At 41.7% G+C, this 135,941-nt stretch overlaps 1 protein-coding gene and 1 pseudogene across 1 annotated transcript; one reads left to right on the plus strand and one right to left on the minus strand.

The window, feature by feature from the left end:
• The first annotated feature begins 3,334 nt into the window (after window positions 1-3,334).
• OXSR1 (oxidative stress responsive kinase 1) lies at window positions 3,335-121,556 on the plus strand. The gene is made up of 18 exons (XM_088446426.1): window positions 3,335-3,686; window positions 64,411-64,523; window positions 75,278-75,386; window positions 77,618-77,759; window positions 86,441-86,496; window positions 89,756-89,865; window positions 90,964-91,065; window positions 93,448-93,581; window positions 97,236-97,284; window positions 98,984-99,049; window positions 102,084-102,206; window positions 102,610-102,645; window positions 111,906-112,037; window positions 112,420-112,493; window positions 113,782-113,834; window positions 114,845-114,913; window positions 116,553-116,617; window positions 120,949-121,556. The coding sequence occupies exons 1-18, from the start codon at window positions 3,614-3,616 to the stop codon at window positions 121,021-121,023; spliced, it is 1,581 nt and encodes a 526-aa protein (XP_088302552.1). The 5' UTR covers window positions 3,335-3,613; the 3' UTR covers window positions 121,024-121,556.
• Window positions 11,277-13,456, minus strand: LOC148506664 (small ribosomal subunit protein uS3mA pseudogene; annotated as a pseudogene).
• Window positions 121,557-135,941: the final 14,385 nt, after the last annotated feature.

The following is a 135,941-nucleotide window of genomic DNA, read 5'->3' on the forward strand; positions in this document are numbered from 1 at the left end:
CTGCCCTCTGTGTGCCCAAACACTCAATGTTTTAAAAATATTATGTCTGAGGACTCATTTTGGTTGAGTCAGTCAGTGTCACATACTGGGGCTGATTCTGACTTGTACACAGTGTCTACAATCGTATAATTTAGTGATTTTTTTTGTGGCTGAACATGCCATCCATCCATACACAAACCCCCACTGGCAGCATGCTGCACTTAGTACTTTAGTTTTCCCCTTCCGCTGCAGAACACACCCCTGAGTGGCAATAGATACACCCTTAGGTGGATCTAGATTTGCCCTTTGGGTGGAGCATGACACACCTCCTCAACGACTCGCCATGCGGCGCTAAGTACTCCTGGTTGTAGTGTCCCTGAAACTAGTTTTGAAAAGTAGGCAAGTATGCTTATATGGATACACTGGGGTACGACCTGCAGCGTCACAGTCCTTACATGGATACACTTGGGTACGGAAGCATAAACTGGGGGTATGTCCTGCAGCGTCACAGTGCTTATGTGGATGCACTGGGGTACGGCCTGCAGCGTCACAGTGCTTATATGGATACACGGGGGTATGTCCTGCAGCATCACAGTGCTTATATGGATACACTGGGCTACGGAAGCATACACTGGGTACGGCCTGCAGCGTCACAGTGCTTATATGGATACAAGGGGGTATGTCCTGCAGCGTCACAGTGCTTATATGGATACACTGGGGTATGACCTGCAGCGTCACAGTCCTTACATGGATACACTGGGGTACGGAAGCATAAACTGGGGGTATGTCCTGCAGCGTCACAGTGGTTATGTGGATACACTGGGGTACGTCCTGCAGCATCACATTGCTTATATGGATGCACTGTTGTACGGCCTGCAGCGTCACAGTGCTTATACAGATACACTGGGGTACGGCCTGCAGCGTCACAGTGCTTATATGGATGCACTGGGTTATGGAAGCATACACTGGGGTACGGCCTGCAGCGTCACAGTGCTTATATGGATACACAGGGGTATGTCGAGCAGCATCACAGTGCTTATACGTACACACTGTTGTATGGCCTGCAGCATCACAGTGCTTATACAGATACACTGGGGTACAGCCTGCAGCGTCACAGTGCTTATATGGATACACTTGGGCACGTAAGCTTACACTGGGGTATGTCCTGCAGTATCACAGTGCTTAAATGGATTCATTGGGGTACGGCCTGCAGCGTCACAGTGCTTATATGGATACACTTAAGGGGGGTACGGCCTACAGCGTCACAGTGCTTATATGAATAAAGTGGGGTACGGAAGCATACAAGGGTACGGTCTGCAGCGTCAAAGTGCTTATATGGATACACTGGGCTACGGAAGCATACACTGGGGTACGATCTGCAGCGTCACAGTGCTTATATGGATACACTGGGGTACGACCTGCAGCGTCACAGTACTTATATGGATACACTAGGTTATGGAAGCATACACTGGGGTAAGGTCTGCAGCATCACAGTGCTTATACGGATACACTGCCTGCAGCGTCACAGTGCTTATATGGATACTCTGGTGGGATACGGCCAGCAGCATCACAATGCTTATATGGATACACTAGGGTACAGCACAAAAAAACATTTCAACTTTTTTTTTACTTATTATTTTCTTGACTTTATTTTACAACCCTTGGACAGAAAGTACACCCCTGGATGGACTGTTAACCCCTGGATGGTCAGCACACCCTTGGATGGACAGCACAGGACACCCCTGGATGGACAGCACAGGACACCCCTGGATGGACAGCACAGCAAACCCCTGAGTGGACAGCGCAGCACACCCCTGGATGGACAGCACACCTCTGGATGGATAGCACAGTACACACAGCCCACCAGCCTGCCCTCCCTGCGCGGGCACTCAGCAGCACATGGCGCCGTTCACCGCGGGGAGGGGCTATTATGCAATCCAAAACCCGCGAGAATCTGACGTGGGATTGATGACATTTTGGATTCTGAGTCAGGCGGGAAAACCCGAGCCTGACTCAGATCCTGTTCGGATTCACTATGTCGGGTGGGTCCGCTTCTCGCTCAAGTCTAGTAAAAATATGTCCTCGGTCGCGATGGTGATCCCTGCCTGCGACCTCGTTCGTAATGCTGGGATAGCAAATGCAGCATGGGGTGTCATACAGCTCCTGCTGTATTTGTATATTAGCAAGGACAGAATCGCAAAGTTGCCTGTGTGCAGCTTTACAATGCCATCCTAAGCTGACTCAGGCCCCATGTGGAAATTGGATCTCATTGAGCGGCTTCTATTAGATCCAGTTTACATGGGTCTCGGGGGTAAATTTACTAAAATGAGTTTTTAGAAGTGGAGATATTGCCCATAGCAACCAATCAGCTTCCAGCTATTATCTTCTAGGAGCTGTTAGTTAAATGTTAAGTAGAATCTGATTGGTTGCTATGGGCAACATCTTCACTTCTAAAATCTCTCACTTTAGTAAATTTACCCCTAGTAATGTTTGTATTCAGGGGCAACCTGGTACAGGGCCTTTTTAATGTTATTTTGATTTGTATGTTCAGCGTTGCTGTCTCACATTGATATTCTACCTCTGCAAATAAGTAATTCCAAAAGAATAGTACAACCTGCAAACTAGAGACAAACAGGCTTATGTACTATACTGTTTTGCATAAAGACACTATGGGTGCAATCCTATTAGCCACGGCAGTTTGCCATGGATACTGCCTACGGGGATATCCAATTATCCCCAATACCAGCACTTAACGGGGGTCTGAGGCAGGCAAAACCAAATCCCCAATAAGTAACGTTTTTTTATTGGTGATCACTGGCGAGAAATTTTCTGCACAAAAAAACGGGTAATTATTGGGGACGGTATTTCTTGTCAATCACTCTGCGATGGGTCTGCATGGTCACTGTGATCGCAGTCCCGATCGCAGTAGCCGCTTCGTGCACTGCAGTGCATATGCATGCGCAGTACGCAACAATCAGCTGATTGCGTGCGTATTAGCAGTTGCGAATCAGGCCCTGACAGATATGTGAAGCAGTGCACTGTGACCACCCCACATGCACCTGCTTATAGCAGCACTGTCCCTATAAATGACTTGCAAACATATATTGGAAACATTGCTATAAAAATGGATAACTATAGACTGGTGTCTTCTGGGGGAAAGAGACCCTCGTGTAACGGATATATGTAATTGGATGTTGTTAAGTCGTGGGGAAACCACTAAGCCAGTGTATTCTGTCTTCGTTCCGGCAGCAGGGAGTCAGTAGTTGCGCCTTATAATTATTTCTGGCTCAACATTGCTGCTGAATTTGTCTGTCAGAAAATGCCACACTCAAGATGGCGTCGCTGAAGAGACGGCGTCGCGCTGTGACGTCACGCGGCCCTTGGCACGGCAGGCCGGGCAGGGGAAAGGCAAAGTTTGGCAATGTGAGTGCTGGAGAAGAAGTGAGAGTGAGACGTTGGGGAGGGGGAGAAGACAGATTGGCCACCTCCGGGAACTGCCCTCGCCGGTTTCTCTCCACATCTGGCTGTGGAGCCTCTGCTTCAACGTGGATTATTCCCCCCCACCAGCTACAGACACCCATAGCCCCTGATCCCGACAGCCATCAGATACCCCTCTGCGGAGGCAGCAAGAGTCATGGCAGAGCCGGACATCAGCTCCCTGCCATGGTCCATCAACAGGGATGACTATGAGCTGAAGGAGGTGATCGGTGAGTAGCAGATGTGGGTGCCTAGGATGTGTGGATGGGTGTAAGTCCTGCATGGCCTGCTCATCACTAGCTTCCAGCAGATGCACCCTCTGCTGCTGAATATCTATATGTCTTACATAGGGCTTGGGGTTCCATTCTCACCAAGGCCCTATTGGTGTATAGTTTGTATGTGCTCTCTGTGTTTGCGTAGGTTAATTGCCTTTTGACAAAAATAAATCTAAGTTTAGTGTGTATGTGTGGCCATGTGTTGGTAGTATAGAGTGTAAACTCCACTGGGGGCAAGCACAGATGCGAATTACTGAAATATTCTCTGTATAGCGCTGCGGCATATGTGTGTGCTATATAAATAACAACTGCTAATAAATATAGGCCTCTTGCATAGGGCTGAAGACTCCCCCAGCCGCCCCCATTCCCTCCACCCCTCACATGCAGGTTTTCAGTCAGGGCAGATGTGACAGATTGCTGGTCTCTGTGTGGCTGTAATACAGTGGGGTGTGACAGGCAGTGTGTGCTGTGCTGTTATATGTATTTTTTATAATGCACAATACAGTGTGATCTAACAACCTGGACCTGCTGAGAGTTGTCTCAGTGGGGAAAAGGTGTGGCACAAGTGTGAGGCTGGCACATGAGTGTGCCTACAGTTGCTTGTGGCACATGTATTCATTATGACATAGTTTGGATCTTTTGTGTTGACAGAGTAAAGAGTCACGTGTGAGTTTACATATTGGGACTGTAATACAAGTTATGTGTAAGGTTTAGTTGTGTATGGGATGATGTTAACTATATTGTAAGTACATATATTTTGATACATTTTAATGGAATGGGATTGAAATGTCGGTGGCTGTTTAGTAATGTGATGGAGGAAGGGTGTTAGATGATTTGGGCTTGCTAGCTAATGTACGGTAATTAGGATGGCACACCGTGTATGTGTGTAAAACAGAGAGAGCGAGAGAATTGTTATGGCACATACAAGTGATGTGGATTGACAAGTGCTATAGAATATGCAGGTTGGTACCCTGAGAGAATGTTGAGATCATTTGAAATAAAGAAGAGATACTGTTGATGGCTGCATTCATGATTGGGTGCATTTTGGTGGTGGCTGAATTTCTATGTTGCTTTATTGATTGTGTGTAAATGGGAAAGATATAGAGAATAGAGTTTGCCTGTTGTACTGTATGTTACTGGTGGAATAAATGGTTCATCTATAGAGATGGCAAATATGTGTAATGTTATATATGGCAGAGTAGATGTGTGCGAGATATGACATGTTTCTGTAGATGGTAAAACCCTGCTGTATATTGTGTGTGGGAGTGAGTGAAGATTTATGTTGGGGAAATGCCTCTAATGACTCTTCCTGGTAGGTTGTCATACAGAACAGATACCATGCAAGGTGGCTGCTCTGGTCAGCTGTATAAACTTCCTATAAAACACATTTTATATACTGTGTCTCTTCAATATTTTGACAAATCTATAAAGTAAGTCTTATTAGTTACTCCTGATGGTGCTTTATTGGCCTCTTATTCCCATCACCTGCAGATTGTACATTCCTCTTTCCATTCCATAGGCTAAGTGTAATAGATTGCCAGCTGGCGCCATGGTGGGATTAAATGCGAGTATGCCCGTATTTTTAAAGCAGCAAGAATGTTACAGCCTAAACCAGCTTGATTTATCCTTTAGCATGCTTGCTGCTTTAAAAACACGGCATACTCACATGTATTCCCGCAGCTGCGCTGGCTCGCAGTCTATTACACTTGGCCCCATATGCACTTAGGGGGTCATTCAGAACCGCTCGCAAGCGGGTCGATGTTGTGCGCATGCGCACGAAGGAGGGAGCTTCGTCGTGCGCATGCGCGAGACCCGGCGAGCGACGAGGAATACGTCGCTCGGGGTCTCGCACCAAAGGGGGCGTGCTGTCGATGGTGACTGACAGCACGCCCCCTTTGGTGGGCGTGCCTACCAGACGGAGGCGTTCCCATGGGAACGCCTACCGTCTGAAGCCGGCCCCACTGACATCAGTAATGATGTCAGTGGGAGTGATTTTGGCCCTGATAGAGCCAAAATCACTCCTGGGCTTGCGGCAGCGAGACCCTACCGCAGGGTCTCGTCGCAAGCCCGATGGTCGCGATGGTCTTGACCATCGCGACCATCTTTTTGGTTGCTCGCATATGCTGTGGGTGGTCACCCACAGCTATGCGAGCGGCCAGGAGGCCGCTCCATTTTCAGGTAGGAGGGCCCTGATTCAGAGCGAGCGCTCTGGTCAGAGCGTTCGGCTCTGAATCAGGCCCTTAGTTCCAGGCCCCTCGTCTGCTCTAGCCTGTCTGACCTTTAACTTGGCTTCTTTCCCTTCCACACCCCTCAGCCTTCCTAATAGTATGATCTATGCTCCGTGGACTGACACACAATAATTTACAAGCATTCACTATTATATTATTAAAGATATTCTATTTGTTTAAAGAAGGGCCTCACCCTGTCTTTCGTTGTACAATAGTGTTGTCCTTAGGAACATAGATTATTTGGCATGGTTATTTATTAAAACGTATGCGGTGTATTCAGCAGCTGCCCCTGAAGTGATAACTATTATATGACTTATTTGCAATTAATCTGCTTGTGCAGCCGAGAGGGAGTTAATTATTTCTCCTTGTTTCATTCATACTTCTCTTTCCCTGCCCCTGTGGGCAGTCTCCGGACCCTGCTACTGTTCATTACCTACCTGCTGTAGTCTTTTATTTTAGTCTGAAGGTGGCCACACACATAGCGATGTGCTCAAGATGAGCCGATGTGTATGATTTCTTTTTAAAACTCTCCCCGGCAGCTCAGCACACGATCTGCACACAATCTGGTGTCCAATCTTCATACGATCTCTCCTGCAGTCAGACTGTCACAGTGCATCGGGTCCTAGATTGTCAGAATTGCCCTTCTGCACGGCAGATCTGACGATGCGATGTGCAACCAGCGGGGACGCGCTTCGCATCGTGATCATGAGTGGGGACTCACAATTTACTCTCAATTTGGCCATATTTTACACGATCTGTCGTTCCAATGTGTCGGAATCGGCCAGATCGGGTAAAATATCGCTATATGTGTGGCCAGCATAAGAAGAATCTCTTCCCTCCCTTAGCATTATTATTTGAACCTTGTGAATGTTGTCTCTGGTAGGAAAGTTATTATGCTCTTTCAGATTTTAGGCCATTCATCGTGTCAAAATACAACACTTACCTGACAGATCTCAGTAGCCTCAAATAGATGACCATGGCGTCCTGTATTTTATCAAGTTTGCACTTTTGGAAACTTACAAGAAGGAAGAAATCAGTGGTTGTAAAAAGTATAGATGTTTTAAACAGCGAAGAAAATAATGTAGATATTATCCATCACGTAGCACTTTTACAGTGCGTCACGTGTTGCATGTGACACGTCTGCTCACCAAATATCAGGTTGTATTTTGCTTGCGGAAATTCACTACTTTCCAGATATAAGGTTATGTTTTACTGACATTCATTTCACTTATATTATAAAATAATTTTACATACGCTGTTTTTGTACATCAGGCCTTGTTGTTCATTTGTCATAATATTCAAGTGTCATGATGTGACAAGACTGTGCTTTTGTTAATTATTTAGTGGTATTTAACAAAATTGTACTTCTATGTTCCTCCTTTAAAGATTTTTTATTTTTAAAGTTTATCTGTGTTTGTAGTTTGAGATTTCATCTTTTGAATGAAGTGATATTCGATTTCTTTTCCTTATATATACAGTATATTTAGGCTTATCATACTATGCCTTTAAACCGGGACACACATGAAATACACACATTCTGTTTCTGGCTGACGTCAAGTCTGTATTTTACCTGGTCTTCATCATGAGTGTCCCAGTTTAAAGGCATAGTATGGTTAGCCTAAATATATTGGATCTATTGATCTTTCTATATTTCTCTAGTGTTCATTCTAGCACCCTACACCTGTCACACCCCGTGCAGTTCCTCTTTCCTGCCTGGGGTGTCACACTCTGCTCTGGTGCTTCTAGGACACTCAGCTAATGCAACACACTGCTGAGATACAGACCATAGTGTGCTAGAAGCACTAGAGCAGAGAGCGACACCCCAGGCAGGAAAGAGGAACTGCACCGGGTTGTGACAGGTGCAGGGTGCTAGAATGAACACTATATCTCTAATACACAAAGGGGCGGATGGGACTACAGCTCCAGGCCTCCACATAAAAAAGGCCCATCATCATAACAGCATGATCATAAGTATTACAATTTTGCTTCTTTATTTCTACCTTCCTCACAAAATTATGCAACTATTCTCTTTCATGTATTTAGGGAGACATATCCTACAACATCCTTACAAAGGACTAAGGATCAATTAGGTTTGAGGCTACCAGAAGGTTAAAGGGCAGACTAGATGGGCCAAGTGGCTCTTATATGCCGTCTAATTCTATGGGGGTGATTCAATTCAGCTGGAGGTGAATAGCGCCGGGAAGGAGTTCCCGGAGCTATTAATTTCAGCAAGCTGTTAGGTCAACTAAATGATTTCTTCTCGCACCCTCCTGAGGCTGCTAGGAGAAATCTGACTAAAGTACCAGCTGCGAGGATGTTTTCCGGCATAGCGCGGCACTAACAGCCTCGTGGCTGGCACTTCAGTTGGAGAATGCCAGTTCTTTTTGACTAAACACCCTAGAGCCGGCCCTAGCCACATAAGTGCCCTAGGCAAGATTTTGGGTGATGCCCCCATCCCCATGGGATCCTGAATAGAGGTGTGGCCAGTACAGCACAATATCAGCACTCACCACCCCTCTCCCAACATTGAGCACCACACTATCCCGGCCCTCTCTACGTTCCAAACTTACTTTACTTGAGCGCAGCCTGCAGAGCCGTGGCGGACCCGCTTTTCCCGTCTCAGCTGTGTGTGATGATTACTGTAGGCGGAACCCAGAGCTGTTGGGTGTGACTCAATACTTCGAGAGCCGCAAAGGCCCATGGTGCAGCAGCCCTCCCGCGAGCATTTACTTATAGTCCTGAATGAGCCTCTGCCCATGTGCAGCAGCTCATTCTGATTGTGTGAAGCCTCAGAGCCGGCCCGGCACTAACCACAAGCTGCCGTCTAGGTGCTTCGCCCCCACAAACTACCGCCGGCTGTTCCGCCACTTCCCCCTCACTGTTTGCTGCTGCCAGGCCCTATCGGAGCTGTCAGCTGAGCTCTGATCGTGGACGCTTGCAGCGGCAGTAGCAGCTGCTCGGCAGCAGATGCCCTGACCGTGCCTGCACCAAACCTCCACCGGCCCTAGGCGGGCTTGGATGCCCCTGGCATTCCAAATGCCCTAGGCATTTGCTTAGTTTGTCTATGCTTAGGGCCGGCTCTGAAACACCCACAGTCGCGAGAACCGGTGTTCTCCGACATAACTTCTAATAGTCGGAATAAACAGCGTGCTGAACTGAATAGCCTTTATGATTCTGTGACATTGGAGCTGTAAGGGGTATACACACCCACACAGCTCTGGCCACATGTTCTCACAATAGGCCCTTGATCATTTTCAGACCTAGGCCCATGTGGCCTGTAATCTGGCCCTGGTTACAGCGTTATACAAAATAATGTAGAATTCAGGGACCTTTCAGTCAAATATAGGAGCCAGCAGGGTATTTTTGGGTAAAGGGAAAGATCCAACAAGTTAATATTTTTTGTTGCATTGTCCAATTGTCTGCTGACATTTGTGCAGTCCTGATACATAATGTAAATTGAGCACACTACTTTAGTACAAGAGGTTTAAGCTGGAAACACACTATATATGTGGTACGATATATCATACGGATCGTGCAGTGTGTACACCAGATTGCGCGTTCACAAGGGTTGTTCGATGTACAGAAAATGGAACAATGCAATGAACGACATGGTGCTGTCATGTAATGACACCACCACGCCGTTGTACACCAGATCGTGCAGTGTGTATGTCGTGCGATATATCGTCACATCGCGCTGTACCGTCGCTAGGTACACACATCGTTTAGTGTGCACCCAGCTTAAGTAGGAGCCCGGAAGCGGAGAGGTACAGCCCAATTTATCTAGTTACCAGCACCTAATAATCTGCATAATATTTGTCCTGTGGCTGAATAATATATATAATAAAAAATATTATTTGCGCCATGTTCTTGTGTGTTATATCTAAAGGTGTGTATCCACTAGCAGACTGTGAAAAGACTGCACGATTACGACATTGTAGTGTAGTCGTTGCAGTTGTCTCACTCTGAGCTGTGCCTACGCTGAGCGATCAGTAGTTCAGTGCAGGCACCCTCCCTCATCCCCGAACATGGCCAATCTATCTTTATCGGCAGATTGATCAGTATGTTTGGGCGATGATAGTTGTCAAAAACGACCAGCGGGAGCTGCCCGATTAACAAGCGATCGAAGGATAACATTGTCGTTATCGTTCAATCGCTCTGTTTAATCGGGTAGTGGATACCCGCCTTAAGTTAGCAATGCCTAAAGAATTGGATGCATGGAAAGGATTGCTGCAGATCATGTTCAGTCAGTGGAATAGTACAAAATGCATAAATCTTCCATTGTTTAGATATCTGCACAAACTTTTTATTTTGTAATAACACATGACTGGGATTAAATGGTTCTCTTAAATAAGTACAATTTATTGTGTGACATGCATAATATAATAACAAGTAAATGTGAACATCTAAGCATGGAAAGACGTGTGCAGTCTTGTTTATTTGTAACTAGAGACAAAGTAGAATATCTATCATAGCAATTTTTTTTCTTGTCATTGAATGTACTCATGGAAACTTGTACAGATAGACTTCAGAGAGCGTTTAGTATATGGATATTGGATATGACTTAAACCTGCTTAGTAAATATTTGTTATTGTTTATGTCTATACAGTCAGAAGGTTAAAATTCAGAATGTTGACAGGTTCTGAGTGTCAATATGGAATTTAGGTTGACATGGTTAAATCAACATACAGGTGTTTTTTTTTTTTAATTATTGTTAGGGTTGGGCTAAAATAAGCTAAAAAAAAACCCCTGTATGTTGACATTCTAGTGTCAAAATGTTAAATGTTTGACATTATGAACATGTCGACATTTTTGTTTCTTTTTATTTTTTTTAATTATTATTTTCAAAAGAAAAATCACCCATCACAGGTATATTCAGTCACCATAACTAAACTCGCTTCAATTCAACGCGAATTAAATAGCGCCTGGAAGGAGTTCCCGGAGCTATTCAATTCACTGCGCTGTTTTGTTGGAGTATGCTGGTTCTCGCGCCTTAAACATGATGTTTAGTCGCGAGAACCGGCATTCTCCGACTAAACTGCTCGGCGCTATGCTGTTTCCGTGGCGCTAAGGGCAGAAAACAGCATTGCGCCTGTAGTTTTATCGGATTTCTGCTCACACCCCGGGAGGGATGCAAGACGAAATCCATAGTCGGGCTTAACAGCGCACTGAATTGCATTTCTCCGGGAGCTCCTTCCTGGCTCCATTAAATTTGCGTTGAATTGAATCGAGCCCATAGAAACAGAAATAAGTAGCGTTTTTTTTCAGACTAAGGACGGAAGTCACAAAGGGAACTAGACAGCCCTTCTAAATGAAGGCATTACATGTACTTGTAAATTACTTTCTCCTCCATCGATTGTAATTCCCGTTTCACAAACACTTGTACAAATAGGAGAGCAGCATTTCAGTATATCCAACCAGGAAGTGCAGCTTCTGTGCGTTGTGGTAGTGGTTAAGAACAGCACAAATCACTGTTAGACTGGCGCGGCGCTTGATCACAACCTCATTGGCCAGACAGCCATGGAACGTGCCATACATAAGCTTGCGTATGTAGACGTCCTCTATGATGCGTTCTGCAATGCTACCCTCACTGTGCAAGCTACTTGTATGTTGGGACAGGCAGCCTTTCCTGTGGGCAATGTAGTGCGGAGGGTGTGCTTGTTCATAGGCCACAGGCTTGTCTCCTTTACCCACGCGCAAGTGTGCTGCACAGATCTTTAGACAAATGGAGGTGGTCTGAATACAGCGAATTGGAGAATATCTGGGCAAAGTGACTTCTAGCCCCCTAAGCAAAACATGCAGCCAGGGAACAGCAGAGCACAGCACAAGAGTGCCGCCATCTTTTCCATGTTAACATTTTTTAATGTTGACATATTGCTTGTCAACCAATGTCGACTGTTCATACCACACCTGTCTAAAAGCAGTATATTAGATGGTGATTCCCAGAGAATCTTTCATTATTCTCAGAAGACCCTGCCCCAGTGGTGCATACATTCATCTGGCCACATGCACACAACATATGGGTCCATTTTGTCAGGTACCAATTAACCAACTAGTATGTATTTTGACTGTTTGAGGAAACCAAAGCATGTAGAGAAACCCATGTAAAGACAGAGAGAACATCTAAACTCCACGCAGAAAGCTCCCTGGTCTAAATGGCTTAGATTGTACATGTGATGGAACCCTTGTTGGGATGTGACACTATTCTTCCAAGAGCATTTCCATCAGTCAGTGGTGATGGATAAAGCTGTCTTGGTCTCTATTCCGTGCTTTCTGTGAGGAGTGCAGCTCTTGCTGCAGTAAGAACACAGCTTTATGAATTACTGCACCTTGGACCTCTCCATGCCATGAATAGGTTCTTATCCCCTGACCAATGCAGTGGAGACTCAGGCTGGTATAATTCAGTTACAGAGGCCCCAATCTATGGTGATGGGGCCACAGGCAGATATAATATGGGGTGCATGATATATACTTGCTTGAATGTAATGCTGTCATTGTGAAGCATGATCTGCTATGCGAGTGCCAGAGAAATCCCAGGTGGCCAGTACTGCTGGCGCCTAACACTTCTATTGTTGTCAATGGAGCATTTCTTCCCTAAATTAGTAACGGCTCCTTACAACATCCTTCTAGCTCCAATATGTTACTTGCTCCTATAATACTGTATTCCCCTGTCTTGTATTATACGCTACGCAATCAACGTATTGGCCGAATGTGCATGGCCTCACACTTGTACACTGCTTGTACATTTTATACAAGAAAATAGCTAACTTCTGACATTAAGCCCTGATGCAGATTGAAGGTGATCCCTCCGATGGGCTTTGTCTATGTGAATTTAGCTTGCTTTTTGCACTACAACGTGACTACTTTACTCCATATGTGAAGTTCTGGTTGACCTCATACGAAGACACTTCCTGATCATGCACTAGGTTGATCTTTTCAGTCATTTAGTTCAGAGTTACTGGTCTATCTTCCTTTTCTTAAAGGGCCACTAACCCTAAAAGTCAAATTGCATTGTACAAACGAGCTACTAATAACATTCACAAATATAAATCACTGAATGGTATTAGTAGATTAGCGCTCACTCACATGTATACTGTAGTGGCAGCAGGAGCTAAAAGAGGAACCTTATCTCTTGTTAAATGGGATTAGAAGGGAAGTTCCCGCGCTCAACCACAGGTGGTTGGTTCTACAGTTAGTGATGTAGACAATAATGCAGTCAAACAGTAAAGTTATGTCCCAAAGTAATTTACTTGTAGATTTTAAACCTCAATGGTATATACAAATCATATGATGCAGATTGTAACAAATTATGCTAATCAAGAAAACAAACGAAAACAAGACTCAACAACAGAAAAACAATCAAAAATTTAAGAAAAGAAGAAAGAATTGACAAAGAAAAGGGGAACCACAAGTACTCTGGTAAAGAAAATTGCAATTGGGGAGAAATCCGCCTTGATATTGTGGATTGGTAGAATAATGGATCAACTTCCTCAACTCCATCCAGTATCGTGAGACCCGCACCTGGAACCAAGCCGGAGCGCAACACGTCCACGCACTCCGACATATGGAACCGAGGAGAAGTCAGGATGAGCTGTAACCACACCCCCCCCCCCTCCCGCTTCGACTCTCGGGGCTCCGGTCGTGGAGAGGTGAGGAAGGTTAGGACACAGCTTATTGGAAGACTACTGTGGGTAAGTAGGGTACCTGGGGTCACGGGACGACGCACCTTGAGGCCCTACAAACCATTGGAACTATACATATTTTCTCAGTGACTATTATTGACTGCCAGTGAATACCACATTAACCAAAAGTGTTTGGAACATACTTCAATTATCTAAGGTCTAACCATCAATTAACGTTAAGCTACCTATTATTATACCAAGCAACATCCATTATTTTACCAACCCACAATATCAAGGCGGATTTCTCCCCAATTACAATTTTATTTACCAGAGTACTCGTGGTTCCCCTTTTCTCTCTCAATTCTTTCTTCTTTTCTTAATTTTTTGATTGATTTTCTGTTGTTGAGTCTTGTCGGGCGTCCAGCATGCCGATCGAGCGGATGCCGGGCGCCGCAGGACTGCAAGGTATTACTATGTGAGATAGCGGTAGTGGGCGTCTCTATGCTGGCTGTACGACGGCTTTGCAATTGCATACATTAGTATATTTTCGCAGCAGACCTGTGTGCTTAATCGTAGCTGCAATCGCGATCCGTATTGAATCGGGCCCAGAGTTAGCTAGTAGTGTATAAATGTTTATACGCAGCTTTCTGTGCAATATTCACAGACCAAGTGCTTTCAAAATATGTTTGTGTTCATAAGTATTCCTTGGAGTGTATTTAGTTGCTAATGTACATCCCCTCCTTTGTGTTTAGTGTCCAGGTTCCAGTGCTGAAACAGTTTTGCCCTGGTCTTTTGTGCATCATAGACAGAAGTTCTCACAAGTGACACAAAACATGTGAAACTTCCTTATGATGCAAGTGATAATGATGAAGGGCTATAAATCTGCAATCTGTATGTCAGTGTTGCAGATCATGTCTCATCAAATGCAGAAGATGAACATATATTGACACACGGATTACAACTTGCGTAAAAAATACTATGTAAATGTCTCTGAACTTGAATAGCTGCCATTCTGGATGTAAAAAAATTGCAGTACAGAATGTCATAGTCTATAAACAATTAGGCCCTCATCCAATCAATGTTTGTTTTGCTCTAACATTACAAACTGTAGTCATGGGGCAGTCTAGCTTGGAACTCACCGATGTCCGCAGGTTATTACATTTACCCCCTGGTGTCTACCGTTTGGGAGTCTTTTCTATTGATCTTAGTGGTTTGTATCTGCAATGAATCGTAAAAGGTTGCTGCTTGGTTCTACATGTCTGACTGCCTCCCAAACTCTACATGATATTGTCCAAGACAGGCAGGTCTCAGTGATGCCTTTTGCTTTTGGAATCGGTTTGGGAGAATTGCCTCTGATTGTGCATTTGCTCCAATCTGATCCCCTTTTTTCACGCTGGCCAAAACTAGTAGTTCTAGCAAGAGGTGCCGGGGTCTGAATTGGCCATTTCTGCAACGGTATGCAGTCGGGATGCCCACAGTCTAAATGCCGACTGTTGGCATCCCGACTGTCTAATCCCAGCAAGGGTCTAATGACAGGCATCGAAATTCCGACGCCTGTCATTTTACCTGCGCCGGGAGCCCGACGCCTGGCATCCCGATCGAAGGTAAGCTGGGCGCGGTCAGCTGCGTGGGGGGGGGAGGATTAAGTTAGGGGCTGCTGGGGGGGACTTAGGGTTTGGCACCCTCCCCGGGAGGGTTAGGCTAAGGGAATGGGGGGTTAGGGTTAGGCTGCGGGGAAGGGGAGGTCAGGGTTAGGCACCCCTAGGGGATTGTTGGGGGGGTTAGGTTAGTTTGTACTTACCTTAGCTGCTGTCGGGATCTTTACTGGTGCCGGTCTTCCAGCGTCGGGATTTGAACCATGCGTCTGGAGGTAAATCATTCCAATCCCTCTGCAGCAGACCATATGAACACCTAAGATGCTTAATAAAATCCAGAAATTTAAGGTTACATGACTTTATATCTGAGGCTTTGCTGAGGATGTTTTACGAAGTGTACTGGTTGATATTGTACCCATAAGGGCTGAGAGCCAACTGCTTCACTTACAGAAGCTTTGTTAGAAGCTATATGCCACGTTTTTTGTTGTATACGTCCAGTGTGAATGCTAGAGTAACTATTTCTGTACCTTGTTATAATAATAGCGATTCAAAAATAAAAACAATGGTAAAAATAAAAGTGGGGATTTATTAAAATGTTGGTGGGGAATTAAATTGTTTCCTGCATGCCCATTAGTAATGGGCGCCCGACGGAGCAATTCAGTTGAGGTGGCGAGCAGACATCTGTGAAAACGCAGGTTTTTGGGCTGGTTTAGCCACTTTATGAAAGGGATAAAGGACCAGATTAATTTACCTGCGGTGTTTACCGCATGGGTAAGTCTCCGGGTTTAATACCCAGAGCTACTCAATTATTAGTCACTTTTCCTTCGCGGTAAACTTCCTGTTAATGCAGAATTTATGGATTAATAATGCACATTAAGTGCTGGAATCTATGGGTTACTCATGCATTCAGTAGCAGAGGGTGCTTATACCTCATAAAGTGCACCCTCTGGGGCTTCTGTACTTTTGGTTCATTTGCTTATTTTTTTTCATTTTGCATTGTGAAGACCATTATGTTGCAGCTACGTCTGTTATCTCACATCTGAATGTTAGACACAGTGTATGTATTGTGAAGAGAGTCATATTGTTTAGTTGCTAAAACTGACGATAAGACTAATGTTTGGTTTCCGCAGCCAGCTTCCCTCCTTGATGTACATTTATATTTTGCCACAGGCAATACATAATTACTGTATGCTTATCCACTATCCATAATTTCCATTGACAGCCTTGGGATTCCAATATTTTCTCTTTCATCCTGTTGCCTTGATGCTTACGTAGGTTGACTTAAAGGGGGGAATTTAATACCACGACATGGACGCAATGAGCCGGTCTGCAACAGCACATCGCACCTGCTGACTATTGGGTTTAGGAAGTTTGCCCCTGATCCGTGTTTTGCCAGGAAGGAGTATGCGGAGCTATTCAATTCAGTGCGCTGTTTAGTCCGACTATGAAGTCGGAGAATGCTGGCTCTCTCGACTTAACCTGTGTGTTTAGGTGCAAGAACTAGCATTCTCCAACTAAAGTGCCGGCCTCGAGGCTTTTAGCACCACGCTAAGCCGGCAAACAGCCTACGGCCGGCACTTTAGTCAGATTTCTGCTCGCACCCTCAGGAAAATGCCAGAAGCAATGCTTTAGTTGGGCTAACAGCACGCTGAATTGAATAGCTCCGGGAACTCCTTTCCGGCGCTATCAACAGCAAACGTATTTGAATTGCCCCCTATTTGTTTTTTTTTGTTACGTACTGCAAACCTATTCTGTCGTCAGATCATGTTGTTCCAGTATCCCAATTACTGCATTGATTAATCACTTTACTGGATTGTATCATGTTAGTTTGAAAGCTGAAACTTGGAGCTTCTCCTGTCCAGCAACATAGTACCACATTCATAATGATTGCAGTATGCTCACCTGTTACATTAATCTGTCCTGATATACTCAATAAATATGTCCCCTCATAATTGCATAATAATATCCTTTTGCGTTTGAAAGCGTTTCACACCGCGATATGTATAGAATCCTTCAAGTCATTTACATTTAATTCCCCCCCTCTCTTTAGGTATAGGGAGAAAACTAGTACTGATGCCTAGTGTCACTGCACATTAGGGTTTGTTCTGCTTCAGGGGGTGGTTGTAACACACCTTTCAATGGTCCTTGTTCTATCCTTTCGGAATCCTTTGGCACGTTTCCAGCACGGCTCCCATGACACAGGGATCGCAGCAGAATATCAATAAGCCTCAGAATTCGGGCCCCTTTGAAAGCTGAGAATCTCAGGAATTTCCTCCATGTGGGGCGGGTCTTCCTCTCTATGAATTCATGTATTTTAGTGGAGCATAGTGGTTAAGTTTAACTTCATCTTAATATTTTGGAATTGACAAGACCCTGGATTAACCAGTGTGATGCCATGGTTTGCAGCTCTGCATCTTAAAAGGAAATCGGCAAAAATCAACTATTGCTGCTTTAAAGTCTTAAAAGATTGTAAACTCTTATCTCTTTGTCTGTTATTACCCAGTCTTGTTTTATTACTGTTTTGTTTATGAAATAAATGGAATATTCTGGCACTATACTGTAGTAAATGTTAATAAGACAGGTAAAGGACACTTGCCGCAACAATTTTTTTTCTTTCTTTAGTTGTGTTGTGTGCAGGAAAGTTAATGTGAAAATCCACTTTTTTTTATTTTCATGTCTAATCTTTGGATAAAGACACTTGTCTGGGTGACCCTGATACTGGTCCATCAGAGGTTCCTCCGGTTCCCTTCCCTCTCTCCTTATCTCCCATCCTTCGCCCCGATGAGAAAGTTATTGGATCTGCAGTAGAGTAAGGGCTAGTGCGTATCGCGTTGGAGAGCAGGTTTTGTTAGCGTGCTCATATAAAAGGTCTCCGTTTTATAAGACAAATAGAACAAAAGGGGTGAATAAATTAGTATAGTTCATTGCTATTTATAGTAGTCACGGTCACAGAACCTACAAGACAGACTTTCTTTACAAATTTCTATACATATATTCCTGAATAACACTGTTATAAACCACATAATGGTCAGTACGCTATTTAATATTTTTGATCTCATAATTAAGAATCAAAAATATTGCTGATCAGATAATGACATAAAGAGAGAAAACTGAGTAGATCTATAATATAGTATAATTGTTATCAGGGATGGATGAGAAGCTGTATACAGGATGCAGGTGCTCGGGATCCCGGCAGTCAGAAGCTCGACGCTGGCATCCTGACAGGGTAACAATACTGACACTTGGTCAGTATTCTAACCTTCCCCCTCTCACCAACCCACCCCCCCTAGGACCTAACCCGCCCTCTAGTGCCTAACCCTAACCATAACCCTCCCCTCAACCCCGCTACTTACCTTCAGGATGCCATCGCCAGGATTCTGACAAGTGTAGGGATTCCGGCGCCGGAATCCCCGCAGTCGGGATATTGACTGCATCCATGCTAAGAGTTTTTATACACTGCCTGCCTGCCCGACATGCTCACCTACTGCCTGCCTGCCCGACATGCTCACCTACTGCCTGCCTGCTCTGACATGCTCACCTACTGCCTGCCTGCTCTGACATGCTCACCTACTGCCTGCCTGCTCTGACATGCTCACCTACTGCCTGCCTGCTCTGACATGCTCACCTACTGCCTGCCTGCTCTGACATGCTCACCTACTGCCTGCCTGCTCTGACATGCTCACCTACTGCCTGCCTGCTCTGACATGCTCACCTACTGCCTGCCTGCTCTGACATGCTCACCTACTGCCTGCCTGCTCTGACATGCTCACCTACTGCCTGCCTGCTCTGACATGCTCACCTACTGCCTGCCTGCTCTGACATGCTCACCTACTGCCTGCCTGCTCTGACATGCTCACCTACTGCCTGCCTGCTCTGACATGCTCACCTACTGCCTGCCTGAAATGCACACACGTATGCGCAGAAAAAGTATACGCCTATGTCTATGCAGATTTGGTTCATGCTCTCCTTTATGATTGGAGAGGTGGGTCGGGGAAGGGATACGCAAATGCTGACGTTCACGTGATTTATGTACTCACCGAGACATATAACCATGTATATGTATATATCCCAACTTGTGCTGTGCCTTCTCTACATGATTTGATAACATAGGCAGTGCCTGACTGGGAATACATCTCACTAGAGGAGGTATGGCTCTCCAGCTGCTGTAGAACTACATGTCCCAGCGTATTTTGCAGCCAGAAAAGGAGATGAGTTGGACTTTGTCTCAGCTGTGGTACCGTGATATAGGCTGCCTATCTCTGCACTAGAACCAAGCACAACATCATCAGCACCTCCAGCATGACCAGCAGGTGAAATTCCAGATCTCTTCTCACATGCTTTTCCACGTTATTAGAGTACTTTAAATATCTTTTTCTTTCTGATAACATATTGTAAATGTAGCCAAATGCTGTTTTCTCATAACAACAACTCTCATTTTAATTGTAATTTACTTCAGATATCATGAACGATCAGATCACACTTACAGGAAGTGATATTTCACGTTGATAAAAAAAAAATAGATGTGTGTGTATGTATGTGTGTGTATATATATATATATATATGTGTGTGTGTGTGTGTGTGTGTGTATATATATATATATATATATATATATGTATATGTATGTATGTATGTATGTATGTATATATATTTATTAGTACCAGACAAAAGTTTGGACACACCTTCTCATTCAATGGTTTTTGTTTATTTAAATTATTTTCAACATAGCAGATTTATACTGAAGATATCAAAACTATGAAAGAACACATATGGAATTATGTTGTATACAAAAAAGTGTTAAACCAAAATATGTTTTATATTATAGATTCCTCAAAGTATCTCCCTTTTTCTTTGATGACAGCTTTGTACACTCTTGGCATTCTCTCAGTCAGCTTCATGAGGTAGTCTCCTGGAATGGTTTTCCAACAGTCTTGAAGGAGTTCTCAGAGGTGCTGAGCACTTGTTGGCTGCTTTTCCTTCACTCTGCGGTGCAACTCATCCCAAACCAGCTCAATTGGGTTTAGGTCGGGTGATTGTGGAGGCCAGGCCAGCACTCCATCACTTTCCTTCTTGGTCAAGTAGTCCTCATATAGCCTGGAGGTGTGTTTGGGGGTCGTTATCTTGTTGAAAAACAAATGAAGGTCCCAGTAAATGCAAACCAGATGGGATGGCATGGCGCTGCAGAATGCTGTGGTAGCCATGCTGGTTGTGTGCCTTGAATTTTGAATAAATCACCAATAGTGTCACCAGCAAAGCACCCCCACACCATCACACCTCCTCCTCCATGCTTCACAGTGGGAACCACACATGCAGAAATCATCCCCTCACCTTCTCTGCGTCTCACAAAGATACGGCGGTTGGAACCAGAAATCTCAAATTTGGACTCATCAGACCAAAGTACAGATTTCCACTGGTCTAATGTCCATTCCTTGTGTTTCTTGGCCCAAACAATTCTCCTCTCCTTGTTGTTCATCCTCAGTAGTGGCTTCTGCACAGCAATATGACCATGAAGCCCGGATTCACGCAGTCTCCTGTGAACAGTTGATGTTGAGATTTGTCTGCTACTTGAACTCTGTGAAGTCTTTATGTGGTCTCTAATCTGAGGTGCTGTTAAGTAGCGGTTTCTGAGACTGGTAACTCTAATGAACTTATCCTCTGCAGCAGAGGTAATGGTGCATACACACGTTCAGATTTTTCTTCAGATCTGAACGATAACTATTTAAAAAAATTGTTCAATCATTCATATCTGAAGGAAAATCTGACATGTCTGAACGATGCGCGTTCCCTATGATCAGATAATGACATCTGATGTGTTTGCAGTCAGATTTGGACGATTCCATTCATTTTAATGCAGACAAAAATCGTTCATAGTTCAAATCGTTCAATCATTCATCTGACACATCTGACAAATCTGACCGTGTGCATGCCCAACAACTCTTGGTCTTCCCTATTTGGGGCGGTCCTCATGAGAGCCGCCAGTTTCATCATAGCGTTTAATTGTTTTTGCAACTGCACTTGAGGATACATTCAAAGTTCTTGAAATTTTGCGTATCGACTGACCTTCATGTCTTAAAGTAATGTTGGACTGTCCTTTCTCTTTACTGAGTTGAGTGGTTGGTGCCATAATATGGATTACAACAGTAGTCAAATAGTGGTGTCCACTGTGTACAAATCCCTACCTCTGCACAACACAACTGATGGTCTCAAGCACATTAAGAAGGCAAGCAATTCCACAGATTGACTCTTGACAAGGCACACCTGTTAATTCAAAACCATTCCAGGAGACTACATCATGAAGCTGATTGAGAGAATGCCAAGAGTGTGCAAAGCTGTCATCAAAAGCAAAAGGGGGCTACTTTCAGGAATCTAAAATATAAAACCTATTTTGATTTGTTTAACACTTTTTTTGTTTGCAACATAATTCCAATGTGTTCTTTCATCGTTTTGATGTCTTCAGTATTAATATACTATGTTGAAAATAATACCCCTTTTACACCGGAGCTAAAACCCGGGTTTTTGAAGGGTTAACCCGGGCAGCTCCCTGGTGTAAAAGGGGAGAGCGTTGGATCGCCGGGTCGAGTGACCCGGCAATCCAACCCAGGTAACTAGCAGGGTTTAACACGGGCGTAGCCCGTGAAACCCTGCTGTGAGAACAGCACACTCCGGGTCACGATGACCTGGAGTGCGCTGCTAGCCGGCCGATTGGTCCGGCTTCAGTGGCGCTTGGAGATGACGTCATCTCAAAGCGACCACTTTCACTCCGCAAAAGCCGGGTCTATGCAGACCCGACTGCGGTGTGAGCGGCGCTGACTCCGGAATATCCTGAGTCGGCGCCGGCAAAATTCTGGGTCAGATCCAGATAGGAACTTTGTTCCAACTCCGGGTCAGACCCGGAATTTAGGCGGAAAAGGGGTATAATTTAAATCAACAAAAACCATTGAATGAGGTGTGTCCAAACTTTTGACTGGTACTGTGTGTGTGCGTGCGTGCGTGCGTGTGTGTGTGTGAATATAATATATATATTATAATTAATATAGCTTTTACTTTGTAAATACTGCTTCAGTTCCTGAGTACTTTGATGCTGTTTCAGTGTACCGCTTAAATGCGCTGTCATTTTGCCATTGTGAGAATACCTGACACAGCTTCAGGGACTTTGCATAATTTAACTAGTTCAACTCCAGCTTTAATGCGTTGCTTGTAGCTCCAGGGAGCAGTAATGCAGTTTTCTGTGAGTTCAGCAATCCACATCACATGCCTGGCCCCCTCCTCCTCTTTCCTCTGTGTTCTTCACAAGCGCGTTCTTGTGGAAGTCAGCAGCACATATAAGAATTTATATCTGACGTAGTATAACCTGCTCTGCAAACCTATCCGGCCGCCTTCTCCTTGCAGGCCGTTGCTGTCAGCACCGTCATGTGGGCTGTGTTAGGAGTCCCTCCCATGCAGTGAATACAGTGACTGTGTATATTTGGCTATAAGATGGAACACAGCTAGAGGCAACTTGTTAATAAGAAATTATGTTTGTGAATGAAAGGAGAGTGGGTGCTGTTAGGGGAAATTAACTCTGAGATTGAATACTTTAATGCTCCCATATTAACATTATAACCTTTATTTGGTAAGGAAATCTGTAGCGTTACTCTTTATGTGCCTCATTACCATGCTGGAGATGGGGTTTGAGGATATACTGAGAAAAAAAAAATGGCACTGGTAACTAAGGGGGAGATTATCAAAGCTTGGAGAGAGATAAAGTACCAACCAATCAGCTCCTAAGTGTCATTTTTCAAACATAGCCTGTAAGTCCTGAATAAGAAGCCCGATTGGTCAGTAATTTATCTCTCTCCAAGCTTTGATAAATCTCCCCCTAAATTTTTGGAGGTAGGTGCAGTGTGGCTTGGTGTACCTAACAGACACCTTCTAAATACCAAATATGATATGTAAGTTACCTGTGACTGTAGTTCTACGGGCAGCGATGAACAAAGTACTTATGCATTCAGCACATTTTTGTGTAATTTCTACAGGTTTCCCGATTTAAATTAGTAATATTTTTTTTAAATTGTAATACAAACTGTCTAGCTTGTTAGAAAAGCATTTTGCATGGCTGTGAATAACGCCACTGAGAAGAGCATGATGTGAGATGTCGTTTCTAGTTGCTTAACTGGTCAACATTGCAGTTACTGTTCTGACTGGTGACTGTGAAATAAATCATTCTCTGTGCCTGAGTAGATGTGCTGAGAATCACACATAAATGTCAGGCACTATATACAAGCAGCGTCATCTAGTCACCACACTCCTACTCCAGCCGTTATTTATATAGAATGGGGCATATTCCGTAGCGCTGTACAATTGGGAGGAAACGCTGTAATAAAATAAGACTGGGTGTTAACAGACAGAGAGAGGTAGGAGCACCCTGCTTGCAATCTGCACACAAGCCCCATGTGCCTGGGGTATTGAGACGAGAACAGAGGGGGAGTGTGTAAAGAGATACCGCCACTGAAAGTCCTGTGTGGCATGGCCACACCCACATCCCTCTCAGTACCAGCGCCCATCATTTCTAATGGCGGCCCTGGAGGTATGAACCATTAAATGCGTGCTTAAGCTGCCTTCTATACATATTCTGCTTTGTGTGGGGTTTAGAGACAATGTATAAAGAGAAACTGTCCCATGTGTTAAAAAACCTGTGTCTGTATGTAGCCTCATATCAAGTCACCGGTTCCCTGTGCTAAAGGCAAAGCCTGATTGATTTCTTCTCAGGAACAGGATAAAGCAGAGTTGTAATGAGCACCAGAAACTAGATAAGCAATGACTCAGAAAGACAACTTCTTCTGAATTTCAGGAATTCATCTAGTAAATGTTACATTTCTGGCTTCCTTCATCTGGATAAGTCAGGTATTGCGGTAAGATAGCTTTTGCAGATAAACATAATCTTCGTACAATTAAGCAGCTTATCTCTCCTGAGATATTTGTCCGCTTCTTGTTGTACTTGGGCGAGGTAACATGATATATGGGGTATTGTTCCCCCTAGTGCGAGTTATGCAGACGTCCAAAATCACAGCGTGGAATTCTATTACTATATAAAGCTACAGCCTCATTTTAGCCTCTTTGCCAACAAATATTAGATAGAGAATACAGAAAGAAGTCATCTAAAGGTAAATTACATTTACAATCATTCAAAGGCAAGCCATTTTCTGCTATTAGAGCGTGTATGTCACTCACAGACCGTGCAGGCAGCCATTTTCTGTTATTAGAGCATGTATGTCGCTCACAAACCGTGCAGGCAGCCATTTTCAGTTATTAGAGCGTGTATGTCGCTCACAGACAGTGCAGGCAGCCATGTTCTGTTATTAGAGCGTGTATGTCACTCACAGACAGTGCAGGCAGCCATTTTCTGTTATTAGAGCGTGTATGTCGCTCACAGACAGTGCAGGCAGCCATGTTCTGTTATTAGAGCGTGTATGTCACTCACAGACAGTGCAGGCAGCCATTTTCTGTTATTAGAGCGTGTATGTCGCTCACAGACAGTGCAGGCAGCCATTTTCTGTTATTAGAGCGTGTATGTCGCTCACAGACAGTGCAGGCAGCCATTTTCTCCTATATGCCTCAAGTCTTCTATAAGGTCAAATAATTTATCTACAGCTTCCTATCTATGGGCCCCATTTATCAACGAGACGTAACCCCTTTTGCACTCTTTATGTCCACCTTTTCATTATTTATCAAACAATGGTAATCTAAGATTACTGCTGTTTGTCACTGTATCGCTTATGCCACCTATAGATGGCGAGAGCAATATTGCCCCCATTGCTGCAGCCGGAAAGGCCGCTGTTGGGTCCCCATTGCCGGCAATAGGGACCCAACAGCAGCCTTTCCAGCTTCAGCGAAGCCTTCCAGGCGTTGCTGTGTCCCCGCAGGGTGAAAGTGCCATGCGCATGACACAGCAACCCGTCGCCGGAGAGGTAAGTAATGATGAATACTTATTTCAACTAACCTCAACCTTCTGGCAATAACAGAAACATGGCTCACATAATCAGACACTGTCTCTCCTCCTGCACTTTCATATGGTAACCTACACTTCTCACACACCTCCAGGCCTGGTAAAAGGAGGTGGGGTAGGAATATTACTCTCCCAATCTGCTACATACACAGTTCTCCCACAGGTACCTTCACTCACATTTACATAATTTGAAGTACACAGTATCAGGACTTTCACCCCTTTCTCTGTGCGAGTTGCTGTTATCTGTCGCCCACCTGGGCCACCTCAACAATTTCTGGAACATTTTTCTGCCTGGCTCCCTCACTTCCTATCATCAGACATCTCCACCATCGTTATGGGTGATTTCAATATCCCCATTGACAGTCCACAATCTCCTCATGCCTCCAGACTACTCTCTCTAACCTCATCTCTTGGCCTCTCCCAATGGACTGACTCCGTTACTCATCAGGAGGGCCACTGCCTTGATCTTGTATTCACCCGACTATGCCCAGTTTCTGATTTTACTAATGCTCCTTTCCCTCTCTCAGTTCACAACCTTATCACCTGCACACTCTCCTCCATTACATCAACGTCCTTGAAATTAACCAAACCTAAACCCCGCAGAAATATTGATGCTATTAACTTTCAACAACTGTCTACCTCTCTACAACAACAACTCTCACCAATTTCTACATTCACTTCTCCTGAGACTGCTGCATCACACCTAAACCAGATTCTAGAAAAAGTTCTTGATGAAGTAGCTCCAGCTACCCATCACACACCACATAGAGTTAGGCGTCAACCGTGGCATTCTAACCTAACAAGGCATCTACAAAAACTCTCACGCAAAGTTGAACGTCAGTGGCGAAAGTCTCATACTCCAACTGACTTCCTCATATATAAGACAATCTACAAGTCTTATCGTACTGCTCTGGCCACTGCCAAACAAACATATTTCCAATATCTTCTCTCTGCTCAAGCCTCTAACCCCAAACGACTTTCTAATACATTTAAACTGCTTCTTACCCCTCCTTCACCCAAACCACCTGCTACTATCTGTGCACAAGATTTTTCTTCCTATTTCAATGACAAGATTGATAAGATCAGAAATGAAATGGTATGCTCTTCTTCAGCTAGTGACCTGCTCTATTCCCTACCTGAATCCTCTGGCACATTTTCTTCATTTGATCTCGCAAACGAAGATTAAGTATCTTCCCTCTTCTAATCCTCCTACTCTATTACCTCTACTCTAGATCCTTTACCCTCACAAATCAGTAAAGCTCTGTCTCCTGTGCTTATCCCAACCCTAACTAAAATCTGTAATCTCTCTCTCTCTATTGGCAACTTTCCATCACTGTTCAAGCATGCAGTGATTACTCCTATTCTGAAAAAACAAAACTCTGACCCCAGCACTCTCTCAAATTAACATCCTATCTCCTAGCTCACATGCCCCTCCAAGCTACTGGAGAGACTTGTGTAACCCACCCCACACTTTCTTAACTCACATAACTTATTGGACCCACTTCAGTCCGGCTTCCGTTCCCAACACTCCACTGACTAAGGTAGTAAATGATCTGGTCACTCCCAAAGCTAAAGGCCATTACTCACTCCTAATTCTTCTAGATCTCTCTGCTGCTTTTGACACTGTTGACCACTCTCTTCTCATACAAACACTACAATCCCTAGGTCTTAAGGACACAGCTCTTTCTTGGTTCTCTTCCTACCTATCTGATCGTTCTTTTACTGTTCGTTTTTCTGATTCTGCCTCCTCTTCACTACCTCTATCAGTTGGAGGACCGCAAGGCTCTGTCTTAGGTCCTTTGCTATTCTCAATCTATACCTCCTCTCTTGGCAAACTAATCGGCTCTTTTGGATTTCAGTACCATCTGTATGCGGATGATACTCAAATCTACCTATCTACCCCAGATTTATCACCATCTGTACTGGTTCGTGTCACTGAATGTCTTTCTGCAATCTCATCTTGGATGTCATCTCGCCACCTGAAACTTAATCTTTCTAAAACAGAATTAATTATATTTCCGCCAGCCAATAACAGTTACCAACCTGATCTCTCTATCACTGTTGATAACTCGACAATCCACCCTGCCCCACAAGCTCGCTGCCTTGGAGTCATCCTTGACTCTGAACTGTCCTTTGTTCCCCACATTCAATCTGTCTCAAAATCATGTTACATAGATCTAAAAAACATATCCAAAATTCGACCCTATCTCAAACAAGACACTGCAAAAACTCTAATCCATGCACTTATAATTTTCCTTATTGACTATTGCAATAGCCTCCTTACTGGTCTTCCCAAAAACAGGCTATCTCTATTACAATCAATTATGAATGCAGCTGCAAGGCTTATCTTCCTTGCCAAACATTCATCGTCTGCTGCCCCGCTCTGTCAGTCCCTCCATTGGTTGCCGTTTTACTACCGTATTCAATACAAAATACTCCTACTTACACATAAGGCTATTAACCAAACCACACCAACATACATCTCTTCACTCATTTCAAAATATCTCCCTACCTGACCTCTCCGCTCAGCACAAGATCTGCGTCTCTCATCCCCACGCATTACTTGCTCCCATTCACGGTTACAGGACTTTCTTCTGGCTGCACCCACTCTCTGGAATGCCTTACCACGCACAATACGACTTTCCTCTAGTCTCCAGTCCTTCAAGCAATCCCTGAAAACTCACCTCTTCAGACAATCTTATCAGATCCCAGAACCACCCACATAACCTTCATAACCTCCATATGTAATTAGTTCCCCTTTCACAGTCCACACACCTCACACATCGTCTTTCTCTCACATCCTCACGACATTCCGGTGTGAATGGCATCATTCTGGCTGGACCAAAATGCAATATATAACACCTATCCTTGTGTCTCAATGCCTATTTCCCTATAGATTGTAAGCTTGCGAGCAGGGCCTTCCTCCATATATATCTGTCTGTCATTATCCAGTATTGTTTATTAATGTTTACAATTGTAAAGCGCAACGGAATATGTTGCGCTATATAAGAAACTGTTAATAAATAATAAATAAATGAATACCAGTGGCATATTCATTAGTATCACTGCAATACTAAACAAATTTGCCGCTGGGATTAAGGTACTTTCTTACCTGGGGCCCTATGTGTTCTGTCTATGTGGTGGCTACCTCCACTACAGGAGATGAGTGATTTGTTACACCTTTTTGAAGTCTCATTGAACGGCAGCCTAAGGACGTTGAGGCCAAACCCGAACATATCGCATCTAGTTCATGAAATTATTCTTTTCTTTTTTTTTTTTTAGACCATGATGAATTCCAGCTACTTTGCTTGTTGTGTGCTTAGTAGGAAACAATCTATTTGTCTTTCAACATTAGTCAGCAAAAAAGAAATTCTATACAGAGTCCTGTTCCAGGATTTACAGTTTGGTTTGAAACAAATAGTCATACTGGAGATTTCAGCAAAACACTAAAGGCGGGTATCCACTTATATAGTGTTCCCTCTAGCTCCGGCGGCAGGCAGGGCGCCGGAGCTAGAGAGGGCAATCTTGTGCGCGCGCGTCCGAGAAGGGGGCGTGGTTATGAAAAGGGGGCGTGTCTATAAGACGCGTCCCCTTTTCGTCATACTTGGGGGCGTGCGCCCGGCGTCTATTCTCCGGCGGTGACCCGCGGGTGAGAACGACTCCCGCAGGCTGTTAGGGCAGGGCGCTTTTTGCCCTCCTCCTGGAGGGCAGGGCGCTTTTTGCCCTCCTCCTGGAGGGCAGGGCGCTTTTTGCCCTCCTCCTGGAGGGCAGGGCGCTTTTTGCCCTCCTCCTGGAGGGCAGGGCGCTTTTTGCCCTCCAGAAGGAGGGCAGGGCGCTTTTTGCCCTCCAGAAGGAGGGCAGGGCGCCGCGCCGCGCTAAAACAGCCTAGCGGGAACGCTACTTATAGATATACAAACGAGAGCACGATTACGGCATTGCAGTCATGCTCTCATTTGTATATCTAGTAATGTGCCTAGACTGAACGTTCACTCATTCAGTCCAGGCACATTCCTCATCCCCGCACATGCTGAACCTGAGGAGATCGTCAGGTTGACCAGCATGTACCGGCGATGTCGGAAGCGACCAGCGGGCACGCCGTTATCGTGCAATCGCTTGGTTAAATCGCTAAGTGGATACCCCCCTTTAGAGCGTACTATGTGTAAGAGCTGGAAGTATTTCTCATTGTCAGAGTGTAAAGTCGCCCATACACGGTGCGATGGCACCGTGCGACGCCAACGGGGGATCCGACGTCCGATATGTCGGGCGGTCCCCACACACGGTGTGATCGGGTGGCCGACCGCCCAATATGCCGGCTCCCCTTTCCCTCATCCGCATAACGCTGCATGGGATCGCACATCGCATCCCCTGATCGACTGATCCTGCAGTAAGATCAGGGGGTGCGATGTACAACCCCACGGGTGCGCGCTTGGTCCAACATCATGCCCATACATGGTGCGATATAGCAGCCAAATCGTACCAGTCCGTTGGATCGGCTGCTTTATCGCAGTGTGTATGGCCCGCTTAAGGGGTATATCTACTAAAGTGCGGGTTTTTAGAAGTGGCGATGTTGTCCATAGCAGCCAATCCGATTCTACTTAACGTTTAACTAGCACCTTCTCTAGAAGATAATAGCTAGAATCTGGTTGCTGTGGGCAACATCTCCCGTTCTAAAAACCTGCACCAGAGTAAATATACCCCCAAGTGTACATTTAGTCAGTTAAAGTAATAACTCTTAGGTGTTTTTGTTTTTTTTATTGAGGTTTAAAATAAATGATTACACATCTATCTGCTGTTAATGTGAGTCTCATCTATAGACTAATGCCTGACAAGCACATTAAAATTATGAATGGTCTCTTATGGCCTTATTTGCTCTGACAGATTCTGTGTAACTTGCATCTAATGGAGCTGCTTCTATTAGATCCAGTTTACATGGGTCTAGTAATGTTTGTATTCAGGGGCAACCCAGTACAGGACTTTTTTAATGTTACATGTTGAATCAATGACTTTTGTATGTTCAGTGTTATGGAGCATACACACGGTCAGATTTGTCAGATGAACGATTTTACCAAAGTTTTGAACGATTTTTGACTGCATTAAAATGAATGGAAATGTCCAAGTCTGACTGCAAACACATCAGATGTCAGATATCGTTATCTGACAAACGGGAACGCGCATCGTTCATCGTTCAGGCATGTCAGATTTTCCTTCAGATATGAACATCTGAACGATTTTTAAATCGTTATCGTTCAGATCTGAAGGAAAAATCTGACCGTGTGTATGCACCATTACTGTCTCATATTGATATTTTGCCCCAGCAAATTAGTAATTCCAAAAGAATAGTGGAACCTGCAAACTAGAGACAGCGGGCTGGTTTGCATGTATTTGCACTGTGGGCTGTATCCTATTGGCTGCGGCAATTTGCCGCAGCGAATTACTGCCGATGGGGCTATCCAATAAGCCCTGATGCTGGCACATAACAGTGGGCCTGATTCAGAGCCGGACGCTCTGACCAGAGCGCTCGCTCTGAATCAGGGCCCTCCTACCTCATTTTGGAGCGGCCTCATGGACGCTCGCATAGCTGTGGGTTACCACCCACAGCTATAGCGAGCGTCCATGATGATGGTTGCGATGGTCAAGACCATCGCGACCATCGGGCTTGCAACGAGACCCTGCTGTCGCTCGCCGGGTCTCGCGCATGCGCACGACAGAGCTCCCTCCGTCGTGCGCATGCGCATTAGGGCACCATCGACCCACTTGCGAGCGTCCTACGCTGGCGAGTGGGTCTGAATTAGGCCCTGTGGTCTCAGCAGGCGAAACCAAATCCCCTGATGAGGAAGGTTTTTTTTGGTGATCACTGCCACGAAAGTACACAAGTCCACGACTTTTCGCAGATCCTATGTGTTTTTGGACGAAAGACTGTAATTTTCTGCACGAAAAAATGGGCTAGCCCGATAATGACATCAGGATTTTATCGCAATAAAAGTCAATTTTTTTGTGCGACAAATTACTGCAATACCCCTGTGCATGCCAAAAACAGTACACGCATACATTTAATTATGCAGACGTGTGTTTTTGACATGCACATCTGGCCATCAGGGCTAACTGCTGGGAGGGAGGGAGGGAGGGATTTTGTAATTTAATTGATAGTGATGTTGCATAAAGATTAAATGTTTTACAACTTGGATGCAAGTGGGACACAGATGTCTTTGATGTGTGGCTGGCGTACACCAGCCGCTTATGGTACGGTTGCTGACCACAATGTATATCCATTTCTGTATACTGTGTAAATGTGCTATTTTATGGTTGTTTCGTGGCAAACTCTGCATTTACCCCAATGTGGATTTGCAAACCATAAGCATTCCATCTAACTGTTCCTCGTTCCTTCAAAATGTCCCTGTTTCCACTTTTATTCTATATAGCAGACTGTAATTTGTACTGAGTGCCTTGTATTATGTATAACAGTGTGTAGTTATATGAGAATTTGTACCTGGGAATATGTCTTGGTTGTTGCGAGCATCCATAAATGAAAGCTATAAAAAGCATCGGTCTACACACACCTGTAAGTGTCCTCCTGGAGAAATGTGAAATACTTGAAGGTTATGACAACTGGAGAGAGCAGGGACAGGTTGAGTATGTGGTTTGCAGGTGATGCCCAAATTCCATAGCTGAGATGATGATGTTGCAGCTTCTTTGTCTATATAATAATGATATGACAGTTGTCCAGGTGCAGGGTAGCACAGACCTGACCAGAGGGAGACCTTCTGAGACTAGATCCCCTTTATTCTCACTTATACCCCTTTTACACCAGAGCAAAAACCTGGGTTTTTGCTGGGTCTACCTGGGTCGCAGCTCAGTGTTAAAGGGTCCCTGAAAAATAACCTGGGTCAAGTGACCCTGCAATCCAACCCAGGTAGCTACCAGGGATGGACTCAGGTAATGGTGCAGTGTAAACGGTGTAACCCGGGTTATCTGACCTGGATCATGCCTAAAATGAGCTGATTGGTGGTTGTGGGGCATTCACCTCCCACTTTTTATGACATCACAGGTTTAGCAGGGCAGACCTGAGTTCAGTGTGAACAGGGCTGACCTGGGAGTAACCCAGATCAAAGGTGCAATGTAAATGGGTCGGACCTGGGTTTTTGGTGGAAAAGAGGTATTACTGATACTAAGAATAAGATCACAGCTGCTGCTCGGTGCTTGAGTGTCAGGGCATAGAACCAAACATTCTGCTTGTGATTATAGCTTAGTAGCATGGAATATAAACTTCAATGACTTAATTGTTGCCAGATGGCTTCCTCCAACCACAATCCAATCTAGATTACCTAGATATTGTTTCAAGAAATTGTGTTAAAGCACACATTGTTTTTATGTGGTGATTTGTTAATGATCTGCAGCAAGTTGTTGACCACTGAAAGCTCTTGGGTCTCATATTAAAGGGCCCATAAATGATCTTTGTTTATTGATCCCTTGCAGAGTGCAGTATATGAGCTAGTCATGGTTATGTTATACCTGTGTGCAGGCTATGAGTAAACTCAGGGAGTTGTCTGGTAGACTTTTATCAGCACATTTTCCACCCTTTCAGGAAACAGCAACTCTCCCAGTGATATAATACCCCTCCATAATGATGTCACACCTATTCCTTGTTACTAGGCCATCCCCTAAACTACTGTATTTATATTGTGAGAGGATTATCACAGTTTACTACAACTGACTGGAAAATCTATTAAGAGATCAAAGGATTATGGAAAAGAGAGGATAATTAATGGCAACTGTACTGGACATTTTATTCAGCAACTGAAATATGAATGGAGGCCAAGTCACAGCATTAATACAAGAAAACCTAGTTGTGCTTTCTTGCTGTTGAAAGATATATATTTTTTTTCTAACTGCTTTTGTAAAATAAAAATTCCTTGAACTATTTTATAAAATTCTGGTTAAACCAGTTTTACTCTTCGGATTGGTTGCCATGGAAACATAATCTCTACAGCAAAGTGGTCAAACTGCCCTTTATCTAGATTTATAATATCCTCATGGCAAATATACAGTTTAAAATGTTACTTTTTTTTTTTTCACAATTTTATTTAATTGACCTCATTTGGAATTCACACTTGGGGCCTGATTCTGAGATGAGAGTAAAAGAAAATAGAGCAAGTAACTGGGCCCGATTCCGTCCCAGTCTATGTTTTATGCAGATTGAGCGATTGTCTGCCATTGCCCTGCGCACTCGCAGCGATTAAATTGTTATTTAGTTCACAAAGTGATATGTAGTTGGCGTTTGGCGGAGGTAACTGGGTGGCTACAGAAATGCAGGTGTGTCGGGTCCGTTTAAACACTGTTTTCTGGGTGTGCATATATTAGCCATGGGATCTTCCTCGCAGCTGGAGAGACCTCTGTGGGTCAAGAGAGCCGCTCTGTTTGAGACCGGTCAGACAAGGTTGATGGGAATCCTACCTGTGTCAATGTTTCCGATGTGTACGTTATTGTATATTGTCTGATGCATATGCGTAGACGGCAGCGGACGTCCCTATGCTCAGGTGAACTTCTGAGTCATTAACATATATTCACAATTGCGGAGCAGCTTAAATCGCAAATGCATTTGCCTCCAGATCGGAATCGTGTTCTGTGCACCTTGCAAAAGACATGTTGCCGTGCAGGAGGGGCAGATTAAAAATGTGCAGAGAGACTTATGCCGCGTATCCACTACCTGATAACAGCGGTTGTTCGGTCACGACATCGTAATAGTGCAATCGTTCAGTAATCGGGCATGTAAATGTCGGAAACGACCAGCGATGCGTGCTCCCGCTGGTAGTTTCCAACATCAATCATCGCCCGAACATGCTGGTGATCCTGACCATAACGTCACGTTGAGCATGTTAGGGGATGAGGGAGGGTGTCTACACTGAACGGCTGAACATTCAGTGTAGTCACAGCACCAGACTGAAACGACTACACGATTACAATGTCATAATCATGCAGTCATTTCTATGTCTGCAAGTGGATGTGTGCCCTTTAGATGTGAGAGAAGGGTGTGTCCAAACTGAAATAGAAATAACTGTTTAATGATAAAGCTGTCCAGCATTTGTGGGCTACATGCAAAAGCAGCCAGTATTTAAATGTATTTGCACCCCCTGCATTGTAACCTGGTTTGTTCCAGGTGCACAGTTACCTGCTTTTTTGATTTGCTTTACTCTCAACGCAAAAAAGTCAGACTCTTCATGTGCAAAACACTTGCACGTCTTTGTCTGGGATTCAGTCAAAATGTTGACACTCAGAAGGTCAACAATGTCGACACCAGAATGGCAACAGTTTTTGAATGTCGACAGTCATAATGTTGGCACAATCTTTAAGTCGACAACCAATATGTCAACATTCAAAAATGGTTAAAATGTTGCCATGCTCATAATGTCGACATTTAACATGTTGAAAATGTCAACATAGTTTTTTGCTTATTTTTATGGTTAAGGTTAGGCTTGGGGATAAGGGTTAGGCTAAAATAAGCAGCAAGACATTCTGACATCAACATGGAATATGTCGACCTAAATGTTAACATATTGGTTATCAACGTTCAGAACCTGTCAACATTCTGAATGTCGACTTTTCATACCATACCCCTTTGCCCTGCGCACCTTGTGGTGTACGTATGCTCTCGACACTCCTGGAAGCCTGAAGTGTGTGTGTGTGGAGAGACAAAAGGGGGCAGATGTACTGGAAAGTGATCATTTGTAGAGTGATAAACCAACCAATCAGCTCCTAACACATTTTTCAAACACAGCCTGTAACATGACAGTTAGGAGCTGAGAGGCTGGTAGTTTAGCACTTTCCAATTTATCACTTGTCAGCTTAGTACATCTCCCCCAGTATCTGATAAGGCGGACTGCACATGGCTTTGATGCAGTGTTGATCTGTATAATTATTTATACAGATCACTGTTAATTATGTATACAGATTATTGTTGTTGTGCATTGCTCTGCTAAACGAGGCACGCTGGTGCAGACACTCTGTACTCTACATGAAATGTCCTGACTTCTTCCAGCTCCTCCCGTCACCCGCTGCAGGGTTCTGATGTTCCTCCGCTATTTTGCTTTGTGAGCTTCTGCTCTTTCTAAATCTTTGGTGGGATCATTTGCATAAAATAGACTAAGCTACACAGGGGCATGGACTGGTGTAAATGAACGAGCATTCTCTGATAAAAGATCATCGTAATAACTTTTGGCGTAATAGATATGTTAATGATATGATTATCACTATTAATATGTTATAGACACACACACACAAACTTTATAAATTGAGATCATAATTATGTGATATAATGCTGGACATACACTGTCCAATTATTGACTGGATCAGCCGATAATCATCTGATCGGGACAACAATTGAACAGTAATTTGATGCTACCAATCGGTCTGTCAGACCTGCAACATCGCCCAACCTATATTTTGAGCAAGTATATGTACTGTATATTCGTGCGTTATTGGATTTGGGACTTTGACTTATTACGGGTGCCTCTTCAGATGAGGTTATCCATTAATTTCTCACTGTCAGTGCATAGTCTTCAACAACTTTGAAATAGATGACAATGACTGACTTTGGGGAAATCCTAAGATCTTTTAGAGAATTAGACAAAAAAGGAATACCCAAGTAGGTATAAACAGGTGCTGGAATAGGCTGTTTTAATCTAGCAGCTACTATAATATGGGATCGTCACTCCCTATATCATAGGAAAAACACCAACACAGATAGTAGCGCTAATGATAAAATTATATAAATGAATGATAAAAATCAATTTGGTACCAATAAAATTAACAATAATTTAATAATTAAAAATGCATGGTATTCACCATATTCACTGGGATATAAAGTAAACATATACAATAATAACATACGATCTCACCCACAACCTCAAGTAAGAGTGTCCTAATGGTTACGGACTAGTTGGTAGATTCTCATGAGATTTGCCAAATGAAGAATATGGATAATTACTGCAGCATAGTCCTCCTGGTGTCCGCTAGAGGGATGTCCCTTGATATATTCAAATCACTGGGTCCTCAATGTTGCGGTATCCATGGGCAGCAGACTAATATCCGATATAATGTATCTCCTTTATGGCTGATGGCTTGGCTTCAGGGAGCTCAATTGGGACAAAAAAATGTGCTTTGGTAGGCATCCACTAGAGGAAGGTCCCTTTAGGTAGTGGATCAATTCATTAAGTCCTCAAATATTGCGGCGTCCATCAACAAGCAGCTGGCTTTTGTTAAATGATTTATAGCTCCTCCGTGGCTCAATCTTTGTAATCCCAATTGCTCAATAGTAGCAATTTGATAAATCCAAATCAAGGTGGGTGGTGAGAATGATAATTCAGTGAGTCCTAACGCGTTTCACTGCATCCAGGTGCAGCTTTATCAAAGGTAAATTGATCCACTACCTAAAGGGACCTTCCTCTAGCGAATGCCTACCAAAGCACATTTTTTTGTCCCAATTGAGCTCCCTGAAGCCAAGCCATCAGCCATAAAGGAGATACATTATATCGGATATTAGTCTGCTGCCCATGGATACCGCAACATTGAGGACCCAGTGATTTGAATATATCAAGGGACATCCCTCTAGCGGACACCAGGAGGACTATGCTGCAGTAATTATCCATATTCTTCATTTGGCAAATCTCATGAGAATCTACCAACTAGTCCGTAACCATTAGGACACTCTTACTTGAGGTTGTGGGTGAGATCATATGTTATTATTGTATATGTTTACTTTATATCCCAGTGAATATGGTGAATACCATGCATTTTTAATTATTAAATTATTGTTCATTTTATTGGTACCGTTTTTATCATTCATTTATATAATTTTATCATTAGCGCTACTATCTGTGTTGGTGTTTTTTCTTTTAGAGAATTGGTCGCTTTCTCTGTAGGTGCTATTTAAATAACTGCTAATAAAACCTCCAAGCAAAATCATTACTTGTAGTGTAAACTTAAAGATGCGTTTTTGTTTTTTTTAGAACTTGGGGAACATTTTGTCCACTTTATACTTGGGGTATTGTTGCATGTAGCCTCTAATTTGGTCTTTGCCATGGAAACCAATAAAAAATATCTCATCCATTGGAAGCTGCATTACTGAGACATAACGTACTGCAATATTCGCTCAGCCAACAAAATGGCGGCCTGTGAGTTTATTATTCCCAGTGCTGCATATTCTAACTAGTGCTTTGCAATCACTCAGATCAGCTGTTTGGTTTTTAAAAAGTATGTTACCCATTTCCATCTAGCAAGCAACATATTGTTCTTACATTTCTGCATAATGGAATTTATTTCTGTTAGCAAAGATTTAGATGTAATGACTTGATTGTATTTTGTATTACCTGGGTGGGGGATCTTGTTCAGTGATGCCTAGTTTATGGTAGGATACTGCTTGTGTTTACACAAACCAAGTGCTAAATTTGTTCATTGATTAGTTATCATTTGTGCTCCGCTGTATCATGTCTTAATCAGACTTTCTTTAAGTTCAGAATAAGTATAGAGGCAGCCGTGGATGATGATGGCAGCCGTGTATTATAAGCACTAAGTGTGTTATAACACAAAGTGTAAGTTATTTAACAGTTAAAAAACAGTTGAACAAACATTGAACAACATCTACAACAAGGTAATTACAATATCATTCCTTACCAGTAGTTTGTGTCTTTCGAAAAAATGTATCAGAAACTTCTATTAATGATCTCACTCCATGGATTCATCTCTAAGGCTACTACATCCTTTACTCTCCCTGCAGCTCATCCTTCTGTACATATTGCTGCCTCATTACTTTTCTCTCCTCTTACAAACACACATGAGCTTTTACATTATCTATACACATTGACAATAACATCATCAACCTCTTGCCATAGAAAACATTCAGACAAACCCCACAAATATATTTATATCTCTCTCCTGTTGCTTCTATTAGCTGGTGACATATCTCCTAATCCAGGCCCAACCCACATGCCACACCCACAACGAACTATAAATCCAGCTAACCTCATAAACATTGCATGCCTCCCTTCAACCTCCAAGTCACTAAAATGTGCCTTATGGAATGCACGCTCTGTCTGCAACAAACTAACATCCATCCATGACCTCTTTATTTCAACTAACCTCAACCTTCTGGCAATAACAGAAACATGGCTCACACAATCAGACACTGTCTCCCCTGCTGCACTGTCACATGGTAACCTACACTTCTCACACACCTCCAGGCCTAGCAATTGTAAAGGAGGTGGGGTAGGAATATTACTCTCCCAATCTCTCACATTCACTGTTCACTCACAGGTACCTTCACTCACATTTACATCATTTGAAGTACACTGTATCAGGACTTTCACCCCTTTCTCTGTGCGAGTTGCTGTTATCTATCGCCCGCCTGGGCCACTGCAACAATTTCTGGAACATTTTTCTGCCTGGCTCCCTCACTTCCTATCCTCAGACATCTCCACCATCATTATGGGTGATTTCAATATCCCCATTGACAGTCCACAATCTTATCAAGCCTCCAAACTACTCTCTCTAACCTCCTCTCTTGGCCTCTCCCAATGGACTGACTCTTCTACTCATCAGGAGGGCCACTGCCTTGATCTTGTATTTACCAGACTATGCTCAGTTTCTGATTTCACTAATGCTCCTTTCCCTCTCTAAGATCACAACCTTATCACCTGCACACTCTCCTCCATTACATCAACCTCAATGTCAGTGAAATCAACCAAACCTCCTAAAACCCGCAGAAATATTAATGCAATTAACTTTCAACAACTATCTACCTCTCTACAACAACGACTCACCAATTTCTACATTCACTTCTCCTGAGACTGCTGCATCACAACTAGACCAGATTCTAGTAAAAGCCCTCGATGAAGTAGCTCCAGCTACCCATCACACTTCGCGTAGACTTAGACGTCAACCGTGGCATTCTAACTTAACAAGGCATCTACAAAAACTCACGTAAGGTAGAACGTCAGTGGCGAAAGTCTCGCACTCCATGTGACTTCCTCATATATAAGACGATCTACCACTCTAATGGTGCATACACACGATCAGATTTTTCCTTCAGATATGAACGATAACGATTTAAAAATCGTTCAGTCGTTCATATCTGAAGGAAAATCGTTCATATCTGACATGCCTGAACGATGGACGATCAACGATGCGCGTTCCCGATGGTCAGATAACGATTTCTGACATCTGATGTGTTTGCAGTCAGACTTGGACGATTCCATTCATTTTAATGCAGTCAAAAATCGTTCAATCGTTCAAATCGTTCAAATCGTTCAAAACTTTGGTAAAATCGTTCAAATCGTTCAATCGTTCAGTCGTTCATCTGACAAATCTGACAAGTCTGACAAATCTGACCGTGTGTATGCTCCATTATCGTGCTGCTCTGGACACTGCCAAACAAACATATTTCCAATCTCTTATCTCTGCTTAAGCCTGTAACCCCAAGCGACTTTTTAATACATTTAAACTACTTCTTAGCCCTCCCTCACCCTAGCCACCTGCTACTATCTGTGCACAAGATCTTGCTTCCTATTTCAAGGACAAAATTGATAATATCCGAAATTAAATGGTATGTTCTTCCTCAGCTAGTGACCTACTCAATTCTCTACCTGAACTCTCTGGCACATCATCTTCATTTGTGGGGTCAAATAAAGAGAAAGTATCTACACTCTTCATATCCTCCTACTCTATTACCTCTCCTCTAGATCCTATACTCTCACAAATCAGTAAAGCTCTGTCTCCTGTGCTTATCCCAACCCTAACTAAAATCTGTAATCTCTCTCTCTCTACTGGCATCTTTCCATCACTGTTCAAGCATGCAGTGATTACTCCCATTCTGAAAAAACAAAATTCTGACCCTAACACTCTCTGAAATTACTGTCCTATCTCCTAGCTCCCATGCCCCTCCAAGCTACTGGAGAGACTTGTCTACACCCGCCTCACACACTTTCTTAACACCCACAACTTATTGGAACCACTTCAGTCTGGCTTTCGTTCCCAGCACTCCACAGAGACAGCACTGACTAAGGCCCTGATTCAGACCCACTCGCGAGCGGCTGTCCGCTTGCAAGTGGGTCGATGGTCTGCACTGCGCATGCGCACGACGGAGGGAGCTCCGTCGTGCGCATGCGCGAGACGCGACGAGCGAAGGACATTCCTTCGCTCGTAGTGTCTGATCAAAGGGGGCGTGCTGTCGATGTTGATTGACAGCACGCCCCCTTTGGTGGGCGTGCCGGGGGCGTGCCTGCCAGATGGAGACGTTCCCAAGGGAACGCCTACCGTCAGAAGCCGGCCCCACTGACATCACTAGTGACATCACTAGTGATGTCAGTGGGAGTGATTTTGGCTCTGATAGAGCCAAAATCACTCCTGGCCTTGCGGTTGAGACACTCAACCGCAGGCTTCTGTTCGCAGTGCGATGGTCACCCACAGCTATACGAGCGTTCAGGAGGACGCTCCATTTTAATGGAGGTGGGCCCTGATTCAGAGCGAGCGCTCTGGTCAGAGCGTCCGGCTCTGAATCAGGGCATAAAGTAGTAAATGGTCACTGCCAAGGCTAAAGGCCATTACTCACTCCTAATTCTTCTACATCTCTCTGCTGCTTTTGACACTGTTGACCACTCTCTTCTCGTGCAAACATTACAATCCCTAGGTCTTAAGGACACAGCTCTTTCTTGGTTCTCTTCCTACGTATCTGATCGCTCTTTTTCTGTTTGTTTTTCTGATTCTGCCTCCTCTTCGCTACCTCTATCAGTTGGAGTACCGCAAGGCTCTCTTAGGTCCTTTGCTATTCTCAATCTATACCACCTCTCTTGGCAAACTAATCCGCTCTTTTGGATTTTAGTACTATCTGTATGCGGATGATACTCAAATCTACCTATCTCCAGATTTATCACCATCTCTATTGGTCCGTGTCACTGAATGTATTTCTGCCATTTCATCTTGGATGTCATCTCGCCACCTGAAACTTAATATTTCTAAAACAGAATAATTATATTTCCACCGGCCAATAACAGTTACCAATCTGATCTCTTTATCACTGTTGATAACTCCACAAACCACCCCGCCCCACAAGCTCACTGCCTTGGTGTCATCCTTGATTCTGAACTATCCTTTGTTCCCACATTCAATCTGTCTCAAAATCATGTTACATACATCTAAAAAACATACAGTCAGGTCCATAAATATTGGGACATTGACAGAATTTTCATATTTTGTCCTCTATTCACCACCACAATGGCTTTGAAATGAAACAACAAGATGTGATTTAACTGCAGACTTTCAGATTTAATTTGAGGGTAATTACATCCAAATCAGGTGAACGGTGTAGGAATTGCAACGGTTTCTATATGTGCCTCCCACTTTTAAGGGGCCAAAAGTAATGGGACAAACTAAACAATCCTAAATCTAACTATCACTTTTTAATACTTTGTTGCAAATCCTTTGCAGGCAATTACAGCCTGAAGTCTGGAACGCATAGACATCACCAGATGCTGGGTTTCATCCCTGGTGATGCTCTGCCAGGCCTCTACTGCAAATGTCTTCAGTTCCTGCTTGTTCTTAGGGCATTTTCCCTTCAGTTTTGTCTTCATCAAGTGAAATGCATGCTCAATCGGATTCAGGTCAGGGGATTGACTTGGCCATTGCATAACATTCCACTTTTTAGCCTTAAAAAACTCTTTGGTTGCTTTTGCAGTATGCTTCGGGTCATTGTCCATCTGCACTGTGAAGCGCTGTCCAATGAGTTCTGAAGCATTTGACTGAATATGAGCATATAATATTGCCCGAAACACTTCAGAATTCATTCTGCTGCTTTTGTCAGCAGTCACATCATCAATAAATACAAGGGAACCAGTTCCATTGGCAGCCATACATGCCCACGCCATGACACTACCACCACCATGCTTCACTGATGAGGTGGTATGTTTTGGATCATGAGCAGTTCCTTTCCTTCTCTTTCCATCACACTGGTACAAGTTGATCTTTGTCTCATCTGTCAATAGGATGTTGTTCCAGAACTGTAATGGCTTTTTTAGATGTTGTTTGGCAAACTCTAATCTGGTCTTCCTGTTTTTGTGGCTCACCAATGGTTTTCATCTTGGGGTGAACCCTCTATATTCACTCTTGTGAAGTCTTCTCTTGATTGCTGACTTTGACACATATACACCTACCTCATGGAAAGTGTTCTTGATTTGGCCAACTGTTGTGAAGGGGTTTTTCTTCACCAGGGAAATAATTCTTTTGTCATCCACCACAGTTGTTTTCCGTGGTGTTGCTGAGCTCTCCGGTGCGTTCTTTCTTTTTAAGAATGTTCCAAACAGTTGATTCGGCCACACCTAATGTTTTTGCTATCTCTCTGATGGGTTTGTTTGGATTTTTCAGCCTAATGATGGCTTGCTTCACTGATAGTGACAGCTCTTTGGATCTCATATTGAGAGTTGACAGCAACTGATTCCAAATGCAAATGTCACACCTAGAATCAACTCCAGACCTTTTACCTGCTTAATTGATAATGAAATAATGAGGGAATAGCCCACACCTGTCCATGAAATAGCTTTTGAGTTGATAGTCCCATTACTTTTGGCCCCTTAAAAAGTGGGAGGCACATATTGAAACTGTTGTAATTCCTACACCGTTCACCCGATTTGGATGTAATTACCCTCAAATTAAATCTGAAAGTCTGCAGTTAAAGCACATCTTGTTTGTTTCATTTCAACCATTGTGGTGGTGAATAGAGGCCAAAATCTGAAAATTCTGTCAATGTCCCAATATTTATGCACCTGACTATTTACAAAATTCGACCATATCTCACACAAGACACTGCAAAAACTCTAATCCATGCACTCATTATTTCCCGCATTGACTATTGTAATAGTCTCCTTACTGTCTTCCCAAAAACAGGCTATCGCCATTACAATCCATTATGAATGCAGCTGCGAGGCTTATCTTCCTTGCCAAACGTTCATCGTCTGCTGCCCCACTCTGTCAGTCCCTCCATTGGTTGCCGGTTTTCTACAGTATTCAATACAAAATACTGTTACTTACACATTAGGCCATTAACCGAATTACAACAACATACATCTCTTCACTCATCTCAAAATATCTCCCAACCCGACCTCTCTGCTCAGTACAAGATCTGCGTCTCTCATCCCCTCGCATTACTTGCTCCCATTTACGGTTACAGGACTTTCTTCGGGCTGCACCCACTCTATGGAATGCCTTACCACGCACAATAAGACTTACCTCTAGTCTTCAATCCTTCAAGCGTTCCCTGAAAAATCACCTCTTCAGACAAGCTTATCAGATTCCAGAACTGATCACATAACCTTCATAGTTTCCATGTCTTATTACATCTCCTCTCACAGTCCACACATAACCTCACATATTGTCTTTCTTGCACATACTCCAGACATTTGGCCGACATTCCTGTGTGACTCGATCATGCAGCCTACAAAAACTCTGCATTCGGGCTGGACCAAATTGCAATATATAGCACCGATCCTTGTGTATCAATGCCTATTTCCCTATAGATTGTAAGCTTGCAAACAGGGCCCTCTTACCTCTATGTCTGTCTGTTATTACCTTGTTTTGTTCTATAAATGTTTCCAATTGTAAAGCGCAACGGAATATGCTGCGCTATATAAGAAACTGTTAATAAATAAATAATACCTGTTCTCTGTCTGTAACAAAGTGATCTCTGAGCGATAGATAATTATGGCTCCAGTCTACAATTGTCTCAATATATTTGATGCATTAAATCACAATCTAGCACACATTAATATGATTAATATGTGTGCTAGATTGTGCATTGCAGACAGGGCTGGACAAATCCCAGGAACCTAGGTGGCCAATACATAAAAACATACATAGCCATAAGTAGTTTTATTTTGTGAGGTTTTCCTATTGATGCCAAAAGATATTTACTCTTCTTGACTCCTTAAAAGTTCCTTCTAGTTTTGTAGTTTTGCATTATTGACTCCTGAACTCAATATTACTTTGCATTTTCGCTAGATAATGGCTAGATCATATGTTAAAACAAAGGAATCGGTTATTAAAAGATGTGTGTGAAATATAACCGGCTAAGCCACGCCCTGTTATGGTTTTTGGGGATTTTTATATTGTAACATTTCGTCCAATTTGTACGTGCGATGATATATTTGGCCATGGACTCTGTAGCAAACTGGATCGTTTACAGGGGGTTTTGCAAGCTGAGTCCCTATAGATGTAAATGATAATGCACTGTTAATCCGCCTCACCGTCTCCCAGCCTCCTGCCAATCAGCGGCTGCTATAAATATAATTTATTAGTAAGGAGGATGTAGACTTTGTCAAGGCGAGGTAGCCTTTATAACACGCAATGAATAGGTACTTCAGTCCTTACTGACACTCCCTATATGTGACTAAAGGGTGTCAGCTCACCCCTAAGTAAAATAGGCGATGGTAAGACGCCTTTGCAAACAAATGATTACGTAAGAATAGGGTAATAGAGCGACAATAGGTGTCAAAATCACATTAAAATATGACAGAAAACCGTATTTAAACAATTCAGAAAATAAAATAGCATATAGTGGCTATATACATATATAATATATAAATTATATTAAACGTGTATATATAGCACAAGGAATGATGGCATAAACAGGTATTACAATGTAATTGCACAGCATGCAGTAGAAATGTAAGAATCAATTAAAAATCGCACAAAATAATGAATGGTATAAAGGTAAAAAAATTAGCAAATTGGATTCTTTCGTGTTTTATGATTAATTTTGGAGCAAGCAACTGGAAAATTCATGTCCCTAAAAGGGTGAATTTCATTCATGCAAAAGTGAAAAATTGAATAACGAATTGCCAAACTGTGTATGACAGGGGTGGCCAACCAGTCAGAGACAAATAGCCAAAAAATGTGTGGTCAAGTTGAAGAGCCGATCGAAGGTGCGCGCCAAAAATGGGGCACGGCCTAGCCATCACAAGGCCACTCCCCATTTGTGTGTGCAAACCTTTGGCATGACATTCGCAGGAGCATGAACTTGTGTCACACCCCCCTTTTTTGTCATGCTGGCGGCGAGCCCAGCACATTGAAAATAGTAATACACAATTTACATAAAGTTCCCAATATAATTTTTTCACTGTTGAAGTGAAAGAAAAAGCCAGAGCAATATGGAAAACATTGAAATAGCCACGTTCACATAAAATACACAGAAACAAGCCAGATCCACATAAAATACATTTAAAATACACATCCAAATAAAATACATATTGAATTCCAGAACCACATACAATACATTTAGAAAGCCAGTGCCCATTATACTGTGCCCCCTGTAGTTGTGCCCCATATGCAGTACCCCCTGTAGTTGTGCCCATTAAGCAATGCCCCCAGTAGTTGTGTTCATTAAGCAATGCCCCCTGTAGTTGTGCCCATTAAGCAATGCACCCAGTAGTTGTGCTCAATGCTCCCTGTAGTCATGCCCCCTAAGGTAGTGCCCCCAGTGCTAGCTAGCTCCCCCTCCCCGCCCACACACCTATGAAGAAACTTACCTGTCTTCATGCTGGCGCCGCTCCATGCTGTCAGGGCTTCCGAGTCCCGCCGTCGCTGCTGTACGCCGCACGTGCTCCCCACATCGTGGATGTTGTCATGACGTCACCCGCACACTGCAGTACTGAGAATGCTGGCCTCTGCAGTGATCAGAGGCTACTTTTAATTTCTGATCGCTTCAGAGACTAGCGTTCTCTGTACCACTGGGGGCATGCCGAGTTGGGAGCCAGGAGCCGCAAGGGAGACACAAAAGAGCCGCATGCGGCTCGAGAGCCGTGGGTTGGCCACCCCTGGTATAGGTAAAAGCACTATTTTAATAATTGTGGTCAACGTTTTTTTTTTTTTTTTTATTGTATAGGGGTGTCTATAATATATTTGTATTAATTTGTATGAGCTTTTGATACAGACAAATGAGCAAGTAGACCAAGTAATTGGTTAAAATCTATTACCATCTTTCAGTTTAAATATATAACCTAAGATTATAAGAAAATAGCTCCCCTTCAAACCTTGTAAACCATATTACTATCGGCCTCACCAACAGGAGACCTTTTAGGGGTGCTGCTTAGTTTACTACTAATTTCAGTGCAGGATAAAAGTGTGTTTACGTGTATATGTGTGTGTGTGTATGTATTAAAATGACTTGACTGTTTTAAAAAATATATATAACATTCAATTTGTTAAAAACAATTCAGACAACAAAATAGCATATAGTAGCAGTAACAAAAAAAAATATATATATATAATTTTATAAGATCTATATATCTATTTTTGACACCTTTTGGTTGCCCTATTACTATATAAAATATATATATACTGTGTGTGTATGTATGTGTGTGTATATATATATATATATATATATATATATATATATATATATTTTTATTTTTATTTTTTTAAACAATTATTTGGTGTTATTGCACAAAGGATAGAGAATGAACGATTTTGATTAAGAGTGGTCTATAGTCCCTACTTTGCAGAAGATTTATTATGGGTACACTGATCGATAGACTCTCTTTATAGTAGTAAACCTAAGTACATTGGTGAATGTGCACATGATATGTGGTCAGATTCTTAACTAATTTTCCTAGGCTGAGAGGGACGCCTATGAAATCCTCAGCAGATTGATATATTGACTTGTGGTGTAAAAATTCTCCTTAAGTGCTCATGCTATGCTTAGGTAATCAATATACCCATGCGTGAATCATGGTTATGACTTCCGCTAATGAGTTTCATTCTCTTCATGTTTTTTTTTTTTATGACGGTGTGATATATTGCTATTGCTCAGGAATGCATGGCGTTACTCTGCTTTACAGAGTAATAAGGGCTTCCAACCCAGTTTGCTGCCTTGACAGGCACATCCCATGGGATCTGATTTGTGCCATGCTAGAGGAATTTCTGAACTGTTGATGCTTCTGGGCTGAAACTCAGATACCAGACCTGGAAGCTGAAGAACATGCAGTAAGTAGTGTCAAGTGCATATTTAAAACTTAAATAAATCCCCACACATTTGATTTTGTTGCACTTGTGGAAGTGACTACAAATAAAATATTTATGCTTCTCCATAGTTTGTAATGTTTCTATTTAGATATGGTAAAAATATTGTGGTTGTGTTCTTGCTGTAACCTTGACAGAGCCTTTATTATATAGCTGGTAAGGATTTAAATAAAGACAAAGGTTCAATCAGTGGAGTTCAGTTTGGGGCAAATTATCGTGCCTCGCGAGTAAGAGTGGCTATTTGCCGCACTAATGGTACCTCTGTGCTCGCTGATTCAACAACATATCTCGCAGATATATTGCAAATATACATACATACACATGTATGTGTGTGTATATATGTATATGTGTGTATGTGTGTGTATGTATGTATATATATATATATATCTATATATATATATATATATATATATATATATATATATATATATATATATATATACATACACACATACAGTCAGGTCCATAAATATTGGGACATTGATAAAATTTTCAGATTTTGGCCTCTATTCACCACCACAATGGTTTTGAAATGGAACAAACAAGATGTGCTTTAACTGCAGACTTTCAGATTTAATTTGAGGGTAATTACATCCAAATCGGGTGAACGGTGTAGGAATTACAACAGTTTCAATATGTGCCTCCCACTTTTTAAGGGGCCAAAAGTAATGGGACTATCAACTCAAAAGCTATTTCATGGACAGGTGTGGGCTATTCCCTCATTATTTCATTATCAATTAAGCAGGTAAAACGTCTGCAGTTGATTCTAGGTGTGACATTTGCATTTGGAATCAGTTGCCGTCAACTCTCAATATGAGATCCAAAGAGCTGTCACGATCAGTGAAGCAAGCCATCATTAGGCTGAAAAATCAAAACAAACCCATCAGAGAGATAGCAAAAACATTAGGTGTGGCCAAATCAACTGTTTGGAACATTCTTAAAAAGAAAGAACGCATCGGAGAGCTCAGCAACACCAAAAGACCCGGAAGACCACAGAAAACAACTGTGGTGGATGACAAAAGAATTCTTTCCCTGGTGAAGAAAAACCCCTTCACAACAGTTGGCCAAATCAAGAACACTCTCCAGGAGGTAGATGTATATGTATCAAAGTCAACAATCAAGAGAAGACTTCACAAGAGTGAATATAGAGGGTTCACCACAAGATGTAAACCATTGGTGAGCCACAAAAACAGGAAGACCAGATTAGAGTTTGCCAAACAACATCTAAAAAAGCCATTACAGTTCTGGAACAACATCCTATGGACAGATGAGACAAAGATCAACTTGTACCAGAATGATGGGAAGAGAAGGAAAGGAACTACTCATGATCCAAAACATACCACCTCATCAGTGAAGCATGGTGGTGGTAGTGTCATGGCATGGGCATGTATGGCTGCCAATGGAACTGGTTCCCTTGTATTTATTGATGCTGTGACTGCTGACAAAAGCAGCAGAATGAATTCTGAAGTGTTTCGGGCAATATTATATGCTCATATTCAGTCAAATGCTTCAGAACTCATTGGATGGCGCTTCACAGTGCAGATGGACAATGACCCGAAGCAAACTGCAAAAGCAACCAAAGAGTTTTTTAAGACTAAAAAGTGGAATGTTATGCAATGGCCAAGTCAATCCCCTGACCTGAATCCTATTGAGCATGCATTTCACTTGATGAAGACAAAACTGAAGGGAAAATGCCCTAAGAACAAGCAGGAACTGAAGACATTTGCAGTAGAGGCCTGGCAGAGCATCTCCAGGGATGAAACCCAGCGTCTGGTGATGTCTATGCGTTCCAGACTTCAGGCTGTAATTGCCTGCAAAGGATTTGCAACAAAGTATTAAAAAGTGAAAGTTAGATTTAGGATTGTTTAGTTTGTCCCATTACTTTTGGCCCCTTAAAAAGTGGGAGGCACATATAGAAACCGTTGTAATTCCTGCACCGTTCACCTGATTTGGATGTAATTACCCCCAAATGAAATCTGAAAGTCTGCAGTTAAATCACATCTTGTTTGTTTCATTTCAAAGCCATTGTGGTGGTGAATAGAGGCCAAAATATGAAAATTCTGTAAATGTCCCAATATCTATGGACCTGACTATATATATATATATATATATATATATATATATATATATATATATATATATATATATATATATATATATATATATATATATATATATATATACACACACACACACACTTATATATATATATATATATACACACACACACACACTTTGTGTATATATACAGGGGGGAAGGTTAGGCGTAGGCTGCAGAGAAGGGAGGTTAGGTTTATGCTGCGAAGGGGGGGTTAGGTTTACACAGCGGTGGGGGGGGTTACATTTGGGGGTAGGGTTAGGATACTTACCGACTGGTGTTTGTATCCTAACCCTATCGGGATGCCGGCATCAGGATTGTGACCACCGGTATCCCGAGTGCCGGCACTCCGTACCCAACCCGAATTACTACCATATTGTGACTACTGTTCCATGGACGCCTCCACACCTGTACGTTAGATGCTTCTATACAATTTAGTCAAAGTCAACCCCACCTATGCATAATCATTGCTTCCAGATTCACTGCCTAGTCAAAATTTTCGTACAGTATTATCATAGTTAATCAATTTATTTTACATCGCCTCCAACCATCTATCCATAACTGAACCTCGCAATTAACATGCTCAATGTTTAGCTAAAAGTGAAATCTACACATCCCCCGGACCCTCATCAGCAGCATATTAACCTCCCCTAGCTCTTGCTGTCTTTCAGTTGTAGCGTCTCTAGTAACAAAATACAAGCTTTACGGTTGCTGCTTTAAGTTTACAACCTATTTACCTAAAAAAAATGTTTTTTGTGATCTGTCTGTCCACTTCTAACTATGGAGTATATGGAAAAGATTTCTGGACTGCACAACCTGACTATATATATAATGGGAGGTGCTACCTGATGAGACTAATTGCAGGCACAGAAACAGACAAAATCTCAGGTGCACAACTCCAATTCATCAATAATATATATATATATATATATATATAAATGCAATAAAATTTTGCAATCAATAGAGGTTTTTAGCATAATCATGGCCAAGCTTATTAGGCACAATTCTAGGTCCTAGTCCTACAAGTTATATACTGTAGTGCAATTTTGGTTCATTTTTGGAGCGTGGGTCCCCCTGGATTGCGTTGGTTGGTCTGTCTCAGGGCACTACATTATAACACATTTTCCTTTATTACACATTTTAACCCTTCACTGTGTGTCTAATATATATGTACTTCACTTTTTTATTTTCATTCTTTATATGCAGCAGCAGCTGCTCCTAACTATCTCTTTACACTGCACTTTTCTTACTATGGTGGTGCCCTGGGGCTGCTTAGCCTGGCTGGTTTTGGGGGGTCCTGCGCTCTGGATTTGAACCTTAGTATGTTAGGGACCTACCCGAAGAGGTTACCTGGATATTGTGGGTAGGCCCATAAGCTTGGCCATGATTATGCTAAAAACCTCTATTGATTGCAAAATTTTATTGCATTTATATATATATATATATATATATTATTGATGAATTGGAGTTGTGCACCTGAGATTTTGTCTGTTTCTGTGTCCACTTCTAACTATGGGCCTGATTCAGAGCCGGACGCTCTTTCAGACCGCTCGCTCTGAATCAGGGCAGCATTTTCTTTTGTTGAGAGCCGGCCCCCTGGCCGCTCGCTAAGCTGTGGGTAACCACCCACAGCTTTTGCAAGCGGCCAGGTGATGGTCGTGACCATCGGGCTTACGACGAGACCCTTGTGGTAGGGCCTCGTCCATTGCAAGGTCCAGCGAGCTTCTGGCTCTAATAGAGCCGGAAGCTCACTACTGAGGCCGCCCCCAAACGGCACGCGTTCCTTCGGGAACGCCTCCTTCTGGCCAGCCGCCCCCCCTGCCCTCCTCCAAAACGGGGCGAGCTGTCAATCACAATCGACAGACGCCCAGTTTTGGTGCGAGACCCTTAGCGATGGAGCGCCCGTTGCTGGCCGGGTCTCGTGCACGGCGGAGTCGGCTCCGGCGTGCGCATGTGCAGTGGGGGACTATCGACCCGCTTGCGAGCGCAAAGGGTCTGAATCAGGCCCTTTGTCATTGGTACAGATATGTGTCATTACTGCTGGTTCCTCCCCTGCTCTTTTTAACAGTCTCTTGACCTGATTCCCAATATGGCTAAGCCAAAACTTAACTATAGCCCCAGTGTCAGACAGTGGCTTAGCTCATTGAGTGAGGTAAGTCTGCAGCAGCCAGCATGTCATGCAGATGCGCAGACTGTGTGGCTAGTACTGGAGAGGGAGTGTGTAGAGGTAAGGGGGTAGGATAGAGTGAGCTGGGCCATCTATATTAGTTATATATACACACAGCCAGGGGAGTAGGCTTGGGGGTCCCATGCCTATTTTGCTAGTCCCGGGCCCCAAAATTTCTGATGACAGCCCTGCCAGTAGTGACGGGCATGACCACTGTATGTTGGTTGGTTTATACATAGGTCATTAATTTAAGAGGTGGATAAAATATTTATTGTAGCCTATGATAATAAGTTAAGACCATAGATATATAATATGATATAACCTATATCAAGTAAGTGTCTAAGCTTAATTTAAAAAAAATGGTGAAAGTGTCCCAGTATATATATATATATATGTGTATATATATATATATATATATATATATATATATATAATAAAATAAAATAAAATACTCCAATGTCAGACAGTCCGTTGTCTATATTAGTTTCAAATTGTTTTTAATACAAACCGTTGATTCTGTGTATGTAATGGAATAATGTATCAGAGTTCCATAGTGACCACATTGAAAATTATAGTGTCCAAAGTGCATGTCCACTGAATGCTGACATTATAATCTGTATATTTTATATAGAGGCAAAAAGTAGTTTAATGTAATATTTATAAAAAGCTTTGTTACCTGTACGCTGCCTTTCTTTTGGGAGGGTGTATTAGTATGCATCCAAGTCACATGAAAACAAGCTAATAAATTCACTGGTGTGAACTGAAACCTAATATAGTGGAATAAAACACATTTTTCTGATTCTTGAGTTCTTACGGGAAGATTTATCAAACATTATAAAGAGGACAAGTGGAGGTGTTTCCCATAGCAACTAGTCAGATTCATAGCATCACTTTTTACAGTGTGCTTGATAGTTGATACCTATAGCAACCAATCAGATTATAGCTAACACCTACACTATTCCTTTTTAGGAGGATTGATAAATCTCCCCCTTAATGTGCTTGAAGGGTTCATTCTGCCTTTATGTGAGGATTCTGATTTGTATTAATCTGCCCTTTTTACAGTTTTTATTTATTTATATTTTTGTTGTTGATACCTTTCACATGCAAACTGCAAAACTGAGTCTACAGGATTTATTTGGTGGGTCTCGAGCAACCTGGATGGCATATGTGGGCAATTCAATTAATGGCGATGGCCATAAGGTCAAAACGTCAAAACACACTCAAGTAGCCAGGCGCTAATTAGTGGACTATACATAATTGTTTTTTTTTTAGCAAATTATAACAGAGGTAGCACAGATGGTGTAATGGTTAGCATTACTGCCTCACAGCACTGAGGTCATGGGTTCAATTCCCACCACGGCCCTAACTGTGTGGAGTTTGTATATTCTCCCTGTGCTTGCGTGGGTTTCCTCCCACACTCCAAAAATATACTGGTAGGTTAATTGGCTCCAATCAAAAATTAACCCTAGTGTGCATGTGTGTGAACATGTGGTTGGGAATATAGATGGTAAGCTCCACTGGGGCAGGGAGTGAGGTGAATGGCCATATATTCTCTGTACAGCGCTGCGGAATATGTGTGCGCTATATAAATAACTGGTAATAATAATAAACAGCTGCATGTGTGCATTCACCAAACCAGTATGAATACCTACTGAAAACCCAAGAGTACATTTGCGCTAATATGTATAAATGAATATATTCATATGGCAGAAACCAATGTCATGACACGTTTTCTTATAAATTAATATAAACTGAATCTAGATGCTACATTTAAACACAATAGAAGTCTGGTACCATATAGCATGTATATAAAATTATTAAATCAATAAAACGTATACTCTATTAGAGATATATACAGTCAGGTGTATAAATATTGGGACATTGACAGAATTTTCATATTTTGTCCTCTATTCACCACCCCAACAGCTTTGAAATGAAACAAACAAGATGTGGTTTAACTGCAGACTTTCAGATTTAATTTGAGGTTAGTTACATCCAAATCAGGTGAACGGTGTAGGAATTACAACGGTTTCTATATGTGCCTCACACTTTTTAAGGGGCCAAAAGTAATGGGACAAACTAAAAAATCCTAAATCTAACTTTCACTTTTTAATACTTTGTTGCAAATCCTTTGCAGGCAATTACAGCCTGAAGTCTGGAACGCATAGACATCACCAGACGCTGGGTTTCATCCCTGGTGATGCTCTGCCAGGCCTCTACTGCAAATGTCTTCAGTTTCTGCTTGTTCTTGGGGCATTTTCCCTTCAGTTTTGTCTTCATCAAGTGAAATGCATGCTGAATCGGATTCAGGTCAGGGGATTGACTTGGCCATTGCATAACATTCCACTTTTAGCCTTAAAAAACTCTTTGATTGCTTTTGCAGTATGCTTCGGGTCATTGTCCATCTGCACTGTGAAGCACCGTCCAATGAGTTCTGAAGCCTTTGACTGAATATGAGCATATAATGTTGCCCGAAACACTTCAGAATTCATTCTGCTGCTTTTGTCAGCAGTCACATCATCAAATAAATACAAGGGAACCAGTTCCATTGGCGGCCATACATGCCCACGCCATGACACTACCACCACCATGCTTCACTGATAAGGTGGTATGTTTTGGATCATGAGCAGTTCCTTTCCTTCTCCATACTCTTCTCTTCCTATCACTCTGGTACAAGTTGATCTTTGTCTCATCTGTCCATAGAATGTTGTTACAGAACTGTAATGGCTTTTTTAGATGTTGTTTGGCAACTCTAATCTGGTCTTCCTGTTTTTATGGCTCACCAATGGTTTATATCTTGTGGTGAACCCTCTATATTCACTCTTGTGAAGTCTTCTCTTGATTGTTGACTTTGACACATATACACCTACCTCCTGGAGAGTGTTCTTGATTTGGCCAACTGTTGTGAAGGGGTTTTTCTTCACCAGGGAAATAATTCTTCTGTCATCCACAACAGTTATTTTCCGTGGTCTTCCTGGTCTTTTGGTGTTGCTGAGCTCTCCGGTGCATTCTTTCTTTTTAAGAATGTTCCCAAGAGTTGATTTGGCCACACCTAATGTTTTTGCTATCTCTCTGATGGGTTTGTTTTGAGTTTTCAGCCTAATGATGGCTTGCTTCACTGATAGTGACAGCTCTTTGGATCTCATATTGAGAGTCGACAGCAACTGATTCCAAATGCAAATGTCACACCTAGAATCAACTCCAGACGTTTTACCTGCTTAATTGATAATGAAATAACGAGGGAATAGCTCACACCTGTCCATGAAATAGCTTTTGAGTTGATAGTCCCATTACTTTTGGCCCCTTAAAAAGTGGGAGGCACATATAAAAACCGTTGTAATTCCTACACCGTTGACCTGATTTGGATGTAATTACCCTCAAATTAAATTTGAAAGTCTGCAGTTAAAGCACATCTTGTTTGTTCCATTTCAAAGCCATTGTGGTGGTGAAAAGAGGCCAAAATCTGAAAATTCTGTCAATGGCCCAATATTTATGCACCTGACTGTATGTGTGTATGTGTATGTATATATATAGATATATAGATATATAGATATATATATATATATATATATATATATTACTTGCTCCAACATTGAAACTCCATCCATCAAATGTAATGGACAAATTTGCATCCGGTATATGGAACCACCAAGTCCCAGCAATACATAGGGTGTAGTCTCTGACTTATGATAGAGGATCTTAATTACCAGGCAGAATGTCTGGCGGCGATTTATTAAGGTCCCATTAATAAATCTGTGATGTTGGGGTAAAGTGATGTGTGTTTAATATCTGCATATAATATTACCTTTTGGCCAGCTTCTGTGGATGCATGTCATCAAGTTAAATGTGTGTGGGGGGAAGGAGTCGAGAAGCCAATGGACGGAATCCCGACTGTCTAATCCCGGAAATGGTTAAATGACAGGCGTCGAAATCCCGACGCCTGTTCTATTACCTACGCCGGGAGCCCAACGCCCGGCATCCCGATTGTAGGCAAGCCGGGCACTGACAGCCGCAGGGGGAGGAGGGTTAGGCCCCCCACCCGGGAGGGTTAGGTTTAGGCTAGGGGAAGGGGGGGTTAGGTTTAGGCACTTAGAGGGGGGATTAGGGTTAGGCACCGGGGGGGAAGGGGGTTAGGGCTAGCCACCCCTAAGGGAGGGTTAGAGTTGGGGGGGGGGGGGGGGGAGATTAGGGTTGCTTACCTTAATCACCGTTCGGGATTTTCACCCATGTCGGGCTGCCGCTGTTGGGATTTGCGGCCGGCGGTAAATCATACCGATACCGTGTGGGGCTAGGTTGACATGTAGCCTATCTGAATGAGGACAAGAGGCTCATATGTGAGGTTGTACACCCTACACCCTCCCTTGCCAGTACATCTGTTGGCAGCGGCAAGTTTGAACTGATGTAGCACTTCTTGCCAAATAAGGTGACATATGATTGGTTGTGAGTCTTTATCGCAGAGATTCACCTCCCCTTTTGAAAACTGGCAATTGCGGTGTAAAAAAGGATCAACCTGGAAGGGTGTACAGCCCCTTTAATATGCTCAGTAATTAAATCACTTAAAGGATGAATAATGACTTTTTTTTTCTTTTGTACAAAGTTATTTTTGTATTGTTTCTTTGCTAAAGTTTTGAAATGTGCGGCCAATGGCTGTCAGCAATGTATTACATGTATTTCTAAACTATATTGACTGTAAGAATAAATAAAAACAAAATTTTATTTAACTATCTGAACATCTTTTCTCAGAAATATCTTTCCCTGGGCTATTGGCAATGAAACTCTTTAAATGAGACATTGATAGTCATAAACTAGTAGATTAACAGGTGATTTCCGATGACAGTACAGGAAAAAATGCAGAAAGGTGCCAACAGGTGACTCTCCCCTAGTAATATATATGTTTATTAGGCTTTCTAAAGTACTTTCTTTGTGTGTCAGAAAAGTGAAATATGCTGTACTTGAAGTACATATATACAGTTTTGAATGCTGCAAGCTTTGTTTAACTGTTTCAGGTGCTGGTCAGACTCCTCTTCTACTGGATGGAGTCCAATTGCCGGACTCCGCTAGAAGTCGCTGGAGCACTTGATCACTATTATCGAATACGATAATTTGCACTGATTAGCTAACATATTTTACATATTTCAAGTGACGTAGTTGTACGATCATTTCTAGATATAGACAGACTATATCTTGGTGAATTCTGCAACATTACAGATACTAGGAACTGCATTGATAAAGCAGAACTTTTACAGCTACTATCCGGGAACAGTCCCTGGATAATTAGCTCCGTTGGTAAATAAGTAATCCTTCTACAGTCACTGATCGCAGCATGCATAAATACTAGAGATGAGCGGTTCGGATTCTGTGGAATCCGAACCGCTCCGAACATTGGGGATCCGAGTCCACCCGAACCCTGTTCGGGTGTTCACCGCCTGACTCGGATCCCCGTTCGGGGCCGAACGGCGGCCGCCTGATGTCGGATTCTCACTAGAGAATCCGACATCAGGTCTCCTCGCGTGTAGGGCAGAGCGCAGTGATAGCGCTCTGCCCTACACAGACACAGACACACAGCCGCCAGCGGCAGCTGTGTGTTTGTTACAGCAGCCAATGAGAGTCACACACTCTCATTGGCTGCTGCACGGAGGGAGCCGGCTGGAGCTCACACATGAGCTCCGTCTTCCGGCTCCCTCCTCAGCGTGTGACAGAGCGGACGGTGCGGGAGCGGGGAATCGGGTAAGTTTTATTTTTTTTATTTTTTTACTTGTCAAAGGTCCGGGGGCGCTACTGGGGGGGGTCTGCACTACTGGGGGGGTCTGCTACTGGGGGGGCTATACTACTGGGGGGGCCATACTACAGAGGGGCCTGCTTCTGGGGGGGGCTATACTACTGGGGGGGTCTGCTACTGGGGGGGCCATACTACTGGGGGGCATCTGCACTATTGGGGGGCCATACTACAGAGGGGCCTGCTACTGGGGGGGGCTATACTACTGGGGGGGTCTGCACTACTGGGGGGGGTCTGCTACTGGGCGGGTCTATACTACTGGGGGGGCCATACTACAGAGGGGCCTCCTACTGGGGGGGGCTATACTACTGGGGGGGGTCTGCTACTGGGGGGGCCATACTACTGAGGGGCCTGCTACTGGGGGGGGCCATACTACTGGGGGGGCTTACTACTACTGGGGGGGGGCTGCTACTGGGGCAGCCTACTACAGGGGGGGCCCATACTACAGGGGGGGGCCCATACTACAGGGGGGGCCCATACTACAGGGGGGGCCCATACTACAGGGGGGGCCCATACTACAGGGGGGCCCATACTACAGGGGGGGCCCATACTACTGGGGCAGCCTACTACTGGGGGAGCCATACTACTGGGGGGGCATACTACTGGGTGGCATGCTAATGGGGGGGCCTGCTAATGGGGGGCATACTACTGGGGGGGCCTGCTAATGGGGGGCATACTACTGGGGGGCATTCTATTGGGGGCACTGCATAGTGGACCCTACTACTAAGGGGACTGCATAGGGGGCACCACTGCTGGGGGACATTGTGTAAGGGACACCGCTACTGTGGGCATTGTGTAAAAGGGTCACTACTGTGGGCATTGTGTAAAAGGGGCACTACTGTGTGTCGTAACATAAATAAGAGACACTACTTTATGGTGTAATGTGAATCAGGCCCTATGTGCGGTGTAATGCTAATAAGATTGTGCACTGTGACTCCTAGGGCCGTAGCCCACTTTGTAAACAAGTACTGTGACTCTGCTGGCCGTACCCCACTGGGTGGGTGCACTACTTTTCATTTCTGCCACTGCTGTGTGGCAATGTGTCATAGATGTGCTTTATACTGTGGTGTCTGTGTCGTTGTGCCGCTGCTTTGTCGCTTGGTAACCAGTCAGCTCACTGCAACCTTTGGCCAATAATGTTGAAAACAATATTATAAGCTGTGATATGGTCTAAATTGACTGGAAATTAATGTTATTGAGGTTAATAATACTCTAGGAAGAAAAAAAAGACAAATTTATGTGATTTTAGCTTTTTTTGTCAATTTTTGTAAAAAAATCCAAATCCAAAGCCAGTCACCGCAGTTTGGCAAATCCAAATCCAAAGCCGGACGACGAATTAGAACCAAATCCAAATCCGGCAAAAATGGTCCGGCGCACATCCCTAATAAATACTACGTGTATACAGTGAAGAAGTCAAGATGTACCATTTATGATCAGTGTCTCTTTTGTATGTATGTATGTATGTACTGGCTCCGCCGTCTAGTGCATCATGACTCTTTTTCCAAGTATCTTGTGATGGGTTTATTTGCAATACATGGAGCTCAATGATCAGACACACACACACCAATTGAGTAACTCTTTGTGTGTATATATATATTAGTGTTCACTCTAGGTGCAGGGTGCTGATCAGTGAGGATGGCATATTTTCATTTTGAAGGGCTAAATTTCAAATGTAATGAATCGCTACAGCTCCTGTACCTATTGCGATACATCACATCTAAAATTTTGCCCTTCAAAATGAAAACCTCCCCTCCTCACTGATCAGCACCCTGCACCTAGAGTGAACACATATATATGTGTGTGTGTGTGTGTGTGTGTGTGTGTATGTATGTATGTGTATATATAATATATATATATATATATATATATATATATATATATAGTGTTTGATTATATAAAATATTGTATGAAAGCCTGCATTACTCCCATTGTTTTGGTCATGACATGTTGCTCTTTATCTGCTATTTTTGCTGTTTCTGTGTATATTTCTTGAACTTAGTATCAATTTTATTTATGTTGTGATAAGCCTGTTTTAGCTTCTTTTAACATAATATTTTTCGAAAGTGGGTTTTTGCCAAGGTGATGGCAGCTATTTGTTAACAGTCTCCTGCTTGTCTGGGTAGCCATATTTTTGAAGTGGGTAGTGATATAAGAATCTGTAGCCAAGAGGCTGATTTTATCATGCTATTGAGGACAGTGCTGCATGGGACATGACTTTAGGGGTCAATTCAGTTAACTCATCCCAGTGAGTCTGTGCAGCTCTATGGTGCATGTACGGTAGCTCCAGACTCGCTGATTTTTGTTTGCAACCCAATAGGGCTATTGTACAAAAATTGTCAAGATCGCGCTGTGAGAGGAGGGGCCGTTGTTGCAATTCGCCTTACTTGTGGCTAACGGAACTGACCCCTAGGACTGAGACCAGTAGGAAGTTACAGACTGAGATTTATATAGTGGAAGTAGTAGTGATCCCCAACTGCACAGAGTGAGTCAGCTAAAGCTCCTATCAAATTGATGGAAATTTGTGGTGTCTGACATACCTCTATACGAAGCAAAGCTCATACTTACTGTACATTTAGTTAAGTTTACTTTCATGGTGGTCGTTTTTCTACAAATATTGACCGTACATTCCAACTTAAGGAAGATCAGGAAGTCTGAACTGACCCCTTTTCTCTTGCATAAATGAGCGCCCCCATTTTTATGCATAATATAGGAGTTCTGTGCTGTTGTGGCTGTCCTGCAGATACAGCCAGCTTATTGGTCATTCTCTTCCTGAAGTAAGCTTTGGCAGCCAGTCACAGTTAACTGCTGCACAAATCGTTGCACTCTAATTGTGACCAGTGATTGGCAAAATGTTTGATTAGAGGAGGGGGAGAAGGGCGGAGAGGGAGTCGTTGATCTTTGCTTTAGCTACTGTAATGATTATACCAGTGGTTCCCAAACTGTGTGCCACGGCACCCTGGGGTGCCTCAGGTTGGTGGTCCAGCACCAAATCAAATTCTATATGGTCAATGTAATTTAAATATGTGGACAAGCAGAAGCACAAACCTGTCCACCACCACATAACTGAACCTAAGGATGACAGATAAGCACAATTTACTTCACTTTACTACTTCACTACATTTTTTTCTGAATAACAAAAGTTTGGCTTAGGGGTGGCGTGAAAACGTTTCTGATGCACTAGGGCGCCGTGATTCAAAAAAGTTTGGGAACCACTGGATTATACACAACCACAGTTTGATACATCCCATTCCATTCTCAACTTATTTGTTTCTTTTCCATTGGCGTACTTGGCACGCCACATTACGTCTTCCCATGCTGTTTTGCAGGTCCTCTTTTAGATATAATGTTATATCTATATGAATGAATGTCTTTACTGTGGAATATTACAATAAGTCTTCATTTGGCTAGGTTAAAGCTGCATACACACGGTACGATCTGTACCACCAACGACTTCAAAGATATCTTTCAGTGAAGTCATCCTGCAACATCTCTGAACAGGCAAAGTTGACAGTATCGTGCAAGTTGGCCTGCATGTATGGACGATCATAGATATCGTTATCGTTCATTCGGGAATGAGCATCGTTGGTCGTTCACTGCATAAAGTTAACGATATAACGTTGAACGTTATCGTTCATAGATATCGTACCGTGTGTACGCACCTTTAGGTTTAGTTATGTATAGGGATATATTTTTTGCTACGTCTAGTAATGCTTACCCAGGTCTGGCGCCACCTTATTACTGGGAAACAAAAGAAAACTCTGCACAGACCCTTGTATATGGATTATCCTTCCCCGGTGTTTAATTTAGGTAAAATATACCTTAGTAATAAAGGGGAGGTGCACCCAGGAATAATAACATAGACACAATTAAGAAAAAAGACCAAGTATTCCTATGGTGGGACACTCACGGATTATTGAAATAAAGGGATAAATCATATGTGACCCGTGTTCTTAAATAAAACATAACCTTTAATTTATCCTTTAAAATAAGGTCAGCGAAATATCGAAACTTGTAATTATGAATTATGAACCAAAATTCATCATTATATCAAAAAATATTTATTTGTATTTTGATTATTTTAATAAAAAAATTTGTTTGTTATTTAAAATTTGATGTTTTCACACTTCTTGTTATCTACACTACCAGAAATCCATACTGCACACAATAACCCAATATAATTGGTGGTGTCCTCTGTTTCAAATCAAACTATCGAATACCATATCAATTATTTGTCTGAGGAAGGTTATCTGTTATCACATATAGTGTTAGATACAGTAATTAAATAAACCTCTAATTATTCTGGGGGTTCAAGACTCCACATATATCACTCACATTAGATTTCGAATAGATCTCACATGTGCAAAAATAGTTTAAATAGCCAGTATTGTCATTCCAGAATAGGAATAGTATTAACACTTAGTGATATTATTAATTAGTATATAGTTAATGGGATAGCTCCTATTCTGGGAGCTCAGTAACTCAGCAATTAAGTATGCAAGGGCTGATGATAATATGGTCAAATTTCAAGTATTAATCTAAGGAGGGCTACTAGTTGTCAAAACATATAGTATAAAATACGATAATTAGATAAACCTCTGGTTATTCTGGGGGTTCAAGACTCTGCATGTGCTGCCCACATTGAATTTTAAATAGATCTCACATGTACAGTGATAATACCAAATAGCCAGTATTGTCATGCCAAAATTAGGAGTAGTATTAATACCTAATGATATAGTTAATTAATATATGGCTATCAGGATAGCTCCTATTCTGGGAGCTCAGTAACCCAGAAATCAGTTGTTAAGGGGGCTGATTGTAATATGATCAAAATTTTAAGATTTTTAGATTTTCCTAAAATATGGTAACATAATATCCTAGATTACAGATCTGCCATCAGACTGACACATTGTAATATTTTCACATTGGATTTGTATCAAAAAGTTAGTCCATCTCATTATTTGTTTATTTAGAAGTTTGTGTGCAGTGTAAGTACAGGTGTCTGCTTAAATTTCCAGCAGTTCATATGTCTGGTAGTTTTCTCAGATAATCTCTGACACGCTTAGTGGTAGACCATGTCTCCCCATACAATATCATCATGTCATAGCATACGCAGTGTATTCCTGTTGCGGGGGACAGATCATTCACATGCCTGTATTGACTACAGTCAAAATGACTGTCACATATATCTGCTTAATAGTTTATTTCAGTGGAGACACAACATTAAAAACACGTGGGACACTCTAACATCGCATGCCCCTTCCAGTCCTGACGCGCGTTTCGCTGTCAGCTTAATCGTAGGTTCCTAGATATCTGAAAAAACTACCAGACATATGAACTGCTGGAAATTGAAGCAGACACCTGTACTTACACTGCACACAAACCTCTAAATAAACGAATGAGATAGACTAACTTTTTGATACAAATCCAGTGTGATACTCTGAAAATATAACAATGTGTCAGTCTGATGGCAGATCTGTATTCTAGGATATTATGTTACCATATGTTAGGAAAATCTAAGAATCGTAAAATTTAGATCTGTTGCCTAGGATATTATTTTACTATATCATATTTGTCTGAGTACAAACCTCTTTGATCATATTACAATCAGCCCCCTTAACAACTGATTGCTGGGTTACTGAGCTCCCAGAATAGGAGCTATCCTGATAGCCATATATTAATTAACTATATCATTCGGTATTAATACTACTCCTAATTTTGGCATGACAATACTGGCTATTTGGTATTATCACTGTACATGTGAGATCTATTTAAAATTCAATGTGGGCAGCACATGCAGAGTCTTGAACCCCCAGAATAACCAGAGGGTTATCTAATTATCGTATTTAATACTATATGTTTTGACAACTAGTAGCCCTCCTTAGATTATAATACGGTCAAATATCAAGTATTAATCAGCCCTTGCAATATTTAATTGCTGAGTTACTGAGCTCCCAGAATAGGAGCTATCCCAATAACTATATACTAATTAATAATATCACTAAGTGTTAATACTATTCCTATTCTGGAATTACAATACTGGCTATTTAAACTGTTTTTGCACATGTGAGATCTATTCGAAATCTAATGTGAGTGATATATGCGGAGTCTTGAACCCCCAGAATAATTAGAGCTTTATTTAATTACTGTATCTAACACTATATGTGATAACAGATAACCTTCCTCAGACAAATAATTGATATGGTATTCGATAGTTTGATTTGAAACAGAGGACACCACCAATTATATTGGGTTATTGTGTGCAGTATGGATTTCTGGTAGTGTAGATAACAAGAAGTGTGGAGACATCAAATTGTAAATCACGAACATATTTTTTATTAAAATAATCAAAATACAAATAAATATTTTTTGAGATAATGATGAATTTTGGTTCATAATTACAAGTTTAGATATTTTGCTGACCTTATTTTAAAGGTTATGTTTTATTTAAGAACACGGGTCACATATGATTTATCCCTTTATTTCAATAATCCGTGAGTGCCCCACCATAGGAATACTTGGTCTTTTTTCTTAATTGTGTCCACCTTATTACTGACAAGCTAGAGGAGGATTCTAAAGGTGTATGTGCATGTTCTGTGTTGTAATTGCCAATAAAAAGGTGGGGGGGGGGGGGTTGGAGTCCTGCAATTAAAATCCATCATGATCACCCAATGATTTTACCAGTCAGAGCTGTCAGTGCCATTTGGTAGAACCAGGAGACGCCTACAACAGGGTTGCATAAAATTGGATTTAAAAAAAAACAAAAATCAAAAACTGATTTATTTGATTTAAATAGGTTTTTTTTTGTTGTTTTTTTTAAACTTAAAACGTTTAAAAATGTAAAATGTTAACTTAACAAAAAATGTTCAGAAAAAATCCTATTTAAATACAAAAAAAATCTGATTTAAAGCAGATAAATCAGTTATTGATTTTTTTTTTTTTTAAATCCAGTTTTATGCAACTCTGCCTACAAGTGATTATATATGTCTGTGATGTGCAGATCTTTTTCGCTGTGCTTGACTATAAATGGACAGGATTGCAGATTGCCTATTTTAAAATAAAACAAAAAAAATCCCTTTTAGTTGATGCAATTTTGCCATTATCGTGTTGTTTTTTTTTTTTTATCCTTGTTGATTGAATATTGAAATTGTTTCTGTCCTGCAGGAAGTGGCGCAACAGCTGTGGTCCAAGCTGCCTACTGCATGCCCAAGAAAGAGAAGGTGGCCATCAAGAGGATTAATCTAGAAAAATGTCAGACCAGCATGGATGAACTACTGGTAATATTAATGATCAGGATGTTTTCGCTATCAGCCTATGCTTAAAGTGGAGCTTTTATCTACACACTGTATTGGCATCCATTTTGTGGTCGTGGACCATTATCCGATGAAAATAAGTTAGCATCTTGAATATTAGTCCCAGGTCCTAGTGACGTGATAGGCTACAAAACTGGTTAAGTCCACAAGATGGAAGTCTTCTCCATTGTGTAGGTGAGAGATCCACATTAACGGAGCAATATAACACACTTATTTCATGTGGTGTTGAAGTCATCTTCTGATTGAAATGTGTTCATGTCTGATGTATAAAAGTTATTGATAAAACTGTAATCATTGTTTTACTGTTGAACTGTAGTATATTCAGCAGAAGGAGGAGGGCACTGATATTTTAATATTTAACATTGGTGTTTTTGATGTTTTCTAGCTGTTTTTCTTGCAGAAGTTTTTACCGCAACCGGCCTCACAGACACATTTTCCTCGCTGATAGTGATAGTTGAAATTCTATTTTATTTTTTTAACTATGGCTGTTGAAGTGTCACTTATGTGCAGGAATGTTTTTAGCTAGGCTATATGTCTTATGGTTTTATGAAGCTGAAGCTGGCTTCCAACCACCAGATTAATTGGTTCCTTTGTACAATGGCGGGAAAAGCTTCCTGTGCGAGGCACATCAGGGAGGGGCGTGCCTGTGTTATTCTTTCATGGACCCCCAGCTCTTGCTGTCCTGCATGCCATCTAAATCAAATGGATTAAAGCGAATGGAATGTGATGCTATTTATTATTCATGGGCCTTGTGATTCACGCCTGGCATTCACTGTTTACAACTACCCATCAAACAGCTGATGTTTCGTTTTCTTTGTGTGCGTTTGTCCATCTGTGATTAACCTCCTCACTGCCTTCAGAACCGCCACTCTCACAAGTTATAGTCCTTTCAAGTACCAATTAAGAGAAGAGATAAATTGTTCAATAATCTGCACTTGAGAACCTCTGTAATCTACCCAGAGTATGAACATATCATCACAGAGTTCCATTCCCTTTTGTAGGTACAGATGTCCACATACAACTATCCTCTGTGCGCTACAAGTCGCGTTACACAACGCATGAGCGCCATGCGACTCGGTAGCACTAAGCTTCTATTCGGGTGACTCTTTCCCTGAAATGTGTCTTATTCGTGAATCGATGTGCATAGGGCGCACTAGCAGCTTATGCTGATTAAAGTGATATGCTGCATGCCTATATTCTGCGGCTGTATCGTTACAGTGTCAGCAGCTGTATCTGCGTGTGAAATGCTACGTTACAGTGTCAGCTGCTGTATCTGCGTGTGAAATGCTACGTTACAGTGTCAGCTGCTGTATCTGCGTGTGAAATGCTACGTTACAGTGTCAGCGGCTGTATCTGCGTGTGAAATGCTACGTTACAGTGTCAGCAGCTGTATCTGCGTGTGAAATGCTACGTTACAGTGTCAGCGGCTGTATCTGCGTGTGAAATGCTACGCTACAGTGTCAGCAGCTGTATCTGCGTGTGAAATGCTACGTTACAGTGTCAGCGGCTGTGACACTGTAATGTAGCCTTTTGTATGCAGATCTAACCCTAGTCACATACAGAATATAGGCATGCAGCATATCATTTTAATCAGCATAAGCTGCTTTGTGCGCCGTATTCGAATCATTTTTGAGAATAAGACTCATTTTATGAGAGAGACACACGGCGCTACCAAGTCTCACCATAGTATGGCACGGCTAGAAGGGCTGTTTAATGCTCATGGACGCTAGATGTATGTGGACACATCTGTATATGAACTGAAATTAGGAAAAACTACACATTTTAAGCTTTAATATCTTTCAAAATCTAATATGTGGAGCAGAAATGCTTTTCTTCCAAAAAGCCTGTCAAACATCCTTTATGTAATAAAATTTATATTTATTTATTTTTTGGGGCTTATCAACAAAGTTAAAGGCTAAATTAAGTCCAGCAATGTATGGTGTGTATGTATGTGTGTATGTATATATATATATGTATGTATATATATATATATATATATATATATATGTATATATATATATATATATATATATGTGTATATATATATATATATATATATATATATATATATATATATAGTTCCTCTGCATTCTATGTATGTTCTATGTGACTGTTCTACAGATGAACCATTTCCCTCTCCGGTTAAACAATCATCCACCCAAAACTATATTCTACAGTCCCACCCATCTGTATACTGCTAGAATAATACAGTTCAAGCTGTATACAGTACAGGTGGGTATCTTTAATTGATGTAAGTGCAGATATCTTCTTTTTGCTTTAGGTGGAAAAGCTTTTTACAATACTCCATCTTTGGTTACCTTTCCAGTTCACAGAGAACATGGTATATGCTCCTTACATAGAAAGAGTCTGTAGGTTCAATGCTGTCTCAGCAGTTGTCTGTGCCAGGTTAAGAATGGGTAATGCATTGACTCAAACTAGATGTCTCTTACTTCACTTCTAGTTTGGCCAAGGAAGTTGCAACTTGACTGGTTAAACATCTAGTGGAGGATCCATATTGGAGCAATGTTTTTGTATACCAAATAAGCTGCTATATGCTGACCTATAACAATGTTCCCGTAAGCATCATACCCTCAAGGGAATGATATTGCTATACAGAGATGTGTGGTGAAGTAAATGCTTGGGAGCACTGGCTAGTATCAGAGCCTGATTTACACATACATATATGAACCCGAGGGTTCATGTGGGCATTATACAAAGGTGCAGCAGTATACAGTGCTGGAAATTGGTGTGTTTTGACCAGGGATGTGCAGAAAGGTAGTCAGGGGAGGCAGTGCCTCACCCGCCATACACTTTTTACTCCAGAGTTTTGACTATAAAAATGTATAGAATAATACAAAGAAGATATTTATAATAATTTATAATAATACAGTTTTCTTATAATTTTGAAAGTAAAAACTGTGGAGTATACCTACAGTAAGTATCACAGGAAAGGCTCTGCTAACCTACCTCACTTCTCCGCACCGCACATCACTGGTGCTATATCATAGCTTTGTTTCATTCACATCTTACAGCTTCGTAGCTTAATTAGAGGAGTTAATGATGTACGAGTTTTCCTTTGCATTGTCCTTCGTCAGGTGAAAATCCAGCTTCCTATTTTAAGAAAATTCCTCACTTGAGAAGTTTGATCTGTATAAGCTCCACACATGCCGGACAGATTGCAGACATTATTCGGCAGTATTCATCAATACTACATAGAGGTTATGGATTAATTCCTGAAGTAATGATGAAAGGCCAGTGGTATTCCCAGTGCAGCTATGTAATGCCCCTACAATAACCCCTACGTTACTGTAAGCAGCCATAGTGTTCACTCTAGGATTTTTTGGGCAGGGTACTGATCACTGAGGAGGGCATGTTTTAATTTTGAAGGGCAACAATTTGGTTGTAACACATCACTAGAGCTGTGTGGTGTATTATGAATTATGGGCATTAAAGTCTGGTATAGTATATATGGGATGCAGTCACCGTGTTGACAATCATAGACAGTTATGTTGCCGACATTGTTGAAATGTCAACATTCTGCAAAATGCCGACAGGGTTAGGCTTCGGGGGAGGGGGTGTTAAGCTGCGAGGGGTGGGTTATAGATTGTGACCCACCGCCAGAACTTTGCATCTGCTGACAACCAGAACAACACTGGAGCTGCCAGACCAGGTGAGGAGATCGCCACATTACCCGGACTATAATGTTAACGTTTTGATCATGTCAACATTTAATCAGTGTCGACATGCTACATGTCAATATTAAGACCCATGTCAATATAACATATAGAACCCATATGTATATATGTTTAAATCTTTTCCATTCATCCCCCCCCAATTCCCTTTCAGTGCCCCTCAGTCCTCCCTAAGCCTATGTACTATCAGACCACCCCACATGTCCCTTCAATGCCCATTAGACATGCCCACACAGTTTTCCTCTTGGGCTATTAGATCTCATCTCATGCCCCTGCAATGCCTCACAAAGTTACTGGACAGACCTCTGTGCTCCAGTAGAAGGGGAGAAAAAACACTAGTCATAATGCTGGGACAGGGCATTAGCCGCGGGATAAGCGGGTTTAGACATGAGGTCTCTGCTGCAGTCAAAGGTGTACTGGGCACACTCACCCAGTTACCTCTGCCTTGCCAGCCACACAAGAGTCTGTTCATTCCTTCTCCTGGCACTAATCCTGCCGCTGCCTATGACCCCGCCTTTGGGTCCGCCCAGCAATTTGCTGGCACAAGATCCTTCCGATGAAGGCCTATTCTGCTTGCTCACAGCCAGATTACACCCCCATTTCTCTGAAAATCTTCGTGCTGCTGCCACAACCTTTTGCCTACTGCAGTTTGGGTCTCTGCGGCATGAAGTTACTGCTTTGGTGTCTGGGTATGCATGGAGGATGCAGATGATGGACGCCCTCAGCATAAGGGGGAGTGTTCACATCGTCGCTGATTATCCAATCAGTGTGGTGCTCCCTAAAAGGGCGGGACACATGTTTCAATCTACAAAACGGGCAGGATGCAGCACTCTGCTTAAACAGCATAGCGGGATACTACATAAGACAGTTGTGCTTTGCACAGTCATTACCAGCCTGTACGTATTGTACTGTTCATACAAAAATAGCAACTATTTTACATGCTGAACACTCATCTGTTTTGTAGCATTGAAGGAGAATCACAGTTTTAAACTAATGACAAAGAACCTTGTACTTCAGTGATGCCTCCTGCTTGTTGACTGCCTCAAATGCTTGTACTGTAGTTTCTGGGTCTACTTTTAACCTCCAAAAATGTTTTAAATAACTTTTTGAGATAGGTAATCTGTGTTGTTCTTCTGAGATTATTTACTGTATGACTATGTCATAACTAGTTAATTTAGAATAGATTCTTTATTCAGAGTTATTACTTATTAATGTAATTTAAATACTGTATTTTGCTCCTGCCAAACATTTTTCACAGCTTGGGAAATGAATGGCACAGTCTCATTGTCCATTCCTATTCTTGCTTTAATTGGCAGCATGACCCAAGTGGCAACTCAGACCTCTATCAGTTAAGTTATTTGTGCAAGTTTAGTGAAGTTAAAGTGTAAATGAGCCATACTATAATAAAGGTTGAATTGACCAGGCTCACCTGGGCTTGTATGCATGCCGTAGGGGTGAAATGGCTAATCATAACCACCACCTGGTTTGTCTAAAAATGACTAAAGTCAGCCAATTCACTTTTCACATTTAGTTCTTTGGTTACTCCCTGGCTGATCCCAAACTGGCCTTATTTATGTGGAGTTACTTGAAAATAAACATGTCCCTGCATAATGGTATTAAAATCAAGCTTAGCTGACACGTGCATCCTTTAAGAACACAAAGACAGTGTGTTATTAAATGGAGTCTACAGGGAGTTGCATTGCTTATTGAATAAAAAATGGTGATAAATTGTTATACAGAAATAATAAATGCAAATAAATGCAGTTTTATTTTCCTAAAAATACAACTGTAAATATAAATGGTCAGTATATTGGTACTTGGAGAAGACTAGATGCTATGGATAATTCACCAGTAGAAGCTCTGCTTGCTACGAGAACTGGTTATCTCTAAAATCATCTCAGCATTTTTAAACATAATTTTCTTGTGACCTAAGGATACTGGTATACTAATGTGTTTTATTGCCCTTTTGTTCAATAATCAATTTTATACATTATTTTAACTACTCTAAACCATAGCAGATATATGTTAGGAAGTCAACTAAAAAGTAAGATTTTCCACTTACATGTTATAGGAAACATTTGTGTGTTATATGGATTCCTTTGGTAGGTACAGTATCTCTCTGGCGTCCTTAATGTGGTTTGTTCCACTGGTTACAAATGTGTACAGATGTCTTCTCAGACATGGGGGGGTGGGAGGAGGGAAGGGAATGTAATAGAGTCCGTTCGATAAGTGTGAGAGTTGGCTGCTAGAAACATGCGAGTTTACATGTAATGACTTATGTAATGTAATGTCTTATGTAATAGAGTATGAGAACATGCAAAATCACACAAAACTCGCATCAAATCTTCTCGCCCCGGCAAAATACGCCATCCAGATGTTGCCCGTGTTAAGTATGCAACTCGCACAATGTAGTAGGGTTCGAGTTGTAAGCATGCACAAAACTAGTAAAAAAAATAAAAAAAAATAAAAAATGGACTCATTTAAAGCTAGCGAGCTTAGCTTCAGCAGCAGAATGTTAAGCAGAAGCCTGCACAGATCAGCATAACCAGTACTTGGATCTGTGAGCCAGTCCTGGTTGTGAAAATATGGGGGGGGGGGGGGGGGCGGGAAACGTAGGGGTCACATCATATTCACAGCGAGACAATGAGAGTCCATACTCGCACAAAAACTAGGAACCTATTACATTCTCTCCCATGGTCTATGAAAGGTAGTGGTTTGATGTAGTACATTTCCAAAATAAATATATAGGGGGCGATTCAATTGTTTATACCTCCCATACCTCCCTAAACTGCACCGGAGCTATTCGATTGTTTTACAAGACCAGCTCTGAGGCTGCACTTATAATGGGTTTCTACTCATTTTGTTATTTACATCCAGAGATGCTGCAACCAATTTTATCGATATCCATTCATCATGTCCAAAATCGCATTCATTTTACTTACCTAATTGTCCTTATTAGGTCACAATCATGACTAAGGTATTTTTTGTGCAGTTTCAAGTGGCTTACCATATTCAATATAGCATTTAAACTAGAGGAAGCCACATATGAAGAGTTATTTGATGTCAACATTATTCCAGCCACATATGAAGAGTTCTTTGATGTCAACAATGAAAACCTAATGATAGGTACACACTGCACGATATCGTTCGTACAACAGACAAGCAATATGTTAAGTGCATCTGCTCGAGTATTCACACGATATTTCTGTGAATGACGTCGTTCACAGATATATATTGCGTCAGAGGTGCAGAAAAGCAGATGCAATATATCTGAAAGATATACTATATATCGTGCACATCTGCCTGTGCGTGTTTACGGACGACCGACCAACCTGTTATGCTGGCAGCAGAAACCATGACATCGCATCTGGGCAGGCAAATTTAACTGCCCGCCCAGTTGTGATGTCTGGCCAGACGTATCGAGCAGCCAATTAGTAAGTGTGTATGCCTACCAAATCGTTTGGCGCGGCGGTCGGCCGATGTGTCGGTCAGGTGTGTACACCACATAAGTCAGTATATAACTAATATTGTAAAGACTATAAAATTGTTTGTATGAATTATTTCTGTGTAAAAGTGTTTAAAAAGTTAATAGTAAAAACAAAACTAAAAAGTACTAGACACAATGATATTTTATAAATAAGGTAAATATTATATGGTATGAATTAATGTGAAAATAATTGGTGGAAGTGAATTTTTAGAGTAGCTTTGTTTTTTTTCACCCCATTGTGTAATACTTTTATAAAGACATGTAATACTCTGCTGCGGAGAGAAAATGAAAAAAAAATGGTTGGGCGTCTTGAGGTGAAATGTTGACACAGAGCCATGTCAGGGGTGGTGATGGGGTTGTGAATCAGTCACTGCTCCTTAGGTGGGCCAAGTGTTGCTGCTTATCTACTGCAACATATTGTAAACACTGGGTAGAAAATCTTCACTTGCTGTGGTGTAAAACTTTATTTTTTTTTATTTTTTTACTTTTATTGAGAATTATTTATTAGTTTTTTCTTCTTCCTCCTATTATAGAAAATGTAACACATTAGTGGGTTTTTGTTTTTTGTCTTTCTTTTAAACCGTATGGATGCAGAAATAGAAGGAAAGATCAACCTTACTAAAATAGAATTAAGGGCCACAATTCTCCATTCAGTGGCCATCGGGGCTGGGGGATCGGGGATGTATAAAATGTTGAAAAAACCTTTATTTCCCAATCCGACCAGAAAATGTCTGGTATTGGTGATTCTGGGATTTTTAACATGTTCACTGATCAACGTTGTTCGCAGATCGGCGGTCTTGGTAGAACAGGGAATCGTGGCTAAAGTGTATGGGGGGAGCCCTTTATATGTGTTTGGTTTTCTTTTCTCCTACATTAACAGTTCTGTGACTATTTAAGTTGTGAATAATATTGAATCACAAATTACTTTTCACAGAAATTTAAAACATTTGTTTTATTGCTTGTTTGCAAATGCTCATGAAGCATGGGATGACCTACTAGTTAATTAGCTCAGTATGACTTGTCTCCTCAAACACTTCCTGACAGAAATTGTACTAGGTTTTCATTTGTTTGGAATTTTTCTTTTCTATAATATTATTAGCCCAGAGACATGTTTTTTATTTAGTTTATTCCTTATCAGAAGTAAAAAGGAAATTCCAATGATATCTGTGCTACAGGGAAGCAATGTCAATGTATTGTCCCAATTTTTTTTTTCTCCTTTGTTTTCTCTGTAGAGCAGGAAGGTCCATTGTATTTGCACTGAAGGGACTCTTTATAGTACCTACACAGATTTGAGACAGACTTTATGCTGCTTGAAACAATATCCCTGAGACTGCAGAATATCAGATCACTGGAAAGCAGAGACATCACTGAGGCAGTACAAAATGGCTGCCTCTGTGACGTAATATGTTCCTAGTGAATTGATAGGCTGCATTTTTTCTGAATGTTTTCAGTCAGCAAAATACTTCCTCCGTAGCATCTGCTACTGAGGAAGCTGTGGGTTATTCCACAGGGAAACGCGTTTAGCACCCCAAAGGCACTGACTATTATACTACTGGGACCTTTCCTGCCTTCCGGACCAGCACCTTTTACTTTTTCCACTCTACGCTTCAGCCACCAACACACCAGTGCAGCCCCTCTCTGCATATTCATCGGGACATGACTGTGGCCAAAAATAAATTTGGTAACAACTTGCTGGATATTATTCCGGACCATTATATTGAGGCCAGTGACTAATTATTACGAAGTGCCATCTGCTACTTGAACCGAGACTTTTTAACAGCTATTGTTACATCGATTACTTAATCATCTATTTGGCATTATATCATATTTGTCTTCTATTTATTATTAACTGGATTTTTTATTCATTAAGTATCCCACGGATTTCTGTGTTTTTTAAGCCTTTATGAATTGCAGCAGCGAATAAATAGCTCTTGCTTTTTTCAATCAAGCCATATAGAGTTATATGTTATGGGCAGGTATATATTTTCTATGTGCCAGAATTCCTATGCATGTTAGAAAGTTTTAACATATTCTTTGAATATACTATGATTTATTATAAAATTTTATTATAGGTTTAGTTTCATATTATACAATCTGTAGGTATACAGTGCTAATACCGTGTTTCCCTGATAATAAGACCTACCCCGAAAATAAGCCCTACTCTTACTTTTGTAACCCGGTCCAAATTAATCCCTACCCCGAAAATAAGACCTACCAAAATCCCATTTCGAGCTGGGAACGCTTCAGACGCCAGCGTTCTTAGTCATGCAGTGCGCGGGTGACATCATGACGTCGCCCGTACGCTGAGGATCCTGTGTGGCCGCGCCTGCTGGATCATGTTAGATCCAGTCAGCGCGCAAGTGAGAGGGACATCCCGGACGGCGGCGACTCAGGTAAGTACCGTACTGTACTGGTGGGTGGGGGATCAATTACAGGAGGGCTTGTACTGCAATAAGGGACACTGCTACCAGGGGGACCTGCATAAGCGGCACTGTTACCGTACAAGGGAGGCTGCATAAGGAACACTGCTACAGGGGGGGGGCCTGCATAAGGGGCACTTCTGCAAGGGGGGGCCTGCAAAAGGGGCCCTTCTACAAGGGGCCTGCAAGGGGGCATAAGGCTTATGCAGGCTCCCTTGTAGGAGCCCCCTATGCAGGCTCCTACAAGGGAGCCTGCATAAGGGTCACTGCTTCAATGTTAATTAAAATAAGACCTACCCCGAAAATAAGCCCTATAGTGTTTTTTTGAACAAAAAAATAAATAAGACAGTGTCTTATTATCGGGGAAACACTGTAGCCACCTTATGTTTCATATGTTACAGCAATATGCAGTGGGTTAATTTGCCTTTCATGTCATAAAACCACTTACACATGAACAGTTTCTCTATTTTATTATTTTTGTCTGCTCAATGTCCAAGTTTAAAATCACCTTGAACCCAAGTGAAATTATTAAGTTCTGTACATAGATTGTGCTGTATTGTGTACTGTAGTAGTGGTTGGACTTTATAGTGTTACAAGCCAAACCACGAGAGTGGATACTACAGGAAAATATGGTATTACGGTGAGTTATCCTAGAAATTGCCTGGTTTTCCTACTGATAAGTTCCCACTGCCAACCTATACTGCGCACAGCAGTGCCTGTCTGCAGCAGAGACACTTATGATCAATTGACTTTATTTACGTTCAGACTATAATAACCTGTAGCAGCTGTGATATGTACTCCATGGTTTTATGATACCACACTGTCATTTTGACAACACTTCTGTATTAGCAGCATCGGACAAATGATCACAGTTCTTCGGCCGATCGATACTGGCGCGCTCATTTATTTTATGCTGTCAGTCTCTTTTAAAGTGTCGGCTTTGTTTTGTGAGGTACGACATGACTGATCTTTTAATCCTAGAATTTTTGTGTGATTTAGCTCTAGGTTATTAAAGTGTCTCTCTTCAAATGTGCCATTTAGTTAATTTATAGCTCCACTTATTTCCTGGCCTATAGGTTTTATTTGCCTATTTTTTTACTTTGCTTTTTCTCTTCTCAGAAAGAAATCCAGGCGATGAGCCAGTGTCATCACCCCAACATTGTGTCTTACTATACCTCGTTTGTGGTTAAGGATGAGCTCTGGCTAGTAATGAAGTTGATGAGTGGAGGTGAGAAATAATGTGGTCTTAATAGCTTGGAAATCCCATATATCCATGATGCTCTGGTGCCCTGATCACCTCTGCGTTCAGAAGGGAGCCTAATAAGTTCCCGGCATTGCAAGCGATTTTGAAACCCCAAATTGCTGTGCGGGCCAGCTCCAACCATACATTCTGCTCTGTGGAGAAGGGCATTCAGCCTGTGCCCTTCCCTACTGAGCCGCAAGTATGCAGCTTCGCAGAGGAGGCCTGTCCTCCCAGGTACTTAACGTGAATGGAGAGTGACCCTAGAAACTTTCTAGGCCCTTTCAAAATCTTGCTTTGGAACCCAGATGTTTCTATAAATACCTCTAGTTGCAATCTCCTTCAGAGGACAATGTCCAGCCCCCTGTACAAGCAGTGGAGGCTAAAGCTGGGTACACAGCTAATAGATATATCTGCAGATCGACTGTACAACAGGTACTGTGCACAGGTGCCAATAGAACTCGACCCCCACACTCCCGGTTTTGAAGTTTGATGATTGATATCAAGTCTCCTGTTTACCATGCTAAATGTATTGCTCAGTATCTGTTCTTTATTCAAGATTCTGTATAAGGTTTTATTTTTGCATGGTATTTAAACGATGTACATATGTATGTAAAAGTTATTATAAGGTAACTAGGTATACCAGTTATTTTCATAGCGAACTGGGTAAAATAAATGAAACAAAAAAGTGCTAAAAAAAAATTAGCAAGAAAAAAGCTTGTTGGGGAGATGTTCCTACTCCAAAGAGCTTACATTTTAAATAGACTTAGTCTTTCACCTAACTGGAACATTGGTTTAACAAAGCACTAAATGTGAAAATAAAACTACATGGAGCATGGATTCTGACAATCGGTCACATGAGAGCTGTTCCAGAAAGGATAGAATTGTTGGTTCAGCCTGTCTAATGGTGCATACTCACGGTCAGATTTCTTGGTCAATTTAAACAATAACGATATAGTTTGATCGTTTCAATCAACTTTTTTTGCCCCCTCAAACAAACAATGTGCAGGCACGGGTGGGCGATATCGGCCATCGCCTGTACATGCAGGCCAGCCTAGTCAATATCGACCAGGTTAGCCTGGTTACTATAGGGACCATCGATCATTGATATATCGTTGATCGAGGGTTGTTCTAGTTGTTGGGGGAATGAAGCATGTGCTGGATGTTCAATAACGATCATCCAGCACATGCTGGTCGATCAGACAATGATATCTGATAATTGTCTGATCTGAACATGTGTATGGTCCATTAGAGTATTAGGCCATTGCTCATATCACACCTATCACCAGTCCCAATAGCAATTGGGGAGGGTTCTCTCTTTCTATGTCAAAGATGATACACTCGCAGGACATTAGGTTCCATAGACTACCCAGGTTACAATTCTTTCATCGAAAGTGTTCCAAAACAATAGGTTATAGCTGGAGTATATTAAAATTTCAGGTCGTGGGAAAAGACGTGCACTGGTTGTGGAGAGTTGGGGCATCTGTGACAACTGGGATGTTAATTTGAAATTAGATACATATTTTGATTGTTATGTAATTATAATAGTTTTTTGTTTTTACAGAAAATTATTATTATTATTACCAGTTATTTATATAGCGCACACGTATTCCGCATCGCTTTACAGGGAATATTTGGCCATTCATATCAGTCCCTGCCCCAGTGTAGCTTACAATCTATGTTCCTTATCACATACACACTAGGGTTAATTTTTATGTTGGGAGCCAATTAACCTACCAGTATATTTTTGGAGTGTGGGAGGAAACCGGAGTACCCGGAGGAAACCCACGCAAGCACAGGGAGAGTATACAAACTCCACAACTCCCGTTGTGGGAATCGAACCCATGACCTCAGTGCTGTGCGGCAGTAATGCTAACCATTACACAGTCTATGCTGCCCTAAATTTAAAAAAAGCAAATTGAAGGATGTTCTTAGGCCCATAGCTGGCTTTTTGGCCAGAGGCAATGCTATAGGGATTAGGAGGCTTGTTGAGAAACTGGCCACTTTTGCACTGTTGAATCTCTCTGGAAGTGTCACCAGCTGAGTACACCGCATAGGCAGTCTGTGAAACGCATACGTTTAGTGGTGGATGAGCTTTGCGGCCCATACATAAATTCTATAAAGTTTTCAATAACTTCTTTTAATTACAGTTGGTGCAGTAAATTGTTGTAGGTATATGATCATCCCTGTACACCAACAGAATTTTCCTGACTTTGTAGGCTCCGTCTTGGATATCATCAAACATATAGTAGCAAAAGGAGAGCATAAGAATGGGGTATTGGATGAGCCGAGCATTGCCACCATGCTGAAAGAAGTTCTGGAAGGACTTGAATACCTGCATAAAAACGGGCAGATCCATAGGTAGGTACTATTGTTTTGTATATACGCAGCAACCAGGAATGTTGGCTGAATAAAGCTTTGTCCTGTTTGACTGCTGAATTGTGATCTCTTTGGACACCCCCTGCTCCTTTATGCACACTGTCTTTCCAGTCTCCCTTTCCCTGTAACACGTTACCATAATGCAGCCAGCCACTGACATGTGCTGACCTCAGGAGAGAAGAGAACCATAGCCACAACCCTTTCTAGCAGTAAAAGCAGTCAGGATGGTGGCATTTAGAATAAGTGGAACAGCTGGCAGTGTGTGTGGCAGCTAGCAGACAATGTTCCAGCTCTGGCACCAAGTGGATGCCCCTCTTCCCTATCATAATTAAGGACAAGCTGGCTTTCCTTTTTACAATTGACTGGGTAGTAGTGGCTTTAGGAAGAGAAAAGTAAGTTACTTGTTTCTTTGCCACATGGGAGACTTTATATTGATTTCCTCCCTCCGTCCACTAAGGTTGCAGTTCAGCTTCCGCACACTACATGATTCGAACTGAAAAATATCTCTGGTAACCCCCCTGCACTATATACATATTGACGGGCTGTAACTTGGTAACAGTGAAGGATCCAATCTAAAGGGATATTGACTGTGTGTCCATAAGTAGCATGGAGTGAGTAAAAATTTAACACCTCTCTTTAAAGAGGAACTGCAAATGTTTTGGGGAGAAATCTTACACTTGTCTGATTGTCTGCGTTCCTTTGCCTGGAGGCCCTAATCACTTACCCACATTACTCTTACCCACCTACGAGAACCACGTAAGCTCTTGCAGATTGCTTAACCTCTATAAATTGGAAAAAACTTTTGTAGCAATCTACTCCCATCAGATGTGACACCAGCCTCATTGCCCGTCTAGCTCCAGTGGTTGGTGGGTTCAGGACACGTGACTGTTATGGGGGATTGAAAAAGTGCATTCATTTCTTTAATTCTGTATATTGCTGTTAAACCACCATTACTGGGCTTGCACATTGCATGGTCTATAATATGAAACCAGGTTTGCAGCTAGTGTAGGGTGTGTTGTCAATGGACAGGTGTCAGGTGGTGTTTTTTCTCTATCTGAAGCCCCCCTGTTTCACTATAGATGTCCATAGTCACACACTCTGAATATGTAGCACATCAATTGGGAGTAATTATAGTTTGAATTGGTTTACATATAGGCACTAATGTTTGCTATTATTTGATGAGTTCAGCTGTTTTGTGTATTGGGGGCATTGCTGAAGACATGGGGGGCAGTTTAAGGAAAAGATCTTGCTGTTAATATGAGTATTAAGTACGGTTCCCAGTGAGTACGACCACCTATATTTCTCAGAATAGAGCCATGAATTGGTGTATTTGTGTACTCTCAACACATAATTACTGTGTAAGTGCTGCAGAACACCTCTACAGCCTGCGTCTGGGAGATTTCTGCTGGTGGAAATATATGTGTACGCTTTTAGGTGGAATCACTGTTACCTTGTTGTAGTGAAAGGAATGAATGACATCAGTAAACGTAAGGAACGCCTCTCTGCCTTGGCTGTGAATGCGACAACTGTAAAACATGCATCTCCTCACTTCCACGCTGGCTGTTCTAATAGAATATATACCTGGTTGCCATGGAAAACACAGGAAAATGGTTATTTCTGAGAACATTTTGTAATAACAATTACAGTATCGACCATAAAGGAGAGAGTTGTTTATAGAGTTATTACTGGCCGTACATTTTGGCTTATGCACCTTGGTGGTTGAACCCCTCGAAGCATGTACTTTGCAATTAATTATATTAATTTTATTTTATATAGGCCAGAGGTTTCCAAACTCTGCCATTACAGTCCATTGGCCGTATTACATATGAGTCGGAATCGGCGATAATTTATCGCCGATGACATCATTTTCACCTATTTGAAATATCCCTGTATTCAATTACATTCGCCGGTGCGAAAAGTAAATGTAAAAAAATGGGGATAACTTTTCGCCAGCCTTTAGCAGGCGAAAAAAAAATGCAGAAATGGGGTTTAGGGGTGCAGGCTTAAAAAAAAATAGCCTGCACCCCTGGGAATGCCCCCTTAAAATAAAATTGCAAACAAAGTAAAAAAAAAAAAAAAAAAAAAATTGGGACACCCCAAAAAAATTATTTAAAGTTTTGGGGAGAAAAAAAAAAAAGGGAAACAGTGTTTAAAAATAGCGAAATAGGTTCAGGGGTATTCTGTAAGTATGTGGCAGGTGTTTTCTAGGCTATTAGCGGCAGGTGCATGTTTGCAGAATTTTTTAAAAAATTAGCTTAGGGACTTAAAAATATGCTAGTACCCATTTTCATGTACCCCGAATTTGAAGGGAACACTTTTAAAAATGAAAAAATAAGCTAAGTGCTCTTCTGCATCACTTCTTCAATGTCGGGAACAAAACACCTGCCGCGGCTATTTAAAAACCAGACTTTTTTTCTGCAGGCAAAAATGGGAGTACCCATAGTGATCCCCCAGGTCTGGACATATTTAGGGCGGGTCCTACAATTATTTCCCGAAAATTCCCGTTTTTTTTTCGCCGGTCCAAGTTTAGCCGGTTCCCGATTTCGCCTACTTTGGAATTGAATACAGGGATTAGCAGGCACTCGCGCGATGCTTTTCTGCCTGGAAAACAGCCGAAAAGTCCAGCAGGTGAAAAGTCTGGACTTTTCGCCTCAAATTGAATTACGGGCCCATGTTTTAAAGATATCCATACTTGAGCATAGGTGATTTTAATTAGTACCTCAGTCAATTTGATTTAACCATCTGGACTCAAGCATAGATAGCCTTAAAACCAGGACTGTAATGGCAGATTTTGGGAACTTCTTATTTAATATAGCTGTGTATGCAGAATTTTTCAGACCACTTTCCCTGGGATACAAGGAGAGAGAGATCCGCGAAGTAAAAGTGGGGGCTAAACGTGGTCTCCAACAATGTTTAGTGTCAATCTGATATGATCAGCACCTACTGTATATAGTGGTCCTAGCACTGCACACCGTGAAGACAAACATATTTGCTAGGTAAACCATTAATTATGACAGTGTTGCCTATCAATTCACTACAAACTAATGATGTCATTGGTTCAGCTCACAAAATGGCTGCATCCTTCCTCTCTCTGTAGTAGGTAGGTCACTTTAATCTTCTGATATCACATATGTGTCCTCATATACTATTGCCGCAGTCACATCAAACAGCTCCTCGCAGTGCCAAGTCTCGCACAGCATCTTTTTCACCCGAAAATGCATCTAAGTTGCGTATCATATTAATCAGTGCAGTCTAGTGTCACGTCACATCGCATTGCAACGAAGATGAATGAATGAATGAAAAACAGAGTTGCACAGCTCACTTGTGACAGGCATTTCGCACTGAGTGGCGTATTGATGCTTAGGGGGTAAATATACTAAGGATCGATTTTAGAATATATCTTAATCAATCAACATCGAAGGGCTTCCTGAACACAAAATCTGTATATTTATCATCCATAGGGTTTCGACTGCAATTGAATGATATGGTGGTATTGCATTCTGAAAGCCCGTCTGATTTAAATCGATCTAAATCAGTCTTTAGTAAATTTAACCCTGGTGTATAAGGACACATCTGTATAAATTATTTTATTGGGGGTTTTTTTGTTACTCGGGGTGAAAAGACTGCAAATTATCTGTGGATCAGTATGAACAAATTCTCAGTTTTGCCATTATTATTTGGGCTGCTATCATTGTTGCACCCCGCACATTGTGCCTTCCATGGCCCAGAATGCCAAATCTCTCAGATCTCCCTGCACATGACTGGTCCAAGTGGCCCGATCGCCCTATCAGTGGACACCTTTAGTCGCTCAGTCCTGTCATATCCTCTTTGGCATGTGACTAATATCTCCATTTATCGAATAAAGTCTCCTGAAACCTGAGAGATGAATCCGTCCTAACCTGTGCAGTATCTTCTTTTATTCTTCCGTTCCATTCAAATAAATGTATTGTGTCTGACACACCTGAACTGTGATTTGTGGGTCTGTGAAAGCTCCTTCAGATACACCCCACATGAGAGCTGGAGCAATTACATTGTTCTATTATGTGTGGAGCTTGAAATCTTTTAATTGTGAGGGTTATTTTTGTTGGTTTTTTTATTTATTTTTAAACCTTTGGGAGAAAATAGTTTTTTCTTCTGGATAGGAACAATAAGCCTTGCAGGGTCAGTAAAGTTATTGCGGAGTATGAAAGAATTGTACTTTGCGTACATACAAGATTTGTTAGAGAGACATAGAGGGGCCGATGTGCTGCTCAATTACGGTAGGCTGAGTACTGTGCATTTTTTTGGAGTGCGAGGAAAAACTAACACTGTTGCTGGCCGTGATGTGCTGTTCTGGAGGAGCCATCACGGCCAAGCGGCTGGCTGACTGCCCACAGAGAGTCAGAGGGATTATTACCTGGGCACTTTGCTTACTGATTGTATGATCACTTACTGCTGCAGTTGTTTGGTTGCCCTTTCTGGACTGAGTATTGCTGCTGGGGACTTTTACACACCATTGCTGCAGCTGGAGTGTAAGGCTGTTTTTGATTGGTACAGGAGCATCCCATTACCCCTGTGTGTATTCACCCCCCGCAGCCGGAGCTCTCCACTAGAGAGACGTGGTTGGGGCTTTTTGATACATGCTGCGGTCTTAGCAGCTTTTACATCCACTGAGCAGCACTGGGTCAGGTGGCTACCACCATGTACAGTCAGGTGCATAAATATTGGGGCATTGACAGAATTTTCATATTTTGGCCTCTATTCACCACCACAATAGCTTTGAAATGAAACAAACAAGATGTGCTTTAACTGCAGACTTTCAGATTTAATTTGAGGGTAATTACATCCAAATCAGGTGAACGGTGTAGGAATTACAACGGTTTCTATATGTGCCTCCCACTTTTAAGGGGCCAAAAGTAATGGGACAAACTAAACAATCCTAAATCTAGCTTTCACTTTTTAATACTTTGTTGTAAATCCTTTGCAGGCAATTACAGCCTGAAGTCTGGAACGCATAGACATCACCAGACGCTGGGTTTCATCCCTGGTGATGCTCTGCCAGGCCTCTACTGCAAATGTCTTCAGTTCCTGCTTGTTCTTGGGGCATTTTCCCTTCAGTTTTGTCTTCATCAAGTGAAATGCATGCTCAATCGGATTCAGGTCAGGGGATTGACTTGGCCATTGCATAACATTCCACTTTTTAGCCTTAAAAAACTCTTTGGTTGCTTTTGCAGTATGCTTCGGGTCATTGTCCATCTGCACTGTGAAGCGCCGTCCAATGAGTTCTGAAGCATTTGACTGAATATGAGCATATAATGTTGCCCGAAACACTTCGGAATTCATTCTGCTGCTTTTGTCAGCAGTCACATCATCAATAAATACAAGGGAACCAGTTCCATTGGCAGCCATATATGCCCACACCATGACACTACCACCACCATGCTTCACTGATGAGGTGGTATGTTTTGGATCATGAGCAGTTCCTTTCCTTCTCCATACTCTTCTATTCCCATCACTCTGGTACAAGTTGATCTTTGTCTCATCTGTCCATAGGATGTTGTTCAAGAACTGTAATGGCTTTTTTAGATGTTGTTTGGCAAACTCTAACCTGGTCTTCCTGTTTTTGAGGCTCACCGATAGTTTACATCTTGTGGTGAACCCTCTATACTCACTCTTGTGAAGTCTTCTCTTTATTGTTGACTTTGACACATATACACCTACCTCCTGGGGAGTGTTCTTGATTTGGCCAACTGTCGTGAAGGGGTTTTTCTTCACCAGGGAAATAATTATTCTGTCATCCACCACAGTTGTTTTCTGTGGTCTTCCGTGTCTTTTGGTGTTGCTGAGCTCTCCGGTGCATTCTTTCTTTTTAATAATGTTCCAAACAGTTGATTTGGCCACACCTAATGTTTTTGCTATCTCTCTGATGGGTTTGTTTTGATTTTTCAGCCTAATGATGGCTTGCTTCACTGATAGTGACAGCTCTTTGGATCTCATATTGAGAGTCAACAGCAACTGATTCCAAATGCAAATGTCACACCTAGAATCAACTCCAGACCTTTTTACCTGCTTAATTGATAATGAAATAATGAGGGAATAGCCCACACCTGTCCATGAAATAGCTTTTGAGTTGATAGTCCCATTACTTTTGGCCCCTTAAAAAGTGGGAGGCACATATAGAAACCGTTGTAATTCCTACACCGTTGACCTGATTTGGATGTAATTACCCTCAAATTAAATCTGAAAGTCTGCAGTTAAAGCACATCTTGTTTGTTTCATTTCAAACCATTGTGGTGGTGAATAGAGGCCAAAATATGAAAATTCTGTCAATGTCCCAATATTTATGCATGACTGTATGTCCCGGACCGAGGAGTGTGTCATTCTTCAGGAGGTCATTCTGGTAACTAAGGGCCTGATTCATAGGTGGATGCCAAAGTAGCCGCAACTCCGACTGTGACTTTATGCCATTGCCACAGCCGATGGAGTTTGTACAAACGCCCACTGGCTGTGGTGCTAATCTGCCGCTTTGCGTAAAAAGTGGCAATATTGGTCGCACCATCGGACATTAGAGCAGCCCTATGGTTGCTCAGGTTGCCCATCGAAACATGGCCGCCAGTGCAACTGTGAAAAAAGATGTATTCACTGGCCACCCACCTATTGCTTCCCAGGAACACCCACCGAAATTTCCTCTCTTTGCAACAGAATTCGTTCTGCGTTCCCTGGTGGTAAACGTAGGGGTGCATGGGCAGTTTGCGACTGGGATGCAGGCGCAGTACAAAAAATAATTGGACAACTGCACAACCATTGGCACCGCCTCTGCATCAGGCTCTAAACATCCACTCTAACTGCGTCCGGGTACAGTCTGCTTTATTACCACTCAGTACTCCTGGCTAGACCTGCTATTGGGACTGATTAGTTCCTTCTATATACAGAGAGACGCACCTTATACAAAGAACATTTCTTATTTTTCTGAAGCTCCACTTACTAATTATAGTTTATCTGAATTAGTTACAGTTGCAGCTCTAATCGTAAGATATTTTTTTTTGTACATTCGATTAGTGAGGTGTTATTTGTATGTTACTTTCATTTAACATTATTATTGAAATGGTTTTATTCCTATTTTTTTAAATATAGCATGTCCTGATATCTTTATTATATGACGTGAGATGTGGCGTTTTGATTTTTAAAAGCACAGTTCCTCATCAGGTATTGCCAATATTATATAGGCCAACATTACTTATTTAAAACAGAAGACAGACCTGTGTCTATTGGATATATCATTTAAAAGTTTCTCAATGTAAAGAAATACCTTCCATCTGTCCTTATAGTATGGAGACTCGGTGGAACTGTCCTGTCATTAATTAAAGTTGTCTCATTTTGTACACACATGGCCTGGTTCAGAGAGATAGACGCAGTGCAGATAATTACGCAATGTAGCGATGTATTGCTACTGCGCATGCGCAAAATGTCCAGGTATGCCTTACTGCGAAACCAAGTGACCGATGACCTTCACAATTGCGTACGGCATCGCTAGCGCGTGAGAAGGGATTTGCAATCCCTTGGTGTTCCAGGCTGGAGACTGGGAGGTGACCTAAAGTTATTGCCAAAGGGGCTGTTTCGTGGGTATGTTAGGGGAGTATCATGGGTGTGTCTGGGAACGCTGCTGTGTTCCCAATTGAAAATCCACAGCTTCAGAGGTCTCGTTTAGTTGGATTAGAGGAGAGTAGCTAGAGTAGACCCTAGGCTACCGCAAATGTTGTTGGTGCAACCAATGTTGCATCGATGCTGGTGTGTTTACAATCTCCATCCCAAATACACAGACCACACAGCCTGAAAGTTGGCGTCTCAACGCTCGTACACTCCATCGCACCGACCAGGACAAGGGGAAGACTAAGATCACCATTTCAATATTCCCGCAATCACTTTGGAGAGTGCGGCTGCATTACCAATCATCTCTGAATCCGACCCACAGTACAGAGGACCTGATTGTGTTCTGAACGCAAATGCCATCGCAACTGCTATCTCTCTCTGATCACAATAGCGAAATTATCCTAATGTCTCAAGCCGCCTCCCCGAGCATAGGGACGCCCACTGCTGCCTTCTCATATCCGTCCAATGACATGCAACAGCGTAAACATCGGTACCATCGACGCAGATCAGGTAGCCATGCAGTTTCTGTCATGTCTGGCCTGCCTCAGGCACTGCAGCTCTCCTGACACGCAGATAGCTCATACTGTGAAGGAGATCACAATGGCTAATGTATGCACGCCTATGAGTTTAAACGTCCCCGACATGCCTGCGTTTGCCTAGTCAGCCCCTGTTACCTCCCCCAAACGTTGACTACTTGTCACTCACTTTGCATGATACATGATCGCTAATTAATCGCCGCGCGTGCGCATTGGGGCTCGGGCGCATGGCCAATGGCTAACAATCCCTGCACTTGTATGAAACATAGACTTTGTGTCCGGATCTGAATCAGGCCCAGGGAGAGGGATCATAGGCTGCACAACTAAAGATTAAATTACAGCCTGTCTTATTTACTCCCAGCTAGTGACATCACTAGCCAGGTTACATGGGCAATCGTAATTTCCATCCATCCTTCAAATATCTCTATCTCTAATATATTTTTATTAAATCTTTTTATCTTTCATGTCTATTTTTTCATGGTCTGTCTTTATCTGCAGAGATGTAAAAGCTGGAAATATTCTTTTGGGTGAAGATGGCTCTGTACAAATAGCAGGTAAAGTTGTTTTCTGTATTTAGGACTGTTCAATCTATATGAAATCCAATAATCAGATTCATTCTATTGATGTTTATGTTATGCTTATTTAAAAAAGTTTATTTTTTATAGTGTATTTTAGATGTATATTTACAATAATGAATTTATTCGATATCTTCAAATGCTTTAGACCAGAGGTTCCCAAACGTGGTCCTCAAGGCTCCCCAACAGGTCACGTTTTAGAGATATCCATGGTTGAGCACAGGTGGTTAAATCAAATTGACTAAGGTACTAATTAAGTCACCTGTGCTCAACCATGGATATCTCTAAAACCTGCACTGTTGGGGAGTCTTAAGGACCGCGTTTGGGAACCTCTGCTTTAGACACTTATGAGGGGAATTTTGTTCATAGCAATGCGCTGTCGGACATCACCGCCATGTTAGACTGAGCACATTGCCATCAATTATGGTATACAATCTTCGCTAATATTACTGCGCACCACTATGGTATGTAAAGGAAAATTAGTGACGATACTGGTTGTGAGGTGCCTTTGTCCAACCATTCCGGGGCATTTGCTTGTCATCCTGAGGAACTGAATCCCCCCTCCAAACCTACCCACCCCCCACTCCTAGAAATACTGTTTGTATTAGAAGCAATAGAGGACAGGTAATACTCTATAGGCTCGATTCTATTCTGCGCGAAGTGAATAGCTCCGGGAATCAGCTCCCGGAGCTATTCAATACAACGCGTAGCTAACCCCAACTAAGGATTTCTTCTCGCACCACTCCGGGGATGCGAGCAGAAATCCGACAAAAGTCCCAGCGCAAGGCTGTTTTCTGCCCATCGCGCCTGGAAAATAGCATCGCGCCGGGAAGTTAGGTCGGGGAATGCCCGTTCTCGCGCCTTAAACAGGGTGTTTAGTCGCGAGAACGGGCATTCTCTGACTAAACACAGTGCATAATTGAATAGCTCCGGGAGCTATCTCCCGGCTCTATTTACATCGCAGGCAATTGAATCGAGCCCAATATGACATAACCTATAGCAGGGGTGGCCAACCTGGTCCTTGAGAGCTACTAGCAGTTCACGTTTTCCAAACCATCTAGCTGGTGCAGAGGTGTAGCCATTACTAACTGTCACATTTCAACAGATCCACAGGTGAAGTTAATTATTTCACTTGTGATTCTGTGAGGAGACCTGGAAAACATGTACTGTTGGTAGCTTTCAAGGACCAGGGTTGGCTACCCGTGACCTATAGCAAAGCATTAATATCTGATATAACAGAAGCTCTTAAAGCATGTCTAGCATTCGGGATGTAGTCAGGATACCGGCGTGCGCTATGCTGACTGACGAAATACCGGCTCTGAAATCCCGACAGCAGAATCACGAACGCCAGCATCCCGAAGGTAAGTATGGGGGTGAAGGAGGATAGGGGGAGGGTTAGGGTGCAGGGTTAGGCATTATGGGGAGGGTTAGGGTTAGGCACTAGGAGGGGGAAGTTAGGTTTAGGCACTAGGAGGGGGGGTTAGGGTTAGTCACCGGGCAAGGAAGGGTAGGGGTAATGGGTTAGTCTTACCTTCTTTGTTATTACACTTAATATGTAATTATTTATTATTTTATTGTGTTGTATTTGTGCAGAGGTGAGGAAGTCTGTAATCACAATACTAATGATGTAGTAACAATCTTTGCCTTGTTCACCATTTCATAATTTTTATCTCAGGGTTTGATTTGCTTTCAAACAGGAAGGGGCAGCCATTCATTGCTCAATAATACACCAATCACATTGTACAACCATTATAAGCAGTGCGGATAATTCCATTCATTGAAGGAAAGCGGAATAAGTAAAAAGGACGCGATTACCAGACTCTAATCTAAACAATTTTCAAATATTTAATTCATGCAAATAAAGTTTTCTCAGTTGCATTTATTATTCTTAAACTAATTATTCCAACATTTGCAGTATAGTAAACCTATCCTGAGACTTCACAAACACCCACATACAGATTAAACACCCAGATATAGATTAAAAGTACATGATGCCTAGTGACACTGACTGGATATATTCTAGTGTCGTGTCTATGTCCATTTTGCCAGCACAGCGACAGAGGAGGGATGAATGAAGCCTTTAATAGTTCAGCAAGCAAATTATTACACCTCGTGTCCTATGCACAAAGTATGTCTGGGAGCAATTGGAGTTTAGTCCCATAGGATGAACGTGGTCCAACATAAATGGCCACATCTGTTCTCCCCTGAAGGAGTTTTTGTGCAGAGTGATCTGCAGGATAGATTGACGGGTTCTGGTAACGTCTGCTGAAAGATCATAATGGGTGTTTAGACTTCGAGAAGTGACTCTACAGACAAGCGTGGCCGTCTGGCAGACCTGTATTGTGCGAGGTGCGCGTGTGCCTGGCAGACTCTTACTGGCCGCCTGGCTTGTACTGTGTGCATGGCCTACTTTTAAACAACCTATGACTCGTAAGCTGTACATTACAACACACAAATGTTAGTCAGCGTTATCTGAGACGTGGAGCTAAAACTACAGTAAGGTTTGGTTCATGTGTTGCTGAAGAAACAAATTGCCGCCTTCCGTAAAAATAGCTCTTTGGATCCCTTCTTTTAATCTGGCGAATAATTACATCCTAACAATCTGCTGTCTGCCAAAGGTATTTCTGATAGCATTAAGTTCATGGGGGGGAAATAATGTTTTAGCCGTACTACAGGGCCCAGCCACGTCGAACATATCCATATAGTGACAAAGTTGATATCTATGCTTCTTGAATCCTGGTTGTGTCTTAATCTATTGTTTCAACCAGATGGTCTATGTAGCAGGTTAGACTATGCTTGGATGGTAAGGTCGTCACCTAACCAGATGGTCTATGTAGCAGGTTAGACTATGCTTGGATGGTAAGGTCGTCACCTAACCAGATGGTCTATGTAGCAGGTTAGACTATGCTTGGATGGTAAGGTCGTCGCCTAACCAGATGGTCTATTTAGCAGGTTAGACTATGCTTGGATGGTAAGGTCATCACCTAACCAGCTGGTCTAGCCAGGCACATTAACATACTTCAGTCTGGTGCCCTGATCTCACAATGTGAACTCCTACTTCTAGGCAAAATTAAAACGCATCACTTCCGCGGGAGTGAGGGCTATTTGTGAAGCCCCTGTTGTAGGAAGATGTAACCATTTAAATGGTGCTCCATTTATTTATATCAACATGATCCTCAGTGAAGCTGTGTAGAATTCCTATATTGTCTCATCTAATAAACCTCTTATACTGTTACAGACTTCGGTGTCAGCGCCTTTCTAGCCACAGGGGGTGATATCACAAGGAACAAAGTGAGAAAGACATTTGTGGGCACGCCATGCTGGATGGCACCAGAGGTCATGGAACAGGTAATGTAGATTCCTGTAATACCAGGAACAATGGGCATATTGTTCTCTGAGAAAGAAGGAGATTGGGGACTAAATCACCGGTGTGGGAATGAGTCACACTAATTATAAAGGTTATTTCTCATGGTGCATGATCTCCTGAAGTACCGATGGCACCTCACTGAAAGCAGGTTACATTAGCAACAGCGCAAGAACTATGCACAGGGCTTTCCTGATTACCCTGGAGTTGATGCAGAGATGCACATAGTTGATAGCAGTTGCACAGAATTAAATGCGGATGTTCACCCATATGTTTAGTTTTATGCATACAGTTGTAGCAATGATCTTTGGGGTAGGACAGGAGTATGGAACATGCGGCCCTCCAACTTCTTTGGAACTACATATCCCTGCATGCCTTGCCACAGGTTTAGCATGCCCTTATAGCAAAACAATGGCAAGGCATGTCGGAATGTGTAGTTCCAGAACTGCATGTTGAATACCCCATCATACATACACAAAGCCACAATTCTACCTGCACGCCCACGGCACACCCTCACTGAACTACAGGTGAATTCCCTGTTATCACCCAGTTACACATCTTCAGCCACAAATGGAGAAGAGGCTTAGTTGCGGACCAGTCTGAATTGCCCGTACATGATCATAGTTGTGCATGCTTTACTACAGAGGATGGACGGACCGTCGTGCAACTGTGCATCAGCCCCACTGTCCGTTACACTCTCCATTCACTCGTGTCACATCATACCTTCTGACGTGGAACACTGAAACGACTAAATGGTCCTTGGTTGCAAACCACCTGGCTGGGGGCTTTTATCTTCCACATAGCAGCTAGTAGAATTAGATTTGAATTACTGTATATTACTAGGAAGTGGTAACCTCATCATGAGGGATACTCCCTGCTGTATCTAGCTACCTAAAAGGTTTGGATTTGTTACAGTAGGTGTATGTTGATCCGCTGTCGGGTGTTTTTGTCATCAGTGGCAGTTATGTAATGCATTGGCACAAACCCGCTAAATGAGGCACAATATTTATGGGTTTATGACTATGAAGTATACTGAATAGACTGTAAATATCTTATTTCAGTACTTTTTCTTCCTGCTTTAGGTTAGAGGGTATGATTTCAAAGCAGACATCTGGAGTTTCGGTATCACTGCTATTGAACTAGCGACCGGAGCGGCTCCATACCACAAATACCCTCCAATGAAGGTACAGCATTTATACTATTATATCCACGCCCACTTGGATCTTTTTCATTCATTATTTTTCTGCGCTTTTGTGCTAGAGCTGTAGGATTGGGTGGTGCCAGTCAGTGTGGGAGTAATGCACTCTATGGTTTCAGAGTGCAGAGAATTCCCCCATCATTAGTTTTGACCTCCTGCAGCAGTGACTGAATTACTTACCTCTCCATTGTTCAATCAAGTATAATATCATTAGGTACAGTTGTAGAATAATTCATAAAGTTGGTGGCAGGAGAGGAATAAGGAAATTATGGCACATAAACAAAAAGCATTAACTAAATATGATCTCTGCAAAAATGACTTCCCTAATATAATGATATAATCTATATGTCCTACAACATAGGTAAATAACATTCAGTCTTCTTTTCATTCCTTTACATTACACCAATGAATTGAACAGTAAAAAAAAAAGCTCTGGTTAGTTACATAAGGCAAACGTATAATATTTTTTATCCACCGTAGCCGGCTGCCTCCAATGACTGGGGTTTTACATTCATTTTTTAGATTTGTTTTAATTTAAAGTTATTTCACAGCATTGCTTCCCACCTATGTAACATCCCTTTATCTTTTCTGTACATAAGGTTCAGTCTCAAACAAAATATAACACAGCCATTGAAAGAAACAGACAAATGCAGGCTGCTGATATTGGTCCATTCATTGAATAACTGGTAATATATTCAGGATTTGGATCAGGATTTCTAGCAATATTCCAGTTCATTTCACAGTTAACATTATAGATATATAGGAGTCTGGATCCAGTTTGCTATTCATATCGATGGCAGCACAGATGGTGTAATGGTTAGCACTGAGGTCGTGGGTTCGTTTCCCACTATGGCCCTACCTGTGTGGAGTTTGTATAGTCTCCCTGTGCTTGCGTGGGCTTCCTCCAGGTGCTCCGTTTTCCTCACACACTGCTAGTAGTTTCATTTGGTCCCAGCAAAACTATCGTGTGTGTGTGTTAGGGAATATAGAGTGTAAGCTCCACTGGGGCAGGGACAGATGTGAATGGACAAATACTCTCTGTAAAGTGCTGCGGAATACGTGTGCGCTATATAAATAACTGGTAATAATATAATATATTCATTCAGATCTCTCTGGCCTAATGAGCTCCTGCTGTGCCCCTGTTCTGTCTGCCCTCTTCCTCTCTCATTACTCCACCTCTGCTGTCCCTCTTTCCACAGTGCCCGCCTTTCTTTCTCTATGCCAGGTCACCCAAGGATGTTACATATATGTAAATTAAACATGTGGAAGTGATGTAAGGGGGCGATTCAGTTAGTGTCAATGTGATGCTGAGCATCGCCTGGTGATCAGCTGCGCACATTAAACTCTAAACTATGGGTCTATTTTTATCAATAAATAAATAATATCGTAAGCACGAACTGATTTTGCTCTAGCAATTGTTACTCTCTCAGGGGGATGGGTACGGGATGCCGGCGCTGGGGATCCCTGTGGTCAAAATCCCCGATGCCGGCATCCTGTCAGGGTTAGGATACAGACACCTTCGGTAGGTATCCTAACCCTCCCTCCCCGGTGCCAAAACTTAACATCCCCCCCTAGTGCCTAAACCTAACCTTCCTTTCCCCGCACCCCAAACCTAACTCTCCCCTCCCCCCCCCCCCTCCCCACCCGTAGTACCTAACCTTCCCCCCAACGCCGCTACTTACCTTTGGGAATCTGACAGGTGCGTCCGGGATACTGAATATATCCCCTCTCAGGTCGTTCTCTGATAGGCTTTCCACTGTGTGTCATAGGATTCCTAATTTTAATTAGACCCACTACTTCAAGGAATGTGTTCAAAAAGCAAATCCGTTTTCACAGCAGCAATTATTTTTTTTTGTGTGAAATATTTATGTCTTGCAACACCTTAAACAGAACTCCATGAAGTTCAGTGAGTTAAAATAAAAAATAACTAACGGGTACTTACCTTGGATGCACGGTTCACTGGATAGCCTTCTCTCTGTCTATATACACCAGTGCTATACAGCCGGTTTCAGACAGGCCAATTGGTTGTCAATTGGTTGCCTATAGGAAGTTAACCTATAAGGGACATTAACACCCGCTTGGCCTGCTCTGAGACCAGCCACCTATAAGAGAAGTGCAGCGTGGGACTATGAAGCCATCAGAGACCCCACAAAACTGATCGGCCCGTCCACAGTAAGTACAGTTTTGTATTTTATATTAGTGTATGGACCCCACCTAAAGAAAAATTATTATTTTTTGTTTAAAAGCGACATGATCTCATAGGTGGGCCAAGTTAGGACATTATTATCCATGATAGCAGAGCATCTATGACAACCAAGGAAAGGTTTTAGTTTCCTATATTGTTGCTGAATTTAATATCCTCTTATAGGTTTTAATGTTGACGCTTCAGAATGACCCCCCGACTCTAGAGACAGGTGTACAGGATAAGGAAATACTGAAGAAATATGGCAAGTCTTTTAGGAAGATGATCTCCTCGTGCCTTCAGAAAGACCCAGAGAAAAGGTAACACGGGACAAGGCTTTATATTACAGGGGACAGATGTGTGTGAGTAACTGTGTAACAAATGTCTAAAAGGTACAGTTGTCAGTACAGAGTGGGGGACAGCCTGTCTGAGAATGCAGATTGTCCACTCAGTAGGGACCAGCTGGTGTCCTAGTGAGGCTGCATTCTAATAATTAGTGCCTGCACCGTGCCTCATGCCTCAGTCATGTCAGTAGTTCTTAGTAAATGATGCTTCTCACGTATGTTTACACAAGACAAAAAAGGCTGCCTCTGTTGGGTATAGGTAACGGGTGCACTGTAGTTCCGCTGTACTTATCTGTAATAGTGATGATGTTATGCAATTCCATGTAGCACTGGTAATTCTGAATATAACCTGTCCCGTTTGGTGTTAGAAGTGGATTACATGATGTGTAGTGGATTAAGGCCCTCATTCAGAGCCACTCGCTAGCGGCAGTACGCTCGTTCCGAGCGATGTTCGCACATCTGCGCATGCGTACGGTTTTTAGTACGCATGCGCGAACCAGTCAGTGCGGCCGAAAATCGTTGGTACGCAATATAGCGAGGGCCTGCTATTTTGAGTGACAGAATGAGGCGTATGTGGGTGGTAACAGGGGAAGGTGCTTGAAAACGGGGAGTGGAGATCCGAACGCAGGCGTGCTTAAAGGTCAAAACGGGCGTTTTAAGGGAGTGCATAATTAATACAGCAGCGTCATTGACCACGTCACTTGGTTTTTTTTAACTCAGAACTGCTCGCAAAATAGCGGTTGAAAACACCAACCACAAGAATAGCGAGCAGTTCATACGCTGTACGATGTACTCGATTAATCTAATAAATAGCGGACATGACGTATGGTGCGTGCGGCCAGGGGGCGTTTTTATCAAAAAAACGAGCGTATGTTTTGCTCGCTCGTTCAGACTTAGAGGTGGGAACAGACTGCAATTTGCGAACGGATCATTTGAATAGCCACCCCTTGTTTTTGAACGAACGACCACAAATAGCGAACGGCTCTGAATCAGGCCCTAAGTGTACAAAAGAAATCTGAGTCTTTCAATGTGCCCTCCCCTGTGACTGTGATGTAGAACACTGATGCCCAAGTGTAAGTATAATGCAGACTGCGAGTCCAGCCCACTGCTTATAGCTCGCTGCATCTTTCTGTGATCTCTAACAAGTGGAGGGATATTTTGTACACTTCAGTCTTCATTTAGAGAGAAGAGTAAATCCAGCTAAAGGCTGTGAACTTGCAACTGGACCAACCATGTTATGCAAAGGATGCAAACAGAGCCGTAACTAGACTTTTTGGTGCCCTGTGCCAGAAAGAGCACTGGCGCCCCCCTCATTTTTCAAAGGGACATAATGCACCCAAAAAAGGGCCATGGCTTCATGGGGAAGGGCCAGGGAAGAGATAGGAGAGGCCAGGAGATGCTGGGGATGAATTAAGAGGAAGCTACAAGCAAGAATGTTAATAAACAGAAATTTCACAGGCCCAAACGCGCCCCCTGACCTGTGGTGCCCTGTGCGATGGCACCGGCCGCGCTACCCTAGCTACGGCCCTGGATGCAAATGTAATATGATTGCATATACTGCACACATACTGGGCGGATTTGTTTTTACACTGCTATTTAGGGCCAGATTCAATTACACCCGTTAATTTAACGGGGGTGAAAATTGAGAGTAGCCTCTGGCTTTAATGCCTGGGGCTAAATTCCAGACTTTTCACCCGAGACCCCTTTCAACACCCATTAAATTAACATGTTAACGAGCGTTAACACATAGAATCCGTGAAAAAAGTTCACGGACCTATGCGGTAACAGGGTTTCTTCACCCTTTAACACGCTACTTATCATGGATATGTCCTCGTTAAGTGCACCCTGCGGGCTGCCTTCGGGGCTAATTTTATAACCTCGGGGGATCAATTGGCATGTGGTAAATTACCGTGGATAATTGAATTTCCCCATAGAGGTGAGCTAGGGTGCGCCCACTCCCAACTCTAAACCTGCCGGTACATATGTATTTTCTAGGTTTGGTTTACTTCTAACTCTAGTGCCCATTGTAATCCACGAATAAAGCCAAATGTAACAGGTTTTTTTTACAGGTATTGATGCAGGTGTGCAACTCGCTTTACTGACATGCACAGAACATTTAAATCAGAAGTCCTGTATTTACCCTAGAAATTCACTCTCAGTAACTGCCAGCTGGACCCTCTGACAAGTCAGATGATCTGTTGTCACTTTCCATTGCTATAAGATGGTCTGTGCTTTTTTTATTTCTTTTTTAAATTTGTATTTTACAACTTTCTATATTTTTGACAAATTATAACAGATGTGTCTGCAGGAATTGTCACATTTGTCTCTATGGAGTCTATTTAGTAAGCAGTGTTAGGAGACAGAGTGAAAAGTGATAAGTCTGTGATAAGGTGCCAGCCAATCAGCTCCCAACTGTCATCTGTCATCTGACAGTTGGGAGCTGATTGGCTGGCACCTTATCACAGACTTATCGCTTTTCACTGTCTCTTATCACTGCTTAGTAAATAGACCCCTATATCTGCAGTGTTATGTTTCAGTAATATTTCCAGTTTTCCTCCTACTCTGCTTTTACATATGTAAAAAGTCACATGCTCTGTGCTATGTAAGACAAAAGGTGCATACACCCACAACGATTTTTTGAACGATTATCGTTAAACTATATAGTTTAACGATAATCGTTTGAAAAAAATCTTTCACTTTCTGAGTCAAATGATGAACAATTATCGTTCATTCACGTTTGTAGTTCAGTCAGACTTGTCAACTGAACGATTTTCAGTAAGTTAATATGCAAAAATCGTTTGTAGTTCTAAAAATCGTTCATTACCTTTAGTAAATGAACAACTTTAGTAAACGATTTTAGTTAATTTTTTCAAGGGAAAAAATCGTTTACTAAAATCGTTCATTAACTAAATCGTTGTGTGTGTATGCAGCTAAAGCGATAGCTAATTAAAAAGTGAGATTTGTTTCTGCAGACACGTGCACTGTGAGCCTATACACAACACTGCCCCCTGTTGGAAGTCAGTGGGACTGATGTAATATATTAACTTGGAGGCCTGTTTATTCTGTCATTGCTGGCAGCTTTTAACCTGCTTCCAGAAACTTAGAATTAGTGACAGATATTATAATATTGATGTTGTGCTATAAGTCTCCTACTGAGTTCATTATGCTGATGAGCACTATTTGTATAGTCTTTGAACATTGTTTGTTTTATGTTTATTGCATATATTTATTCAATTCCATTTAGGAGCAATATAGCCAACAGCTCACAAATGCTCTTACTCGCCTCTGTTCCAGAATAATGTACAATAGAAATGCCTCATCCACCTAAAGCTGTCCAAATGTGCAGCTTATCCCATGGCAAATGTGGGTCACTCTGCAAACCGTTAAATGGTTGGGCACAAAGTGGCAGATGATGCCAATCAATATGTAATATATTATTATCATCAAAAAGGGGTCTTCCATATTTATTATGTGACTGGATGCTCCAGAATTAGTAAAATACTCTTGACGATCATATAATATATAATTCATAATATCAAGTGTAATCTGTACTACAATATGTGAAATGAGTGTAGAGATGTGTATTAATAATAAATTCTACTTTTCCAAATAACTGATTTATGTTTCTAGGCCAACAGCCGCAGAGCTTCTGAAGCACAAATTTTTCCAGAAAGCGAAGGTGCGTTATCTTGGTGTGTGGCACACGTCTGCGTTATCTTGGTGTGTGGCACACGTCTGCGTTATCTTGGTGTGTGGTGCACGTCTGCGTTATCTTGGTGTGTGGCACACGTCTGCGTTATCTTGGTGTGTGGCACACGTCTGCGTTATCTTGGTGTGTGGCACACGTCTGCGTTATCTTGGTGTGTGCACACGTCCACTGCATGAATACTTTGTAAACATTGAGCTGTAATTACTATGCACTGTGAGCAGGTTGGGATTTGCTTTTAGTGCATCCAGCCTCGCAGCTACCTCCTGTTCATCAGCGATGTACTACAGCTATTTTTACAGTAAAATCATTCTGACTCATTGCCTGTGTGCGTACCTTGTTCTGAAAGCCAAAATACATTATCAGGTCCTGGCAGCTTGTATATTTCTTTTTGAAGCGATGGTAGCAAAACTATAAAGATAATAAAATGTATTATTAGAATATGTTCGCAAGCTAGTACTGTTATATTATGTACCCAAGTACTCAGGAAAGCTGTCAAGCTCCTATGAACGCATTGGAGTGCATTGTAAATCCCAATAGCTACTTTGATTTTTGTGTTTTTTTTTTTTCTTTTTTCCGTAACCCTTTCTTACTATTACAGGTCGTTGCACTTTGTCAGTGAAAAGTTTAGCTAGTAATAGGCAACTTGCTAAATTCGGGGAGCCTCACGTGTGACCCCTTATTCTTTCAAACAGTTGCACTACTAAACATGTTTGATTAAAGGAATCAAGAAAGAAAGAGAACAAAAGGAATGCATGTTTGTAAAGCAGCAGTAGTAGTTGTGTCCAGTTATATACCATCAGCATACAATTATTAGCTATAGTAAATATTGCTTTATTATCACCACCACGGGTAAAATAAAATACAAGCGATAAAAGTGGCAGTTAATATGCCAACCATAACAGTAATGCCCATTTTTGTAATGCCCGCTGTAGTACTATGTTTAATGCCCCCTAAAAAGCAACCAGTAGTAATACCCAATCCCTTTTCTCACCAGCAAGATGAGCTGTATATAAACCAGAAATGTCCAACAATAATTGATGTTAAAAAATACATGATTTATTTGTAATGAAGTGCACTTTAAAAGATACATAACCATAACGTCATGTAGAGACAGATTAAAAAGTCTAAAACTGTTCTCAGCATTATTGACAAAGTTAAAAATGAAGAAAAAATATTTTTGAATCACAGCATCACATGATAAAAAAATATTAGCATGATATAGATAAAACAAAACAAAAAATAAACCATAAAATAAAAAAAAAAGGTCTCGCTGCCATCTTAAGGTAGTGGGAAGTGAAAGCCTCCATTTGGCTGCAGTTTAGGGTATTCCTTCTGTGCCCGTCTTAAAGTTCTCATTCTTGTAGCAGCACAGTCCCAGAGATGCTCATTGGCGTGGCATGTGGTTTATTTTGCCACCATCAACACCCAGTTAACATGCCAAACATCATGTAAGGTGCTTAGCATCGTGCAGGTAGTGTTCCCAGTTGCTCCTCTCTCTCCACCTGCTTTGTGTAGGAATTAAACTTCCTTACAGGGCTGCAGGGAAATCCCATAAAGGTTGCATGTGGTCAGTAGCCCACCAGGTGGACACGACGGCTCCCACTTTTGATGTCGGGTTGTTTGTGCCTGTAATGTCTGATGAAAACTGATCCTTTGTTCCTGTTTCTAGAACAAAGAATTCTTGCAGGAGAAGTTGCTCCAAAGAGCCCCTACCATCACAGAGAGAGCCAAAAAGGTGAGCGGTGTTCCTTAACAATGGATGAGCCACAGCAGATTTACACTTTATTTTGGTTTATTTTTCTCAGTGTCTGACAACATGGGACATACTGATAGCATTGTTCTTTTATGGGAAAGATGTAATAAAGTATATGGGATGCTGTCATAATGTCAACATTTACAATGTCGATATTCATAATGAGGACATGGTTGAAATGTTGACATTCGGCTGGGACCGGAGGGTTAGGTTTAAGCACAAAGGGAAGGCTTAGGGTTACTCACTGCTGGAACCGCTGCGGGTTGAGCCAAAAGTCATCACCTTCGGACCCAGAATACACGACTGGGCCCGCCAAACCAGGTACGTCACCACTAGACCTCTAGGAATGTTTTGTTGACATCCTAATTATGTCGACATTTCATTTTGTTGACATGCCAATCATGTCGACAAAATATAGCACACCCCAAATATAAAACTAATCAGAAGGATGAGCAAAATACACACATGATGGTTAAATTATAATATTGATGGTTTGTTTGTACCAGGTAGTATGCGTTGCATTTGAGGAAGGCACCAGGGCATTACATATGCTGAATTTGGAGTATCTGTCTATCTATGTACACAGCCTTATAGTAACAGTGAGAGCCTCTCCCAGATCTCCCCTCCGCCATTGCTTTTTTGTTCGTTCTGAATCTGGGTACACACCTATTTGATCACTCTGCTGATTGGGTAAACGCTCCCGATCAGCCGAATGCTGTGTCCCCAGCTAGAGCCCCCTGTCAGCTGCCTGTGAGGCCCATACTCACCCTACAGACATAGCTCAATGTGTACAGGCTTCTATGAGATTGGGAGGTTAGAACGACAGATATTAAATAGCCCATAAGATGCGACCTTCTCATCCCGACCGCTGCAGGAGCATTATAAGCCGTTTATCAGTTACTGCATACACACCTATACAGCTGCCGGCCTGATCATCCGATACCGGGCCAACATTTGTATAGGTGTGTACCCAGCTTAAGACAAAAAGAAGCAGTGATATGCACAGCCAGTGGTGGGTAATTAAGTTAGTCTATGCTCACCACTGGCTTTATATGATGATATGTTTTCTGGTTTTATACATTTTTGCAAATTTAGTGGCAACTAGTTTTTGCATCTTGTTATCTTATCAATAAATGAATCATGTTTTATATGTTTTCTCTTATACTATGGAGTCATATACTTCAAAACACTCAGATATGCAGCAAACTCTGAGGGGTATATTTACAAAAGTGTCGGTTTTTAGAAGTGGAGGTGTTGCCCATAGCAACCCATCAGATTCTAGCTACGAGTAGCTATTATCTTCTAAAAGGTGCTAGATAAATAAGCAGTATCTGATTGGTTGCTGTGGGCAACAACTCAACTTCTGAAAACCCGCACTTTAATAAATATACCTCTGAGAGTAAAGTGGAGATTTCGCTCAATTTTTCTTTGTCTTGAGAATGACAGCATCATTACAGCATCATTACAGCATCATTACAGTTGGGAAACTCTCTGATTGTCAGTGTTATCAGATCTTTAAAAAAATAACCTCACTGCCATGTGACATTCAGGGTTGTAATATCTAAACCACTTTGAAATTGCATACATTGTAATTAGCAGTGTGCCATACAGTGTAATTAGCAGTGTGCCATACAGTGTAATTAGCAGTGTTCCATACAGTGTAATTAGCAGTGTGCCATACAGTGTAATTAGCAGTGTGACATACAGTGTAATTAGCAGTGTGACATACAGTGTAATTAGCAGTGTGACATACAGTGTAATTAGCAGTGTGCCATACAGTGTAATTAGCAGTGTGACATACAGGGTAATTAGCAGTGTGACATGCAGGGTAATTAGCAGTGTGACATGCAGGGTAATTAGCAGTGTGACATGCAGGGTAATTAGCAGTGTGACATGCAGGGTAATTAGCAGTGTGACATGCAGGGTAATTAGCAGTGTGACATGCAGGGTAATTAGCAGTGTGACATGCAGGGTAATTAGCAGTGTGACATGCAGGGTAATTAGCAGTGTGACATTGCAGGGTAATTAGCAGTGTGACATTACAGTGTAATTAGCAGTGTGACATTACAGTGTAATTAGCAGTGTGACATACAGGGTAATTAGCAGTGTGACATACAGTGTAATTAGCAGTGTGACATTACAGTATAATTAGCAGTGTGACATTACAGTGTAATTAGCAGTGTGACATATAGGGTAATTAGCAGTGTGACATGCAGGGTAATTAGCAGTGTGACATGCAGGGTAATTAGCAGTGTGACATGCAGGGTAATTAGCAGTGTGACATGCAGGGTAATTAGCAGTGTGACTTACAGTGTAATTAGCAGTGTGATTTAATTGCCTGTCACTTGGATCTTTCCAATTAAGCATTTGTGTTGTACTTTTGTTTCTTCATTTTATCGGAGTGTAGATAATTCTTCACTCCAGCCTTCAAAGCCCAGTACTATGGCCTCTCAGTGGTTTATTATATCAGGGGTTGAAGACATGTCTGACTAAAGTAACACTGGAAATGAATGGTTCCTATAGTCTTAGAAACATAGAATTTGACGGCAGATAAGAACCTCTTGGCCCATCTAGTCTGCCCTTTAACTAGTCCAAATATGAGAGATCATAGGAATCAGGATAAATTAACCTGACTGATAAGGAAACCTGACTCCTTTTCATGAGTTTTACATATGGGCCTCGCATAGCTAGTGGGTTAGAAATGAGGCAGCCAGGATCATTAAGCTTCAGGTAGGTTCACATTTGTCATTTGCAGTGCAGGCAGAATTTTGTGGCCAGAACCAGTATCCATAAAGAAAATTCAGCCTATCAACCAATGAGCACTGATGCTGCATTCTTAGGAACATTGGTTCAGCCTACAAAATGGCTGCTGCCACTGTGAGTAGGCCACAGGCACTCTGAAATGCCAACCATCCCGACAAATATCTCTATAAACATCTTGGCTTGGGTGCACAACTGAGGCTCACTGGCGTCTAACCCATAGAGTCAGAAATGAAGTGGCATTTTCTACTGACAGGTTCGGAGAGTGCCAGGGTCGAGTGGTCGGCTTCATAAAACTGAAGATGGAGGCTGGGAATGGAGTGACGACGAGCTGGACGAGGAAAGTGAGGAGGGCAAAGCAGCTGTATTACAACTTAGGGTGAGCTGACAGATAATGTTATTACTGATCTGTACATAATGACAAAGGTGCTATGAAATTCTGTTGTTCATAGTCGTGAGCTCCTCTATAAAGTGGGAGAGTAAAGAACAGTCAAATCGCTGTTTGTTTTTTTAAAATAATAATGCCGCCATTATATAAGTTAATTTATGTTGACTAACAGAAATAAGTGTGTCGTTGAACAGTATTTCTTTTTATCACTGTAAATATTCAAATCATGGCTTTTTTTTTTTTATAGTAATTATCAAATGTATTATTTGATTTGTACGTCTTTTATGTTTATGCATGACCTGGCCAATGTATTTTGTGTTTGTGCCCTCACCTGTCCCTTATATAGATTGTCACAGAAATACTGTATAACTAAACTTATCTATGCATTTTACAGTCTCCACGTGTGAAAGAGTCTTCACAAAACTCTGAGGTGAGTAGCAGTATTACTATTAGTAGTATGTTGTGCCAAGTACTTTCTGTATAAGGAGAGTGACCGCTTGGCCTGTGCAGTGCTATAGAAACAATTCCGAAATAATCAGTGGTCTTGCAGGAAAGGGCTGAACAGGGTATCTGATAATTATACACGCTTTCTCCTCACCTAACTACATTTCAGTATCCATTGTATATGCTGCATTTCATTGGAATGGAGACTTCACCTGTATAGAATTTGCTTATATACATTCTGCAGTGTTTCATGCATTTTTCTGTACTATTTAACTTGTCATAAAGTGGAATATTGTACAATGCGTATATTATATGGTTTTGCCTGGATAAATCCTGTAGGTCTGTGGAAGGTGTTGTACAATCTGATTTACGGAGGCTGCATAACACTTACATTTCTGTGTTTGGGGGTGTTTCTTCATATGACTGGAAAACAGAGTTGTCATGAAGAGTGGCAACACAGGTATTAGGCATGCTCAGGTACCCATAGGGGAGCCTCCTATGGTACAGTATGTTTTATACAGTCATTATAAAATATGAAAATGGTGTAAAGTCTACATGTGCTTTTTACTGTAAGTATAAAATTCTGTAAGGTGTACAGTATGTGTTATACAGTCTGTATAATATGCTGTAATGTACATAGAGTGCTTTATACAGTCTGTATAATATGCTGTAAGGTGCACGGTGCTTTATACAGTCTGTATAATATGCTGTAAGGTGTATGGTGCTTTATACAGTCTGTATAATATGCTGTAAGGTGTACGGTGTGTCTTTATACAGTCTGTATAATATGCTGTAAGGTGTACGGTGTGTCTTTATACAGTCTGTATAATATGCTGTAATGTGCATGGAGTGCTTTATACAGTCTGTATAATATGCTGTAATGTGCATGGAGTGCTTTATACAGTCTGTATAATATGCTGTAAGGTGCACGGTGCTTTATACAGTCTGTATAATATGCTGTAAGGTGTACGGTGTGCTTTATACAGTCTGTATAATATGCTGTAAGGTGTACTTTATACAGTCTGTATAATATGCTGTAATGTGTACAGTATGTTTTATACAGTCTGTATAATATGCTGTAATGTGCATGGAGTGCTTTATACAGTCTGTATAATATGCTGTAATGTGCATTGAGTGCTTTATACAGTCTGTATAATATGCTGTAAGGTGTACGGTGTGTCTTTATACTTTCTGTATAATATGCTGTAAGGTGTACGGTGTGCTTTATACAGTCTGTATAATATGCTGTAATGTGCATGGAGTGCTTTATACAGTCTGTATAATATGCTGTAAGGTGTAGTTTATACAGTCTGTATAATATGCTGTAAGGTGTACAGTATGTTTTATACAGTCTGTATAATATGCTGTAAGGTGTACGGTGTGTCTTTATACTTTCTGTATAATATGCTGTAAGGTGTACGGTGTGCTTTATACAGTCTGTATTATATGCTGTAATGTACATAGAGTGCTTTATACAGTCTGTATAATATGCTGTAAGGTGCACGGTGCTTTATACAGTCTGTATAATATGCTGTAAGGTGTATGGTGCTTTATACAGTCTGTATAATATGCTGTAAGGTGTACGGTGTGTCTTTATACAGTCTGTATAATATGCTGTAAGGTGTACGGTGTGTCTTTATACAGTCTGTATAATATGCTGTAATGTGCATGGAGTGCTTTATACAGTCTGTATAATATGCTGTAATGTGCATGGAGTGCTTTATACAGTCTGTATAATATGCTGTAAGGTGCACGGTGCTTTATACAGTCTGTATAATATGCTGTAAGGTGTACGGTGTGCTTTATACAGTCTGTATAATATGCTGTAAGGTGTACTTTATACAGTCTGTATAATATGCTGTAATGTGTACAGTATGTTTTATACAGTCTGTATAATATGCTGTAATGTGCATGGAGTGCTTTATACAGTCTGTATAATATGCTGTAATGTGCATTGAGTGCTTTATACAGTCTGTATAATATGCTGTAAGGTGTACGGTGTGTCTTTATACTTTCTGTATAATATGCTGTAAGGTGTACGGTGTGCTTTATACAGTCTGTATAATATGCTGTAATGTGCATGGAGTGCTTTATACAGTCTGTATAATATGCTGTAAGGTGTAGTTTATACAGTCTGTATAATATGCTGTAAGGTGTACAGTATGTTTTATACAGTCTGTATAATATGCTGTAAGGTGTACGGTGTGTCTTTATACTTTCTGTATAATATGCTGTAAGGTGTACGGTGTGCTTTATACAGTCTGTATTATATGCTGTAATGTACATAGAGTGCTTTATACAGTCTGTATAATATGCTGTAAGGTGCACGGTGCTTTATACAGTCTGTATAATATGCTGTAAGGTGTATGGTGCTTTATACAGTCTGTATAATATGCTGTAAGGTGTACGGTGTGTCTTTATACAGTCTGTATAATATGCTGTAAGGTGTACGGTGTGTCTTTATACAGTCTGTATAATATGCTGTAAGGTGTACGGTGTGTCTTTATACAGTCTGTATAATATGCTGTAATGTGCATGGAGTGCTTTATACAGTCTGTATAATATGCTGTAATGTGCATGGAGTGCTTTATACAGTCTGTATAATATGCTGTAAGGTGCACGGTGCTTTATACAGTCTGTATAATATGCTGTAAGGTGTACGGTGTGCTTTATACAGTCTGTATAATATGCTGTAAGGTGTACTTTATACAGTCTGTATAATATGCTGTAATGTGTACAGTATGTTTTATACAGTCTGTATAATATGCTGTAATGTGCATGGAGTGCTTTATACAGTCTGTATAATATGCTGTAATGTGCATTGAGTGCTTTATACAGTCTGTATAATATGCTGTAAGGTGTACGGTGTGTCTTTATACTTTCTGTATAATATGCTGTAAGGTGTACGGTGTGCTTTATACAGTCTGTATAATATGCTGTAATGTGCATGGAGTGCTTTATACAGTCTGTATAATATGCTGTAAGGTGTAGTTTATACAGTCTGTATAATATGCTGTAAGGTGTACAGTATGTTTTATACAGTCTGTATAATATGCTGTAAGGTGTACGGTGTGTCTTTATACTTTCTGTATAATATGCTGTAAGGTGTACGGTGTGCTTTATACAGTCTGTATAATATGCTGTAATGTGCATGGAGTGCTTTATACAGTCTGTATAATATGCTGTAAGGTGTACTTTATACAGTCTGTATAATATGCTGTAAGGTGTACAGTATGCTTTATACAGTCTGTATAATATGCTGTAAGGTGTACGGTGTGTCTTTATACTTTCTGTATAATATGCTGTAAGGTGTACGGTGTGCTTTATACAGTCTGTATAATATGCTGTAATGTGCATGGAGTGCTTTATACAGTCTGTATAATATGCTGTAAGGTGTACTTTATACAGTCTGTATAATATGCTGTAAGGTGTACAGTATGCTTTATACAGTCTGTATAATATGCTGTAAGATGTACAGTATGTTTTATACAGTCTGTATAATATGCTGTAATGTGCATGGAGTGCTTTATACAGTCTGTATAATATGCTGTAATGTGCATGGAGTGCTTTATACAGTCTGTATAATATGCTGTAAGGTGTACTTTATACAGTCTGTATAATATGCTGTAAGGTGTACTTTATACAGTCTCTATAATATGCTGTAAGGTGCACAGTGCTTTATATAGTCTGTATAATATGCTGTAAGGTGTACAGTATGTTTTATACAGTCTGTATAATATGCTGTAAGGTGTACTTTATACAGTCTGTATAATATGCTGTAAGGTGCACAGTGCTTTATACATTCTGTATAATATGCTGTAAGGTGTACAGTATGTTTTATACAGTCTGTATAATATGCTGTAATGTGTACAGTATGTTTTATACAGTCTGTATAATATGCTGTAATGTGCATGGAGTGTTTTATACAGTCTGTATAATATGCTGTAATGTGCATGGAGTGTTTTATACAGTCTGTATAATATGCTGTAAGGTGTACGGTGTGTCTTTATACAGTCTGTATAATATGCTGTAAGGTGTACTTTATACAGTCTGTATAATATGCTGTAAGGTGCACAGTGCTTTATACAGTCTGTATAATATGCTGTAAGGTGTACAGTATGTTTTATACAGTCTGTATAATATGCTGTAATGTGTACAGTATGTTTTATACAGTCTGTATAATATGCTGTAATGTGCATGGAGTGTTTTATACAGTCTGTATAATATGCTGTAATGTGCATGGAGTGTTTTATACAGTCTGTATAATATACTGTAAGGTGTACGGTGTGTCTTTATACAGTCTGTATAATATGCTGTAAGGTGTACTTTATACAGTCTGTATAATATGCTGTAAGGTGCACAGTGCTTTATACTGTCTGTATAATATGCTGTAAGGTGTACAGTATGTTTTATACAGTCTGTATAATATGCTGTAATGTGCATGGAGTGTTTTATACAGTCTGTATAATATGCTGTAATGTGCATGGAGTGTTTTATACAGTCTGTATAATATGCTGTAAGGTGTACGGTGTGTCTTTATACAGTCTGTATAATATGCTGTAATGTGCATGGAGTGCTTTATACAGTCTGTATAATATGCTGTAATGTGCATGGAGTGCTTTATACAGTCTGTATAATATGCTGTAATGTGCATGGAGTGCTTTATACAGTCTGTATAATATGCTGTAATGTGCATGGAGTGCTTTATACAGTCTGTATAATATGCTGTAATGTGCATGGAGTGCTTTATACAGTCTGTATAATATGCTGTAATGTGCATGGAGTGTTTTATACAGTCTGTATAATATGCTGTAATGTGTACGGTGTGTCTTTATACAGTCTGTATAATATGCTGTAATGTGCATGGAGTGCTTTATACAGTCTGTATAATATGCTGTAATGTGCATGGAGTGCTTTATACAGTCTGTATAATATGCTGTAAGGTGTACTTTATACAGTCTGTATAATATGCTGTAAGGTGTACTTTATACAGTCTATAATATGCTGTAAGGTGCACAGTGCTTTATATAGTCTGTATAATATGCTGTAAGGTGTACAGTATGTTTTATACAGTCTGTATAATATGCTGTAAGGTGTACTTTATACAGTCTGTATAATATGCTGTAAGGTGCACAGTGCTTTATACATTCTGTATAATATGCTGTAAGGTGTACAGTATGTTTTATACAGTCTGTATAATATGCTGTAATGTGTACAGTATGTTTTATACAGTCTGTATAATATGCTGTAATGTGCATGGAGTGTTTTATACAGTCTGTATAATATGCTGTAATGTGCATGGAGTGTTTTATACAGTCTGTATAATATGCTGTAAGGTGTACGGTGTGTCTTTATACAGTCTGTATAATATGCTGTAAGGTGTACTTTATACAGTCTGTATAATATGCTGTAAGGTGCACAGTGCTTTATACAGTCTGTATAATATGCTGTAAGGTGTACAGTATGTTTTATACAGTCTGTATAATATGCTGTAATGTGCATGGAGTGTTTTATACAGTCTGTATAATATGCTGTAATGTGCATGGAGTGTTTTATACAGTCTGTATAATATGCTGTAAGGTGTACGGTGTGTCTTTATACAGTCTGTATAATATGCTGTAAGGTGTACTTTATACAGTCTGTATAATATGCTGTAAGGTGCACAGTGCTTTATACTGTCTGTATAATATGCTGTAAGGTGTACAGTATGTTTTATACAGTCTGTATAATATGCTGTAATGTGCATGGAGTGTTTTATACAGTCTGTATAATATGCTGTAATGTGCATGGAGTGTTTTATACAGTCTGTATAATATGCTGTAAGGTGTACGGTGTGTCTTTATACAGTCTGTATAATATGCTGTAATGTGCATGAAGTGCTTTATACAGTCTGTATAATATGCTGTAATGTGCATGGAGTGCTTTATACAGTCTGTATAATATGCTGTAATGTGCATGGAGTGCTTTATACAGTCTATATAATATGCTGTAATGTGCATGGAGTGCTTTATACAGTCTGTATAATATGCTGTAATGTGCATGGAGTGCTTTATACAGTCTGTATAATATGCTGTAAGGTGTACGGTGTGCTTTATACAGTCTGTATAATATGCTGTAATGTGCATGGAGTGCTTTATACAGTCTGTATAATATGCTGTAATGTGCATGGAGTGCTTTATACAGTCTGTATAATATGCTGTAATGTGCATGGAGTGTTTTATACAGTCTGTATAATATGCTGTAATGTGTACGGTGTGTCTTTATACAGTCTGTATAATATGCTGTAATGTGCATGGAGTGCTTTATACAGTCTGTATAATATGCTGTAATGTGCATGGAGTGCTTTATACAGTCTGTATAATATGCTGTAAGGTGTACTTTATACAGTCTGTATAATATGCTGTAAGGTGTACTTTATACAGTCTCTATAATATGCTGTAAGGTGCACAGTGCTTTATATAGTCTGTATAATATGCTGTAAGGTGTACAGTATGTTTTATACAGTCTGTATAATATGCTGTAAGGTGTACTTTATACAGTCTGTATAATATGCTGTAAGGTGCACAGTGCTTTATACATTCTGTATAATATGCTGTAAGGTGTACAGTATGTTTTATACAGTCTGTATAATATGCTGTAATGTGTACAGTATGTTTTATACAGTCTGTATAATATGCTGTAATGTGCATGGAGTGTTTTATACAGTCTGTATAATATGCTGTAATGTGCATGGAGTGTTTTATACAGTCTGTATAATATGCTGTAAGGTGTACGGTGTGTCTTTATACAGTCTGTATAATATGCTGTAAGGTGTACTTTATACAGTCTGTATAATATGCTGTAATGTGTACAGTATGTTTTATACAGTCTGTATAATATGCTGTAATGTGCATGGAGTGTTTTATACAGTCTGTATAATATGCTGTAATGTGCATGGAGTGTTTTATACAGTCTGTATAATATGCTGTAAGGTGTACGGTGTGTCTTTATACAGTCTGTATAATATGCTGTAAGGTGTACTTTATACAGTCTGTATAATATGCTGTAAGGTGCACAGTGCTTTATACAGTCTGTATAATATGCTGTAAGGTGTACAGTATGTTTTATACAGTCTGTATAATATGCTGTAATGTGTACAGTATGTTTTATACAGTCTGTATAATATGCTGTAATGTGCATGGAGTGTTTTATACAGTCTGTATAATATGCTGTAATGTGCATGGAGTGTTTTATACAGTCTGTATAATATGCTGTAAGGTGTACGGTGTGTCTTTATACAGTCTGTATAATATGCTGTAAGGTGTACTTTATACAGTCTGTATAATATGCTGTAAGGTGCACAGTGCTTTATACTGTCTGTATAATATGCTGTAAGGTGTACAGTATGTTTTATACAGTCTGTATAATATGCTGTAATGTGCATGGAGTGTTTTATACAGTCTGTATAATATGCTGTAATGTGCATGGAGTGTTTTATACAGTCTGTATAATATGCTGTAAGGTGTACGGTGTGTCTTTATACAGTCTGTATAATATGCTGTAATGTGCATGGAGTGCTTTATACAGTCTGTATAATATGCTGTAATGTGCATGGAGTGCTTTATACAGTCTGTATAATATGCTGTAATGTGCATGGAGTGCTTTATACAGTCTGTATAATATGCTGTAATGTGCATGGAGTGCTTTATACAGTCTGTATAATATGCTGTAATGTGCATGGAGTGCTTTATACAGTCTGTATAATATGCTGTAAGGTGTACGGTGTGCTTTATACAGTCTGTATAATATGCTGTAATGTGCATGGAGTGCTTTATACAGTCTGTATAATATGCTGTAAGGTGTACTTTATACAGTCTGTATAATATGCTTTAAGGTGTACTTTATACAGTCTGTATAATATGCTGTAAGGTGCACAGTATGTTTTATACAGTCTGTATAATATGCTGTAAGGTGCACAATATGTTTTATACAGTCTGTATAATATGCTGTAAGGTGTACTTTATACAGTCTGTATAATATGCTGTAATGTGTACAGTATGTTTTATACAGTCTGTATAATATGCTGTAATGTGCATGGAGTGTTTTATACAGTCTGTATAATATGCTGTAATGTGTACTTTATACAGTCTGTATAATATTCTGTAAGGTGCATGGAGTGCTTTATACAGTCTGTATAATATGCTGTAAGGTGTACTTTATACAGTCTGTATAATATGCTGTAAGGTGTACAGTATGTTTTATACAGTCTGTATAATATGCTGTAATGTGTACTTTATACAGTCTGTATAATATGCTGTAAGGTGCTCGGTGCTTTATACAGTCTGTATAATATGCTGTAAGGTGTACTTTATACAGTCTGTATAATATGCTGTAAGGTGTGCTTTATACAGTCTGTATAATATGCTGTAAGGTGCACGGTGCTTTATACAGTCTGTATAATATGCTGTAAGGTGTACGGTGTGCTTTATACAGTCTGTATAATATGCTGTAATGTGCATGGAGTGCTTTATACAGTCTGTATAATATGCTGTAATGTGCTTGGAGTGCTTTATACAGTCTGTATAATATGCTGTAAGGTGTACGGTGTGCTTTATACAGTCTGTATAATATGCTGTAATGTGCATGGAGTGCTGTATACAGACTGTATAATATGCTGTAAGGTGCACGGTGCTTTATACAGTCTGTATAAAATGCTGTAAGGTGTATGGTGTGCTTTATACAGTCTGTATAATATGCTGTAAGGTGTATGGTGTGGTTTATACAGTCTGTATAATATGCTGTAAGGTGTATGGTGTGCTTTATACAGTCTGTATAATATGCTGTAAGGTGTATGGTGTGCTTTATACAGTCTGTATAATATGCTGTAATGTGCATGGAGTGTTTTATACAGTCTGTATAATATGCTGTAATGTGTACAGTATGTTTTATACAGTCTGTATAATATGCTGTAAGGTGTACAGTATGTTTTATACAGTCTGTATAATATGCTGTAAGGTGTACAGTCATGGCCAAAAGTTTTGAGAATAACACTAGTATAGGTTTTCACAAAGTTTGCTACTTCAGTGTTTTTAGACCTTTTTGTCAGATGTTACTTTGGTATACTGAAGTAAAAAGTGTCAAAGGCTTTTATTGAAAATTACATTACGTTTATGCAAAGAGTCAATATCTGTAGTGTTGACCTTTGTTTTTCAAGACCTCTGCAATGCTGTCAGTCATGCTGCTAATTTTCTTGTCTTTGTTTCCCAGCTCTTTCCTGCAACAGAGCCAAGCACCACCTTTCTCCAGACTCCAGCACAGCCCACAGCCAATCTACCTCAACCATCTGGCCAAGCTCCACCACCGTCTCAAGTGTCTGTCCCGGTCCCAGCACCTGGACAGGTGAATAACAAACGTGACGCCCACATCTGTGGGAGGAATGGCAGAAATTTAGGGAAAATACATTTTATGTGCCTTTTTTTTTTTGTTACTATTAACCGTTTAGTGAGTGAGGTTGTCCACTTACATAGAAGTAGACCTTCTATTATATAGAGATGGTAGCACTTCCTCAGTGACGTGCTCTTGATTAACAGGACTTGGCTCATTCTACCTTCTATCTGTTTTGTATTGTTACTTGTTCTATTCGTCCCATGAGATGTTTCAAATTTTAGGATTTGGTGAGGAATAGATTATTGTTGTTATATCCTAACATGTAATTATTGTTTCTGACTTTTATATTGAATCTGCATCTCAATATGAATATAAATGTCTTTTATTTATCCAGGCTACTCTCGTAGCTCCTGTGCCTCCTACTTCAGAAGAAGTTAAAGCTGTTATTAGTTTAGTATTACGATTAAGGTAAGTTTCATTTACTTTTTATCCAGTAGCATCCTAGTGTTGTCTGCTTACAAATTCAGGAGTCCAGTTTGAGACTAAACATTGCGTACAATCTTTCACACGCACATTGTATGCTAGAAGTAATGGTGACCAATGTCAAAAATTTCCATAGTACATGTTTTTATTCAATAAACCCATTTTTTTGTGTAATTTTATAATTTCATTAATTGGATAATTTTATATAGCTATAATTCTATTCAGTTTTGTTGCAACACTTCCCCCTGTTGGTAGAGACACCAGCATGTTACAGCAGCCTGATTAACCAGAATACTGAAATATAATTAAACTAAATGAAACCAGAAATTGCAGCCAGAATAGATGTAAAATTTTTGTAACGTTGAAATAATTTAATGCTGATGTTGGTTGCCATAATACATGACCTGCGGACCTTAAACGTGCTGGCCATACATTGTTTAAGGTCATTAGGAGGCCAAATTGTACAGATCTGGTTGGTTGACTGTCCAGGAGAGTAACATGAGGCCCATGCACTGTGGTTAGGGATGTCTGGTGCTTATGTAATAATCAGTCTAACACATTTTTCCAGATAAATCTGCAGGATATTACATTTCCACAGAAAATGTCATTGTATTTCAGCTTTAAATAGTAAAGCTGGGTACACACGTAAAGATTTTCTGTCCAACCATCCAACTAGTTGATTGGTTGGAATGAAAATCTGGTAACGTATGAGAGTAAATGATGATCAGCAATTTGCTCCTAAATGCCAGAAAACAGATGGAAATGGTCGTTCAGACAAGTTTGTTAAATGTTTGATCTAAACAATTTGTTCAAACAGTTTTTGTCCATTTTCCGGCGTTTGGGAGCAAATTGCTGATTGTCATTTGCTTTCATACTTTGCCAGATTTTCATTCCAACCAATCAAGTAATTGGATGGTTGGACAGAAAATCTTTAGATGTGTATGCACCTTTAGATACTTTTATCTAAATATATTATTTTTAGTATTTCACACCTTTTATATTGTTTAGGGATGTGCAGGCTCGGATTAGTTCGGATTTTCCCGCCAAGCTCAGATTTTTTCCCACCAAAAACGTCATCTTTCATGAGCAAACATCATCATTCCTGGACAATAGTCCATGAAAGATGATGTTTGTCCATGAAAGATGAAGTTTTGCCTCTTTCTGAGCCCCAATTTTTGGCGGCAAAAATCCAAATTTGGCGGGAAAATCCGAACTAATCCGAGCCTGCACATCCCTAATATTATTTATATATATTTTTGAATTGTCTCCTCAGAAACACAAAGAGAGAACTCAATGATATTCGGTTTGAGTTTACTCCTGGAAGAGGTGAGATATTTATATATTTATTTCTTTTTAAATAAAATTCTTGCTTCAAACAGGAAAAAACAAATTGATGAATGCAAAAAAAGTTGCTCACTGGGTCATGCCATACCACCTCAATTATCTGGTCTTTTAGACTGGCTCATCGTCATATTTGCGACATTAGGGTTTGGATATGAATCGGAATGTTTCAGTGTTTTCTCACATTTGATGTCACCTGATTCGATCATAGCTTTTAGGCTAGAGTTTCCCCAACTCCACCATTACAGTTCAAGGTTTTAAGGATATCCATACTTGAGTCCAGATGGTTAAATCAACTTGACAGAGCTGCTAATTATGTCACCTGTACTCAGCCTTAAATCGTGGGCTGTAATGGTGGGGGTTGGGAGACTCTGCATTAGGCCATGTGGACAGGCTATGTGGCTGTTTCAGAAATAAGCTGTTTTTTTTTAGTAGTAAACCATAATGATGCATGACATTCATTAGGTGGAGATTTGGAAGGAAATCTGTGGCTATAAAACACCTTTGTACTATGTCACTAAACAAAAGTTCTGCTCTACGTGATTACACATGGCCAGAATGTTTCCTGGCTGACTTGGGAATGTAAATGTACCACACAGTAAATGGAGGACACCACTATACTATGGGGTATATTTACTAAAAGTTAAAGTTTTTATAAGTGGAGATGTTGCCCATAGCAACCAATCACATTCTACTTAACATTTATCTATTACCTTCTAGAAGATAATAGCTAGAATCTGATTGGTTGCTATGGGCAATATCTCCACTTTAACTTTAGTGAAAATACCCCCCATGAATCTTTGTGTGATGGTGGAGAAGTACTGATTGCAAATATTTTTTGTATCAGATCATTATGCTAAAGGGAGGGGGTGTACGTTACAGTAGTATCCCACCATTATCTCCCTGAATGAAGAGCATGCATTTCCAATCAACTTTGTATAGTGTAATTGTTTTAATAACTGACCAAGATTAATTGTCTTTTGTTTTTTCCCCAGATACAGCCGATGGTGTGTCACAAGAACTTGTGTCGGCTGGCCTTGTAGATGGAAGAGACTTAGTAATCGGTAATTGTAGTTATAATAAAGGATGGCATTCCTGTCTTTTGTAAATAAGAGTTACAGTACTTTGTTTGAAATGGTCTGTGTAAGATTTGCTGCTATTGGAGTTATTTTCAGCAGATGTGACATGTGACCCTGGGTTTGAGAACTGCATATAGTACAAATGTTGTGTGACTCGTGATTGTAAGAGAGTTACAAAATTACATTTGAGTGACTAACGTCACTTCAGTTTACTTTTGTGCAAAAACAGTAGTGAGGTCCTGTCTTCCAAACATAACTCTCTATAAAAATTCTCTATATACTTTTTTGTACAATTAATGCACCCCAGCGAGTAAAGGGGCCCACACATCAGCAATCAAAAAAAACAAAAATTATTAATTGATTTTGCATCCACCCCCCCCCTTCCCGTTTTAATCATTCTCCAATCCACCAATATGCGCCTATACATTGCCGACATGTACCAGTGATTTGCAGATCATTTTCACCAAAGAACGGATCTGCCAATTGTGAAACGCTTATCATTTTACTATTAACTGTCTGCAAAACAGCTGATCGGTACCATACACTAACAATCTATAGCTCCTATTGGTCGGTGAAATCAAACGCGTTGGACATTCCTGATTTACTGATTCTGATCACATTTTGGTCTGGATCGGCAATCTGTGAACCCCATACATTTTAACACAATTGTCTTCGAAACGCAGAGTTGCCCCAGTTGATTGCTGATGTATGGGTCTTATGCCGGGTACACACTAGACATATGTCGTCCGATCCGGCAGATAGGACGTCTTATCAGGCACATCGGCCAGTGTGTACCCGCTATGTCGCTGACGATGCACCCTCTTGCGCATCTTCATCGACATCGCCTGTCAGACCTGCATGCAGGTCCGACGAGCGGTATAGTCAGCGGGGGCCATGTTGCCAAATGCTGCATGGGCCCCGCTGTCGCGCCATCGTTCCCGGCATCAGCAAGTGCGTATGCACTAGGTCGGTACACATTAGACATCGTCTAGTGTGTACCGGCCTTTACCTTTCGGAAATAGCATCCAAATTGTTACATTTCTAATTAATTCTCCTTACATAGGCGTCTCATTAGATACACTATTTTAATGAACAAGGATTTGTTATAAACTTCCAAAGACGCAGCTAGAGCTTTATGCGTGAATTAGCTATATATTGTCCATGTATAAGTAATATAGGGGGAGGTGTATCAAGTCTTCTAAAGAGAAAAATTATTTTACCTATTTTCTAAAATGTATTTGATAAATGTTAGCGAGCAGCTGATTAGTTGCTATGGGCTTCTTCTCCACTCTTTAGGAGTGTTGATATATCTCCCCTATATTTTTATGCATATCCGTTATTCAGAATGCCGATGGGGGGGGGCAGGCGGGGACTTAGGGTTAGTCTAGGGGACGGGGGGTTAGGCATCACTAAGGGGGGGGGGGGGAAGGGTTAGGATACGTTCTTACCCTAGTCGGGATCTTCATCTGCCAGCCTTACGGCGTCGGGATTCCATCTGCCGCGCTTAGATCCGGTGGTGTTACATACCGATTCCCTTTAGGTATCATATTCCTATCTAAGGAAAAATCGTTTGTTCTATGTAGTCTGTTCATCCTACTAACTCTAATATGTTGTCTGCTCTCAGTTGCAGCCAATTTACAGAAGATCGTGGAAGAGCCGCAGACAAACAGATCAGTCACCTTCAAGTTGGTATGTGAGATATGATTTGACTAAAGGGTTGTCTGGGCGGGTTCTTTGTAGTATCCAGCCCTTTTCTTGGCACACGTTATGAAAATGTCATGTAAAATAATTTTAAAATGAATTTCTTTGAAAAAAACAAAAATCTTTTTACCAATGAACTTAATACAATGCAGATATTGCTCATTGTTTTTTTGTTGTTTTTTTACACAATGTCCTAGTACAAAAAGACTGACATTTAGCAACATTTGGATGATCAATTTTGTTTTTTCATCCTACTGTATAGTAATTTGAAAAAAAAAAAAAGTATTGGAGTTTTTGGAGTTAATCTAAACCTCACACATAGGAAATATGTTGTAATGACACCAGGGGGCGCTCATTATGCTCAGCCTGCACCTCGTGTCGCACAGTATTAAATGACACGCAGTTACTTTCCTAGTCCTGGTCCTACCCGTGGACTCCACTAATTGACTGATAATAAACTAACTAGTCCCATACAAAGGACTAATAGTATAGATGGGTGCTATTGTGTGCAAAGGCATTGGCCTTCTGTTTTGTGGATCTATTGCCATTTTGTATCTTTCAAGTAGTTAAATTCTTGATGTTATTAGTAATATGCTGGGCAATATTGGATTGGATTGTGTTATTATTATTATTATTATTATTATTATTATATTCTATAGTTATATTGTATCCGTTATATTTGGAATATGTAGTTTATTTGGTTATACAGGTTGAGTCTCCCATATCCAAATATTCCGAAATACAGAATTTCTTCAGCATGACTGAGATAATGAAACCTTTGCTTTTTGATGGTTCAATGTACACAAACTTTTTTTTTTTAAGGCACAAAAGTATTAAAAATATTGTATAAAATTACCTTCAGGCTTTGTGTATAAGGTGTATATGAAACATAAATTAATTTCATGTATGTGCACAAACTTTGCTTGAGTAACAAAATTTATGAAAATATTGTATAAAATGACCTGCAGGTGTATATAACACATAAATGCATTCTGTGGTTAGATTTAGATCCCATTCCCAAGATATTTCATTATCTTATGCAAATATTCCAAAATACGGAATAATCTGATATCCAAAATAACGCTGGTCCCAAGCATTTTGGTTATGGGAGACTCAACCTGTACTGTGTTCAGTGTGTGTGTAATTGTTAATACTAATATGTCTAGGCCAGAGTGTTATTTAATACATTTAAAGAAGCCTATTGTAATCTAATGCTTGGTACACACTGGCCAATATATTGTCCATTCAATTGAACATCCGATATCTTGTGGGCGCATGAGCAGGTGTGTACCAGCGATATGTCTGTGAATGACGTCGTTCAAAGACATATCGCGTCGGCTGTGTAGCACAGCCGATGGCAGATATATCTGCAGACCACCCGTACACTTGCTGCAGAGGCCATCGGTGACTGACATCACAACTGATGGGGTACATGTAAATGCCCGCCCAGGTGCGACTTCAGGCAAGACTCATTGGGCCGACTATTGGCAAATGTGTATGCACTTACCAATCATCAGGTAGAACGGCGGATTGGCCAGAAGGCTGATCTGTCATCCTAGTTTGTACCCAGCTTAAAGTCTGGTACACACTAGGTCGACATGTTGCCCATTCGGCCGAACCGTCGACCTATCTGACGATTGGTAAGTTCATACACTTACCAATCCTCTGCTTGATGTGCCGGGCTTGACGTTACAACTAGGCGGGCATTTGAATTTGCCTATCCAGCTGAGATGTCAGTCTCCTGCGGAGCCTGCACAGATCGGCGGGTCACCCGTACACACCAGCAGATGACTTGTATAATTTCCGATATATCGGCCATCTGCTGTGCTGCAGGGCTGATCCGATATGTCTGTGAACTACTTTGTCCACAGACATATCTGGTGTACACGCTCGCCAATGTACTATAGATATATCGGCCATCCAATGGAAAGGCTGATGTATCTATCAGTGTGTAGCCAACTTCAGTCCCCTGATAGTATAATCAGACAGGTTATCTCTGAAGTCGCAGGTATTCTAATCCCATACAGCCATTTGTGTGCAGGAATCCAGACAGTGTGATGCTTTCTCTGCAGGGGATGCTCAGAAGAATGTGGCTGAAACTTTTACACTAGAGAGCCCTTGAAAGGTTTAAAAACCGCAGCCCAGGTCTAGAGAGAGTAGAGTTTGACTTGGGAGTTCAGGCTCTGAATAGGCATTACGGTGTTGTCAGTGGGAAGAATTTGTGGCATAGGGCGCTGTGTGAGCTGGTATCCAGACCAGGAGACACAGGACTACTGCTGACATTTACCTGCAGGACATCGCATGCTTCAATAATTAGGACACTATCATGGGGACTTAATAAGTGAGATATCTTTCTGGCTTATATTTGGTAAAGGTGTGTGTGTGTGTGTGTGTGTGTGTGTGTGTGTGTGTGTGTGTTAAAAGGCAGTTGCCATTTAACCAAACTGTGTGCCTAGGTGATCTGAAAACCTGTAGCCTCACACATGTTAATTTAATTTAAAATATGAGTTTAAATATGGTGTAAATCTTGACGGTATAAGACTCATAGCTAAAGTAACTAAACATTTTGATACACCTCATTTGTATTTATTACAACCCACTGACTGGTTCATTTCAGCGATACCCCTTTCACACTGCTTTCCCGGGTCGCACCCTGGATTTTGTACACTGGTCCATCCCGGATGAGACCCCTTTCTGACTAGCGGCCCATAACGTCACCACCATCACGTGCCAAGCCAGCGCTTGGAGATGAGATTTTCTCCAAGCGCTGGCTCTTCCTATTTAGTGAACGGAACCTGGGTTGCACCGACCTGGGTTACCCGTTCACACTGCACCGCAAGCGGGGTTGAACACTGCGCGTTAATTAGGTTGAAATGCCGGGTTGCTTGGCCCAGGTTGTTTCAACTGGGCCCATTCACACTGCACAATAACCCGTGTTGCTGAGCGTTCACGTGAAATAACCCGAGTTATTGCTGGCAGTGTGAAAGGGATGTAAGAGACATATTAGAGTGTGTGTATAGTTTTAAGCTAATGAAATATAGAAAAAAAACCTCTTATTTCCTGTGGCCAACGGGCGTTGTGTAGTGCGAGTGTAACACCACAGAATTTACCTTGCACATTTAGAGGGTGATTCAATTGTTTTCCCCAGCGGCTGTTACTAGTGGGCACCCAACGAAGCAATTCAATTGTTGCTTCATTCCGGAGTGAGAGCTGCCAGTGGCGACATTTCTGCTCGCAGCCTCCTGAGGTGGGTAGCAGAAATGTGTGAAAACTCCATGGTTGGGCGCCCTAACCATGGTATATCAGGCAAGTTTAGCCGCTTTATGCGACTAAACTCGGTCTTTTGGGAGCATCAAGCGCGATAAGTAATGGTTATCCAAATACTATTGAATTGATCCGTTGGGTGCCCATTAATTATCGCCGGCCAAAAAAAAATGTAATTCCCCCCTTAGGGTATTTAAGTAAAATGACTCTTAATTATATAATACCTAATAATAACACTCTCTAAGATTGCATTAAAACACATCTGAGAAAACCTACTTGGCTATATAAATCTAGCACCGGCGGAGTAAAAAGCCCATAAGACTACAAGGGGTTAATTTACTAAAGTGATAGTTTTTAGAAGTGAGTTTATATAGTGATGTTGCCCATAGCAACCAATCAGATTCTATCTATTATCTTCCAGAAGGTGCTAGTTAAATGTTAAGTAGAATCTGATTGGTTGCTATGGACAACATCGCTCTTTAAACTCACTTCTAAAAACTCTCACTTTAGTAAATTTACCCCCAATTGTCTTTCTGTTTTTGGTGAATAGTGCTCCATATATTTGTTTTAATGTAGAGGGAACTTGTATGTGCTGCTGGTGACACACCATAATCCAACTGGCGGCCAGCATTGGATATTCTTAATCATCCTTGCCCTAGCCCACCCAATCATGGTTATTAACATTACCAGGACATTTAAGAAAACTATTCTACAGCTATTGGTGTAGAAAAGAAGGCATTGCTCTTAGGAACCAATGAGATGCTACCTTTCATTTTCTAAACGATACTACAATAATAAGTTATAATTTAATTGGTTGCCAATGGCTTCTCTACATCATTACCTGAAAAACCATTCTTAGAAATGCCTTTATCCGGAAGATATGATCTGACTAGCAGGAGTCAGTAGCACATGAACCACAATGGGGGAGAGTTGTTGGGTGACATATATTTTAGGTTGGAAATCTCATTTAAATGCCTTGATTTGGAAGTCTTTTATTTTTTAGGAACTAGAGAAATCTAATCCTCTTCTTTTGTTATGAATTCTTCTCTCTCCAGGCCTCTGGGGTGGATCCATCTGACATTCCAGATGATGGGAAACTCATAGGATTTGCACAGCTCAGTATCAGCTAAGCTGCCATTGTATGAGCTGTTTCTGAATGAAATCTACATCTTCATCTTTCTAATGCTTCTCTCTTGGCCTAAAGAACCACTACTGCCAAAGAATCAAACTCTGGCTTGTTTCAGGGCTGTAACAACATGTATTACTTATCTCTTGTCTAACAAATGTCTCTTACTTAGTGTAACAAGATATACACTGAGGGGGTTAGAGCTTTGTAACAGAGACCAAAAGTGTTTTCTGCACATGATTCATTTGGATTTCCTTTTATTTTCATGTAAGATGTGCTAGTCGCCTTCTTTAGTGCTAATGGGATCACCAGCGAAACGCGTTGGTTGTCCCTTTGCCACTCTAGAGGTTCAGCTTGCGCTTCTCATACCTGTTTGTTACTGTTGCCTTATTCGAGAATACTACTGAGTATGGAACTATGGGTTTCTACCACTCCTAAACACTCAAGGCAAAGAGAAGTGAATTTTGGGATCTGATTTTTATTGGCTTTAATTTAAAGTGAACAGAAAAGAGTCTAAATAAAAACATAATAATTTGAGTCTGTTCTTTTGTCTTTATTTGTTACATAAAGATCAGAGATTTTTTTTTATCTTTTTTTTATCCTGGATGATTAAAACATTTAGTTTTTGGTAGATTTACAAAATAAAATACTGTTCAACCTGTTGTAAGTCAGGGAAGAATATGTTTGTATCAGTTGTGTTTGTGTGCAAGTTGCTGCTGTGCTGTAAATTCATAATCTGGCGTCTGCACATGGGGGGGGGCATTTATCAAAAATGATATTCTAGAGAGAAGAGTTTCGGTGTCTTGAAATCATCATCTTCTGGATGATTATAAAATGAAAGCCAAAAAGTATTATACTTCATATTTTAATGCATTGCTGTTATTGCAATAGTATTACACAATTCTCATTCTTTTAACAGTTATTTATTGAGTGATATTTTTATTTCTATACCTGATTATGCTCACTATCCAGCACTGCACATCTCGGAGAGCTCCCAGTTCTGAAGGGCTTAATAAGTACATTACAAATCTGTACTATATAGAACTATACAGAACAAGCCCTCTCTCTCTGCCAGCTACTACTGCCATGTTGCATGGCTGATGTCAGCTGTATGAATGCAGTAATATGGAAGGCTATTCATTCTATGCAGTTAAAACCTGAGGATGAATGGTTGGGGATGTGTTTGCAGACAGTGGACTGCATGCATTCGACCATCCACCTAAAATTAATATTCAGCAGTAAAGGTAAGTGCTAGAAGTATATCTGCTATTCGACAAAGGAAAGGGCTTATATTTGCAATTTAGAGCCTTTAGGCTTAAATAAAAGCCCACAAGGTGGAGTTCTTTGTTTAGGCACATGGAAATTCTTGTACAGTACTCTGAACCCAGACACTGAAGAATTACTTAGAGCTATAATAATTAGAGTAAATGAAATCCACAACACCATAAGATATCACAGTGCCTGACCATTAGTCCTGAACCATAAGCTGGTCACATTGGTGCAGATTTGGGCTGACCGTTTAACCAGTCGGGGTGTATATAGTAATAATTAATACCTCCATCTGCGCAGGTTTCATGTAATTTGCAACCCAGAATTTAGTGGTGGAACACAAACTGTGGTCTGGCCATATGATCTGGTGCCACAATACGAAGTTGGTTCAATAAGTAATGTAACAAGACCTCTCACATGTGTAATGGTCTTTATTTATAATTTCCCACCAGGCCAGAGCAGGTAGACCACTGCTTCTCCTCACATCCATTAGACTGCACCTCATATCAGTCATATTGTCCCAACATCAGTTGTAAGCTAGCGGGGCTGGCGGAAACATGGTCAGACATTGAGGTGTGTAGTGTGATCAGGTTTCTGCATCTAAAGGGCATATTAGCAGCTGAAATTCATTGCCAACTTGTCGATGTGTACAGTGATAACGTCATGTCACGGAAACAGGTTTAGTGCACTGACTTTGATAACGCTAGGCCACACTCAGCCAACTGCACTCTTGAATTGTTTTGGCGTTACCATTGGGAGGTACTGGGGCATTCTCCCTACAGCCCTGACCTGGCACTGAGTGATTTCCATCTCTTTGCACCATTGAGGACACACCTGGGTGGAAGGCAATTTGCAACCGACGGTGAAGTTTGGCAAGCAGTCATATCCTGTCTTTAGGCGCTTGACACTGATTTCTTCTATGACGGGATTGATGCCTTGGTGTACTGTTGGACCAATTGCTTAGACAAGTATGAGGACTTTGTGGAAAAAGAATCTGTACTAAGGCCATACTATTGATTATACATATACAGTATGTACGAGTTTAATAAATTTACGCAATAAGGTATTGTTACCGTGTGTGTGTGTGTATAGATATATATAATGTACTAGCTGAAGTACCTGCGTTGCCCAGGTTTAAATCTTTGAAGTTATTAAGTTAGGCATCCCAGACCAATTGCCACCCCTCTGTGAAGTTTTCATTAAAATCCATCCAGTGGGAGGCCCTGAACAGGCTCCCTGGGTCAAAGTTCTGCCCAGCGTACACCATCGGGAGGTCCGACCGGGACCTCAACCTCCTAGTAGGTCTTCTGGGATCCAATGTTACCACTCTTTGAAGTTTTGGGCCATATCCATCCCAGTGGAAGGCTCAGAACAGACTCCCTGGGTCAAAGTTCTGCCCAGCGTACAGCAATGGGAGGTCCGACCGAGACCCTACCCCCCCCCCCCTTAATCCTGGCCAGAATCCAACTGGACCACCTTGAGTTGGTTTCATCCCAATCGGTGCAAGGCAGGCACCACGCTCCATGGGAGGTTTCTGTCCTCCCTGAGCTCGCCTTAAGACACCTGCGTTACGGTTTGACAGGTGTACCGCCCCAGTCAAACTCCCCACCTGCCACTGTCCGATTGCATAACCGAACAGACCAATTAATTTTATATATAAGATAACATTTGTCACATCCTCATTTATATTACCTTCAATGAGGAAACGTTCTGCACTGCTAAGCCTAGTCATGTTCTGTTTAGCTACTCTGAATCTTGTCTGTGTATGTTTTAGGACTGCAGACTCTGGCCATGTACCATGAAATGTTACCTAAGACTGTTGACACTACTTCAAATAAATTATTGTTCTTGAAAAACTACTATCCAGCAGTCATCCCCTTTTGGAACCATCTTTCACTTGGTTGTGATAGCCCAGGATCTACAGCCTCCTTATGACAGATGAGGAGAAACTAGAACATGGAATAACTAAATTTATTCTGCAATATATTGTTTAACAAAGGAATCCAAACACCAGCACAACATATTGGTGAGCTTTAATTATCCATTTTATAAAAATTTTTAGCAGATTCATGTACAATATAGTTGTAGAAAATAACTACCCTCGCCACCCTGAACCTCCATTGTTTGGCATTTAAATAACAATAGTGAGGGGGTCTTATTATAATTTGTCATGCAAAATAAAATCTTGAACTTTTTTTTTTTTCTTTAGTCAAATAAACTCCCTCGCCCAAGCATGCACACACCTATTTCTGTATGACATACACGCCTGCCTCTGGTGAAGGTAACAATTTGTAGGGTTAGTTTTTGTCAGAAGCCAATTAACCTACCAGTCTCTGTTTTGGATTGTGGGAGAAACTGGAGCACCTGGAGAAAACCCACACCCATAATGTGGAGACTGGTGAGGAGGTATATGTGACAAGGGGAGAGTCACATATAAAGAGAAGGGGGCAAGTCCTACAGTTGCACACAGGCCCCGAACCGCTATATTCAGAAAAATGCACGGGTGTTATTCACAGTAACTCGTCTCTTCATTTTCAGCACTGAGATAGATCAGTGTTTGTGGTAATGTTTCCCCATCCTGCCCCTAACCCATTTTTCCATTTGCACTAAACCATTTAAAGCGGCTGGTCCCACTTGCCACAAAGAAACCTTACAGCTCTGACTTCTTTCCACGGACCAAAAACATGCTAGTACTGTAGGATAACTGCATAGACTGGTATGAATGATTAAACATTCTCTCTAAAGTACTGCATAATATGTGGCGCCGTATAAAAAAAAATATTAATCTGTGCCCTGAGAACTGAGGTTTAGCCTGGCACGGAGCGTGTAGTGTCTTGTTACAGCTGAAGTCTGAGAAACTGAGTTTTATATAAGTTAATAACAATCCTATGTCCCGCGGATGACAAGACATCCTTAACTAGCATAAGAAGTTTCCAAGCTAGATTCTACTCTGGTGGGGTCACCAATACACACAGAAAGAAGGGTCAAGGGCTTGTACTCTGACCTCATGAAAGATACTGCGCTCCTGCCTATCTTTGGTAATAAAGGGTGAATTAGGATACAGTATGCAGGGGCTGCCGGCACATGGGATTCAGGTGGTCACACTCCTGGCGTTGGCATCCCGACTGCTGGAATTCCAAAAGTAAATAGTGGGGTTAGGGGGAGGGTTAGGTTTAGGCACCGGGAAGGGAGGGTTAGGATACCGACCGCCAGGTGTCTGTATCCTAACCCTGTCAGCATGCCATAGTATGCAGTACTATCAATGAGAGTGCTGCCACAGAAACACCAGCACAATGATTATGTGTAAGAAAAGTATTAAATGATTTGCTAAATTGTAATAAAACCTGGTTTTAAGGATAGCTATACTTGGGCACAGGTGACAATTAGTACCTCAACTGTTTTGCTTTAACCATCTGTTCTCAAGCATAGCTATCCTTAAAACCTGGACTGCTAGTGTGCCTTTAAGTTTGAGGTTGGGAAAAACTGGCCTACAACCTATTTTATTTAGGATTTTGTGATTGTTCCACTTTAAAAAGAGGTTTATTTGCCAGAGATTGGGATTCTACCTATCTAATAAAGGCTACATCCAGCTGGAGCCATCATAGGGGCTCTCCAGTGCAGACTTCCCCATGCCTATTTAACAGTGCAAATAACCAGCTGTAGACTTTTCCTGCACTACTCATTAGCTAATATTATCGGTGTGATATAGTTTGGCTGATAAGGCTTGTGATGCACTATTTAAGTTCTACTGATTTTACTGGGCTGTCTGTGGAAGTATTCCAGCACCTACCAATAACTTGCACTCAAATTTGAGTGAGGTTGCATTGTTGCAGAATCCCAAAAGAAAGGTTCAGTGATATGCAAGTCGATCATTGCTTTTAATGGATTTTTAATCCATTTTTTCTCATTATTAAAAATTGACCTTTTTTTTTGGTTCTCTTGGTCCATGACTATAAAACAATCATAGTTGCTGACTCTCTTGCTGCCCTCACCAGGAGGGGCCAAGTCTGTGGTATGGGGGGTGTGATGGCACTATTGTGGCTCCACTCTCGCTATACAATGCTGGTATTATTACAGGCATTGGAAAGTGGAGGGCAGGACCATGATCATCAAGGCGTCCGGACCGCCCACTTTACTTGGGATGTAGGTATCCGCAAGAAGCCTGAGAGACTTGAATTCTCTTCCTGGCGTCCGGGAGAGCCACCCAAGATTTGGGAATCTCACAGACATATCGGGAGAGCAGGAAAGTATGGTATAAATATAAGATTACTGAGACTGATCGAAAAGGACAAAGGTGAAAGAAAAACTCTGAGAGGAGATATTGGTCAATAAAAAAACTCCAGGTAAGCAAATATTCAATATAGAAATTATAGGACGCTCTCCTAATAAGGGCTGAATAAAGGCTCGCAGCTCTCCATGGGGTCCACCAACACCCAAAATCTCAAGGTAGTAAAATAGTAAACAAATAATAGTCCCAATTTGCCTGTAATGGACCCGTGAGACACAAAAAGGTATAAACAAAATAATTTATTTATGATATCACAAGGATTATTCCAATAAACAAATCAGTATACTGGTCATAAAATTCAATCTAAAACATTCTGCATGCAGAAAAAATCCAAATAACACATATAGAAAAAATCCAAATAACACTTATATATACATTAAATGTATAGAAAATCATCAGCTAATTAAGCTAATACAAAATAGTGATTATTTAGGATCAATGTACTCAAATAAAATCTAATCTCCAAAGTCACAAAGTGGCATATGCATGAAACATTGAATCCTTGCACTATACAAACTTACGGGTAAATTTACTAAAGTGAGCGTTTTTAGAAGTGTTTTAGAAGTGATGTTGCCCATAGCAACCAATCAGATTCTACTTAACATTTAACTAGCACCTTCTATAAGATAATAGCTAGAATCTGATTGGTTGTTATTGGCAACATCTCTTTTAAAACTCACTTCTAAAAACTCTCACTTTAGTAAATTTACCCCATAGTATCCATGATAATTCCTAAGGTAATTGACCTGGACTCCAACAGTCTAGCTGGCTTGGTGACTCAGGACCTGATTCAGAGTTGGGAATAGAGAGAGAGATGGCACGTAATTGTGTACCTGGACAAACCATGTTGCAATGCAAGGGAGGTAAGTACATAATTTTTGTTTTACATGTAGGGTAAATACTGGCTGCTTTTACATGTAGCCCACATATACTGCACAGCTTTATTATTACTCTACAATTTAGATGTCAGTTTGGACACCCCCCTCCCAAATCTAAATCTCTCTGTACATTTTAAATCTGCCCCACCTGCAGTGCAACATGGTTTCACCAAAATGATCAGTTGAAATAGATATCTCACTCTGGACCTCATTCAGAGGCGGTCGTTAGATACAAGCGGTTGCTCTGAATGAGGGCGGCCGCTTGGTCGATCGCTAAGCTGTGGGTTACCACCCACAGCTCTAGCGACCGACTGGGGTGATGGTCGCGATGGTCAAGACCATCGGGGCTTGCGACGAGACCCTAAGGTTGGGTCTCGGCACTCGCAAGCCCCAAGAAGAGCTTCCTGCTCTGATCGAGCAGGAAGCTCCCCATTGACATCACTGCTGATGTCAGTGGGGCCACCCCCAAACGGCAGACGTTCCTTCGGGAAAGCCTCCATTTGGCCGGCCACGCCCCCTGCCCGCCTCCCAAACGGGGCAAGCTGTCACTCACCATCGACAGCTCGCCCCCTTTGGTGCGAGACCCCTAGCGACGGAGCGCCCGTCGCCAGCCGGGTCTCGCGCATGCGCATGTCGGAGCCGGCTCCATCATGCGCATGCCCAGTGGGGGAACATCGACCCGGTTGTGAGCTATCAACACTTGCGACCGGGTCTGAATGACCCCCTCTGTTCCTTAAGCTGCATACACACACAACGATTTTCTGAACGATTATCTGTCAGATTATCTGTCAGATTTTCTAAAGTGTAATGAACGATTTTTTTGAACTACAAACTATTTTTGCATATTCCCTTAATGAAAATCGACGCGTTGGTCAGTCTGACTGAACTACGTGAATGCGCATGAACGATAATAGTTTATCGTTTTAACTTAGAAAGTGAACAATTTTTCTAACGATAAATCGTTGTACGTGTATGCAGCCTAAGTCTGAATCAGGCCCTCAGTGTTATAAACAGCACATATTATAGTTCCACATAATTAATATTGTTGTCATAATAGACAAACAGTTGATGATAAAATTTTGCACAGTAAGACCCAACGATAATATAGTCACAATGTATCCTCTCTCCACCAATGTCAGTGGTAGAAGGGGTCTATATGGTAGTGACTAATTATGGCTCCTTTAATGGTTTTAACCTATGTGGGATCAACCAGTGTTAATTGCCGCAATAATGCCCCACTTTCCAAATATCAGTGAGAGGGGGGGCGGCCTGTATTGCACCAAAGGACTCACCTTATTCAGTCAATCGAGGAGAGACGTTTCGCCGGCTATGTACGCTCCTGGTCTGTATGGGGTTAATTGCAGGCCAGGTCACACTGTTATCACTGCGACTCCAGACTCGTGTAATATTCCCCCGGTCCGCTGACGGCACATCAAATCCTGCTCTATAATGCGACTCAAGACTTGTGTAGAGTGCCCGCTGTTGTAGTTGCGGTCAGGGGGTCCGTACACTAGTGCGCCATGAGCTGTGTCCTCTAGCTATAATTGCGGCTTGTGGGACTATGGGGTCTATTTACTAAGCAGTGTTAGGAGACAGAGGGCCTGATTCAGAGCTGCTCGTAAGCGGCCGCTCGTTCGCTCCGAGCGATGTTCGCACATCTGCGCATGCGTATGGGTTTTAGTACGCATGCGCGAACCAGTCAATGCGGCCGAAAATCGTGTGCTCGCAAAATAGCGAGTGCCTGCTAATTTGAGTGACAGAATGAGGTGTTTGTGGGTGGTAACAGGGGAAGGTGCTTGAAAACGGGGAGTGGAGATCTGAACGCAGGCGTGCCAAACGGTCAAAATGGGAGTTTTAAAGGTGTGCATAATTAACAAAGCAGCGTCATTGACCACGTCAGTTGGGTGTCTTTTAGCCTGAACTGCTCGCATGATTGTGGTAGGAAAATGCAACCAATAGAATAGCGAGCAGTTCATACGCCTTTCGATGTACTCGATTAATCTAATAAATAGCGGAGATGTATGATGCGAGCGGCCAGGGGGCGTTTTTTACAAAATAACGACCGCATGTTTTGTACGCTCGTTCAGACATAGAGGCGTCACCAGACCGCAAAGAGCGAGCGGTCAATTTAAATAGCCAGCCCCTTATTCTGAACGAGCGAATAGCGTCCGGCTCTGAATGAGATCCAGAGCAAATAGCGTCCGCCTCTGAATGAGATCCAGAGTGAAAAGTGATAAGGTGCCAGCCAATCAGCTCCCAACTGTCATCTCACAGGCTGTGTTTGAAAAATGACAGTTGGGAGCTGATTGGCTGGCACCTTATCTCTTTTCACTCTGTCTCCTAACACTGCTTAGTAAATAGCCCCCTAAATCAGGTGCAAGCGCTACACACTCCAATGAAAAGTCAGATTTGGAGAATACAGGTCAGTGTCACAAGCATTTTCAGGGCGTGTGACAGATTGAGTCTCCGATCCCGTACACAATAAAAATGGCTCCAGCATCTCTCAGTTCCCGTGGCCATTCTGCACAACCATAAGGTTACTCAGATGACCGATAATCAAATGATCTGCCACCAATGCTGCGTCTTTCTACGCAGATGCTTGGATTTGTAAAACCGCAGGTGGGCGTCTCAGTATATATTCCTCGGTGTCTACGACGTTTGCATATTTTCGCACAACAGCTGAGTACGGGATTGCAGCTGCGATGGCATTAGTGTACATCTCTGCATCTGGCCCATGGAGGTAACAGCGTGAAAGCAGAGATCCTTCTTGCACTGTCACCACCGTTCAGGCTGGCGAAGGCAACGTTATCTGATGCAGCTCATCGCATTTAGGCAATATTCCCCACAAAACATACTGACAGTAGAATCCATGCCTCGGAGGATTCAAGCCGTATTAAGGGCAAAAGATGGCCCCACAATATAGGCTGGTGATTTTTAAATTAATGTTTTTTTTAATTTTAGTTGATGATGTCCATTTGGGATCTGAAGGCAGAAGTTTATGCTTTAACTACATACTGTCTACTGGAAAGTGACAGTTTGATCTCAGCTATAATTATTAACGGAGTTTCAGAGGTCAGAGAGATAGGCAGAATTAGCTGTAAATGAATCACTAAGATAATGCAGCTAAATCAATAGTTCACTTTAGTACTAATAAGCAATGTGCACATTGGGGAACATATGTACATGAAAAGTGATGCATAGCAAAATGTGTCCTGGTCCAAGTAAATGACTGAGGGAAACTTTGTTTTGTGGCAAACAGACTGCTGGAATCCTATTGGTTGCTGTGGATCAAAATATCTCTTATGTCACTTTGGGGGAGACGTACCAAAGCTTGGAGAGACTTAGGCCCGTATTCAATTGCCGGCTGAACTTTCCACCGTTATCACTGGTTTTGCCTCCGGAAAAGTATCTAGCTCGTCCCCGCTTTGCGCCCTATTCAATTGCAAAGGACACTAAAACGCGTCCCGGTGAAACTCAAACAGGCGAAAAGTGCTGTCAGATTTGGGGAAACCAGCCTGACACCCCACCAGAAGATGCACTGACATGGGGGATCACTATAGATACCCCCGAATAGCCCTGCTGAAGGTATTTGGGGTGCTGAAATGATCTCAATTGCTGCTAATTAGCGTCTTCGCACAAGTGGTGAAGAATTGCATTAAGATGTTTTTTTTTGGCTAAAATAAGTAGTCCCAACAAATTTGGGGAACATGAAAATGGATGCAAGCATGGTTAAAAATCACTAAAGTGATGCTATAAAAAAAGCACCTTCTGCAAACCCCTGCAAACAAAAAAACACCTGGGGACCCCCTGGAGTTTATTTCGCTAGTTTTTAAGTTTGTCCCCCAACTTTGTTATTTTTCGCCCCCAAAACGAAACTTTTTTGGAGTGATCTAAAGTATTTTTTTTTTACTTTTTTTGATGCAGTTTACCTTTGGGGGACTGTCTCATTGCTACAGGTGTGTTCCCACAACTTTGCACCCCAAACCCCAATTCTGGACTTCTATCCGCCTCCATTCAGAGACTAATCTCTTCCGCTGGTTAAAAGGCGCAGACTTTTCGCACTGGCAAAAAGTCTTTGGAATTGAATACGGGGATAAGTTCTCGCCTGGCGAAATGACGTCACCGGCGAAACTTTTTCACCGAAAATGTTTTTTCGCCGGCATTTGAATATGGCCCTCAGAGTGGAGAGAGAGAAAGTACCAACCAATCAGCTCCTAACTAATTTTGCAGACAGTGGGCGGGATGTACTAAAGGTGAAAATGCAGTTTGAGGGTTTTATCGCATTCCCCAAATGTACTTTGTCCCGATGGGTAATGCCACCTTCAGGTGACGTTACCCAATAGTAGCTTAGGGGCTTATTATCGGGATGATCCCCCTTGGGATGATCCCCCCCGTGGCCAGCGTCCAGCGCATGCGCAGAAGGATGCCAGAAGGACTTCTGGGTGTTAAACCTGGAAGTACCTCTGTCCCGAGCCATCGCAAAGGACAGCTCTTATTGGGAGAGCTGTCCTTTGTGATATTCTTGGTACATACCGCAGTAATGAACAGCGGTATGTACCCGAAGACTGGGGATGTACCGCATCGCGGAAGCGATTCATAGTACATCCCGCCCAATGCTTGAAAAATGGCAGCTAGAAGCTGATTGGTACTTTCTCTCTCTCTTTTTTTTCTCTGCAAGGCTTAGTGAATAGACCTCTGTCACAGTGGGGCTGAGTCGTTTGCAAACTGGCTGCAGTTGCGGGCAGTCAGGGAAGCCTGATTTATTACTTTCTGTTAATGCGAGTATCCGTTCAACTAATGTGGGGGGTCGTATGTGTGCAAGCAGAAACCAGTGCCGCCCAATCATTTTACCCCACCGTCATAATTAGTATGGGCACTTGCACCAGCCCCATGCTGGAGATACGTCTGGCAGGCTTCCCTTCCCCCTACGCATGACTCATAATATCACGGAGCTTTATACGTGGCACCATGCACCTGCACCGCCCACTTGGCTGCGCCACATACCCCCCTCCCCATAATTCCCATCTGGCTGCCCATGTATGGTTCAGTTGCAGACTGGATTGAGGAGCTCCCGAGCTACAAAATGTAAGTATCTCCGTTATATCATGCTGCTTACAAAAAGAGATTATACTAAAAAAAAAAAAAAAAAAAAAGCTGCTTTTCACATTCATTTTGCCACCAAAATTGTTGGTTTGTAAATAATGTAACATAATTATTATTATTACCAGTTATTTATATAGCGCACACATATTCCGCAGCGCTTTACAAAGAGTATTTGCCCATTCACATCAGTCCCTGCCCCAGTGGAGCTTACACTCTATGTTCCCTATCACATGCACACACACTAGGGTTAATTTGTGTTGGGAGCCAATTAACCTACCAGTATATTTTTGGAGTGTGGGAGGAAACCGGAGTAAACCCACGCAAGCACAGGGAGAATATACAAACTCCACACAGGTAGGGCCGTGGTGGGAATCAAACCCATGACCTCAGTGCTGTGAGGCAGTAATGCTAACCATTAGACCATAATGCAGCAAGCAATGCATGTGCTTCCATTACATATGCAACAATTGGAAAAATCATGCCTGTGCTGAATATCTTCTAATTTAGCAATAGACTGCTGTGTAAGTACAGCACATTTTCTGTTTTGATAAATAACTAAATACAGTATAAGACTTTTTTAGGGGTTCCATACAAAAGAGTTAGGGTGAAGATTAGGGTTAGAAAAAAAACCGTTTCAACCATTTCCATGTCGACCTTCTGAACCTGCCGACCTTTCGTAACTGTCGTCCTTCTGTACTGTCTAACTTTTGTCATGTCAACCTTTTTCCATGTCGACCTTTTGGTGTCAACTTTTTGAATCACACCCCTTTATTTAAGTAAGGGATGTTCCATTGAATGATCAAAGAATCCTCCTAAGAGCCTATGGGGTTACACCTCTTGCATTAGATAGCATAAGTAAATACCTGTATTCTGGTTCAAACCATACTACTAATACCATACTTGACAAACAAAAAATGGCAGCTGCTCAATCAATCTAGCAGCACTAATCAGGTGCATGAAAGGGAGGGGTTATACTAAGTAGAAAAAGGAGGGGGGTTTAACCCCCTATTGTTCCTCAGCACACTGAATAGTACCTGCAACAATATATGAAGACTATATGGTCATAGAAATCAGAGATATTAGTTGCATGCATTTGCAAATACATGGGAAGCTGCTAGGCCACGTCACGGCTTCTCTGTCTCTAGCAGTCCTTAACACTAAGGGGTTCACATCCGGGGCGCAGTGCACCCCGGAAAACATCCAGCCCTGGACCCCCCAGGGCATCACACGAAAAATGGAAAAAGAGTGACAGTGCAGTGTAAAGTATAGGTGTGTAAGACTAATTAATGTGTGTTGGAAAAAGGGGTTAAAATATATGTGAATTATTACATGAAAAAAATACAAACATAATATGTGATGTAAAAAGTAACTATGTGTATTAAGTGGTGATGCCATGAGGGGGCCCAGCCAGACCAGCCCAGGGGGTCTTATGCTCGAACGCTCACCCCAAATGTAAATTATACCAATTATAAGGGTTCATGATAAAGGCACATATAAATTTTGTCAAATGTAAGGCCTCCTGATAAAGGCACATACATAAATGCATCCACATTGAGAGCCAGCTTACCTGGGAGTCACCCCTGGGAACTCCAACTAGCACTACTAGAACCAGCATGCCCTACTAATGCTGGCTCCTTCATGCCACTCATACCAAACAAACAAAAAATGGCAGCTGCTCAATCAATCTAGCAGCACTAATCAGGTGCATGAAAGGGAGGGGTCATACTAAGTAGAAAAAGGAGGGAGGTTTAACCCCCTATTGTTCCTCAGCACATGAAAAACGTCCAGCCCTGGACCCCCCCTGTCTCTAGCAGTCCCTAGCTGGTCTGATACTTTTCAGAAAATACATGTAGCCATAAGGATCACTGTACCTTATAACCAATGCAGGGAAATTATACTAATGATCCCATTTGAATTGTATATATGTTTTTTTTTATATAACAGCTTCATAATGGGGGAGATTGCTTAACTCTTCAGGGAGACAGGGGGATTACTGCTATTTCAGGGAGTCTCCCACAATGAGGGAGGGTTGGCAAGTATGAAATAAGGCCCTGATTCAGAGCCGGACGCTCTGACCAGAGCGCTCGCTCTGAATCAGGGCCCACCTCCATTAAAATGGAGCGTCCTCCTGGACGCTCGTATAGCTGTGGGTCACCACCCACAGCATATACGAGCGTGCAAAAAGATGGTCGCGATGGTCTTGACCATCGCGACCATCGGAACTGCGAGTGAAAGCCTGCGGTTGGGTTTCCCAACCGCAAGGCCAGGAGTGATTTTGGCTCTATCAGAGCCAAAATCACTCCCACTGACATCACTAGTGATGTCAGTGGGACCGGCTTCAGACGGTAGGGAACGCCTCCGTCTGGCAGGCACGCCCACCAAAGGGGGCGTGCTGTCAGTCACCATCGACAGCACGCCCCCTTTGGTGAGACACTCCGAGCGAAGGAAAGTCCTTCGCTCGCCGGGTCTCGCGCATGCGCACGACGGAGCTCCCTCCGTCGTGCGCATGCGCAGAGGGGAACATCGACCCACTTGCGAGCGTACTGCCGCTCGCGAGTGGGTCTGAATGACCCCCTAAGTTTCCTGATAATAGAGGTTAATATCACCTGCTTCTTCAACAAGTGCAGGATAACAGACAACTTTAGAGATACTGCCTGTTCTTTGACAGTTTTGCTTCTATATCACTGGTTACTTTTGGTTTTCTGAATGAGTTGCAGTTTGCCAAAATCACAGATTTCCTGCAGGTTTTTTTCATACAACCATTTGACAAGTTGCACATCATTAAATGAACCCTCTTGTGTTATTAGCCAAAGTGTTAATGGTCAAGTGCGCAAGCAGAATAATCTATTAATGTAGGTGGAATTGGAGGCAAAACACCTGTCTCTGCACACACAGTGCAGCGATGCTGATCAGTGATCAGTAAGTGCAGCGCTGCTTGCTCCGCCCCGCTCGTTGCCGCCGCGCCCAGCCACAAGCACACTCCGTGTGCGCACAGCTTCCTGACTAGCTGTCCACCGCTACCCACAACCCTGCGGTGGCCGGCCTTTAAGTATCATAGCGTTACGGGTCGTGACGTCATGACGTCCCCTCCGCAAACTCCGCCCCCGACAGTCTGGTTTGCGCATGCCCAGTCCAAGGGGGTTGAAGAAATCGGGAGAATCGGTAATGTTTGCGGGGGAGCGGGAGGGTTAATTAAAAAACGGGGGACTCCCGCTAAAATCGGGAGGATAGGCAACCCTGACTAATACCCCTTTCAGACATATCGAGAATCCCTGGAATTTGGCCTGCCTTAGCCAAATTCCCGGGTAGCCGCGTATGTCTGAAAGTTTCCTACCCAGGAACACGTTCCCGGGTAGCCGACCCTTCAATCGCCCAGGGTTTTTC

This window comes from Taudactylus pleione, unplaced genomic scaffold (genome assembly GCF_031769625.1).
Source record: "Taudactylus pleione unplaced genomic scaffold, aTauple2 ptg000398l, whole genome shotgun sequence".
Classification (NCBI taxonomy): Eukaryota; Metazoa; Chordata; class Amphibia; order Anura; family Myobatrachidae; genus Taudactylus; species Taudactylus pleione.

Coding starts and splice junctions, on each gene's coding strand:
- OXSR1 (XM_088446426.1), top strand. CDS start 3,614: ATGGCAGAGCCGGACATCAGCTCCCTGCCATGGTCCATCAACAGGGAT. Junction 89,866..90,963: donor CACCAGAGGTCATGGAACAG/GTAATGTAGATT, acceptor TTCCTGCTTTAG/GTTAGAGGGTATGATTTCAA. Junction 114,914..116,552: donor TGGAAGAGACTTAGTAATCG/GTAATTGTAGTT, acceptor GTCTGCTCTCAG/TTGCAGCCAATTTACAGAAG.